The sequence below is a fragment of the Lepidochelys kempii genome, chromosome 10 (genome assembly GCF_965140285.1).
Source record: "Lepidochelys kempii isolate rLepKem1 chromosome 10, rLepKem1.hap1, whole genome shotgun sequence".
Lineage (NCBI taxonomy): Eukaryota > Metazoa > Chordata > Testudines > Cheloniidae > Lepidochelys > Lepidochelys kempii.
In genome coordinates this window covers 31,953,351-32,064,899 of record NC_136389.1, presented here as the reverse complement: position 1 = coordinate 32,064,899, position 111,549 = coordinate 31,953,351, and the positions used below count along the sequence as shown (strand labels likewise).

Below are 111,549 nucleotides of genomic sequence, written 5' to 3'. Positions count from 1 at the left end.
TTTCTGTTCATTTCAGGCTCACCCCACCTTACACATGTCCACAGCCATTGGCAGCAACAGGTCCCCACCAGACCTGCACATCACCTGGGTTCAACAGCCACTGTCAGTGGAAACAAGAAGTACAGAAACTCAGATACTGGTGGCAGCAACACTACTAACCATGTGAGAGAATAGTGTGTGAGGAGTTCCTCTTGTGCTGTGCCACAATTACAGACGAGGCCAAGAGATCCCTCCTCTCCTCCACCATAGTATCCAAAGGCACATCTGGTAATGCCATTCTGAGTCTTGAACAGCGGTGATAACCTGGAACACCCATGCACAATCCCAGAACACAACACAGCTTGAGTAGATAAGAACCTGATGGCCTCTTGATCACACACATGACCTTTCTCCAGATCACAGAATGCAAATTGTTCAAGCATGAAGAAGTCCCAGAAGATCTCCAGATCCTTACAGGCACAGCATGTGATTCTGACCTGGGCCTTTCCCATCAGCAGGAAGATAGTCAAGACCTTCTTGGCCTCCTGATTACCTAACTCATTAAATATTCCTTTGAAGTAAGCAGCTATTATGCTCTCAAGACCTGCAGTAACCCAACACTTGATTTGGTCAACTTCACCTACACCCAGTGTGGTTAAAACACATTGATTTTTTTTTAATTAAAAGTGTATTTAATCTAAAAAAAAAATCCAGTTTTTTTTAAATAGTCTATTTAAAATACAATTTGAAATTGACAACTTATGTTAAGGTCTAAACTATTATCACTTAAATTAATATAAAAAATAATATTAAGCAGTCCATGCTTGCTGTCATTTTTAAAGAAAGTCAAGCCACATAACTGGTGAAAGTCGCTGGCTACACACCTGGAAACAGTTTGCTGATGTGCTAAGCCAGCTTTTGAAAGCATTAGCCTCTTCTGTAGGTGCAGAAAGATTTTCTTCATTTCAGTTTATTCAGTTCAATGACTAGTTCACTCAAAGTTAAGACAATTTGAGATTGAGAAGAAGCTTTCATGCTTTTTCCTCTTCCAATCTATGAATAAAAACTAAGGGCTAGCCTAAGATAAAACATTAGATCACTCAGGGATGTGAAATATCCACACCTGAACGATGTAGTTAAGCCAACCTAACTCCTGGTGTAGATAGCACTAGATCGATGGAAGAATTCTTCCATCAACCTAGCTACCACCTCTCAAGAAGGTGAATTACCTATGCCAACAAGAGAACCTCTCAAGATGGTGTAGGTAGTGTCCACACCAAAGTGCTATAGAGCTGCAGCTGCAGCATTTCAAGTGTCAACAAGCCCTCAGTGTGAGAGGATGAGCTTCTAAAATCTCAAAGGACATGGTAACCAGAAACAATCAGTTTTATTCACTAACTACAGATAATAGTCCCTTGGAATCTTGCTGGGTTCTTGACCTCAATGATATTTTGTGGTGAGGTTTACAGTTTAATCACACGTTGTGTGACAAAGTATTGCCTTTTATCAATTTTGAATTTCACACCTTTCAGAGTGATTGACTGTCCCCTTGCGCTTGTGTTATGAGACAGGGAGAATAGAAGCTCCCAATCTAATATCCAGTAAGAATTTTATAGACTTATCTTGTTCCCTCTTATCTGACTCCTCTCTAAGGAGTTTCAAATTCTCTTCACTAGAGTTTCTCCAGCCCGTGATTATTCTTGTTGCCATCCTCTGAACCCCTCAAGTTCTGTTCTTTCCTGTGTGAGATCAGGGCACCAGAACTGCACAAAGTATCCATATGGGGCTGCTCCATTGATTTATCTGAAACCATTATAGTATTACTTATTTTATTCTCCTTCCCATTCCTTATGCATCCTAACATCGTGTTTGCTTTGTTGACCACAGCTTCTCGTAAAGCAGAGGTCCCCATTTAGCTCACAACAGCAATGCCAAGGTCTCTTTCCTGAGCTGATACAGTTAATTTAGACCCCTGTGAGGTGTATGAGGATTCTACATTTCCCTCTCCAATGTGCATTGCTTTGTATTTATTGACATTGAACCTCATCTGCTATCGTGTTGCCCATTCTCCCAGCTGGGTCAAGTCTCCCTGAATTTCCTTACAGTCCAGTCTGCTCATGATTAACCTAAATAATGTTGTGCCAACTGCAAGTTTCCCCCCCCCCCCGCCCACACACACACTGCTAATCCCCCAACTTTTCAGATCATTAAAGCAGGGTGAAGCAGAAGGTGAAGGATGCACTGGGTAGATGTATGCATTGAGCTCTCAAATCCCAAGAAGCTCATCTTTTACCTGAGTTCTTACCTTTATTCTAGGGCCCATCTGTGTGTATAAATCCTTCAGATTGTTCCATACATTACATTGAATTGCATTCACCACCATTCTGCTCATTCACATAACTTTGTTAGGTTTTTGTACCAGGATGGCACTCACCTCTCATGAGCGCACCCTGGCTGGGTGTGCATCTGCACCTCTCTCAACCTGGGGTGATCCCTGGTGATGGTTTCTCAGGTGGTTTCAGTGACTCAGCCCTCCGGTCAAGTCACACACAGTCCGTGTGAAACACAAACGAAGCAGATCCCTTCCAGGGTAGACAGTCCATCAGAGGCCTATCACAAGGCCGCTCAGTCTTTAAGCAGTCTCACAATATTTATAGTCCTGGCCCTCATATTGAGCTGTACCCTGAGTTTCCACCCTGGAGGCAATGGTTTCACCCTCTCCTGGCCCTTCTGGCCCCAGCTAGGTTAATAAGAAATTCAGGTCCTCTTCCAGGGGCATATCAGAGTCCAAACAGTTCAATATCACTAACCCACTTCAGGGGTCTCCAATCCCCTCTCCAGGGCCTGGTTCAACTCCCCTCTCTGGGATTAAGGCCACTCCACCTGTGGCCAGTGCAGAGGACCTGGGCCTGCCCACTGGGAGGGATAGCTCAGTGGTTTGAGCATTGGCCTGCTAAACCCAGAGTTGTGAGTTCAATCCTTGAGGGGGCCATTTAGGGATCTGGGGCAAAAATTGGGGATTGGTCCTGCTTTGAGCAGGGGGTTGGACTAGATGATCTCCTGAGGTCCCTTCCAACCCTGATATTCTATGATTCTATGATCCCAGCCCTATCAATAGCAGCCACCCGCTGCATCCCTTTACCCAGTCACTATACTGCTACAATTCCCTGGGCCACTTTCCACTGGCCCCAGGACCTTCACCTTCTGCTTCACCCTTACAATACCGTTCTTCTATCTTCAGTCCCAGCAGCCAGCCAGGAGCTCCTTCTTGCTTCCCCAGTCCCTGTCAGCAACTGCTCTGTCCATGGTCCCATAGCTCCCTCAGTCAGCCAGGAAAACCATTCATACTCCTCCAACTCCAGGCAGAAACTGACTCTCTCTAGCTCTGCAGCTCCTTTTATATGAGCCACAGTCCCTCTGAAGTTCCTTACAGTCTTTTCTAATCTTGACTACCTATCCTAAATTATTTTACGTTACCTATACATTTTGCCATCTCACCGCTCAGCCCCACTTACTGAATGTTAATAAGCATATTGTACAACACCACTCTACGGACACCAGCATCCCAGTGGTAACCTCCAGGACCATTCATTCCTACTCTTTGTTTTCTGTCTCATCCAATTCTAACTTACAACCAAACTTGACCTTTCATCCCATTGTTAATTTTTCTCCTTAACAACCTCCTGAGAGGAAATCTATCAAAGTCCAAATAAGTTATACTACCACTTCCCCTTTATCCACTATTCTACTGGCCATCTCAATGAATTCTAACAGATTGGAAAGACATAAGTTTCTTTTAGAGAAGCCATACCGATTTGTCTCTGTTATATTTCTAATACTTTAATCATTCTCATTGCTCTTCTCTGAACCCTCTCCAATTCATCAGCATTTTTCTTGAACTGTTGTCACCAGAAGTGGACACAGTATTCCAGAAGTGGTCATACCAGTGCCAAATATAGAGGTAAAATAACCTCTCTTTTCCTACTCAAGATTCCCCTATTTATGCATCTGAGGATCATAATAGCCCTTTTGGGCATGGTGACATACTGGAAGCTCATGTTCAGCTGATTATCCACCCCTTACCCCAATTTTTTTCAGAGTCACTGCTTCCTAGGATAGAGTTCCCCATCCAGTATGTACGGCCTACATTCTTTGTGCCTATATGTAGACATTTACATTTAGTCATATTAAAAAACATATTGTTGCTTGTGCCCAGCTTACCAAGTGATCCAGATTGCTCTGTATCAGTGACCTGTCCTTGCCATTATTTTCCACTCCCCAATTTTTGTGTCATCTGCAAACTTTATCAGTGATGATTTTATGTTTTCTGCCAGGTCATTGATAAAAATGTTAAATAGCACAGGGCCAAGAAATGAGCCCTGCAGGACCCCACTAGAAACACACCTGTTCAATAATGATCCACTTTTTACAGTTACATTTTGAGTCATATCAGTTAGCCAGCTTTTAATCCATTTACTGATTACCATGTTAATTTTATATCTTTCTAGTTTTTTAATCAAAATGTTATGTCAAAGATCAAGTCAAACATCTTACAGCAGTCTAAGTATATTGCATCAACACTATTACCTTTATCAACCAAGCTTGTAATCTGATAAAAAAAAATATCAAGGAAGTTTTACAAGATCTGTTTTCTATAAACCCATATTGATTTGCATTAAATTACATTACCCTCCTTTAAATCTTTATTAATTGTGTCCCATATCAGTAACTCCTTTATCTTGCCTGGGATCAATTTCAAAATGACAGGTAGGTCTATAGTTACCAGGCCATCCCATTTACCTTTTTTAAATATTGGCACAACATTAGCTTTCTTCCAACTTCTGGAACTTCCTCTGTGCTCCAAGACTTATCGAAAATCAACATTAACAGTCCAGCAAGCTCCTTGGCCAGCTCTTTAAAAACTCTAGGGTGCAAATTATCTGGACTTGCTGTCTAACTTTAGTAGCTGCTGTTTTAACTTCCTCCAGAGATACTATTGGAATGGGAAGAGTGTTATCATATGATATGACTACATCATCTGTTTTTTCCCCACAAATATAGAACTGAAATATTTATTGAACACTTCTGCCTTTTCTACATTATTACTGATAATTCTAATATTTCTATCTAGTAATAGACCAATACCATTGTTAGGATTCTTTTTGTTTCAAATATTTTTTTAAAAACTCCTTATTTTCCTTATCTCTTCTGGTCATAGATTTCTCATTGTGTCCATTTGCTTCCCTAATCAATTTCCTACAATTCCTTATAGCGATATGCTCAAGGAACTTGATTTATTTAGCTTAACAAAGAGAAGGTTGAAGAGTGACTTGATTACGGTCTGTAACTACTTACATAGGGAACAAGTATCTAATAATGGGCTCTTCAATCTAGCAGAGAAAGGTATAACACACTTCAGTGGCTGGCAGTTGAAGCTAGACAAATCAGACTGGAAATAAGGCGTAAATGTTTAAGAGATAGAAATAATTAACTATTGGAACAACGTACCAGTGGTGGTGGAGGATTCTCTATCACTGAAAATTTTTAGATCAAGATTGGATGTTTTTCTAAAAGATCTGCTTTAGGAATTATTTTGGGGAAATTCTGTGGCCTGTGTTATATAGGAAGTCAGGCTAGATGATCACAATGGTCCCTTCTGGCTTTGGAATCTATGAATCTAATATTTATGTTAATCAAAATGTTTCTTAGCTATCTCATTATTGCTTCAACCAGTTTACCTGGTATAGAAGAAGAGTAAGATTTATTGATTTGTAATTCCGAGGATAACTCCTAGCACCTTTATAATATTTTTTAAAAATTAATTGCAATTAATCGCACGATTAAAAAAATTAATCGTGATTAATCGTGTGATTAATTGCATTGTTAAAACAATAATAGAATACCATTTATTTAAATACCAATTATTTAAATATTTTTGGATGTTTTCTACATTTTAAAATATATTGATTTCAGTTACAACACAGAATACAAAGTGTACAGTGCTCACTTTATATTATTATTTTATTACAAATATTTGTACTGTAAAAATGATAAACAAAAGCAATCTTATTTTTCAATTCACCTCATACAAGTACAGTAGTGCAACCTCTTTCTCATGAAAGTTGAACTTACAAATGTAGAATTATGTACAAAAAACTGCATTCAAAAATAAAACAATGTAAAATTTTAGAGCCTACAAGTCCGTTCGGTCCTATTTCTTGTTCAGCCAGTCACTCAGACAAACAAGTTTGTTTACATTTGCAGGAGATAATGCTGCCCGCTTTTTGTTTACCATGTCACCTTAAAGTGAGAACAGATGTTCACATGGCACTGTTGTAGCATCGCAAGATATTTATGTGCCAGATGCGCTAAAGATTCATATGTCCCTTCATCTTCACCCACCATTCCAGAGCACATGCGTCCATGCAGATGAAGGGTTCTGCTCGATAATGATCCAAACCACTGTAGACCGACACATGTCCACGTTCATCATCTGAGTCAGATGCCAACTGCAGAAGGTTGATTTTCTTTTTTGGCGGTTCAGGTTCTGTAGTTTCTGCATCTGAGTGTTGCTCTTTTAAGACTTCTGAAAGCATGCTCCACACCACATCCCTCTCAGATTTTGGAAGGCACTTCAGATTCTTAAACCTTGGGTCGAGTGCCGTAGCTATCTTTAGAAATTTCACATTGGTACCTTCTTTGCGTTTTGTCAAATCTGCAGTGAAAGTGTTCTTAAAATGAACAACATGTGCTGGGTCATGCTCCAAGACTGCTATAATATGAAATACATGGCAGAGTGCGGGTAAAACAGAGCAGGAGACACATTATTCTCCCCCAAGGAATTCAGTCAAAATGTAATTAATGCATTATTTTTTTAATGAGCCTCATCAGCATGGAAGCATGTCCTCTGGAATGGTGGCTGAAGCATGAAGGGGCATACGAATGTTTAGCATATTTGGCACGTAAATGCCTTGCAATGCTGGCTACAAAAGTCCCAGGCGAATGCCTGTTCTCACTTTCAGGTGACATTGTAAATAAGAAGCGGGCAGCATTATCTCCCATAAATGTAAACAAACTTGTTTGTCTTAACGACTGGCTGAATAAGAAGTAGGACTGAGTGGACTTGTTAGCTCTAAAGTTTTACATTGATTTGATTTTGAGTGCAGTTATGTAACAAAAAAAGTCTACATTAGTAAGTTGCACTTTCATGATAAAGAGATTGCATTACGGTACTTTTATGAGGTGAATTGAAAAAAACAATTTCTTTTGTTTATAATTTTTACAGTATAAATATTTGTAATAAAAATAATAATATAAAGTGAGCACTGTACACTTTGTATTCTGTGTTGTAATTTAAATCAATATATTTGAAAATGTAGAAAAACATCCAAAAATATTAAATAAATTTCAATTGGTATTCTGTTGTTTAACAGTGTGATTAAAACTGCGATTAATCGCAATTAATTTTTTTTAGTTATTCGCGTGAGTTAACTGCGATTAATTGACAGCCCTAATTATAACACTGGTGACTCTCCAGCCTTTAGGTAGGGTAGCCAATTGGAATGACAGATTACATATTTCTGCTAGCAGATCAGCCACTTAATTCATTCTTGTATCCTTTCAAGATTGCTGGATAGCCACCACACAGTTAGGGTGACTTGTTGCTATTCAATTTATCATTTTTGTGCCAACACTTCCTCTTTGATAACTGAATTTCTGGAAGTGCCCCATATTTGTCACCTGGGGGAAAAATAGTTCTGAGGTAAGTATCTCCCCAGGATGCAAAAGAACTGTTTGGCTTCTTTCCAATTTATCATCCTTAAAGCCTACATTGTCCCCTGCAGCTCCAGCAAGTGAGCCGTAGTTCACAAAAGCTTATGCTCAAATAAATTTGTTAGTCTCTAAGGTGCCACAGTCCTCCTTTTCACCTTGGATAAGTTGTTCCAGTGATGGAGAATTCACCACCACCTTGGATAAGTTGTTCCAGTGGTTCATTTTTCTCATTGTTAATAATTGGAATCTTTTTTCTAGGAATTTGTCTAGCTTCTGCTTCCAGCTGTTGGAACATGTTATACCTTTCCGCTAGATGGAAGAGTCCATGTAGGTAGTTATAGCTGTGATCAAGTGAGTGCTTAACTTTCTCTTTGTTAAGCTAAACAGCTTGAACTCCTCAAATCTCTCACTATAAGGCATGTTTTCCAATTCCTTTAGTCATTCTTGTGGCTCTTCTCTGAACCCTCCCCAATTTATCAAACATCCTTCTTGAACTGTGGACCCCAGGACTGGACACAGTATTTCAGCAGTGGTTGCGCCAGTGCCAAATACAGAGATAAAATAACTTTCCTACTTGATATTCCCCTGTTTATGCATCCAAGCATCGCGTTAGCTCTTTTGCCCATAGCATCGCACTGGGCACTCATGTTCAGCTGATTATCTACCATGATCCTCAAGAATGTTTCAGTTGCTGTGTCACAGGATAGAGCCCCCCCACCACGTAAGTATGGCTTACATTTGCTGTTAATAAATGTATGCCCTTACATTTGGCCATATTAAAATGTGTATTATTTGCTTGCACTCATCTTACAGAGCAGTCTGGATTGCTTGGTATCAGTGACCTGGTATCAGAGTCCTCTTAATTACCACTTCCCCAAATGTAGGACAATCCACAGCTTGATCAGTGAAGATTTTATGTTTTCTTCTAGGTCATCGATAAAAGGGTTAACTTGGGTACATCTCAGGAAGGAGAGGCTGGGATTAGGTCAATTGCCTTCACAACAGAGTTGACGTCATACCCCTTACTAACATTGGGCTCCCACTCCTCAGAAGGTCCTTTTCTTGGGCCTCTGCTTCAGTTGGGGCTCCTTGAGGGCTTGGGTGGGGGGATTCTCACTATTATGGATCAGGTAAATATCTGTACCTGCTGCTGCCCAGTGGTTCTGAACATGCCCCCTTTGTGGGGGATGTCCCCAGCCTCCACCGCTGAAGCTAGTTGTGAAGGGCTGGTTGTGCCATGGACATGGAATCGGATTTCTGCACATGTGAGGACAGACACGCCTTACATCAGGGCTATGCAACAGGAACTGTTGTTTATGGCCCATTCAAATACTCTCCCTTCAAGGAATCTCTACATCATGGACTCATCCCCCCTAGGTTTTCAAGTTCCCCCTGAGGCTCTCTTCCTTCACTGCTGCAGTCTCTTTCATGGTAGAACCATTCCACCTCCAATTATGGCCCTGACCCAGTAGTAGCAATACTGAGGCATTAACTAGCTTCTGCCACTATTTCCAGACTCTGGGATCAAATGTATCAGCCAACCCTACTATTGTCTCAAGAGCCGGAACTGGGCCACGCCTGGGATGGCCTCAAGAACCCGCGGGACAGGGTCAGTGACGAGGCTGGGCCCCGTGAGGGGCTCTGAGGCAGTGATGAGGCTGGGCCCTGTGAAGGTACATCTACACAGCCCATGGCAGCAAACCTCCTGGCCTGGTTTGACAGACTTGGGGTAGTGGGGCTCACACTAGATGTGTAGATAACACTCTGAAGCTGAGACTTGGGTGCTGGAGTCCATCCCTCTGCCTAGGCTTCAGAGCCTGAGCATTGGCCCAAGCTGCAACTTCAAAGCGCTGTCTACACAGCTTTTTTTAGAGCTAGCATGGGCTCTGCAAATCTGAATCTATCACCCTGGCTGGGAGACTTGCTGCAGCGGGCTGTGTAGATGAATCCTGAGAGGCTCTGAGGTAAGGAGTGGGCCGAGTCCACAGGAAGCTCCGAGGCAGGGTACAGACCTGTGCAGGGGGCCACTCTTTCCTCTTTGTGTTCTCTTGAATGATCAGTTCAGTGTAAACATCTCAGTGGAGTTCTTTGAAATAAAAATAAAACTGATAAAAGCCTTGCAAATCACCCACCCCCAGCCCTTCTGCTGACCCGGGAAGTCTCTCTTTCTGGTGCCTCGCCAGCTCCAAGTGGCAGAGTTATAAATACATTATGTATGCTGGTGTCCATCAGCCAGAGCCTTTTGTTGGCGCTGAATATGTCATGGCCAACAAAAGTAGACTGGATTAGCCACAGTGGATTAAAAGATTTTCTTCTTAGAGTTTACCTAATAATATAACAATTGACATAGAAGGTTCCTTTGAAACCTACACGACTCTGTTATTTTACCATCTGTGAGTTTGCTTTCCATTAGTATGCGAATGTGATGGGGAGGCTATTTCTGGTGGTGCTTACACTGGGGTAACACTGCCTATTGCTCGATTTCCTACTCACAACAAAAATAAACACATATGTAAGGAGGAGCAGTAGTAACAGAGAGTAGCTGAACTCCTCCCTTTGCTGATGTCCCTGCCACTCTTAGCCCAGAGGGCTCTGGGATGCTACAACTTTGGGAGGAAAAAGAAACCCAACAAAGTAGGCTCAACCTCTGAAGAAAGCATCCATCAGCCTCTGACAAAAGCAATGAACTGCCGTGCTATTCAATGTGTCCTGGGAGGTTCTGACTGAAATATGCTCATTTATTAAGAACAAATTTGGAATCCCAGCTACTTAGTTTCTGAACTCTCTTTCTCTCCCTCAACCGCCAAAAGCTGATGGAGTTTGTTTGTCCCCATTTCAGCCATTCAGCTAAGGTTGTGTAATTATCTGCCTCCATCCCTGACTGACATCACATTTGCAGTATCCATTGCAAGATGGGTCACACAGCAGCAGCCGCGACACTCAGAAACATGGAGGGCAGCAGCAGCAGGGGAGGAGAGCTCCCCGCGCCATCCTGCGGCTCGGTTCCTTACACTCAGCCCCCTCCTCTAGCCAACACAACAGCAAACACACACAACTGTGTCCTGGCTCTTTGGCTTTGATCTCATAAAGGGACTCCATTTACAAGTCATTAATAGCAGCCTTTGGAAATATCCATCCTCAGAAGTCTTGAGTAATGAGATTTGGAGCCTATGATCAATTTAGGAGCCGCTCTCTTTCTGTCTTTTTGCAAACACACTTTTTAAGCCGCCCTGACTTTGCGATGAATTGTCGCATCATCCAAGACCTGGTGGGGGAGGGGGCCATGTGGGGGGCAAAAATATGGGTTGAGGCTCTCTCAGTGAGAGCCCAGCTGGGGGCCTTTGATGAGGCTGCTTTGAGAAATTTGATTTGAAAGGCCTACGATAACAATTTTGGGAGAATAGTTGAGCGTTTTCCCATAGAGCTCTCTTTGTCTCTCCTCTGATAGGGGTTTTATTGTTGGTTTCAGGGGTGGGGGTGAGGTTCAGTGGTGGCCGAGGATGGGGTGGGGCGGCGGAGGGGGCTGCGGTGAAGGAGAACAATAAATGGAGATATAGGGAGAGCTGTATTTTCTCACCTGCCTCCCCTGCTGCGTTTCCTTCCTGCTGGGGTTTCGCAGTCCGCCATGACAGGAGAAGCCGCCCTGTTTGCTGTCCGGAGCACTTTCCAACACTCTTAAACCTATTTCCCTTTCTTGGTAACTGTGTGGCTGGAAGATGGGAATCTTTACTTTATATTGCAGCTTTGGCTCCTCAACCTGATTGGCTGAGGCCAGGACCAAATGATGGTCCTTCGAATCCTATTGTAACTATGGCAACCAGCCCCTTTAGGCACCACGGATTTACTTATAATTGCTGGGTAAACAGTCGAGACAGACCACTTTCATCCCACACAGAAAGATTGTCTTCCCTTTCTTTTTAGGATGGGCCACTAAAAAGCAGGAACACTTAAGCAAACTCTTTCAACACTGCTGAAATAAGCCGTTATCTCTCCCCCAGCCAGCCAGCTTTCCCCCGCTGCTGCTGCTGCATCTGATCCTAACTGCACAATGACTTGATCCTGGGGCTTTCTGCACCACCCTCCAGACCTCGCCACCCTCCTCCTCCAAAGAGGAGCTGCTTTGGCTCAGGGCTGGGGAAAGCACACCGTGTGTTTCTACACTGCAGCTGGGGGGTGTAATTCCCAGGGTGGGCAGATAGGTTTGCGCGAGCTCGGCTCAAGGTAGTGAGCTAACAGCAGCAGTGTGGATGCTGTGGCACATGCGGCGGCTTGGTTAGCTGCCCAAGCTCTGACCCAGGGGTCAGGAGGGCTTGGATTTCAGTGGCTAGTCTGAGCTGCTGCCCATGTCACACATCCACTCTGCTATTTTTAGCACGTTAGTTCAAGCTGTGGTAACATGAGTAAGTCTCCCTGGGCAGGAAATTGTACCTCCCACCTGCAGTATAGACATCTCCCTACTGCAGCACAGACTTTTTCTGTCTACACAGGTCAGGACTCGCTCTGTTTCTTAGAAACCTCAGCAGCTTGCATTGAAGCACGGAGCTAGGTACAATGGTGCAGGAGCCTGGGTCTCCCTGCTGAGGGAGGGAATTTGTTATGAAGGATGATTATCATCATCTATGTGATTAGCTAATGAAAGACCCAGCTCAAAATGACAGGATGATGGTGAGCCACGAATGCGATACAGCCATGAAAAAAAGACAAATGTGATCCCAGGATGTATCCGGCAAAGTATTTCCAGCAAGTGCCATGGCCCTGGTGAGACCTCTTCTGGAGTACTGCATACAATTCTGGTCACTCAAGAGAGATGAATTCAAACTGCAACAACTGCAGAGAAGAGCTACTAGGATGATCAGGGGACTGAAGAACTACCTTATGAGAGGAGACTGGAAAAGCTTGGCTTGTTTAGTCTAGCAAAACGAATGCGGAGAGGGGAGTAAACGCCAGGGAGGGTAAAGAGCTGTTTAAGCAAAACGACAATCTTGGCACAAGAACAAATGGCTATTAACTGGCCATGAGTAAACTGAAGCTGGGCATTAGAAGAAGGTTTCTAACCATTAGAGGAATGAGGTTCTGGAACAGACTCCCAGTGGAGGCATAAGAGCTATCTAGTTTTAAGATGAAGCTTGATAAATTAATGAACAGGATTCTATGATGGGGTGACCTGCTATAGCAGGGGATTGGGCTTGACATCCCAGATGGTTCCTTTCAGTCCTATGTTCCTATAAGATCCATGGGCAAAGGAGTCGGATTAAGTTGGCCAGGGGGTCCTCCTAACCCCAGTGCTTTTGCCTGTTTGTGGGTGAAGTCTCAGAGTTCAGGCTCATCTCCGATGGGTTCTTGCATAGAATTTCCTGTGTTTTATAAAGGGAAAGACAAAACGAGAACAGAGAAACTTAAGCCTTCATAAAAATCATCTGAATTATTCCAACCCTATCTACAGAGCTGGGAACTGTGAGCAATGGTGGGACAATTTCTCTCTTCCCCACCTTGGGACCTGCTTGTCTGTTCCTGAACATTTCTCATGGAGGAAAAGACATGTTAAAAAAAGGACAGCTCAGACACAAAGACATGGGGCCAAACTACTGTATATTGAAACACGTGTGGTCAGAAGTGGGGCTGCAGGTTTAGAGATATTTCTGGCTGCTTTTAGATGTCCAGACTCATTTCCAACTACACTAGTTTCAGTCTACAGCAAAATGCCAATTCCTCTCCCTGCTCCCACACTCCCCAAAAGAACTTATGGAGCATCTTAGGGATGGTGGAGTTCTTGGGAAAATGTCTAGATAACCTGTCTAATAAAATCAAAGCACGTGAGCAGAAGACTGATACTCTGGGGTGTGGAATGGAAATGCACTGAGGAGCATGAAGCATAAAGTGAAGAGTTGAAAAGATTACTCACCTCTACATCCACATTTTGATGTTTCCTGCCCTAGAAAAATGTCTATGGGTGCCTCAAAAGAGGGATTGGGGCAATACTACAGCAAAGGCACGGCTGTGACTGGAGGCCTATCACATACACAGTCAGAGCCTTCACATACCCAAGAAGGGAAGGACGTGGGGAGCATCTCTCATTGCTGTTGAAGATGTGGCATGCAGAGACCAAAGCTCATCCTTCATCCTGGAAGGGGCACTCTGGACGGCAGGGAGCAGGGAGCTGCAGACTACATTAAGATGCTGGCTGCTGTTGTGTAATAATGTAATTATTTAAATGCTTTAATACACAGAATAGCAGTGTTCTCCCTAATATATGTACCATCAGAATCCTGGAATATCAGCTGCATTGTGCTGGCATGCTGGTTGTTCTGAGTCATGTAGTGAAATTCCCAAAGTATATGAGTTAATGGTAACAAATGGTATCAAAAAGCATACTCTGTGTAGTTGCCATTTAATTATTATGTAAAAACAGTACCCTGTTATAAAGTGTTACATAGGGATTGCCATTTAAACAGATATCTGAAGCAAGGCCCAGTTATGGCTAGCTTGGATCCCTATCTGCGTGCCAGTGGGTGGTTTTTGAATCCTCAGAGAAGGAATTATGTTAGCCCTAGTTGTGTCTTCTTTACCTTGTCCAATTTAAAAGCTGAACTCCATGCCCCTTATAATTGGGGGGATTTGGGTATTTTTGTAACTATCACCTCTTTAATCCAGCTGAACTGTGCTTTTTCTAACATGCCTTTCTTACTCGTGACATTTTTTCATCAGATGGAAGAACAATATTAGGACGTACTACAAACAAGGCAGCTTATTAAAAATCAATGATAGGAGTTACATTGATCAAACCAAGTCTGTCCTCTACTATGGGTCACTATCTATCTATGAACTTGTGCATGCAAATTTCCACACTAATCAGAAGGAATCTGCTATGTGTTATAATCTTCCCTACAAATGTCAGGATTTCCCTGCACTGTAGCCATACATTTCCACTGACCCTGTTAAACTGGCTTCTTTGCGGTTAACACTGGAGTGAATTGGTTTCTGCAAGAATAAACAGAATGAAATCCCAGGTCTTTGTATTGTCTTGAGAGCACCCCAGACTCTGCAGGGAGCTCAGCCCAGGTCAGATAACAGGGCTGAGGGGCACGCAGTGACAGGAGACTCAGTGTCACAAGTGTATCGATAATTGAGGGTCAGGCTGAGCCCCACCCTCACTGGTGATAGGGGCAGCGCTTCCCAGGGATCTGATCAGCTTTTTTGACATCTCCCTAGTCAGGCCCCAGACCCTGCACCTGCCCCCATAGGAGGATGCTTCGCTGGGACTAGGGCACTTCCTGCTCTGCCATTTCACCCTGTAGTGGGGGCAGGGGAAGGAAAGAGGAAGAGGAAGAAGGACCCTTTCCTTCCTGGGCTCAGGGTCAGGAGAGGGTGTGAGCTGGACCTCCTCATGAATATCACAAACAAACACAGTCATGGGCCCGAAGCCTCTCCTCCCTCTGCTGTGGAAATCCATTTCCTGCCCTTCACCTCCACTGAGGAGGCATAAGGAATATGGCTGTGTGTGACAGAGTTCACTCACTGTGGTGGCGCCTGCAGCTGGCCACCCTAGGGATTAGCTTTGCCACTTGGTGCGCTCTCTTCCAGTGGTACCTCTCCTGTTGTCTCTGACTGTGGGCCCACCTCACTGCAGGAACCGCAGCCTCCTCTTCATGACTTGGCGCTCCGGCCAGGTCACCATCCATGTTTCTCCCTTCCGGAGGATAGATAGCACTGTCCAATAGTTAGGCCATTTCCCCAGTAGCCAGCTGGGGGGACCCAGGCCCACACACTACTCTTGGTCCCAACCCAGGGACCTTGTAGATAGCAGCCTCCTGCTGTGCCTCTTTAACTTCTGGCAATGCTGCTACAATGCCCTGGGCCACTTCTGCACAGCCCTAGCACCTTCTTTGCCCTGACCCCAGGGCATTCGGCTGCTCAGTCCCAGCAGCCAGCCAGGAGTTCCCTCTTACACCCCGAGTCCTTGCCAGCTGCTGTCCTGTTCAAGGTACTACAGTTCCCTCAGCCTGCTAAGGACATGATCCTCACTCTCTATGCTCCCAGCAGCCACTGACTCTGGCCTTGCACCTGCTTTTATGTGAGCCTGCTGGGCTCTGATTGGCTGCTCCTTGCAGCTTCTCTCCAATTGCCTGCTTCCTGTGTGGCTGCTCTAGGCCACTTGGAGGGCTCCCCTCTGCTATTCCACTCTGGGGCAGGGCAAGGATAATCCCTTCCACCCCTATGGGGGACTGACACCCCATCACGTTGCATCACCCAAGATGGAGAACATTCAATTCAAGATGGCAGCCATGACCCAAGGCTCCATGCTGTGTGCTGTTTGCTGCCAGGAGACTCCCACCAATAGGACAAGGCTGCAGCCAGGCTCTGCTGTTGCTCAGCAGAGTGGAATTGCTGGAGACAAGGAAGCACAGAGATGGTCGAGTCTCCTTTATGTCTCTGGCTCTCAGTCACTCCTTGTCTTCTTGCTGGGCTAAAGGGTCTGCATGGTCCATAGCATGCAGCATGAAACTAGTATGCAGCATGAAACATAACTTGAGTTATGAGGAGAGGCTGAGGGAGCTGGGATTGTTTAGCCTGCAGAAGAGAAGAATGAGGGGGGATTTGATAGCTGCTTTCAACTACCTGAAAGGGGGTTCCAAAGAGGATGGCTCTAGACTGTTCTCAATGGTAGCAGATGACAGAACGAGGAGTAATGGTCTCAAGTTGCAGTGGGGGAGGTTTAGATTGGATATTAGGAAAAACTTTTTCACTAAGAAGGTGGTGAAACACTGGAATGCGTTACCTAGGGAGGTGGTAGAATCTCCTTCCTTAGAGGTTTTTAAGGTCAGGCTTGACAAAGCCCTGGCTGGGATGATTTAACTGGGAATTGGTCCTGCTTCGAGCAGGGGGTTGGACTAGATGACCTTCTGGGGTCCCTTCCAACCCTGATATTCTATGATTCTAGTAGCCAGGAGCTCCTGGGTTTGGATCCTGGCACTTGATGCTTTCTTGTGTAAGCAGTGTCAGGATGAGCTCCACCCTGACATCTGGTGGTGAGGTGTGGCAAAGAACTTCAGGGGCTGATCTCATTTGCATAGGCACACCCACCCCGCCTAGAATGAGGCCATAGCTGCCCAAATGGTCACTTTGGCTGCTGTGGGATCCCCAGTGTCTCTGTTATTGGGGCAGGAAGAATAAATTGTTATTACCCTGATTATGGGAACTGTGCTTGGAACTGTACTTGGCCTTTTGTTATGATGGAGGGACTCATCATCAACTAAGTGGCACTCACTAGGCAAGGGTCATGGGTTCCAAAACTCTATGAATTGAGAGAGGCTGGGGACAAGTATTAATACTTAGTGGCATGGGCCCCTTGGTGAGGGCCTTATATGCTAATTGTACTTCCTCCTCTCTCCACTGGGGAATATCAGAGCTAATTTTGATTTCATTAGGAGTCTAGTTATAGGCTGCTGAGCTTGCTTTGGGCTAACAGTGTACCAGCACTGAGGCTTCTCTACTACAAGCTGAATTCACCAAAGAGCTGAACTGACTAAGAGCTGAAATCACTGAGTGTTGTGTTAAGTAGTGGGGGAGTCTGAAGATATATTGTGGAGCAGTTTGCGGGATGGCTGGAGTGCCTTGTGGACAGGCTGGTGGAGCAGTTCGTAGGATGGCGGGAGCTGCTGGTGGGACGCAGAGCAGTTTGTGGACCGGCTGGTAGAGCAGTTCGTGGGACAGTGGGAGCTGCTTGTGGGCCGCGGAGCGGAGCGAAGGAGTTTGTGGGGTGCTGGCGGAGTGGAGCGAAGGCCTATGGAGCTGTGGGGCGGTCAGCTTCAGATCATATAAGGTGCCTCTTACCCCTGTCCCATCTCCACCCAGGTTGGGAGGTAAAGCTCCGCAGATAAACTTTCGAACTCTGGGGCTGCCCTGACCCGGGACAGAGACTTTTGGGACTTTGGGTGATTTGGGGTTGCTGGACTCAAGAACCAAAGGGAAAGGGGCATGCCCCAATTTGCTTGGGGTGGGTTTTTTTTGCTCATGGGTTGTGTTATGAATCCTGTTGATGGTGTTTCCCCAACATAATGCCACATTATTTCTCTCTGTTATTAAAAGGCTTTTTGCTACACTCAGACTATGTGCTTGCAAGAGGGGAAGTATTGCCTCTGGGAGGCGCCCAGCGGGGGTGGTATATATTTGTCCCAGGTCACTGGGTGGGGGCTCAAGCTGGTTTGCATTGTGTTATTGGAATGGATCCCCTAGATATTGAACCCGGCCCTTGTTGCTGCCAACTCTGACGGGCAGAAGGGTTACACTTGCTTAGGACAACATTGTCAAAAGTAGCCATTAATTTCCAGCTCCTTATTTTTGTGGGCCCCCAACTCTGCACAGCCATGGCCTGGCCCTGAACCACTTAGCCAGGCGGAGTTTTGCCATTGATTTAATGGGAATGGGATCAAGACACTAGGGCCTGGTTTCCAGAGGTGCTGAGCACCCAGGACTTAATTTGATATACATGATGGGAGTGGTGGGGAGTGCACCTCCTCGGACTATCAAGCCTGTGGTGGCTTAGGTTGGGCAGCCAAAACTGGAGACCCCTGAAATTAGTGGTCACGTTTGGTCTTCACCTCTGTGTGCCACTTTCCCTGCCAATAAAACGGGGATAATCATGTTGTGCCGAAAAGTCCTAATGGCTGCCATCAAAAAAGTCTTTGATCCAGAGGCAGTCACAGATCTCATTAAAGCCAATGGATCTGCCAGGCATTCCTTCAGACTCAATGGAAGGAGCAATTTAAGAAAGACAGCTGAGGACAAGGGCGACTGCCCAAAGCAATAGCCATGTGGCAGGACAGAGCTAAATTGTGTGGAGGGAGGGGTTTCTCGGGTAGGAGGCTGTGGGGGTCAGAGGCAGAAAGCCAGCAGAAGTAGTTGCAAGCATGAACCTGAGGGATAGCAGAGACATAGAGCTTTTAGGCCACAGACCTTCGTGGAGGGACAGACTTGGGGATTTCTGAGCAAGGAAACTCCCTGATGCTGATTGTTTATCCTGTGTTCAGGAAAACGGGACTTTGTGTGCATTCTTTGTAAATAAACAAGATTGCACCAAGAACAGACCTGACTCATCCCATCAATTTCTCCTCTGAATGGAAACAGCCCTGCAAGGCCCTGAACATTGGCCAACTGTTTGGGCTGATGGGGAAACAATATTAATGACACCTGCCTCCCAGTGCCTTGCTGGGGTGAGCGCTTTGAAGAGATGAAGCACTATGCAAGGATGGCGTGTTATTGTCACTCCCAGGCCATCTCGGTCTGTAAGCCAGGGCCAGCACATGGCACATACCTGCTTGTTCTTGCCCTCAGCCCCTTTCCTTAATCCTCAGCTCCTACCACTTTTGTACTGTTGTTAATATTATTTACTGCGGGGCCTGGCAGAGTGTGGGTGCTTTACGTACACAGACTGGACAATGTTCCTCTCTGAAGAGCTCACAGTCTGACTATAGCTGTTACACGATCTGAGGGTGACTAGCAATAGGAGGGGCAGACTGAGCAGATAGGAGGGTGACATGAGTGAAATCGGGCAGTGGTGCCCTTCTGGTGACTGCACTTCCCAAGCTCCTTCCAGCCTGGTTGCTGTAGCTTTCCATGTGTAACACAATATATTGTCAAGGGTGAATGAAATGGGAGTTCCAGGAGTACATCCCAGTGAGGATTAACCATACTAATGAGCAATTAACAATGATTGTATTTATAAAGTCCCTGGCATTCATTTATAAAGCACTTGGCATTCAAATGTAGCAAACCACAGTTATACCACCTGAGAAGAGATCACAGAAACACCTAAACAAACCACACAGAACTTTGTGATTGAGGGAGGGCAGGGCCAGCCACTGGGGACAAAGCAGCCTGCCTCTGACGAGGAGTGGGAAGGCAGGGCTGAAATGGATGCTGCAGGGAAAGAAAGTTCCACAATCTCAGATTGTCACAGCAAATGCTCTGTCAGCCACTGATCTAAGCAGCACTGTTAGAAGCTCCAAAAGACAGGCACTGCCTGAGAGCGGATCGCTCAGAGGCTGAAGCTCAAAAGCATATGTGGGGAATAGGTTCCCTATTGTACACTGGTGATTGCACAGAATTTCCACCTTGAACATACACATTTGCAAGGAGTCCTGCCTCGTGCTGGGGAGATAACAGGAATGTGTGATGTCAGGCCTCTTACAACCCACATTAGGATAAAGAGAGAGCTGTGGGTCCAGTTAGAAAGGGCTCACTTAGCTAACCAAAGAATGCCATCAAACTGCATGCATTATTCTCCTTGGCCCCAATTCAGCAATGCACTTAAGCATATGCATCAGTTCTAGTCAAGTCCATGGGAGTTAAACAAGTGCTCCACTGACTCGGGGCCTTAGCAAACACTAGCTGCAGCTCTGTGCTCCTTTCCCCCTATCCACACCACCTGTTGGGGCATGTCTGGGTTTAGACTGCAAGCTCTTTGAGGCAGAGGCATGACTGCTATCTGCTCTACACAGCACACAGTACCGCACAAATAATGAACAGTGACAGCACTGCAGAAGGCCTAAAACTGTGGGGGCTGTGGGACCCCTCCGGAACTACTGGCCCCATGGCTGTATTCATCGAGAGCTTTGGTGCTGGATCAGTTCCAGCAGGAAACATGTTCAGGTTTTGAAAATGAAATGTTTGCACCGTGAAATGTTTGCTGTTCAGTCTCTGGGTTTTTGGGGGGAGGGTTTTAAATTTTGTCAAAGATGAAATATTTCTGGTTTTGACAAAAAGCCACTTTTCACTTATGTTACCTTTGGTTGAAAAAAAAAAAAAAGGTTGATCAGATCTACCTTGAGGTTGCACACCCAGCAGATTCAGTGGTGACAGCCTGATAGCCACCCTGGTGCTGTGGAGGCCTGGCTGTACCCCCCACCCCCACACACACTTCAACTTCTCAAAATCCACCGGCCGTGGAGCATTTGAAGCCATGCTCAGTCATAGCTGTCCAGCCAAGTGCTTCCAACCAAGGAATGTCTCTGTGGCCGGTGGCCATTAATCAACATTTCACCAACGTTTCCAGGAAAAGATGGTTCTGGACTTAGCGTCTAATAATAAGAACTTCTGCTGATCTCCCCAGCAAGCCCCAGCACTCACCCATCCCCAGAAAACTCTGCAGCATTCCAGGAGGCCAGGCCCATGGGCAGAGGTTGCCAGGCAGGGCCAGGAATGTCCAGTGTCTTCAGGAGGGATCAGGAACAGCCTGACAAGGGCCGGAGGAGGATGAAATGCCCCCCCCCCCCGGTGATGCAGAGATGAAGACACTCAGCTGGGCACATAGCACCCCACAAAAGGCTAAATTCAGTTGCTAAGGAATCCTCAGGGGTTCTCTAGGAACCAGGCACTAGCTTGATGGTGAGGCACGTTGCTAGGCAACCTCCCAGATGACGGCCATGCCTGCAGTCAGAACAGTGGATGATGGGAAGAGGAGACAAGGCTGAAGTGTCCGCACTGATTCTGCCATCGCTAAGCAGTTTTCCATACCAGTGACCAGCAGGCAGCACCTTGCAGGAGCAGCTGCAGTGGCTTTGCGGTGGCTGAGACCTTTCCTCTCCAGGAGCCCAGGGAGAAGCGCTGGCAACTGCTTGTTCTGCCTGAGAGCTCCACTCCCAGCAACCCCCATGCCTGCAAGCCCAGCTGCATCTTTGTGTAAGGGGACTGTTGCCCCCTTACTAACATTCAGTGGCAGTGTTTTGGTTGACTAGCTCCCAGTACTAAAAGGGGAAGGGTCTATGGGAAATCAGGACCCTGAGACTGATAGTCCCCAGGAGCAATGGGGAGAGGCCAATGCTCCAAGTCAGCCTGAATAACAGGGCGGGCAGGCTAATCAGGGAGTCAGGAAGCCAGGGAGGCCCCGTCCTCCCAGTGAGCTGGAATTGCCTGGGTCAGACAGAGTGGGGCTGAGCTAAGGAGAAAGGAGGGGCCCAAGCTAAGCTGGGGAGCAAAGCTGTGCCAGATCCAGAGGGACCAGAAAAGCAGCCCAGAGAGAGCAGACCCTGTCCTGGGAGCAGAGCTGCAGCCCCAAAGCCAGAGGCACAGCCCAGAGAGAGCAGACTTGCCCTGGGAGCAGAGCTGCAGCCCCAAAGCCAGAGGGGCCAGAAAAGCAGCCCATGAAGCAGGTCAGTGCTGGGAGCAGAGTCACAGAAGCAGCCTGCAGAGCAGACCTGTCCTGGGAGCAGAGCTGCAGCAGCCAGAGCCAGAGGGGCCAAAGAAGCTGCCCAGGGAGCTGGAGGCAGAGGAGCAGCAGCAGCAGTGCTGAGACAGAGTGGTGGAGCTGGGGCTGGAGCAGTCCGGAGCTGGGTGCGGTGAGCAGCTGGGGAGAGCGAGGGGGACCCTGGGCAGTGGGGCCAGCAAAGGGAGACGCCTCAGCCAAGAGGCTCTGCAGGCCAGGCTTGGATCCTAACCCCGAGAGGGCGGGGGCGACACTGGGAAGAAGGGTCCTACCACTTACAGTCTGAGAGCGTGTGGCCACGACTAGAGCAAGTGTCCAAGCCACAGCGTCCCTGCAGCACAGCCAGGGCCTGAGAAGAAGGCCTGGGACTTACAAGGAACAAACTGTGAACTGCCCTGATGTTCCAGAGACACTGCTTGTGATGTTCCCTGCCACAGAGCGGGGTGATGTGTTTCCTTTAACCTTTCCCATTTTTCCTTATTCTTTTTGAAATTAATTGTTGATTAAATAGCTTGCATTTGCTTTAAATTGTATATAATGGTCAGTGGGTCAGAGAAGTGCCCAGTGCAGAGAGAGTACACCGGAGGAGGGACAATCCTAGCCCCGTCCTAGGTGACCACAGCAGGGTTGGGGGTCGAGCCCCCCAGGAATCCTGGGCCCAGTCTTGTTGGGGTTACAAGGACTCTGCCAGACAGGAGAGTGGAAGGGGAGTCCTCAAGGGCAAGGAGGCTACTGGGTAAAGGAAGTGGGAGTGAGGGCTCGGATCCTTTCGCTAGCCTACTTCACCGCAGTAGTGCAGAAGCCAGGGAAGTTCCCCACAGTAGCGGAACTATTCCCCTGCTTACATTTGCTACCTTTGACTCAAACCTCCCTGCTCCAGTCCCCATGGCTCACCGTGCTCTCACTGCCCTCCCTGCTCCATTACCCTCCCAGCAAACCAGGATGGGACCTCCAGCCCTTCCCTCCCCACCTTTTACTTTTGTTTGTTGAGATCTTTATTTGCGGGAGGCAGTCAGGGGTGACAGTGCAGTGAATGCCATAATTGCCAATGTGAAAGGATTTGGCTAAGGGCCCATCTACACATCTATCGTGGTGCATGTTTTGTGTGTCTGCGTTAAGTGATCCACAACAGCTGTTGCACGACTGGTTCAAGCACACCGCCTTGTTACCACAGTCAATTTACTGTTGCCTCACAGCTTTGTGACCACACAGCACAATACTGTTTTGCATGGATCCTCAGCATTGTGATCAGACACCCCACCGTGTATTTCTCTGTTGCTGTTCCATATGCATTCTGGGATGTTTCATGCTGTGCACTGTGGGATTCTTATGGGAAGGCAATTGAATCATAGGACTTGGGGGCAGGGGCACAAACTGAATAATTCCCATGATTCCTCTTGTTTCATCTCATCACCTGTCTTATTTCTGTGATCCAGAGCCATTTTACAGGCACTGTCAGGTAGCATGGATGATCACTGCTGATCTCCAGTTGTGAACACAGAGACTATTGGTAGAGTAGCTGAAGTCACGCCATGGCTATCCAACCAAGGTGATAAGGGCACCCGAAAAGGAGGAGACTGAAAACAACCAGACTCTTCTCCTACATCTTCTCCTGCAGCAGATTCACTCATCAGCATGGTGCTTTGGGGCTTGGCCAGTTACTACTGACTGGTGGGGCAGGACAGGGCTGCAGACTTGGGATGACCAGAACTGGGGGCAGAAATTCAGGATGTCAAAAGACACTTTCTTAGAACTCTCTGCAGAGCTGGTCTAAGAGCTGCACTGGTGGAGCACCCACATGAGAGCTCTCCTCCGCATGGAGAAGCACGTGGCCAGGTAATGATGCTGGCTTTGGTGGCACCCAACTGAGAGTGCCAATTCGGGACAAAAAGAAAAGGAGTACTTGTGGCACCTTAGAGACTAACAAATTTATTTGAGCATAAGCTTTCATGAGCTACAGCTCACTTCATCGGATGCATTCAGTGGAAAATACAGTGGGGAGATTTATGTACACAGAGAACATGAAACAATGGGTGTTACCCTACACACTGTAACGAGAGTGATCAGGTAAGGTGAGCTATTACCAGCGTGGGGTGGGGGAGGGAACCTTTTATAGTGATAATCAAGGTGGGCCATTTCCAGCAGTTGACAAAGTCTGAGGAAGGGGGAGGGGGAATAAACATGGGGAAATAGTTTTACTTTGTGTAATAACCCATCCGCTCCCAGTCTTTATTCAAGCCTAAGTTAATTGTATCCAGTTTGCAAATTAATTCCAATTCAGCAGTCTCTCATTGGAGACTGTTTTTGAAGTTTTTTTGTTGAAGAATTGCAACTTTTAGGTCTGTAATTGAGTGACGAAAGAGATTGAAGTGTTCTCCGACTGGTTTTTGAATGTTATAATTCTTGATGTCTGATTTGTGTCAATTTATTCTTTTATGTAGAGACTGTCCAGTTTGCCCAATGTACATGGCAGAGGGGCATTGCTGGCACATGAGGGCATATATCACATTGGTGGATGTGCAGGTGAACGAGCCTCTAACAGTGTGGCTGATGTGATTAGGCCCTATGATGGTGTCCCCTGAATAGATATATGGACACAGTTGGCAACGGGCTTTGTTGCAAAGATAGGTTCCTGGGTTAGTGTTTTTGTTGTGTGGTGTGTGGTTGCTGGTGAGTATTTGCTTCAGGTTGGGGGGTTGTCTGTAAGCAAGGACTGGCCTGTCTCCCAAGATCTGTGAGAGTGATTGGTCATCCTTCAGGATAGGTTGTAGATCCTTGATGATGCGTTGGAGAGGTTTTAGTTGGGGGCTGAATGGGTAGTGGCGTTCTGTTATTTTTTTTTGTTAGGCCTGTCCTGTAATAGGTAACTTCTGGGTACTCTTCTGGCTCTGTCAGTCTGTTTCTTCACTTCAGCAGGTGGGTATTGTAGTTGTAAGAATGCTTGATAGAGATCTTGTAGGTGTTTGTCTCTGTCTGAGGGGTTGGAGCAAATGCGGTTGTATCGTAGAGGTTGGCTGTAGACAATGGATCGTGTGGTGTGGTCTGGATGAAAGCTGGAGACATGCAGGTAAGTATAGCGGTCAGTAGGTTTCCGGTATAGGGTGGAGTTTATGTGACCATCGCTTATTAGCACCGTAGTGTCGAGGAAGTGGATCTCTTGTGTGGACTGGTCCAGGCTGAGGTTGATGGTGGGATGGAAATTGTTGAAGTCGTGGTGGAATTCCTCAAGGGCTTCTTTTCCATGGGTCCAGATGATGAAGATGTCATCAATGTAGCGCAAGTAGAGTAGGGGCATTAGGGGACGAGAGCTGAGGAAGCGTTGTTCTAAGTCAGCCATAAAAATGTTGGCATACTGTGCGGCCATGCGGGTACCCATAGCAGTGCCGCTGATTTGAAGGTATACATTGTCCCCAAATGTGAAATAGTTATGGGTGAGGACAAAGTCACAAAGTTCAGCCACCAGGTTTGCTGTGACATTATCGGGGATACTGTTCCTGACGGCTTGTAGTCCATCTTTGTGTGGAATGTTGGTGTAGAGGGCTTCTACATCCATAGTGGCTAGGATGGTGTTTTCAGGAAGATCACCGATGGATTGTAGTTTCCTCAGGAAGTCAGTGGTGTCTCGAAGATAGCTGGGAGTGCTGGTAGCGTAGGGCCTGAGGACGGAGTCTACATAGCCAGACAATCCTGCTGTCAGGATGCCAATGCCTGAGATGATGGGGTGTCCAGGATTTCCAGGTTTATGGATCTTGGGTAGCAGATAGAATACCTCTGGTCAGGGTTCTAGGGGTATGTCTGTGTGGATTTGTTCTTGTGCTTTTTCCAGGGAGTTTCTTGAGCAGATGGTGTCATTTCTTTTGGTAACCCTCAGTGGGATCAGAGGGTAATGGCTTGTAGAAAGTGGTGTTGGAGAGCTGCCTAGCAGCCTCTTGTTCATATTCCGACCTATTCATGATGACGACAGCACCTCCTTTGTCAGCCTTTTTGATTATAATGTCAGAGTTGTTTCTGAGGCTGTGGATGGCATTGTGTTCTGCACGGCTGAGGTTATGGGGCAAGTGATGCTGCTTTTCCACAATTTCAGCCCGTGCACGTCGGCGGAAGCACTCTATGTAGAAGTCCAGTCTGTTGTTTCGACCTTCAGGAGGAGTCCACCCAGAATCCTTCTTTTTGTAGTCTTGGTAGGAAGGTCTCTGTGGGTTAGTATGTTGTTCAGAGGTGTGTTGGAAATATTCCTTGAGTCAGAGACGTCAAAAATAGGATTCTAGGTCACCACAGAACTATATCATGTTCGTGGGGGTGGAGGGGCAGAAGGAGAGGCCCTGAGATAGGACAGAGTATTCTGCTGGGCTAAGAGTATATAGTTGGATAGATTTGCTTAAAGCCGGGCAGTTACAGCCCAAGGCTGGGGTTTCTATGCACACCAAGGCAAACCAAACCAGCCAAACAGAGAAGACTTCGGTTTTACCCCACTGGCTAACCATAAGTCACACAAGCAATTCCCTTAGACACTCCAGTTTCCCAGTATCACCACCAGTGCCACTCGTTATGCGGACAAATGGTGATGAAAACCAATACCCCAGTAAAAGAAAAATGGTTCTCTCGATCCCAAAGGATGAAACCCCAGACCCAGGTCAATATACAGATCAGATCTTACCCACAAATTGCGCTATCGCCAATCCTTTAGAATATAAAATCTATAGGTTTATTCATAAAAGGAAAAAGATACAGGTGAGAGCTAGAATTGGTTAAATGGAATCAATTATATACAGTCATGGCAAAGTTCTTGGTTCAGGCTTGTAGCAGCGATAGAATAAACTTCAGGTTCAAGTCAAGTCTCTGGAGAACATCCACATCTGAGATGCGTCATCAGTCCTTTGTGTAGAGCTTCCGTTTGTAGCAAAGTCCCTCTAGAGGTATGAAGCAGGATTGAAGACAAGATGGAGGAGCTGCAGCAGCTTTTTATATTCTCTTGCCATGTGGTCTTTCTTTTTTTGTTTCAAAGACAAGCTGTCCATTACGTGGCATGGAAAAACCTGTTCTGTCCCATAGGCATGTCCCTGCATGCCTTGCTGAGTCACAAGGTATATCTGCCTTCTCCCAGTGGGTCAGTTGTCTAGCTGATGGTCCTTAATGGGCCATCAGGCAGGCTGGGCAGAGCTGACACCAACTTGTCTGGGGTGTCAACCAGAAGCATAGCACAAGTTTGAAATACAGACCGTATAGAGCCAATACTTATATCTTTAAATACAAAAATGATACATGCAAACAGCATAATCATAACCAGCAAACCACAACCTTGTCTTAGACACCTTATTTGACCCCCTTTATACAAGATTTGGTGCCACTACAGACCTTGGTTGCAACAATGTTCTATATGGTCCCAGTTCAAGTCAATAAGGTCACAGAGCATCACAATTGGAAGCTCGCCCCCCTCCCCCATCCCCTGACTGCTGCCAGTTAGTTGCTGACCGGTTTAGTGTTGATCAACAGTTGGGCTGTTGTAACAGAGGTCTGTGCCACTATCAAGAAGGTGCTGTCTGTCCCCCTGGGACATAAAACTAGGCTCTGTGCAGGCAGCTATTAAGGGTCTTGCATGGTTGGGGTTCCCTAAATGCATAGGGGCCACTGATGGGACCTACATGTCTATTCTCCCCACTCCCCAGCATCAAGCCTCAGAATTGAGCAACACCAAGGCCTTGCTCCATGATGCTGCAAGGCCTGATTGACCACTGTGGAAGACTCACCAGTATTAATGTGGGGTGGTCTGGAAAGGTCCACGATGCCAGGATCTTTAAATGTCTGCACTTTCCATGCAGTGACAAATGGTACTTTTGCACCCAGTATCTACATGGATATTAGTGGCATCGCCTTCCCTCCTGTCATTCTGCTCCCCTGGCTTAGGAAGCTTTTCACTAGACAACTGGAAAGGAGAAAGGAACTGTTCACTTGCACCCTGAGGAGTTGCAGAATGACAGGGTAATGTGCCTTTGGAAGACTGGGTCCTGACATCAAGGCTGGATTCTGATAAAGACCACCGCACAGCCTTTGCGAGAGCAAGGGGGAGAGCCTGGCATATGGGTGGGTGCAGGAAGCAGGAATGCTTGGTGAGCATTTTGAACAGCCAGAGAGGAGGCCTTTATGGACTGATGCAGCCACTCAGGACATAGTGCGGGACGCATTGCGCTCCTACTTGGACTCTAGGGCTCACTTGCGAGAAAAGTTACGTCTTTGTTTAAAGCATTTATTAACATCAGTTCACATTACCTCTTTGTAATTACCACACTGCGGGTGTGGTTTGGAATGCGGTGTTTTTAGCACAGTGCTTGTTTTGATGCTGTTATTCTGCCTGGGTGGCTGTTATGACGTGGGTGCTTTGCAATAGAAAGGAGGGTCCAAGCCACAGACCCACAAATGCCACCACATTTTCAAATTACTTTTGTAAACAAAGCATCAGAATACACTGAATTGAACTTTGTTAGCATTTTAGAGTTGTATGAGCCGTCATACTGCAGTGCAAACTTAGCAGGCCATATGCTCCAGCAACGTGGTCTGCCTTTCCATAATCCATCTCCTTTTTTCTCCTCTTCCTTACACTGCTGATACAGTAAAATAAAGAACTTCTGTAAAAGTCAGTTTTCAATATATGTGTCTTAACTTCAAACAGTCTCCTTCCCCGGGAAGCCATGCGGTGCTGTTGTTCTTGGACGGGTGGGGGTTTGACCAGGTAGAGGGTGAAGAACAATTACACCCCAGTGTGGGTTGGGATAGGGCAGCGCACAGCAAAGCTATACGGCGATACTGTGTTTTCATATTGCTATTTAAATGAGGGGAGAGTTTGTGCAGTCTCTGGTGCAGCCCTTGCACTGAGCACGGAGGTGAGGTTCCAAAGCCAATGAGCTAAAGAAAGTTAGACCAACATGGTGACATTTTTATGGCAGCTGGACACGTGTAAACACCTCTGATCCCTCCTGTTGTGGTGTATTTTGATAGATCTTACAGGAATTGATGCCATCCACAGTCTGGGTCGGGACCTCTGTGACTCTGGCTCAGGGTTAACTGGTCTCACGTGGTCGCCCACATCTGGGATGAGTCAGGATGTGTCCACAACAAACTCTGGTACAGATGCGGCCAAGCTTCACAGCAGACCGTGGTACCACTCTGGAGTCACTTTGTACTTCACATGTGTATGGCCCAGACAGAGCTCCTGTTTAGCTGAGATTGCTGACCTGCCATGTGATCCAGCCATCAGGTGGTGGTTTCTCACACTGCCTTCTATGCATGCCAGCCTTAGTTGGTTGCTGGCCACCCAGGTGCTGGAGGGCCCTGATTAGCAAGGGGTACATGTCTTTCAGGCAGACTATGTCTACACCTATGATGAAGTCAGTCTCTCAGGAATGCCTCATGGGCCTCCAGAACCCCATGACACAGCACAGACTTGGGCCCGAGCCGAATGATCTGCAGGCACATTCCTGTGGAAGTTCTCCTGCATCTGCTTCGAGGCCAGGGGGAGCTCAGTGGTCATTACATCTCCCCCGCGCAGGGTGGCAAGGATGCCCATGATGCCCGCCAATCAGTTGAACTTCTGCTCCTCAAAATATTTATGCAGGGTTAGAGCTGCCTCCCAGAGGGGTTCTGCCACCCCAAGTTGGGCCCTGTAGTGCTGGGCAATGGTTAACATATGGCTGCCGAAGGGGTAGCTGGTCTCCCCGGGGAAGGTGTCAGCGAAGAGCCCGACCTCCTGGAGGAACACAGCCTCCAGCCCCTCAAGGGTGGCATCAGCAGCAGCCCTCTGTGGCACCTGGGCAGCCCATCCCCCAAGCTCCACAGGGTAGAAGGGAGGCTGCTTGGATGCAGCCATCTTACAAGGCACGCAACACAGCTGTCTCTAGCATCACAGACACCACACAGTGCTAATAACTGCTCTGCCTGTTGGGACCTTTCAAGGGAGAGCACTCCCTTGCCTTCGCACACACTGCATTGGAGCGAAGTGCACACTAGAGATGTCTGATTTCCCTGTAGCTTCACCAGCTGTTAGGTTCTCTTTTGATCTAAGTAACAGGATTTATTTGAACCTTGTAGCCCTTATATCTGATGTTTTATTAGTGTTCTTCCTTCCACACCTGTTTCTGTTTGATTCATGGAAAACCATGAGAATACCGTGCTGGCCACTGTATGTTCCTGAAAGACAGACAAAGGCCTCGCCCACTGAAGCTAAAAGCCGTAGCATTATTGGCTAGTAGACGTAGTAATTCTTATCCAGTTTGATTCAGCCACTAGTGAGAGGCAGCACATTTAACCAGTGTGATATATATCATTAAAGGTCCTCTGTTTTATTACAGAGCTGCAATAGGTACCTGAAGGGAAATTCTAAGCTCATTTAAACAGTGTCAACAGAGAGTGACTCCAGCAAAGACAAGAGGTTTATATAAATGAGGCTGGAATTTGATGTTCCACATTTAAGATCCTATGTAGAAATGAGTGAATAAATTACTCAACAAGTTTTGCCTTACTAGTTGAGAATTGTCAGCCTACAGATCATACAATCCCACATGTATTCATTACTTGTTATTATTCACAAATCTCTTCAATAAATAATTCTTAGAGAGACACGGTGCATTAGGTAACATCTGTTAGTTAACCAACTTCTGTTGGGGGAAGAGAGAAGCTTTTGAGCTGCACAAAATTCTTGACTTCCTCTTTAAGAAATAGTTTGTTGCAAATATTCACAATTCAAGCTGTCTTGATTAGTCACATGGTATTGTTTCTGTTTCCTGATTGGATGAGTTATATAAAAACAATACAGTACAAATCACAAATTTAACAACCAAATATACACTTTGAAATACACCAGCATGTATGTAGAATGTGACACATTTACACTGGTAGCCAGTGATATGAAACATTTCTGAAATTGTTGCAATAATCATATTAAATCTGTATCCTCATTAGATGGGACTGGGCAGGACATGGGACCAGAATTAAGGTTGTTTCTGGAAACTAAGTCTGAATTTCCCCCACCGTCAAAAGAAAAATCCTGCAATGTTCATATTATTATTTGTATCATCGTAGTGCCTAGGAGACTAGTCATGGCCCAAGGCCCAAATATGTCAGGCACTGTACAAATACAGAACAAAAAGACAGTCCCTGCCCCAGGGAGCTTTGTTTCTTTTTGTTTGCAATCTAGTTTTCAGTCCTTAGTTTTATCTTAATGATGTTAAGATGTTCCTGTCCAAAAAGAACTGACTCAAAGCTCTGCCCAGAACTGGAACCAACACTGCGTTTTTTGAAGTTCAAAACAGCTCAGTACCTTTCCCCTGCACCTAGTGAGGCTCTTGCCCATCCTGGTCACGCTCCCACGTCCTAGTGCTAGCAACCCACGACAGGGCTGTTCTCTCTGTGTTTCCAGCTTGGCCAAGACCAGGAAATGCAGCAGGTGCCAGTGGAGCCTCTCCTCCCATCAGTGAGAGAACAGAAGGACTCACTGTTTTCCAAAAACAAAGCCTGGCCCTTTATCCCATCCATAATCTGATGCAAACTGAACCTCTGAGTCCTTCCTCAGCAAGGACCTGGAGGGGACAGAAGAGCAGCATAGCCTGCACCTGCAGCCTGTGCCACACTGGGGCACCTGGTGTCCAGACACGCACCCACACCTCTCCACCTGCCCAGGCCCAAACATGGGCACGAGCAGGGACAAAGTTCCAAACTGAGGGACACAAAACAGCTCTTCACACAGAAAAAGTCAATGCCTGCAGGATTCCTCCCTGGGGTTCCAATCACCACCTGAAATCTCAGCTTTAGGAGTCTTTATTTTGGGTGTAAAAGTGAGGGGATACCATATTTTATCTGGAAAAAAGGGTACTGGGGACAGTGACAGCCCTCGAGTTGAGGGCACTGGAGAGCTATGCATGCACCCTGCCAGCCTACCCCTCACCTTAGTCTGTCCAGCAGGGTTCTTGGGGTTTAGTTTACACTCACCCACTTTGTATCTTGTGGGGTCTGGGCTTCCCATATCTGCTGCTAAGCAGCCACCATTACAGACCTAAAGGGTGCTCTGTGGTGGCACTAGCAGCACTGACGGGGCAGGCTGCAGGGCCTAGTTCAGGCAGAGCTCCAGAGCTTGCTTTGGCCATCAGGAAGGAGACCTGTCCACCTCACAAACCAAAGCAGGCCCATTCCTCAACTAAACCCCCAACAGCAGAGGCCAAAGCACAGCTCTCCTCCCGCCTCAAGGAGCATCAGACAGCAAGGCCTCCACCTTTCAGGGCTAGAGAGAGCTATGGGAGTTCCCAGTGCACTGCTGAGAGGGAGCTCAGCTCATTTCCAGCCCATTATTGGAAAGTTCTGCACGGAGAACCTGCCAGTCAAAGCCCCTGCATGCTGAGCCACCTGCAAGCGCCAGCACCCACACTGATGGAGGGGAGTTGTCCTGCACTGGCTGGTAGGTGGAGAAAGGGGCTATGAGTCAGGCAGCGGAGACTGTAGAGGGGCAACTCCAGGTGCCCTCTCTGCTCTTCTGATTCGGGGCAGAAGCGGAGCTGGCACTGGGGGAGACGAGCTGCGGAGGCTGCAGGATTCCCACTCAGCAGCAGCAGCTTGGTCCCGTCTCCTTCCTCGTTCTTGTGTGCTGCCTTAATTACATGGACTCACACCCATAGACTAACATGAGATTCACACACAAAGCGGGTGGGACCAGTGCTGTCCTGTAGGGGGCAGTGGTGCTCTTTCTCTCACACAAGCACACTTTGCTCACTGTGTGTAAAGACCTCTACGTAACAACACAAAGGAGTATACCAAGAAAACAAACAAATAGCAGAGTCTACAGAAATGAGGCCGGAGCCTTCTTTCTTTGAGTGTTTCACACCTTCTTCTTGGCCAGTAAGGGTATATCTACACTGCAATTAGACACCTGCAGCTAACCCATGCAGCTGACTCAAGCTCATGTGGCTCAGGCTTGCAGGGCTGTTTAATTGCGGGGTAGACATCTGGGCTCAGCCTGGAGCTCAGGCTCTAGGACCATGTGAGGCGGGAAGACCCCAGAGCTTGGGCTGCAGCCCGAGCCTGGAACACTACACCGAGTCAGCCGGCAGAGGCCAGCTGCGGGTGTCTAATTGCAGGGTAGACATCCCCTAAGTCACAGTGTGCTGGTTCCTCATGCTCTGGTGCACGGCAATAAGTAAGATTAAGGGCCTCTGACTGATGCTCACCCATCAACCCTGAATCCCTCGCTCCCTCTGAAGCACACAGCACATTGTACGGTGCAGTGATCTCCTGGCGCGACAGCCATGTCACAGGCAACAATAGAATTATCGTCCAGACACGGCTGACTATGTTCCAAATATAACTGAAATCAAACCTTCCGTGATCTGCTGTCTGCTTAGCAGCTCGCTATTGTGGGAGCTCGGCAGTGCCTCACCAGGGTCAGGCAGCCAGCCCATTGTGAAGCCATGGGCGAAAAGCTGAACAAACAGAGGAGGGCAGTATGGTGGCAGCATGCCTGCTGGGATGCGCCTGGCTTTCTTGTTGCCCAGAATGAACAGGGCACCAGGAGGTCTGGGTTGCTGCACCATTACCAGTGTGCTTGCTGCTGCCAGGGCCTGAAATGCAAATGTTCCCTGGCGCACCAAGAGCTCCTAGCCACAGAGTTAGGATAACAACCACCACCAGAGGCACAGCTCTGGATAGGTGGCATTTTGGACAGAGGGGACTCAGAGAAGGGCAGTGGGGGAAGGAAGGTCCCTCTTTAACAAAGGACAGATCGGAGGGACTCCCTGAAGCCCAGATGAGAACAGCTCCTGCATTCTACCTTGGAACTGGAATATCTTTATGCAAGTGACTACAGTGGAGCCCATGGGTGGGGACTATTTACCACATCCTGGACAAATCACCAGAGAAGAGCTAGGCAGGAATCTGTTAAACTGGAGTCCAGGTTGCAAATATCAGTTGATTGCACATGGTATGGTCTAGATGCCAAGGGGCAGAAGTGGGAGCAGCTGTGGGGACTTAAGTGACAACCACCAGCTGAAATTGAACCTGGGACTCCCAGAGCTTACAATCTGAATCACTGCAGTGTGAGCTTGAGCCAAGGAGCCAGCCCCCCTAGGGAAAAGCTGCAACAGACTCACATCCTCTATGAACGGGACATGTAACACACTGACCAGTGGCAAATATCAGAGGGGTAGCCGTGTTAGTCTGTATCCACAAGGAGTCTGGTGGCACCTTAAAAACTAACAGATTTATTTGGACATAAGCAGAAGAAGCGTGTATTTTACTCACAAAAGCTTATGCCCAAATAAATCTGTTCATCTTTAAGGTGCCACCGGACTCCTCACTGACCAGTGGGTTTCACTCCCACATTAGAAGGGCTGCACAGCCTTCTGAAAGGTTGGCAATGCTCTGAGTGGCTCATTCCAACATCTCTGAGCCCTCGCTGCCCTGCGCCCAGAGAAACCAGGTGTGCAGAGACAGCCCGCTGTAGCCTGACTGCATGCAGGCAGCCCCTTGCCTTGAAGCATGCAGTGTACACTTGGAGCTACAAGGCCATGCACAGTGCCTGATTATTTGCTGGATGTAACAGGAGCCGGGGTTACTGTGGGGACAAAACATCACACTCGGGTCAGTGTTGGCTCTCATGGGCCAGAGTCCCGTGACCCAATTGGATGGCCAATAACTGGAGCCTTAGTGGGTTGCTTCCATTAGGAGGGGAAATTGAAATGGAGGCAGGCATTTCTTTGGTGCAATCCTGTGTATTGACAAACAATGGGCACAGAGTCCTGTCTCCCTGTGCACAGCAGCAAGACGTGTCCTTGCTCACCATTCCATGCCTACCTTTCCAGCCAGCACTCTGCCCCAGAGACGCTTCCTCCCAGGCCTCTCTCACCAGTGCCTCTCTGGCCCTGTCTGCTTGTGACACACACTGCTCCACCAGCCAGGGGCTCTGCCCTGGCCTTTGCTATATCACTCTCTTCTTATTTTTTCTGACTTAGCTCTTGCTTAGGCCCCCCCATGTCCAGCACCTTGGGCAGTGGCTACTGTTGTTTCATCTATCTTACTTCATATAGGAGCTTAATTGCTTCTTCCATGTAGCCTGAATGAAGGGCAGCTTGCATGCCTGACAGTTTCAGTGATGTCTGTGATTGCCCACAGATCAAATCCCCCAGCACCCTCCAGCACAACAGCCTGTCCTGGCAGCCCTGGGTGGGAATTTGATTAACTTGGACCACAGGCTTTCTTAGTCCTCCTGAGGCAGGATGCCTTAGTAATCCCTGCCTGGACACTGCAAGGCTCCTCCTGCTCTGGTTCCCAGCCCAGTCGTGTTTCCAGGAGCTAAGGGCTCATTCTGGGCCCCCTCAGCCCCCGTTTGTGCCCTGTGGGAATGCTGATTCTGCAGGTGACAGAAGAAGATGCTGAGATGTCTTGGTTACAGTGTGTCTCTGATCTAATGGTTCCTTCTGGTTGTAAACTCTAAGAATCTGTGATAAGCCCTCTGCTCTGGCCTCCCTCCCTAACACAGCACGAGAGCAAAGAGCACGTTCGAGCTCTCCCCAGCCTTATCGGGGAGGAATGGCACCCCAAAGCATCAGGAATAACACTGAGACTAACCTCGGAGGACTCACACCTGGGCTGCTGTGCTGGCCTCCAGGGGCTGGGATAGCTCCCCCAATCTCCCAGATTTATCTGGAGCCTGGCCTCCTCGCCTTCGGCCGATGCGTGTGAGGGTGAAGGGATCCAAGCAAAGCCAGCTTGCCTTGCCGGGGAAGGAAGGCTGCAGGTGGGGAGTCAGCTCGTACTGCCTTGCCTCTGCTGCCCGGACGCTGTCCAAGTCCTGTGCATGATCCAGCTCTGGGCATTTCTGTGACAAGTGCACTGGGCTACGCTTAGTTCTGCATTCCCTCCCTAACTCCTGGCTTTTTGGGCAGTGCCTCCGTTTTTACTGTTGTTTATTAGGTGTATTACGGTGATGCCCAGGCACCCCAGGCATGACCCAAGCGCCTGCTGCGCTAGGTGTTGTACAAACACAGACCAAACTGACAGTCCCTGCCATAGACAGCAGGCAGCCACTGAACTCTGCCTTGGCTCTGTAGCTTGTCCAGCCTCTGAGCGGACACTGCCTGGCTCTCCCTTTGCCTCCGTTGGCCCCAGTGAGAGCTGAGCACAATTCTCTGGTTTGGGTCTGAGATGGTGTTTTGCCGCTTGCTTGCGCCTCCTGGAGCTTTGTGGGGGATGCTCCCTGGGTGCCGTGGCTATTTCCAGTCATGGAGAAGGAAGCGTGTTCCCTGGCAGGTCTGTGGTATGAGCTGTGTTAGTTCTGAGGCCGCTGCAGGGCAGGACGAGAAGGAAGGATGGGAGGGGCTCTGCCAGCCACTGAGAGGGAGGTCTGCTCTGAAGTTTGACAGGTTCCCCACTCACCTGCTATGGGACCCCAGAATCAGGCCCCTCACTGATCTGCCAGAGAGGCCATGAAGGGAAGTCTCTTCCAGCCACCACCTATGCTAGCAGGCCCCCTCGGCCTCCCCATGCCAAGTGGGGCTAGCTAGAATTATATGAAGCATGTTTGTTGGTTTTTAACTTAGTGGCTGGAACTCAGAGACCACCTGCTGTGTCTGATGGGTAATAGCTAATTAGCACTTTGTCAGACAGCAAGGGCCATGGCAGGCTGTTTTTTAGCTCGTTTCCATCCTCCCTGCTTTCTCCTCACATAATGAACCTTTGAAACTAATTAATGTTGCAAATCCCTTGGAACTGGCTGGAGGCTGGAGAACCGGAGGAGGCAAGCGCAGCAAGGAGGGCCAATTACTGCCACCAATGTGCTTCCAGCTTCAGGAGAGGGAACAACAGGAAACCTTCCACTTGTCGGGCTGGGCTGGAGGGGCCATGCCCCAGTGCAGGAGAGCAGAAACACCAGGCTGGGCTGAGAGCTCACACGCAGGCTGGGGGCTATGCAAAAGTTTGCCATCAAATTTGAAAAGAATCTTCAGAACTAAAACCTGAGCTCCCAGCTGCTGTGGCTAGCAAAGGGCTCCTGGCAATTTTCCTGAGAAAATTAGCTCCACTGTCTTGGCCAAATTCTATGCTAAGTAATTCTATTCTGCCTAAAGAATCCAGAATCCTAGTCCCACTGGGACAGTCCCAGTTTTGTACAAGCTGCCCCAGTGGGCCAGGAACTTCTCTTGGGAGCCCTGAAATCTCCCGTTTTTTCATTTAATTGATCCAAACATTTCAGTTTACTGTGGGTGAATTGCTGCCCTGAGCATGCCCTGCTCTATGTTTGCCAGGTACGAGCAGGCCAGTGGCATGAGGGCCCAGTGTGATTGGAGGGAGAAGGGGAGTGGAAGGAGTGCAGGCACTGTCAGAGCCACTCAGTGTGAATGGGAGCGTCTGTTTTATACACAGATGTCTCTGGTATCAGCTTCCGAGGCTCAGAACCTGTAGTGAGAAGGCCATGTAAGAATCTAGATGGTCAATTTCAAACCAACTCTGAATGTTGCCCGCTAACCTCTCATAGCTGTTAATTCTGTCAGGATAAGGACACCCAGTTCACCCCTGTATTTTCACTCCAGGGCCTGGTTACATGGAAGGTTGCTGTTTGAATGGGCAGCTTCCCTCCTGGCTGCAGCCATCCTCTCCAATGGCGAAGGAAGGCTGCAGATAGTATAAATAAGTACACTTTCAGAAGTTAATGAGTGCTATTAACTGAGTTTATGCTTAGGCACAGAAATTCCGGCTCACCTACAGTAAAGGTGCATGTTTGTTTGCTTGTGTATCACCTGTGTAGAAAGCAGTAATTGCTTGTGACATACAGGCCATGAGTAAAATTGGAGACCATATTGAAAATCCAGGAGAAATGTGGCCAGACACTCACGTCTGACAATTCCAGGAGGAAGTGGGACCAGGCAGCAGGAGCCCAGGTCACATGGATGTTTGTTTAGCACATTTGCAAAGTCAGGCAGTCACTGGCTGAACTTCAGCCTTTGCTACATCTCAGCTGGATCCACAGAAAGCAGCAGAGCTGCAGGGAGCATGGTTAATTACCTCTCACTACAACAGGAAGGGGCAAAAGGGCAATTCCCAGAGGAGTGGCTGGTGTTGTTCTGTCTGATTTCAGCCACAGCATGAAAGACTGAGAACCCGTCACCTCTGCTGTGGGTGCTCAGGGATTGTCTAAGTTGGCCTGGTCCGAATCAGTTTAATAAACCCCACATCAATCAACACTCTGCTCTAGAGCACTGATGAGGCCTCCCACGCTCCTGGTTCTGGCTTATTGATCCAGGAGAGAAACCAGCCAAGGAAGGAATCTCTGGCCAGGTCGACACTACCAGCTTATGTTGGTATAGCTGCCTCACTCCACACCCCTGAGCGACGTAGTTATACCGACCTAACCCACGGTGTGGGCAGCACTATGTCGACCGTGCGGGCTTCTCCCATCGATACAGCTACTGCCACTTGGGGAGATGGCGTGCATACACCGATGGGAAAGCTCTGCCTTTGGCATAGGAAGCGTCTTCACGAAGCACCACAGGGGTGCAGCTGCAGAGCTCTAAGTGTAGCCAAGCCCCCAGTGTCTGCTCATTTGCCTGGGTCACAAATGTAACCAAACAATTGATACTAACACAATGGGAAATTGGCTTCCTCTTCCTCATAAGCCCCTGGCAGAGGTACAGAACCCCTCTTATCCGATTCTGCTCTAATTTACACCTGGCTTCAGTGGAGAGACTCCTGGTTTCTTCCAGTCAGAGAGCAAGTGTCAGGCACATGGGAAGGGGGGGTGGTAAATGGCTGCATGAGGCCAGCATGTGCATGTTCCTTGCATCAAAGTTCCCCTGCACAATGACTGGTCTTTCCCCTAGAAAAGGGGTGGGCAAATTACGGCCTGTGGGCCGGATCCGGCCCCTCGGGGCTTTGGATCCGGCCCACAGGATTGCCCCCCATGGTGCCGCAAGCCCCACGCCACTCTCAGAAGCGGCCGGCACCACATCCCTGGGGTCTGAGCGGGAGGGGACAGAGGGCTCCATGCGTTGCCCTTGCCTCCAGGCACCGCCCCCCGCCGCAGCTCCCATTGGCCAGGAACAGGGTACTGTGGCCAATGGGACCTTTGAGGGAGGTACCTGGAGACGTAGCAAGGACAACGTCCGGAGACCTGTGGCCCCCCCATCCCCCACGTAAACGGGGCCAGGCTGGAGCCCAAACCCCTCCAGCACCCTGCCCCCGCAACTCCCTGCCTGCAGCTTGCACCCCTCCTGCACCCCAACTCCCTGCCCTGAGCCCCATCACACCCCATACCCCTCCTGCACCCCCAACCCCCTTCCCTGAGCCCCCTCATACACCCCGCAGCCCTCCTCTACCCCAATCCCTTGCCCTGAGCCTGTTCCTGCACACCACACCCCCACCCACACCCCCTCCCACAGCCCAACCCCCTGCCCCGGTCCTCCATATAATTTCCCCACCCAGATGTGGCCCTCAGCCCAAAAAGTTTGCCCACCCCTGCACAAGAGGGAGCCAGGGCAGGACTGCGGATGTGGAGCGAGAACAAGTGTGGGCTGAGGAGCTCCGTGGACATCCTCAGCTGCCACCAAGAAACAAAATGTAACAATCTTTCTCATCTAGTACCTGCGAGCTAGCAGGGGCCTGCTTGGGATGGGGACCCTGTGGAGCGCCAGGTGGTCCTGGGCACTTCCAGGACCCAGCTGGGTCTACCAGAGTTTTGGTAACATCTGCTATGGCATCAGGAGGCACCAGCCAGCAGGTGTGGAACAGGGAGGAGGCTGGGAACGTGCCAGCCAGCATTTGTGTGTGGCGGGGTATTGGAGGCTGCAGGGCACTGAATACCAGAGAGCAGGCTGAGACCCTGTGGAGAGCCATGGCAACTGTTAAAAATCATGGATTTATCCCCCTGCCTCCCTTCCCACATCTCTTTCTGGAGTTAAAGCTGCTCTCAGGACATGTTGGGAACTGCTCTCCAGAGGGTCACCGTGCCTGGTAGCACCTCAGTCACACAGGCAGGGCAGGGGCCTCGGAAACTGAACCTGGAGAGCCTGCCCAAGCAGCTGTCGGACCTGCTGGGGATGGAGGGGCGATGGGATAATAGCCCCTCTCCCTTGTCATCAGCAGCTTCCACAGGTGTCTGGCCTCATCTTTGCAAAGACCAGCCAAGAGACCTACAAAAGCAGCTGGAAGGAAAAAGGAGATGACAACCTATTTCGATTACGTGCCAGCACTGTACAAGGAAGCGGGACCATTAGAAGCCACTAACAGGAGACATGGATGTGCAGGGAGGCAGGGCCAGAAGAAGGGTGCATGTGAGCCAGAGACCTTTTGATGCCAACTGGTAGGGGACATTGGGGGTACATAGGGTTTTACAGAAACCCCCTGGGTCAGAGTGATGCATAATAATTCACCAAAAAGTGGCATCTGAAATCTCTATGAGAGTCAGTAAGACACTGGTTGTCATAACCATTGTAAAATGTATGTACAGATAATATTTAAGGCATTACATGTCTGTACTGAACATTGTGTTAAGGCAAGTAACGTGACTCGGAAAGGTTTCTTTCAAGCAAACCTTTATTCCTCTGTCTGGTCATGTGTGTATTAGGCATTGATGTCTCACAATAGATGTCTGTTTGCATACTGAGTCAAATGCTATCAAGAGACTGAAATCTTCAAGAGAGAAAATTGACAGGAAGAAATAAAGAGCAGGAGGGGATCCTGTTCTAAGTAAAGACAATGGATTGTTGAGATATATTTGGGGGTGCAGAGGTACACCCTGGATCCTTCACTGTGGAGGCAAGTTAACACAGTGTTTGTGTTATGATCAGAGGGTCACAGCTAGCCTGGCTGTAAGACACAGAAAGCACGGTAGATGAGATTCTGCTACAAGACATAAAAGCATCTAGTTAACTGAGTCTAGGTTCTAGAACGTGTGTTATGATTTTAGTTTATACGTAACCATCTGTTTCCAATACTCGACTTGTTATTACTTGAATCTCTGTGCTTTGTTAAATAAATCTTTACTAGTTTTCACTATAAACGTCTCTCAGTGCTGTGTGTTAAGCAGTGAGCTGGGGTTGAACTGATAAGCTGTGGTGCACAGCTTTCTTCGGGAGCAGCAGGCCTGTGAATTCTGAGTGTCCACTGGCTGCATGCTCCAGGGAGACACTCCAAGAGCTGGAGCATGCCTATCACTAACCTGTGGTGACAGCAGGGCCCACACAGCCTAGAGAGGAGTACCTGTGTTGCCTGGGGTCCAGGGAGCTGACCAACGGCAGGCACAGACAAGGCTTCCTCATGCTCAGGGCAGGAGGTAGCAAGATGTCTCACCCTGGCACCCACAGGAAGCATCACAAAGGAGAAGGGGGGGATGGCAAATGGGAAGGGAGATGACCAAAGTGACAGTGAATGGGAGGGATGAGACGGGAGATGCCCACCAGGCAATGGCTCTGTTAAGGCATGGTCCCCACTCTGGGCCATAGGAGAGCCCCTGGGCTAAGTGGATCCCCAATGGCTGTGGACCCATTGGCCCAGTCAGTGCCATGCCCCAGCATGCAGTTTGAATGCTGATTTGCAGATCTGGGTCACGCTGTTGGTCTGTACAGGATTCCTGTGGCATGTGCATGAGCTAGGGCTATGCTTAAGCTACCATGTGCTGGCATTAATATGTATGACACCAGTAGCTGTGATAGCCCTTATGATGAACAGAGCTGTCTAGGAGGAGCTCATCCCAGGTAATTAGCTCTAATGAGGGCAGAATGTCAAGGTCCCAAGGGAGTTGGGCAGTGACTTCTCACTCAGATGCCTGGTATCAGACATGAGGAGGGGGAAGTTACCCAAATGTCACTGTGTGAGATTCACTAAGAAACCATTAATTAGGCAAATGTGACCTTCCCCACTTATTTGTTCTTGTGAGCCCACTGGAAACGTGCGGTGCTCAGCATGCTGTAGCTCAGACACAGACTCCACATAGCCAGGCTAGGGTGGCGAAAGCTTCCACCTTCTAATCTGCCACACAAAGGGGAATGCTTGCTGCCCCCCACGAGAAGTGTGGGGTACTGCAGAGCAATGCTGCCCACACAGGGTCCCACAGGCACCCCTGACTCCTGTAGTCAGAAATATGGGTCATCCAGCCATACAAATGCCAAATACTGATTCACTGGCCAGTCAGCTATTCTAAAGACTGCCCAGCCTGGCCCTCAGCCAGGTGTTTGGAACCCCACCCATGCACACTCTTCTGCTCCCAAGATGTTCCCCTGCACAAATTCTCTTCTAGCACTCCAGCCCACAAGTCTCCTTGTTTTGCCTCGAAACAGTCCAGTTTAAACCAGCTCACTCTCAGGGAGCCACTGCTACTGTTCTTGCCATCTACCACCCGGGCCAGCCTTGCATGGACACTGGCTCTGCCCATGTTGAAAGCGATGGCTCTGGTCCTGGCTAGTGATTACTGCTCAGCTGCACACCTCACTCTTGAGGTGACCACTTGCTCTGTGCTGTCAGGGAGTCAAGGTGCATCCCCCATCCCAACAGCGATGCATCTGCGGTTACAGTCACTGCCAGTTGGAGGAAGGGGACCCTTGCCCCCACATTGTGATGTATCTACCACCGGCCTAGGGAATGCTTCATCCTTTAGGGAACCAACACCTGCTGTGTAGACTGTCCAGTTGGCAAGCAAGCCATTCGGAGCTACTCCCAGAGACAGCAGAGGTGTAACTTTGCATTTTCTGTCACGAAAGTGCAAGTGGCCATATGACCCAAAAGTTGAAGGCAGTTTCTGATGGAGATCTGGGGGCTGTCTTGAATTGTTTTGACAAGGTGCAATAACATCCAGAACCTGTCCATAGGAAGAGATGCCCTGGCTGCCAGGGAATCCAGCCGCCCTATGAAATGTATATTGTGAACAGGTATTAGTGTGGATTTTCTATCTTCAGCTGGACACTCAGGTCCAAAACCCAAGAAAGCACTGTGACGGACAACACATCTTGGTAGGATTGATCCTTGAGAAGCCAATCACTGAGGTATGGGAATACCACTATAGTCTGGCAAGGCAGGTAAGTAGCCACCACTGACACAACCTTTGAGAATACTCTCAGGGCTGAGGAGTGGCCAAAGGGGAGCACTTGATACTGCAAATGATCCTGGCCTACCACAAATTGGAGGAGATGAGTGCATCGCTATATGGAAGTACACAGCCTGGAGTCTTAGGGCCAAAAATTCAGTCTCCTAAATCTGGAGAAGAAATTATAGCTGCCTGGCTCACCATCCTGAATTTCTGGGGTCTCACAAATCTCTTTAGGAGTCTTAGATCCAGAATTGCTCTCCATCCTCAATTCTTCTTCAGAAAGAGCAAATAGCTCAAACAGAAGCCCTTTTTCCTGGATTGAGCAGGTACTAGTTCTATTGCTCCTAAATGAAGAGGGGTGTTTACTTCCTGCCTTAACAGGGGCTTGAGAGAGGGGTCCCTCAAGCAGGACAGGGAAGAGGAATGAGAAGGAGGGAGGGAGGGAGGGAGAGTGGATGGTGTAGCCTAATATTACTACTTCCTGCACCTATTTGTCTGAGGTCATCCACTCCCATGCATTCTAGAAGTGGAGAATCTGTTTCCAAATGGGGGAAGGTGGGCAAAACTCTGAAGCTGGCCGGCAAACGATGGGTGGGAATTCAACCCCTCCCCTCCCCCCCAAATGTCACATAAAAACTGGCACTTCAATGATGATGCCTGTTGTGGAGCAACATCAGATGGAGTAGAGGAACCTGTGCCTTTTCCTGGACAAGTTCCATGGGTCTCTGGAATCCAGAGAACTGCATAGGTCAGGATCTCTCAGCCATTTGCGAGCTGCTGAACTTCGTTTGTTTGTAAGAGTATAGTTGCCTAACAAGCATAACATGGCCCTAGAATCTTTAAGGGTATGTAACGACTCAACTTCCATCCGTCAAACAGATCCTCAACCATATTTTGAACTTCCCTGGGGTAGTCAGACAATTGCTGCCAGGAAGCCCTACGCATCATCACTACCCTAGCGATAGAATGGACTGCAGTGTCTGCAGCATCATGCACCACCTGCAAAGATGTTCTTGCCAGCAACTGTCCCTCAGCAATAGGGGCCTGGAATTGTTTTCTTTGGCCGGGAGGAAGATGCTCAATAAATGACCCAAATTTCATGTACTTGGTAAAGTTTTACTTGGCCATCAGTGCTTGGTAATTTGCAGCACAAAATTGCAGTGTAGCCAATGAGCTGGCCTGCCTTCCCAGGAGGTCCAGGTGCTTTTGGTTTCTGTTGTATGGGGTGGATTTATAACAGGGTTTTGTCCCGCTTGTTCATCTCATCAACAACCAAAGAATTGGGAGGTGGGTGGGGGAAGAGGAATTCAGAGTCCTTGGAGGGGACATATTTTACAAATGGACGTCACCAAGGCCGGGATTTGCCAGATAGTTCTAGCAGGTTCCAGTAGAGCCTCGTTTATGAAAAGAGTAACTCTAGATAGTGTGTTGTGGTTTCCCAACTTCCTCAAGGGGTATCTGCAGAGTGTCTGCCACATGCTTAACAAGATTATTAATACGTCTATCCAAGCTGCCACCACTGAAAAACATTTTTGTAAAGAACTTGGGTGCTATGGGTAGTCCAAAGGGGAGGACTCTAAACTGGCAATGGTCTTAACTAAAGAGGACCCTGAGGAACTTCTTGCGAGATGGGTGAATGTTTATGTGAAAATATAACATCTTCCATGTCAAGAGCCACGACCATGTGCTGTCTCCAGGGAAGGAATTACTGATGCCAAAGAAATCATGTGGAATTTTAGTTGTCAGATGAATATGTTCAATTGTCATAGGTCGAGAATCGGCCTCCATCTCCCATTCTTTTGGGGGATTAAAGAGTTAGAACCCCTTCCCTTGATGTTGAGGTGGAACTCTTTCTAAGGCTCCCCAGAAAAGTTAATACACTTCATGGCAAAAACATCTCCTTGTGAGAGTGGTCCATGAAAGGGAATCGGGAAGTGGGTTAGTAGGTAGAAGTTGCCAGAAACTCAATCAGATAGTCACCATGAATAATTTCCTGAACACATGTGCCAGTAGTTGCAGGAAACTTGGGTAAGCTGGCCTCCAAAAATCTGAGGACGGAAATGATGTGGCATCAATAAAGGGGGGCAGGTCTCAACAGTCCCATTCAAAGAAACTGGCTGAAGGTCAGAGTAAGATGTGGTGGATGTTGAAAGGACTGCATTCTTGGGCCTATAAACCTTCTGTCTTTTATGGTGGTTCCTAGAACATTTATGATAAAAGGGCCACGGTGGTGGTCTCACCGTATATCCCTGTCTCCGATGTTTTGTCTTGGTGGCGGGGCAATTACCGTAGCTATTCCCCTGGACGCAGCATCCACTGCAGCCTGCAGGGAATTTCTGGCCACCAATTTGCCCGCATCAATTAAGGCCCGGAATTCAGCTCTATCCTCTTCCTGGAGCATGTCCTTAATATCTAGACACTTAGCATAACTGGTAAAGTCACATATGACAAGAAGGGCCTGATAGTTCAAGACCCTGAACTGGAGGAGAGGTGGAAGAGAAGACTTTTCTTCCCAGGAGGTTGAGCTGTTTGTGCCCCTTATCACAGGGAATAGCCTTTGGATATTGCTGCCTGGATCTCTCGGTAGCGACTTGTACAACCAATGAGTTAGGCAGCAGATGCAAGAATAAAAACTCTCCCCCTTTGGATGGAACAAAGTAACACTTCTTGACTCTCTTTGGGGTGGAAGCACAAGAACCAGGAGTGTGCTACAAAGTCTTTGCTGGGTCCATGCTGGCCTTGTTGATTAGGAAGGCTGTCTGACTGGGACCAGAAGTCTGCAAAATATCCAGCACTCTTGTTGAGGCTCCTGAATTTCCTCAAGCTGAATCTGCACCTTGGAAGCCCAACTGAGCAAAAGCTCCTAATATTGCCTGAAGTCATCAGGCAGAGACACAGAAGATGGAATAACCACCTCATCCAGTGAAGTCGATGAAATTAGACTCCAAAACAGTCAGATCCAGAATACTCTGGTGGAGCTGTTTGGTGTTGGCCAGGTGATGGGAAACAGGGATCACGTACCAACCATGGGTGTCTACAGTAGGGCTCCCAACAATGCCAGTACGTGGAAGCAACTGGCAGGGGAGAACCTCATGGCACAGGGTACCATCTGTCTTTTGGCCAATCATGTTTGGCCATAGGTCGGGACCTTGATCTTATAGGGCTTCTCTCTGGGGTCACCTCTACTTGGTATTGCAGATTCTCCAGAGGAGTTTCCAATTCACTAGAAGAAAAGGACAGATCCCAGATTAGAATCATAGAAGATTACGGTTGAAAGAGACCTCAGGAGGTCATCTAGTCCAACCCCCTGCTCAAAGCAGGACCAACCCCAACTAAATCATCCCAGCCAGGGCTTTGTCCAGCAGGCCTTAAAAACCTCTAAGGATGGAGATTCCACCAGCTCCCATTCCAGTGCTTCACCACCTTCCTAGTGAAAAAGTGTTTCTTAATATCCAACCTAGACCTCCCCCACTGCAATTTGAGACCATTGCTCCTTGGTCTGTCATCTGCCACCACTGAGAAGAGCCAAGCTCCATCCTCTTTGGAACCCCGCTTCAGGTACTTGAAGGCTGCTATCAAATCCCTCCTCACTCTTCTCTTCTTCAGACTAAACAAGCCCAGTTCCCTCAGCCTCTCCTTGTAAGTCATGTGCCCTAGCCTCCTTATCATTTTCGTTGCCCTCCGCAAGTCTCTCCAATTTGTCCACATCCTTTCTGTAGTGGGGGGACCAAAACTGGATGCAATACTCCAGATGTGGTCTCACCAGTGCCGAATAGAGGGGAATAATCACTTCCCTCGATTTGCTGGCAATGCTCCTACTAATGCAGTCCAACATGCAGTTAGCCTTCTTGGCATCAAGGGCACACTGCTGACTCATATCCAGCTTCTCATCCACTATAATCCCCAGGTCCTTTTCTGCAGAACTGCTGCTTAGCCAGTCAGTCCCCAGCCTGTAGCAATTCATGGGATTCTTCCGTCCTAAGTACGGGACACTGCACTTGTCCTTGTTGAACCTCATCAGATTTCTTTCGGCCCAAACCTCCATTTTGTCTAGATTACTCTGGACCCTATCCCCACCCTCCAGCATATCTACCTCTCCCTCCAGCTTAGTGTCATCTGCGAACTTGCTGAGGGTGCAACCTATCCCATCGTCTAGATCATTAATAAAGAAGTTGAACAAAACCAGCCCCAGGACCGACCCCTGGGGCACTCCGCTTGATACTGGCTGCCAACTAGACATTGAGCGGCTGTTCACTACCCGTTGAGCCCGACAATCTAGCCAGCTTTCTATTCACCTTATAGTCCATTCATCCAATCCATACTTTTTTAACTTGCTGGCAAGAATACTGTGGGAGACCATATCAAAAGCTTTGCTAAAGTCAAGATATATCACATCCACTGCTTTTCCCATATCCACAGAAGTTATCATAGAAGGCAAGCAGGTTGATCAGGCATGACTTGCCCTTGGTGAATCCATGTTGACTGTTCCTGATCACCTTCCTCTCCTCCAAGTTCTTCAAAATGGTTTCCTTGAGGACCAGCTCCATGATTTTTCCAGGGACTGAAGTGAGGCTGACTGGTCTGTAGTTCCCCGGGTTCTCCTCCTTCCCTTTTTTAAAGATGGCAAATATAGTGCCCTTTTTCCAATCGTCTGGGACCTCCCCTGATTGCCACGAGTTTTCAAAGAAAATGACCAATGGCTATGCAATCACATCAGCCAATTCCCTCAGCACTCTCGGCTGCATTAGATCTGGACCCATGGACTTTTGCATGTCCAGCTTTTCTAAATTTTCTTAACCTGTTCTTTCACTATGGAGGGCTGCTCACCTCCTCCACATACTGTGTTGCCCAGGACAGCAGTGTGGGGGCTGACCCGGTCTGTGAAGACCGAGGCAAAAAAAAGCATTGAGTACTTCAGCCTTTTCCACATCATCTTCTCACTAGGTTGCCTCCCCCATTCGTTAAGGGTCCCACACTTTCCCTGACCTTTTTCTTGTTGCTAACATACCTGTAGAAACCAATGGCACTGAGGCTGGCAGGCAAGATGGAAGAACGACTTTGCATCCCCAGGAGTAACAATGTCCTGGAATAGGGACAGTCCCGAGAGGAGGGGTGAATGAGATCAGGGGAGAGCAAAAATGTCCTCCAGGAAGACTTAGATCTCAGACCACACTGGGGAGCAGGGACAGTCTACTGGTGGAGCTGTCAGACCCAAAGCTTCCCTGGTCACAGTAGAAGTCAGATCCATCTGGAGCCATGTTGCTTTAGTCACCACATTGGCCCTGGATGTTGCAGAGAGCACCACTCACTTTTTGTCCTTAGCCATAGGAACTGGTGCTGCAACTGGTGGATCTGTACCCTTAAGCACCACGTTCACTTGCCAGGAAGAGTTACTCAAGTCCTTAGCACCCATATGCTAGGCTCTCCCAACTTTGACAGGGTGGGGAGGGATCCTTCCTCTTTGGAGCAGTTTTCGACAAAGATTGTTTGTCCTTTTGCCTATGAGTGCCTCTTACTCTCATGGGAAGGCTTCTCTTCAGGCTTAGAAGTCTTAGGCCTTGCCTACACAACTACAGTAAGTCGACCTTGGGGGGGAGGGATAGCTCAGTGGTTTGAGCATTGGCCTGCTAAACCCAGGGTTGTGAGTTCAATCCTTGAGGGGGCCATTTAGGGATGTGGGACAAAAATGGGAGATTGGTCCTGCTTTGAGCAGGGGGTGGGACTTGACCACCTCCTGAGGTCCCTTCCAACCCTAATATTGTATGTATGACCTAAATTATGCTACTCCAGCAATGTGAATAATGTAGCTGGAGTTGAGGTAGCTTAGGTCGATTTATTGCAGTGTCTACACCACGCTGCGTTGGATGCTCTCCCGTCGACTTACCTTAATCTTTTAGTTCTGGAGTACCAGAGTCAAACAGAGAGCGCTCTGCGGTCAATTTAGCGGGTCTTCACTAGAACCACTAAATCAGTAGTTCTCAAACTGGGGGTCAGGACCCCTCAGGGGGTCACAAGGTTATTACATGGGGAGGGCACGAGCTCTCAGCCTCCAACCCATACCCCGCTTTGCCTCCAGCATTTATAATGGTGTTATATATATTTAAAAGTGTTTTTAATTGATTGGGGGGGGGTCACACTCAGAGGCTTGCTATGTGAAAGGGGTTGCCAGTATAGAAGTTTGAGAACCACTGCACTAAATCAACCCCTGCTGCATCAATCGCAGCAGGGTAGATCCCTAGTAAGTGTAGACATGGCCTTAACCTCAGTTCCTGTTTGATGAGTCTGACATATGGGGAGGGGAGTGTCCCTGGCCCTGATCAGACTAGAGTCTCATTTCCTTCTCTGTTAGGTGTTTCTTAAGTTCCCAACCGTCAGGAGTTCTGGGAGCTGCAGATGCTGCCCTTGGCTGAAATGTTCGTCACTCACAGAAAAAGAGCTAGGGCACGAAACAGTTCTTGAACCTCGGAACCCTAGGCATAATCCCAGGCTTCCCTGGTGGGGAATAAATTCTCCAAGGTGCATGTAGGGTGGAAAAAGGAGACCAACTATCTAACTACACTTTACTAGAAAAAATACTAAAACTATTTAGAATATATTTACAGAAACAACACCGTAGAAATGAGTTGAGAACACCAAAGATTTCTACTTGGACCATTCAGAAGGAACTGGAGAGGTGTTGGCCCACACCAGCTTTTATGCCCTCAGTTCGGTGCATGAAGAATGCTATGGCACATGTGTACCAATGGATACTGCTTGAAAAAAAAATTTCAGACTCCAGCAGCTGGAGCACATGTGCACCAGTGTGTGGAATACACACAGGGAACCTCATTTGAAGAAGAAAACTCTATTTAGGAACAGTTAATGCAGGGACAAAAGTCATCTTAAAGGCATGGAAGTAAGAGAAAAGACTTGGGCATTCCTTTCTATCTTCATATGGGCTATAAATGCTGTTGAGAACACTCTTCAGCACTCCGTAAGGCTTTCACTTCCATCTCCAACAAAAACACTACATACCTCAGCTTCATCAAACCCACTAGGGTAAAACATTAACAGTGCTCCCATATCCTTTTAGATCAATTACATCAACAGATCAGCAAATCTGGCTGCTCCATACTCCATGCAATGAGGACAGGAGCAGTGGAAGCACCCTAAAAGTGAGTGGCCCACAAGTACCCAAACCATTAGTTCCCCCAGAGTCCCTGCCCTGCCCCTTCTCCCTGCCCTTGTACCACCCTTCCCTGAGCCTCCACATGGCCCCTTCTCCCTGAGGCCCCACTCTTGCGCGGTCTCTTCCTCCCCCCTGCAAAAGACCCTGCCTCCCCCAGGTCACTCCTCTCCGCCCCCTCCCCTCCCTTGCTTGCCCTCATAGCCAGTAAAAAGTGGGGGGGCCATTGCCCCTCCTCCCCATTCCGGCACTGGGGACAAGGCTCTGCCTGAACCCTGCTGAGGTCACTGTTATGGTTTTATGTTGGAGTGTAGAGAAGAGTGAGAATCCAATGAAATAATGGCAAAGCGGGTGATTTTTAAACTTTGTTCTTTCTGTATTGAGTTTTCATCAAACCACCACGAATGCTTCAAACAGCTCTTACACTTTATTCTAGGGTTTGGTTTTAGCCATTTCAATTAGATTTTTACAAAATAAAGATTTAAATCTCGTATCAAACTGAACCCTAATGCAACCGGAATTACGGTGTAGCAGTGACACACAGACAGATACAGTCCACCCAGGCTGAGAACACTGCTCCATCTGCTGGCAGACAGGTGCGTGTGTCACTGTTTTGGAGCCCAGAATCTCAGATGTTAAATAGTCGGCTCTTCTATATAAACTGGGGCAAGCGACCTGAACTCCTAAATTGCTTCATCCCTAAAGCTTTCATTCTGTGCTACACAGACCAAATAAAGGCAGTGAGGATTAGGGTTATCAGATACAAAGGTATTTATTGATGCCCTGAAGAAGTACATTTCATTGTACATCAGGAATCCAGTTCAAAGCATCTGAATCAGCTCCCAGTTCAAGACCCAAAGGGAATTATTTGCAGAGGCAGATGGCGTCACTTTGGTCAGTATAACAGGCACATGACAGGAAGCTATGGGGTAAGTCCTTCCACTGACCAAAAGGGACCATTTTCTTTCTAAATTCGGGCTTCACTTTGTGCCACTATTGCTAGAGAGTAATAGCAGCCATGATCACTCTGGATCAAACTCCTCAGCAGCATACCTTTCTCTGTCGCATGAATGACTCAGGAGGCAGAAGGAGGGCTACTGAAATCAACAGTCCTAGAAGGCCACGCACTCCACAATCTGTGACAGGAAGCTGTTCCTAGCTAGGATTTCTTCACTTCTGCTGATTCAGAAAGCGACTGCTCCGTGAGCTGCTGGACCAGCTCTTCCACGTATACTTTAAAAAGAGGAGTAGGGTCCTGAGAGAGAAAACGGGTTAAGGAGAAATTGAACCTGAGCAGCAACAGGAAGAGGGAAGGGGTAAAGTGTACAACAGCCATTGTACTAGTTAAACCATGAACAATCATTAATGGGTGTTTTAGTCCTTACCTTTTACACACACTGCCTCTCGCTACCTGTACTACAGCACCAAGACTCATCTCCATTCACTAACCTGCAGTTCACCCTTGGGATGTTTTCCCAAGCCCTTCCCCTCTCTCCCATGGAAGGATACGGCTTCATTCCTGAATGGTTTAGGAGGAAAAGGCAGCATGGTGACTGTAACACTGTGTTGAATCTGGGGGACACTTAAGGATATTCTGAATATCAATATTGTAAAATTGTAATGAGTTGCACCAGATATGCCATATAAGGTATCTGCAAAAATGTTATATTTTGCCAAATATGATAATCTTGGTTATATGTGTGTGTCACCTTTGTATTATGGGTTATAGATATGTATGTCTGTATTTCAAAACTTGTGCTATGCTTCTGGGTGACCCCCCCCAGACAGTTTGGGCGTCTGTTCTGCCTAGCCTGCTTGATGGCCCATTAAGGACCATCAGCTAGACAACTGACCCATTGAGAGAAGGCAGATACACCTTATGACTCAGCAAGGCATGTAGGGGCATGCCTATGGACAGAACTCTGAGGCCTCCAAGCCATATGCTGGGCAGCTTTTTGTTTGAAAAAAAGGAAGCACAGACTGCATGGGAAGAGACTATAAAAAGCAGCTTCATCTTCTCCCTTTTGTCTACAATCCTGCTTCATACCGCTGGAGGGACTTCGCTACAAACTGAAGCTCTGAACAAAGGACTGAATGACCCACCCAGCTGTGGATGTGTTCCAGAGGAACTTTCAAGCCAGTAAACTCACCAATACTGCTAAGGACCTGAAATACGGACTTTAAAGTCTTTGTATGTATGTGACTGTTTTACCATTTAACATCTCTTGTTGTTCTTTCCTTTTTCTTTATAATAAACCTTTAGTTTTAGACACTAAATGATTGGCTTGCAGCGTGATATTTTGGGTAAGTTCCAAACCTATACTGACCTGGTGACATGGCTGACCGTTTGGGGTCAGAAGAACATTTTTGTATTTGTGAGCAGAGTTTAAAATAACTTTTCACTGTACTGGACCTAGGTGCTGATTGGGAGCCAAGAAAACTGGCATGCATAAAGGAAGCGGTGTGATTTCTTTTTTTGCTTCTTGATAACCAGCGTGGGGGATCAGCAGCACAGTTTGTGACTGGTTGATGAGCTTAACTTCAATGTTAACCACCTGTTTTGGGAGTATCTGCTCTCCCTTTTGCAGCCTGCCCTGCCCTTGGCATTTCCAGTGAGGACTGCCCCAGGCACCCCCAGATCACAGTGACCAATGGAAGTAAGTGTAAAGTAATGTACCCTGGGAAAAAATCACCCAGTCTTTTCTCTCTCACACACAACTCTGAACCTGCGCAATGCTCTGCCATAAGCACATATGGTAGAAAGTGATGCACAACATCTCATGGTGTTCTACTGAGCAGTTTGCTGTTGCCTCTGAATAGAACTTTGGTCACTATCACCTCGCTGAAAGTGAAATGGCCCTAAGAAGGGCAAGGAAAATAGGTAGAGGTCTGGGCAGGACTGAGACCAGACAGCAACCTGGGAAGAGGCTGCACAAGTGGGGTCTGGGCTGTGGTACTTAGAATCCCGAAGGGGGGATGGTGAAAACTGACCAGTCTGTCCATTCAGCTGTACATGTCAAGCAATTTCAGCCAGGTCAGTGCTGCAGGACAGCAGATGGTCATATACTGGAGGGGCTGGATCATTTTACCAGCTGAGCAAAGCAGGGCCCTGCTCTCATCTTGATGGCATGTGACTGTGTCTGGAAGTAAAGTTGTAACGTCAGAATACCACATCTGATCAATTCCAAAATTTCAGGGAACATTCTACCCATGTATGGGCAGAACCCTATTGATTTTGGGGAAAATCAGAAAGGGGAAATGGGGTGCACAGAGCCCCTCACATCTGCTTAGCACACCTAGCAGCTTTAACAAGCTCTGTAATTGTAGAGATTTTAAGACCAGCTGATGGCAGCCATTAATTTCCAGCAGAACACCCCGACCATCTCACCTCCGCCAAAGTCCCAAAGGAGTTTAACAGATTGGGAGATAAGGCACTCAGAGTGTCAAACAGGAGAAAAGAAATAGCAGCAGGGGGCCAGAGGAAGAGCGAAGGAGACTAAGAAGGAAAAAGGTACTTTGGAGTTGTAGGGGTGCGTGGTGAGGGAAAGCAGAGACCTGGAGCAGTGGTGCCCTGTTGTGCTCCCCCCTCCCCCCAACCAGTAATGGAATCTGTCCGTGCCCCCCCCCCCCCCGAATTACTGCACAGTTGGCTCAGCAGAGGAGCTTGGGCTGAAGGCGGAGCTGGGGGCAGAACTGGGGATGGGGGAGGAGCTGGGGGTACAGGCACAGCTGGCCTGGGGGCAGAGGGAATGAGGGCAGAGCTATGGCTGGGGGCATTTGTCTTTGTTGAATTTCATTACATCATCTACAGCCCAGTTCTCCAATTTATCAAGATCCCCCTGAATTTTAGTTCTATCCTCCAAAATGTTGGCATCCTCCTTTCCCCCTCAGCTGTGTCTCATCTGTTTAGGATGTCTCAAAAAGAAAGTATGTTCACAGAAGAGCACAAGTACTGACCCATGCAGGTAAGGCTAGAGACCAATGATTCCACATGAGGATTCCTAAGCGTGGCAAGGTACCTTCTCAGTCTCACCAGCCTCAGCTGTTTTTAGCCTTGGTGTCATAACCATAGGGGTAGCCTAAACTCCTCCTTACCTGTAAGGGGTTAAGAAGCTCAAGTAACCTGGTTGACACCTGACCAACGGAACCAATGGGAACAAAAGATACTTTCAAATCTGGGGCGGGGGAGAGGTTTTGTTTTGGGTTCTTTGTTTTCTGTGGCTGTTCGCTTTTGAGACTAAGAGGGACCGGACATCAATCCATGTTCTCCAAATCTTCCTGAACAAGTCTCTCATATTTCAAACTTGTAAGTAATAGCCAGGCAAGGTGTATTAGTTTACCTTTGTTTTTTCAACTTGTGAATTTTCCCTTTGCTAGAGGGAGGTTTATCCCTGTTTTGTTGTAACTTTGAAACTAAGGCTAGAGGGGGTTCCTCTGTGCTCTTTGAATTTTCTGCTACTCTGTAAGGTTAACTACCAGCCTGAGTTTACAGAGGTGATCCTTTTACCTTTTTCTCTTTAAATAAAATCCTTCTTTTTAAGGACCTGACTGATTTTTCCATTGTTCCAAGATCCAGGGGTTTGGGTCTTTGATCATTTTGTAACCAATTGGTTAGGATATTATTCTCAAGCCTCCCCAGGAAAGGGGGTGTATAGGCTTGGGGGAATATTTTGGGAGAATGGGACTCCAAGTGGTCCTTTCCCTGACTGTTTGTTAAATCACTTGGTGGTGGCAGCGATGCCATGGCAAGAAGGAAATCTGTGCCTTGGGGACGTTTTAACCTAAGCTGGTAAGAATAAGCTTAGGGGGCTTTTCATGAGGGTCCCCACATCTGTACCCCAGAGTTCAGAGTGGGGAAGGAACCCTGACACTTGGTGAGACGAGCTTGGGTAAAACAATCCTTCTAGGATGCTGGGGCAATCCATTCCTTCTCTCAGCCAGTCTTTTGGGCTTGTTTTTCTTCCCTTATGGGAGGGAATGCAGCCTTCCCTCTTGGTGAGGCTAGCTGTCTTGCTGCTCCTAGCCTACAGGCAGCTTGACTCCTTCTCTCTATCTTCCCACCTCTTCTCCCAACAGGGAAGGGTTTAAAAAGGTCTCAGGTAGCCCTTAGTTGGAATCAGCTGATCCTAATTGACCTCAGGTAACTCCCTCTCAGCTGATCCTAATTGATTCTCTGGTAACCCCTTCTCAGCTGAACCTGATTGACCAGTAGTTACCCCTCCTCAGCTGATAGGGAGGAGGGCCTTTTAACCTTCTGGGACTGTTTTCTACTCCCAGCCATCTGTCCTGAGTTTATCACATAAGCCTTTTGATAACTGCCCTTGGCCTCCACTGTCTACCCTTCCATGCTCTGTCCCTTCTTCCTCTCTGCTACTACAGGATACCCCCATTCCTGGAATTGGTGGCCTGGAATCCCATCCTCCATGAAGTTCAGGAATGACTAGCCACACCATGTTGTGGGTTTCTGTGACCGCTGAGGTTGCAAACAGGTGAGAGGAGGGGAGTACTGGGGATGAGTATGGGGCACAGACTCTGCAGGCTGCTGAGATGCATTGTGGCTGCCTGTGGGATCCCCCAGCCCCTACCTCATAGTACTAAGAAGCTCCAGATGAGTATTTCTGAAAAGCAAGTGAAACTGAGGAGTTGACAGGGCTGCAGGGGGAGAGATGGAGCCTACAGTCATATCTACATATCCTAAGCAGCATGGATGTGACCGAGAAGGGGCACAGAGGAATGATTCCTTCTGAAAAGAAAGAAGCCAGCAGACCCAAAGCATTTCCATTACAGGGTATGGGGTGTGTGTGTTGTAAATGACCCTTAAACACCCCCAAAGAAATCATTCCAACATTAAACATCCCCTGTTTAAAACATGTCCACATTAGCTGTGCTGATTAACGTGGCGCTTCAGAGGTGCCCAACTCAGAGCACAGGATCAATGAGAGCACTGTATGGGCTCTTTGTAAAGCAACTGGATACACAGCCAGTGGGTGCTGCCCAAGTGAGAGTCAGGACACTGTGTTCCCATATAACTCAGAACTCACCTTTTTCTCTAGAAGTCGCTGCTTTTCCACAGCTTCTTCCAAACTCAGCCCAACCCACTCAGCCTCCTCTTCTGGGATCACAAATTCCTGTGTGACAAGAGGAAAAGGTTAATGGTACAATCTTTACTGGGGAAGCTAGTGACTAGCTCCAGTAGGACTGTGGGACTGTCTCAGGCAACTGGAAGGAGCTAATTGGAACAGAATCATGGTAAAAAGAATTGAGCATTTTGCATTTCTGGTGACCAACAAAGAAGTTTATCCCCTGAAGCTTAGTGCTTTTCCATTTAGCAAACATAGGTATGTTTCTTATTGGACACAAGCTATCAGGCTTTATCTTAGGTCAGCATAGTGAACGTCAGAATAGCTGTGGGAACTGGGTATTACGTTAACACTGGCTCTGTGCTGACTTACTTCAGCAGGTGCATCTCCAATGCATGAGCTGCATTAAATGTTACCAGTATCCCCCACACATATATATAGGGCTTCACTGCAGCAGCAGCTCAGATGGCCCCTCTGTGTGGTGATGTTAGATGCCCAGTGATCATTTCAAGGTCTTTCTGGCTAACACCGAAAACGTGAGCCTTTCCCCTTCTGACCAGTCAAAGGTGCACTCAGCAAACAGCCCATGTAAAATGACAACTGGCTAAACAATAGAATTAGAAAAAAAAAACTGACTCTACCCTCCTGAGAATAGAATCTTGAAGTATTCATCACCCCACTGCCTAGGAAACATGACCAGTTAGGAGGGGGACACAAGCTTCATTGTACAGATCTGATGATAAACAACAGATGAATTACCCACCTGATACTTGTTATAGATAGCCTCTCTCTTTGCTGGATCATTTGGATGCAGGCTAGGGTCCTTCCGAGCGAGCCGTAGCAGCATTGTTCGTTTCAAATCCATCCCTAGCTTGGAACACAGATCAACCTTTGGAGTCTGAAGGAATAAAGTTTGATGATTGATTGATGTTGATGGATGGATTCAAAAGACTGTAAATTACTTTTCTGCAACATCAGTGAAACAGTCAGTCCTCCTTCCCCCACCTACTGGTGGCTACTCCTCAGTACTGCCCACTATTTTACAGGCAGCTTTGTAGTAACAGCCAGAAAAGAAATTTAAACTAGGCACTAAGAAAATGCTTCAAACAGCTGCACAACTGTGGAATAATCTGCCCATGGAGGTTGCTGAAGCTCTCACTAGAAAGACTTGAGGACAGACCTAAAGCTGTTTCCACCTAAGGCTGGAAATAACCTCTTGCATCTACACTGAACTCAACTCACTCTGAAGTGTGGTCAGAGTGAGGCCCCTGAGTCAGAGAAGTCTAGAATACAGTCACAGTCGCCCTAACATTTAATGCCAAAATCAAGACGGAGCATTGCAGGCTGGGACCTTTAGGGCTGCACTGCCATATTAAGGTTAGGGTGCTTGCAACCAGCTCCACTTACATGATTTGGGTGCAGCACTGTGGTGACTGCCAAGTTGCTGATGTGGATCTCACTGGGAAAAGTTCAAGGGCCTACCCTCCCACATAACTCAGCAAAGCAGAAACACATGTGCCTTGCCTTGAGGATGTAGAAATCCAATCCATAGGCTGCGTCGATCAGGTCCAGGGTTCTCATGGTGACTGTAATGGTCAGTTTCTTGTCAAGGATCTCACTATACAACTCTCGCTCAAAAAGCTGCGGCTTCCAAGTCTTCTTCAGTCTGTTTGAGAGCTAATAGGGACAAACAAGATTCCCAAAGAATAAATCATCCCTCTGTTAATGGCCACATTACTCAGAAGAGACTATACAATGGCACCCACAAACATTGGCTATGTTTGGACATGGCAGTACAGAGCCTATGTTTTGTCACAGAGTCCCTAAGGCAGGAATGGACAAACAGGGCTCAACCACAGATATAACATGTGGAGACCTCAGAACCCAGCATTCAATCTGGGCAGCCAGGCTACACTGCATGCTGGAAAGTACTTCTCACAGCCACTGCAATCTACTCCATTTTATGCAAACTAAGCTCCTGGCAAGCTGCCGTGATCCACAACTGAGTTAAGCTGGGGTGCCCCCCTACCCAATGACTTCCACCTGCTCCCCCACATCACCTTCTCCTTGCCAGTTAGCGTTTGTCAGGTTTCATTCGCACTCAGGTTTGCCCTGATCCAAGGCTGGAGACATTACAATGCCGTTCCAAGACCCAAGAACCCACCATCCTAGGGACACATCAAGGGATTACTAGGAATGAAACGAACTCTTACAAAAAGCACAAATGTGGCTTGTTTGGCATCCCAACACCTCCAAAGACTAGCCCTGAGCCAGGAAGCCTAATCACACCATAGGAAAGTAGACACACTGTTGCTGTCTGTGGAAGCCTTGGTTTCACACACCTAGGTTAGACAAACACAGTGCTAATTATTGTCAGCTCTGCTGTGCAACAGATTTATTCCTGTCTCAAGAACTTGCTCTAGATTCTCAAAAGGTATTTAGGTACTCAACTACCACCAGATTTCAATGGGAGATGGGCACCTGATATCCTGGAGGATCTGGCCCTCAGAGCCTTTCAGGAACTACAGAATAAAGTCCTGCTGGGTGCAGAAATTAAATCTAGGTACGATTTGCTGAAAAGGGAATGAAGGGTTTACTGGAGAAGTCTGTGGGTATTGGGTCTCAGTAATTCCAGAGCAAGTCTGCTCAGCTGATAAGTAAAATGATATTTGTTCTACCTGCCAGCCCTGCACACTAACCCTGGGATCTGATAGTTAAGCTGGGCTCTTTCTGCTTTGCACATCACCAACACTAAAACCTAACACTGGAATTCAGTCGACAATTCTGAATATGCTGCAAAACAGGTGGGCAGCAAACACCACCAATTTGGTCGACATAGTATACTTTCTCTACACACACATATGCCCCGGTACATCATTTGAAAGCTTATTATGTCTACTTTAAGATGAGGTCTGATGTGAAGCTGTGAATTGATGCCATTACCATAGAAACAGTGATAATGTCACCATCAGCATATTAAAATGACCACTTTGAAATATTTGCATTTGTTTCTGTTAGTTGCATTAATTCAAGACATAAAATTGGATTTTTGTTGTTGCTGTAATGCTTTGAAGTTACAACCTAGAGCAGTGATTCTCAACCTGTGGTGCATGCGCCCCTGGGGGTCCGCAGATTATGTCTAAGACTTCCAAAGGGGTCCTCACCTCCATCTGAAATTTTTTTAGGGGTCCACAAATGAAAAAAGGTTAAGAACCACTGATCTAAAGGGTTAAAAAGTCTAACAGATTTGTACAGGTATCATTGAAATGTAATAGCACTGCTGACATTTCTAGTCAACATCATTACTGTTGGGAGCAAAGGCATATGTAGGCCTGATAGAAGCCTGCCGTGGATTTTAAGAGTCTATTCTCATGTTTGGCAGGATAAGCAGAACTGTGTATGTATAAGAAATTGCAGAGCAATCATTCATCTCTCTCAAATCTCTCCATTTGTTCTTCCTCAACATCTGCTATTTGCAGCAGAGACTTTTGTACATCTGATGTGACATGCAGTTCAGCAGATATGTTGATAGTGCTCTTCTGGGTGCAATGGAAGATCAAATGTGTTTTGTCTTATTGTTGCTGACATGGTTGTTAAGAGTTGTAACATGCTCTTCTTCAGTGCAGGAGCAAGGACTTGTTTGTGGACTTTGTCTTCACTACTTCTTGTTAGGCCACTTCTTTCTCCCATGGCCTTTGGATATTCATAATATGAAGCTGTCATCTCTAACACTAATACTGAGCTGTGAATAAGTGTCACTGAATTAAAACAATAGTTTCTAGAATATTTCAGTGGGTAGTTGCATAGGCAAGTACAAATTAAAATCTAGCAGGCAGACTAGATGCTACATTGTATGTATAAAAGCTCACAAATGGAGAAGCATATTAGGAATTACCCACTACAAAGCACAAGCTATGGGTATCTAATCTACTGCTAGTGGTGTGCAATCTTCAGTGTGAGACTGATCAGATCAGCAAATTGCAATTGAAAATATAGAACATTATAATAATCATGTGATATACTTTGACAAATAAAACGTGATGTGAAAATATTTCATGTTAGTATATGTTTATATTAGCCATTTTTGCCACATGCTAAACAGCATCATTTCTGGGGAGGAAAATTGCCCATGCAAAAATCTTTTAATACGTTGTCATTTGCTAGCTTTGACCAATAAGCATGACATTAAGGTACTGAAATTAATTTAAACAGAAAAACCATGGTCAGTTATGTTGCACTGTTTCTGGAACTCTGAAAAAAGTTACACTCATTTTGGGTACCACTGTTTCACCTTACCTACACGCTTACAGCCCCACTTGACAGCGCCACATCATACCTCACCTTAAACACACACAAAATAAGTTTTCAAATACATAATGTGAGTGTGAGGGTGGATACATTAAACTTAAAAATAGCGCCCTTTTTGGAGAACTGCCACACATCTAAACAAGAGTAGGCACCAGTTCTCTTCCAGAGCTGTACTGACACTGCAGAACCAAGAGGAGTAGGAACTTGTTTGGGTCTGTGAAGTCAACAGATAAGACTAAATATGCACAGGTAGCAGGTTCTGTGAAGTAATAAAGTATCATTTTCACAGACCATAAACACATACAGTACTTTAAACATCACCCTTAATGAAACAACTTAGACTAGTACCTGGTCTCATATTATAAACTAGTGAAGGGTGCCAAGCTGAAAATAACATTTTTAGACTGCACAAGTTTAACTTTATTCCTGATTAAAGTTAAGAGGCTGGTGCTCAAGGTCTCTTATCTATGTTCAACACAGTCAAATGCCAGAGGAACAGGCCTGCAAGTTATAGGACAGTCTATGGGTTTGAAAATACGGTTTTACATAAAGCACATCTTGAATAAATACGTCAAAGGCAAGAACTCTCTATGTAAACAGGAGACAAGATCCATGGCCTTACAAAAGGAGAAATAAAGTGGCTTACATTCAGTTCTTTAGTTACCAAGGTCATTACTTAGGCAGTTAGAAATACACCTCCAAACTTCATGGCCAGAATTGACCTTGGCATGCCCCTCCCAAACTCTGCTTCCTATCATAAAATTATCTGCAGAACACCAGGTAAAAAGCAATGACTTTCAGGATGCATGGGCCCCTTTCTAAACCACTTGGGGCTAAGTTTATCACTCCTCACACTGTCTGACTTTAGCTATGACTTTGCTTCCTAGCACTCTTCTCCTCTTACTGTCTTGTAGCTTTTCAGCCTTGGCAACATTAAGGATGCAGCAACCCCTATTGCACATGTGGTTGGGTCTTGGTTACACAGCTCATTACAACACTGCATAAACAGGAATTATTTCTTAAGATTAACAAATGAAAGTATAGTAGATTACAGTTCACATGATGCTCTCATCAGAGCAGGTGGAAGAAAGAGGGACAATAAACCCCAACTTGGAAGCCTGGATACTATTGGTGAAGAAAAGAGAATAAGAGTTACAGTAACTGCCACCCAAAACCCCTGCTACTGAAGAGTGTGTGTGTGTGTGTGTGTTGGGGAAAGGTCCCGCACTCACCTGCGGCAGGAAGTGGAGCGCCCTGGCTGGGAGCTGGCGGAGTGGAGCAGGCTGAGGCCGGGCTGCTCCGCTTCCGCCGCTGCCGGTGAGTGCGGGGGGGAATCCCTTCCCCCAAGCCCCCTCCCCTGAGCGACACAGCTGGGGCCGGGACGAGGGAAGCAGAGCAGGCTGCTCCCAGCCCCCCACTAATCCCCCGGGCCACTCTGGGACTGCGGGGCCCCCAAAAGTGCCCCCCCCCAGCTCCTGCCTCCCAGACCCTGCGGGGCAGATCCAACCCCTCGGCCCTGGCCCGGCAGCGTGTTGGAGCTTTCCCGCCTTGTAGGCGAACCCAAGTTATGCCGGGTCGCGTTACGTCGGCGTAGAGGGGTAGTTATTGTGTTTTCCCTTTCAGATGCGGCTCAGCCGCACTCCAGACTCACTCACTCACTTTGTCATTGCCAGCATACCGAAAGCCGGAAATCCAGCCTTCTCCTCCCCAGAGCCCTTGCTGAGACTCGGGGGGGTAGTAGACGGGGATAGGAACATCCTGCACGCGTTGCCGTTGGCCTGTTTCGGGATTTAATTTATATTTCACCCCAAGGGGCTTCCAGTGAACGGGGGTGGGCTGGGTGTTATCCTGCAGGGACTTGAGATAATGGGCGGGCAGCCGGGCGTAGATGCCCTGCTTCAGCTTCAGCGCGTCCCAGATCCGCGGCGGGTACTTGTGCAGCGGCATCAGGCAGCGGTCGCTGTGAGCAGACAACAGGGCGCATCAGTTCGGCCGCCGCAGAGCGCAGGCAGCCGCGAGAGCAGCCCCCCGCTGCGGCGAGCCGGCACCCTTGGGGGCCTGGCAGCCCAGGACCCGAGAGCCCGGCTGGGCTCACCTGGGCGGAAGAACGAGCCTCACGCCCAGCCACGGGGAAGACAACCCGGGACCAGCAGGGCCCAACCCAGCAGGGGCCGCCGCCGCCGCCGCCTTCGTGCCCGCAAGCTCCTGCGGGGCTCTGCCCCCTCCACCTTCACCGCGGCCACGAGCGAGAGCGCGTCGCTGCCCCTCCCGCCCCCGCCGAAGTCTACGGAAGGGTCCTCTCCTCGCTGCTGCGCTCCCCCGCAGCCCCACCCCATCTGCAGCCCACGTACCTCGGCACCCCCCCGGCTCGCGCGGACAGGCCGAACGCCCTCCTCTTGCCACCGGAAACAGAACCCGCGAGCCCGCGGCCCTGTCCGCGAGGCTCCTCCCCCCCCGCCCATTGGCCGCCGCTGGTGTCGTTCGCAAGCCCCGCCCCCCTCCTCTCGCGGTCGGGGAAGAGCCGAGGAGCGGACCAAAGCGCGTCTGCACCAGGGCGCAGCCCGCCCCCCGCCTGGCGGAGCTAGGGGCGGGGCCTGGGCGAGCCCAGCTCCAGCTGAGGGGTGCGGGCCTGAGGTCGGGGGGTCCAGGGGTCAGGCTCGGGCGCCACCTCCAAGATGCAGAAAATCCAGCCACTGACCCCCCCCCCCAGGGCCCGGGTGCCCACTGGCGCTCGTCGTTCGGGAAGTGCTCTAGGGCAGGCTTCTCAGACTGCGGGTCCCGGCCCAGTGCGGCCTCGCGGAAGGTCAGGGCCGTGGACCGCGGCGCCCCGCTCTGCACGCCGGGCCGGGCCATTAAAAATCCCGGCGGCGCGGCTGCCCGGCGAAGGCAGGCTGGTCCCTCCCTGTTGTGACCCTGGGCGCAGCCGGCAGCATGCCTGGCTCCTGGGCGGGCAGGCGCTCCACGCCCGCTGCCCCCGCCCTGAACACCGGCTGGGGGAGGCGGTGCCTGCGGGCGAGGGCTGCAGCCTAGGGGCTGGACCTGCTGCTGGCCGCTTCCCGGCTCTGCGGTGCCAGGGCAGGCAGGAAGCTTGTCTCTGCCCGCCGGCTGTGCTGCTGACTGGGAGCTGCCGGAGGTAAGGCCCTGCCCCAGCCCCACACTCCAACCCCCTGAGACCCCCCGCCAACCCATATCACACTATATCTGGTTGCTCCTAGTTGCCACAGGCTAGTCACTTACCCCAGATCAATTGGTACTCCAAATCTTACACCAAAGACAACACTGGCTACCAATTCTATAGTAATGTAACTACAGGTTTATTAGCTAAGAAAAGGAAATAAGAGTTGAGAGGTTAAAGCGGATAATAAAAGATATTAACAGGTGAGGTACAGTTTGTAGTTCCAAGTGGTGGCAGTGAGGGGATAAACTGCTAGTTTCTCAAAAGTCTTTTCAGGGTACTCAGATTGTCTCTGGGGATCTCTGCTTTCCATCTGGTACTTGTCCCTGTAAGAATCCAAACAGTCCAGAAATACAGGAGCTTTCTTCGAATCATATTTATAGTTTCTTCACCCAGAAAGAAAGCTGTTTTTACCCACATGGGGTTTTCCTTTGATGCCCAGGAGTGAGGAATGCACTTAGTCTTTTGACCTCTGACCATCATGCACAATGGCAGCTTGCTTTGAAATTAGCATTTCACAAGACTTCTTGATGGGTTATTTAGTTACAGGGGTATAGACACTAAACTTTTGCTATTACATTATAGCAGGACACAGACAAGTGAAAATAATGCAAGTTACATCCCATTAATTTTCATGAAGTTTGTACAAGACTGGTGTTTAAACACTTTGATCTCTGTTAACACAAATGAATTGGCCTGGGACCCTGATCTCACTTGGTCTGCCAGCATCACAAAAGGTTCTGCTTGCTTTATTTTCAAGCAGGGCTTTATCTTCATCGGCTCCTATTTTTCCCCCATCAGACACTATGGATTGTAGACAATTTACAAGCATGACTTCACTGGTATAATTATACCACTATAGCTATATGGGTAGAAATCCCTTTGTGAATGCTCTTATTCTGGAATAAGAGTGATTTTTTCTGGCTTGGTTGATGTTGCTTTGAAAGCAGTATATTTATATGCCCTTTGACAGCCTGTACAGGGTGAGTAGCAAGAGCTGTGCAGTCTGCTAACTGCAGTTTTCTGCATCTGTGGCTTTAGGCTTTCAGCGGCATCAGACCTTGTGATTCAGCTGCTAGTGCTGGTGGCCTGCGCAGGGTGAGATGGGGTGGGTAGCAGCCAGCCGTGTCCCACGCAATAGTAAATGTTTTGGGGAACATCACATTTCAACCACACTCTCCCACGGCCCTGCTGGCCCTCACTCTGCTCTGGAGTGAGTCCTTGCCTTGTGCACATGAGCAGAAATGGGCCTATGAAATGTGGGAGAGTACTATGGCTCACTCACAAGGCAAACACAGAACTCCTGTTCCAGTCAGGAGGAGCCATTCTCCACTGTGCTGTGAAGAGTCATTCTCACTGAGGTCTGTGCTGGAGTTGGGAATTCCCACACAAAGCTTTGCACTTGGCTTTGGAGGAGGCTGGAGGAAGTGCCTATTTCAGGAACGATCCCCTCCTTCTTGACTCTAGTACGTAGTGCATGGGAGGCTGCACCTGCTAAACTGAGGTGGATTATCCATTTGCTAGGCTATGTCTACACTTAACCACTACTGCTGTACCGCTGTAGCACTTCAGTGTAGACACTTACTACAGTGACAAGAGGGGTTTTCCCTTTTCTGTAATAAATCCACCTCCCAAAGAGGCGGGTACTAGGTAGATGGAAGAATGCTAGTGTAGACCAGCCATTACTCACTTTCTGTTCCAGATATAAAGTGAGATGGAATGGCTAATCCATTGTCTGCAGCTATTGTCCTGGGCCGATGCCTTCTGACTTCATAGGCCCTTTGGATGTAGTCCCAAGAGTTTAGAGTCTTTGGGCTAGTCTACACCAGAAAATTGGACCCAGCTACAATAATATAAATAGAACATTTAGCAAGAGACAGAAGATGGGGGCATGAGGTCAGCACTGACCCTCACAAGCAATAGGGGAGGAACAATTCCACTGAATTATGCTGCTTTAGATGTTTGATCAGGGTTCCCCCACATGAGGAAGGGAGATCACGGTTCGGCTTTTCTGCCAGTAATCCTGGCAGGAAGTGATCATTTCCATGTCTTTGCCTGCCTGTTCAGCGCTCTTTGTGCAAGGAGGTTGGTGCTTCCAGGCCAGTTCCTACTGGATACTTATGCACACCACAAAAGCCACCAACATGGTCTCAGCAGAGAGGCCCTGGACTGAATGTGCCACAAAGCCTGAACTCTCTTCTCCCTCACACAGTGGGTTCCCTACAGCCAGGAAAGGGGACTCACTGGTGGGTAAGGGGGAACATGCACTGCTGCTGTCTATGCTAAGCTTGTTCTATGGAGAGATTACTTCAGCCTCCAGGACACCATCACCACACAATCATCCCCATGAAAGAAGAGACTGGCTGGGACTGCAGAACTTGGTTTTGCTTTTTATTTGATTTCTTGCCTTAGACATACAAATATAAAATCCCATTCCAGAAAGTGCCATTGCGGATTGGACGATCTCAAGTATAATTACATTTATTAAATTATAAAAACGAAAAGCTTTAAAATTCACTATATAAAATAAAATTAAACCACAAAAATTACAGCAAAAAAATCAAGTATTTAAATATTGGCATCTGCTCAAATTCTACCCGAGGTAATTGACAAAGTATTTATTTCTCCCAGTAAAACTATACAAGATAATTCTTTCCAATCATAGTGTTGAGGATGAATAGGAATAAAACTAGCAAAATAATTACAGGTATTTACCCCCCAGCCATCCCAAAGCTCAATGTGCTTCACAGCATTGAAAACGATATTAAAAAGGCATAAATTAGAGTATTATTGCTCCATCTAGTTAATGCGCAGCATCCTGGCTGCAAATGCAGCATTCTATGTATGAAAGAGTTGCAAACAATGTACTACAATCCTCTAAGGCCAGTGCTCAGCTTACAACTAAGTAGTAACAACTGAAGAGAAAGCGCTAAAAACTGGTGATTAAGTTATAGGAATCCCAGAGTGTTTGAAATCCTGCTCCAACAAGGTACAAAATTACTAACTAGAGCATTGCTACAGGAGGTGAAAGGAACAGTAAGACAGAGACCCAAGCCTATAGCAGAACAACAAAGGCCAGTGGATTTGGGACATTATGTCTCAATATAAAAATCCTGTCTTCATGTTGCTTGGAACAACTAAAAAGTCGGACTACCACAACACTTAGTGTTACCACTCAGCCTCTTCCATACAAATTCACATTACCTGTAGCATGGAGTGAAGAGATACAAGTGTTTCTAAACAACCTGCAATAGCCATAACCATTTTTTTCCTTCCATTAGTGGCTTTTTCGTCTAGGTACAATGAGTGTTATTCGCTCATCTGTATGTCTGTTTGAAAAAATTAATTTGTAAAGAAATATGGCAACCAATGTGAAGTTTTCATCTCTGCTTCTACTCCAGGAGCAAGATGCAGGTCAACTCAGCTTGCAGGTCTTCCCCAGATTTACCTGCACCAAATCTAGCCCAGCCCCCCTGAAGAGAGTTTGTTGGAACTTTGTTAGCTGGTGGCTGGATTAGTTGCTAGAGAAGGGTAAAGCTGGAGGCTGTAAGCAGCTGGCAAAATACTGGGCTATTTTTCAAAAGCCAAATAATCTTACCCAGAGAAAGTGCCCTTAATTAACAGCTCTTACTCTCTTCCCCTCTCCCAACCACAGGGTTTAAACAGAGCCTTCGCTGTCTTCCTCTGCAGCTGATCATTGTGAAGGAAGGATCCTTGATGTCAAATAGCAATCAGACTCCATATTGTATACAGGAAATATACAACCCTCTAGTCACACCAGATCTAAGTATAAAATAGTCAGCATCCCTGAGGGAAAAGCCAGAAGTTGCATACGTTGAACATCCACCAGGCCAGATGTTCAGGCACTGGCTTCCTTTTGCTTGCCACAAATTGCCATACAAATAGTTGCAGTTGCAATTTTGCCCCTGCAGTTTAGTTTGCTGAGGTGTCTGACCCCCTGGTTGGTACGTGCACTTTGACATCGGCATGATCTCAGCTGTGGATGCAAATAATTCAACCTCTGGAAAGGGAGGCCTAGTTAAGGCCAGGTTGAAAATTTGTCCCACCATGTTCAGCAAGACACAGCTTTCCAATACATGGGATGTCAGTCTCATTCTGGCCCCTCCTCCTAAGACAGACCCTCTATCCAGGACTCACCTACCTTCTCTCATCTACCTACTGCAATCACAAGAACTGCTATAGCCGCGAAGGGCATTTAAACAAACTCCAGCAGCTGCTGACCTGACACTTGATAGGAACAAGAGAGAAAGCAGTAGCCTGATCTGGGGTTTGGTTCTTGTTTCAGTGGCAGAATTTCCATGTCAGTCATTATTCCCCCAACACAAAGCAGGGTGTGATGGACTCGCACCCTTCAGCATATCGTGGAGATGGGCAAAGGGGCAGCTCTTTCTAGAACACGTGAGCACAGTGTGCCTCTATTTCCATAGTTTTGCTTTGGGATGGGCAGCCCACTGCACCCCTGCAGCTCCCCAGTAATGCCAAGATGAGACAGACATGCCTTGCTGAAAGAGGCCACCAGCTCCAGCTCATAAACAGTTGGGATAGTTGCCCTTACCATGGCAAAGCGAGGGGAGATCACAGGAACTCCTGGTGGAAACAAAGCCAGGCACCACCTTGAAGCCCTCTGCGAGGAGTTGGCATTGGGAGAGGCACTCTGGTGCCAGAGTCCTTGCTATGGTTGGTAACAGTGAGCCCCAGACCAGTTGCCATGGCAGGAAGGGAATGGAGCTCTCGTCTTTTTGGTGGCATGTGGATGCAGGCTATTCCTTCATTTATAAAAAACATTAGAAGCCTCTCCCTATCCCGTGGAAGGGTGCAGGGACTCCTTGTCACCATCTTCCCCGGAGGCAGAGGCCCAGCATCTGCACAGTCAAACCTGCTCCTGTCATTGTGCTGCCCTGGCTAGCGAACAAGTGCATTACTGATTTCTGAGCATGCAGAGGTGGCAGTTCTCACTGGTCTGGAGAAGAGGGGCCCAAGCAAGCCCTCCATCCCACTGGCCTGTGACCCTGCACCCGCCAGCCCGACTCAGGTCACCGTGTAGAGCTCCTCACGGTCATTTTTGCATATCTGATAGCGACAGATGAGCTTCTGTGACCAGGTCCAGGGCTTCTTATGCTTGTCACAAGGCGGGAGTAGGAAAGCCACGCTGCTGGCCACCAGAATGTGCCAGATGCTGTGCGTGTAGTAGTAGTTGTCATTGGTTTCCATGAATGCATACACCAAGATGGCGACGAAAGCCAAGGCGATCCCTGGAATGAGGTAGAAAACCCAGCGCTTCCATGAGGTGGGGTAGCAATGGCGGCGCTTCACTCCATGGTAAACCTAAAGGCACAATACCAGAGAAGGGTTATAGCAGCACAGACCCACCTCTTCTGTGGGGACCAGCAGACGCTCACATTGGTACCCAGGGATCCAGACAGGAGGGGAACAAACCGATAACTAAGAGGTCTGCACCTCCCAGCAAGAGAGGTCACTTGTACCATGTCAGTCCTGAGGAAGGAAGCTGAGAGAGTCTGCCCCAGCATGATGCAATGCCTGGACCTATTTTGCATTCAGGGCCCTAAATACCTTCAGTTAATAGAACAACCAAGTTACACATTTAAAAACACACAGAGTTAGGCAATGCCCAAGTCACGGTTATTGTACCTTTAAAGCCCCAGAGCACATATGTAGCCAGCAATCAAAGTTTGACCATGAGACATGCCGGCGAGTTAGAGCTGCCAAAGCAGCTGGGCCGGGCCAGGACTGGTAACCTGGGAATTCCTCAGTTAACTTATGGCAACAAGTTAAGGAAGAGACAGACGTTGAAAGCACCTAAGCTTTCCCCTTCACCAAGGTCAGTGCATGCCCAGGTCACCCTGATCCATGGACAGAGGAGAGGCTGCCTGAGGCCTGCTCATCAGGGCAGGCAGGGATCTCATCCCACTCACCCACTGCAGCAGCTCCTCCCTGCTCCCACCTTGTCAAAAACATGTTTCTCAAAGCAGTAACAAATGGAGCACAGCCCCAGCAAAGCAGTCACTTACCCATGCCATGATCATGACGATGAGAGCAAAAAGACAGGGGCCCATCATGTTCCAAATGCCTCTGCGGTCCAGCTGCAGGGACATGGCAATTAACAGGGTCCCCAGCACAAAGAGAACCTAAGGAAGATGAGAGGACAACACTGACATCAGGAACATACCTACCAGACTGCTTTACAAGGTGCTGCACAGCACTGCTGTCACTTGGCTCCTGTGGGTGCCAATGTCCTAACTCAAACGCAGGGTCCCTGGAAGGGAGAATCCTGCAGAGAGGTGCCGGAATCTGGATGGGATACAACAGCACAGCATAAAAAACGCCGCCTGGGCCGAGAGAAGTGCCACACCCGCCCCACCAATGTGGCTCTGGAACAGCCGGTTCAGTGCTGAGCACCCCGTGATGCTGAGAAACTGGAGGGGGTCAGAGAAAAGCAACAGAAAATCTCTTTGGGGCAGGGACGGTCTTGGTGTTGTGTGTTTACACAGCAGGGCGTGGCCCAGGCTGGACTCCACAGCGCTTCCCCAACACAAATAGTCAGGAAGCTGCAGAAGCCGAGTTCTGAGGAGAGATTACAAGAGCTAAATCCACAGAATTTGGCTCAGTGAGGGCAAATAAAGGAGATGCGTAATAGTCTACAGCTAACTGAAGGGGGATGCCACAAAGGGGCTAGGGGTCTTCGACTATTAGCAGTCAATATGCCCAATGGCTTGTGATGGGATGTTAGATGGGGTGGGATCTGAGTTACTACAGAGAATTCTTTCCTGGGTGTCTGGCTGGTGAGTCTTGCCCACATGCTCAGGGTTTAGCTGATCGCCATATTTGGGGTTGGGAAGGAATTTTCCTCCAGGGCAGCTTGGCAGAGGCCTGGGGGTTTTTCGCCTTCCTCTGCAGCGTGGGGCACGGGTCACTTGCTGGAGGAGTCTCTGCACTTTGAAGTCTTTAAACCACGATTTGAGGAGTTCAATAGCTCAGACATAGGTTAGGAGTTCGTTACAGGAGTGGGTGGGTGAGATTCTGTGGCCTGCGTTGTGCAGGAGGTCAGACTAGATGATCATAATGATCCCTTCTGACCTTAAAGTCTGTTATTCTATGATTCTACAAGGGCGCAGAGCAGCACACAACAGTGGGCATGGAGCCTGCAATGCTAGTCAGCTTTTGGCAAGCCATGTGCTGCTACGTCACCCCCGGCCTGATCCAAAGCCCAGTGATGTCAGTGGGAAACTACCCACTAACTACAGTGGCCTTTGACTTGCGCCCCAAGAGCACAGTGGCCTTTGATCACTTGGACCAGTTAGTTATGGAAATAGGGCTCTCTCAAAATCTCCTTGGAATTTAAATGCAAAAGGCCACGCCCCAACACTGATGCAGGCTGCATGGCCCAGCGCTCAGGAAGTCAGGAAATGCCAGTGTTGCAGTTCAACATGAAGCCTTAGTGCTTATCTGTATTAGAAATGTTGCACTGGCTTTTAAACTAAACTGATGTTGTGAAACCGATTCCCTTTTCTATAGGGCAGGCCTTTGAATCATATGGACGCACTACAGGAGAACCCTTCCTTGTGGAATAACAGGAATGGAGAGTCTACAGCTGTAGGAGATGGGTTGGACTGGCTGGTAGACTGTGGAATTAAGAGCAGAACAACAGCCCTTGTGCTGATCCTTGAGTGTTTCACATTGCAGGGTGACTGGTGCTTTGTGCAGTGAATGCCCGTTACTCACGTATTTTAAGATTTTCTTCACTCGGGCCATACACAGGATCGTCACCCAAATGGCAACTACGGAGCCCAGGAAGTCGCAGTACTGCAGAGTGTCGTAATCCATGATGCACATCACAGCGACTCCTGGCTGGTCACACGCATGGTAGAACTAGAGGCAGGGAACAAGAAGAGCCAAGTGCAGCAGAAGGCCGACAAGCTCCTTTTTGGGCGGAGTTGGTAGACAAATACAGAAGGCTCAGCCCTGGAGCTACGAGTACCTGCAGGGAAGGTCTCCTGGTGCCTTGTTGCAGGCATGGAGAGCATCTGCTTTTGAACTGTATTTGTTGGTGACAGGCCTGCCAAGTGCTGATGGGGAAGAAATGCTGGTTTCTCAACAGACTCGGCAGCCCATCTGCAAGTGCCTGGGACAGATCAGCCTCACATGACATCCCTGTTTAGGTCACCCAGAGATCTTGCCAAGAGTTCCCCAGCTGAGAGGGGAAAGGGAGCACCTGATATTTCTAGTGTAAAAGAGTTGCAAAGCAAACAGGTTTTGAAGGCAGTGGAGGTTTTGCTCTGCAGTTCACCCATAGGGCCCAAGAATCGGGATGGGGGGAGGGGAGGCTTGGCAATCTTGTTCTTTGGAGACTGCACTGTTTCAAGTCATAGTAGCAGCACCCCCATTCCCCTTCTGCAGACCTCCTTGCCACCCTGCTCAGTCCTGACTAATGCCTCCCCTTCACCTCCTTGCAGAGATTCAGTTGCCTCATTGGCTTGTTGGGTTCCCTGCACTCAGTGGGGGAGGAACTAGGAACAGCACTGGGTGTATTCTCCAGGGCTCTGTCCCAATCTGCTGTGTGGAGTAGGGGAGTGGAGGGGTTGTTCTGCTTTACTTTAGATATAAGCCCTCTCATGGGCTAAGTGGAAGGTCCAGGCTCCAGGCCACTATCCCAGCTAGCCAAGGCAGAGCGTGAGCTGTCACTGAGTGCAGTGTGGCTGCCCCCCAGGCCTGCATGGTCCATGTCTGCTTCAGCGCCCTACAGAGGGGTACACCCAGTCACAGAGAGAATTGATCTCACAGGGAGACAGGGTAATTAACACACAAGATGAGCACCCCACCCCCGCACAGCTCTCCCATGGTTCCCATTGATCAGGCTCCAACTGGGATGCTAACATGACATTGGAAGTGGGAAGGCTGATGATATTTTTCATGCTAAGTTTTGGACTGAGCTGCAGCCCTGTCAGGTTCACCAGCACAGGCAGAGGGTTCACATGGGGCCAGGCATGTGTATTTTAACAGGTCTGTTCTCCACTGGAGGTGCCCGGCTGATGTCAGTGAGCGTTCCCAAGAACGGTGCAGGCTATAGGAAGAGAGCACCCTCCTGCTAAGCCTCTCCGTCTCAGGTATAGAGAAGCAGGCTACAGGAGCCATCACTTTGAGGGTGGGGGTAGTGGAGTGACTATAGCCTCTGCAGAGGGCCCAACACCCCGCACCAACTTGCTGCTGGGTGGCAGAGCAAACAGACATGACTTACCGTGGAGAAGAACATGGTGTAGGTGTAAACAGAGGCCTCCACCAGGTAGTAGCGATACAGAGCAACTGCAATGGCTGGCAGGAACATGAGGTTACTGAGAGTGAGCAGAAGGGTGGCCAGATTCTGTGAGCCGACAGACTGGGCTTTAGTGTTATCAGTGCAGCTCCATCCGCCCCAACCTGGAACACAGCAGAGAGGTTACAATGGCACATCACCAGGGCTTCCATAACATGCCAACAGCTGCCCAAGGATTCCCTAGCAAAGGCACACACAACCCACCCCCACACGTGACAAATTCCATATCCCTCTCAAACTCCTCTCTCCATATTCTGTGGGTGACCGAATGCACTTGCTGCATTAGCCATCTGCCTATTCCCCTGCTCCTGCAACTCCAGGCTCTGTTGCAGCAGCTCAGCCTGGCAGGGAATGAGGTGGGCTGCACCTTCAGGAAGGATGCCTGAGCTGGGGTCACAGTGATTCCAACAGGCAATGTGCATTGGCTAGCAGTAACAAGAGACAAATGGACACTAGACCTCTTCCTGCTCCTGGTGCTTAGCCAAGGGTCCCAGCTAACATGGCTCCAACTGCCCATCTGAAACCTTCAGCCAGTGACACTCCTGCTCTCAGCACGCCCCCAGCACACAGTGATGCGCTAGCCCCGGGAGGGTGCAGTCTCCAATTTACCTGGCACTGGCCCAGACCCCAAAGCCTAGGGAACATCCCAACAGAGCCTAACCCTTATTTTGGAGAGGTTTCCATACTGCTCCTGTACAGTGGGGAATATCGGGGATGGCTGTAGATGGGCTGCAGTGGGTCTGTCAATTCCTCCTGGAAGTCAGGGCTCTCCATCTCCAGGCATTCTCAACTCGCTAAGCTATTTTTCAGACACAGTGATCAGTGGCTTGGGGCATGATGCTCTCCAGTGGCTGGGGGCTCAAAGGGGGAGATTCCTACAAAGCCAGAGAACCAGGATTGTAAACCAATGCCACAGTTTACAGAGGAGGCTGTGTTCTCGCTCTAGGGCCACATGGCTGCAGCCAGACAGCCAGGAAGCAACTGGCTGGAATTCGAGGACAGCCAGGAGTTTTGGGCAAATAACACCTCTGTGACTGTGAGGAGCTTATGATTTTCTCAAGTTTGTCCAGAGCTGGAAGGATCTGTGAAGTAATTACTGTGAAACCCCAGACTGCAATGGGTTTGCCAGCCACTTGCTCTGAGGCATTTAGAGTCCCAGGTCCAGGAGTGCGGGTTAGTTTTGATTGGATGCCAATTCTGTTGATTGACTGGATGGATGTCACTCTCCAGAACAGGTTTGTAGGGTGAATGTTCAGTTAGGAATTGCAGAGCTCGGGCTAACACTCTCCAGTATTCACGGGCCCTGCTGGGCCACTCATGGAAAGCAAACACAATGGTCCGAGAAGTTGGTTTTGATGTGCCTGCATGTGTTCAGAAAAGACTTGGAGGGGTTCACCCAGCTCTGCAATTTAGGAGGAAAGTCTAGAAGCCCATCTGTGAATTCCAAGTGCTGATTTCATCATAATAAAATGAATATTGTAGGGTAGGTAGGACCTACCCATGTCTCAGGAACTGGGCTAAGGTCTACAAGGACATGGCTCTATCCCATCCACGCTGCAACTCTTAGACATGTTGCGACAGTCAGGGAACAGGCACCCCCCTGATGGCTACACGGGGCCTAAACACACAGAGGCAACCAGCAAAGTCATCCTTCATCTTCCTTGGGCTATTTTCTATTTGATACAGACTCACGGCTCATAAGACCAAGAAACATATAGGCGCTCTTTGTGGATCACTGCATTCTTAAGGGTGAGAGGCCTTTGTCTCACTGCCACTAGCCTGGCCCAGGAGTGCCTGCATTGCTGTCCTTTAGTGATGCCACTGGAAGATCATGGTCCTGGAGCTACTTTCGTAAGGAAGGGGAAGTTGGGCCCAGACCAGCAAGCGCTGCAGCCAGAGGACCCTTCCCCAGCTGTTCCAAGCTGGAGGTGGCTGTAGCTGCTGCAGGTGGGTTATTCCAGTGCTCTTCACTAGCACAGGGTCTCTGAGCACTGCCCGGGCAGGGGCTGCATGGGGAGCGGTGGTTTCACCCTACACTCTCCAGCTCCGGGAGCCCCTGGACTCCACTGCCTGCATGTCAGAGTCCCTACACAGGAAAGGGGAAGTTCTGCCTCAGGGTGGATATGCAGGCTTGCCAGAAGGCTAGCCCAGGCTCCGGAGAGAGGGGACTCACCAGCTTTACAGCTGCAGCCAGCGTAGAGGTAGCCATGTCTTCTCAGAAGACTGCACTGTCCATATGTCCCACAGTCGTCAAAGCAGGGGGTGAGGTATGTAGAGACAGTCACTTTGGCTTTCGCTTTATTACATTCCCTGCAGCCAGAGGAGATTTGACTGTCTAATGAGCCTGAATATGCAGAGGTGCCTGCTGCCAACAGAACTCCCTTTGATCCCCTCCCCAGGGTAACTGAGGCTAGTACACAGCTTGGAGCCCCTCCCAACACTGGGGCCAGGAGATCCTGGGGCTGATGTCCCCCCCCCTTCAGTGTGCTGGGCTCCCTGTGCTGCACTGCCAGTGACCTGATCTCCACCCCTAGATTTGCCCCTCCCCAGGGGTTGGAGGAATGCTGCAGGCAGAGAGCACCTCTCTGGGGAGCCAACCCTTCCCCTGCTGCATGCTATGGAGCAGCCATAACAGCACCAAAGTGGTATAAGTGGTGTGCCCAGGCCTCCAGAGCCTCATGGACCACAGTGATAAATGGGTGTGGGGAGGGTGTTTGTGGGGGCTCCTCAGAACTAGCAGGTTAGAGAAACCTCCCCCCTGGGTATCATGGAAGAGCCTGACCACCCAGCTGGCTTGTCCCTCCTGCCCCCCGGTCTGGGAACCCAATGCAAGACCAAACCCAACAGAGTACTTTTGAGGGCTCTGGACAATCTCCTCTGAAAGGTCTCTGAAAGCCCCCAGCAGCACATGAGATGGAGGTACACATTCCAGCACTGCCCCAACCCAGATACCTCCCACCTCAAACCACCTCCTGTTGTCACCCACAGAAGTGGAGTGGGAGGGGCATGGAGCACTTGGAGTGAGGGGGGGGCATCCCATGGGGGTTGTCTTCCGTTGCCATACATATGGGACATGCGGGAGGGTTCTGGCCTGGCTGATGCTTAGTGACCTGCTCACTGGCCTGAATGGGTTCTTGAGTACCTTGGCCAAAGTGTTCAAACCTGGGGGCCTGAATCCATATTTAGACACCTGTATGGATGGGACCTGGGCTGGCAGGAGGTTCCAGCTAGGAGCTGTGAATGTGAAAGCCTGGTTGCAGGCCCCCAGGTCTGGGCATCTTGGCCTCGGTTCCTCTTTGATCCGTGCTCACCCTTATTTGTTTCACACAGAATGTTTTGCTGTCGGCCAGAGAAAAGGACCTGGCTGGGACACTGATTGCTGAATGGGGCAGAGGGAGTTGATGAGGGCACAGGAGACAGACCGATGAGCTGGCTCTATAGCAAAGGAACATGAGCTAGGTAGGGTGAATGCTACCCCAGGGTGATGGGCTCAGCTGCCTGGCTCCCATCCTGTCCATCTGGGTAGAGCGATTGCTTCCTATTAACCTCATTTCCCTTCACCACCTGCACCCCCCACCTCTTCGGTCTCATCCCCTGTGTACACTCTACTCCACTACGGGATCAGCACCAGATCAGGTAAATTTACACCAGAGAAGTGAAGCAGCTGCATGTCCTGTGCAGTCAGGGTTCAGCTGGCCAGAGAAAGCCACTGGACACCCTGAGGTCCACAGTCCTACCAGCTAGAAGAGTCAGTGCTCAGAGAGGCTGGGAGATGAGTTACCACTGAGGTGAAGCAGCATAGCCAGCCACCTGAACAGGCCTCACAGAGCACCGTGAGCCACCCTGGGGCAGAGTTTATTTGATGGTGATTGGATATTCCTGGCCTGCAGCTGCACTGTCCAACTCTCAGAGAAGAGACAGTGACTTCAGAGTCTGCAGGGCTCAAATGATAGAGAAATGCTCTCAACCTAAGGCTGCAGAGGCCCCTGCGGAGCTGTACGACAGCAGTTTTACTTTCATTTACAGCATGGCCGTTTGCAGCATCTGTCGGGTGAAAGCCAGATTCCACGGCCACTGGGCAGGCAAGAACGCAAGCCAGCACCAGCCTCCACCACTGCCTCCTCCAGGTGAGAGCAAAGGGGCTTCATGCCAATGGCTTCATGATGCCAGGTGGCAGAGCGCAAGGCAGCGCAATGGTGCAGTTTGTCTGCATGGTGAGGTTTGTCAAGGGGAGCTCCTGGCCAGCCATTGCACACTCACCCCTGGCCCTGTGGGCAGATTAGCTGCAGGGAAAGGAACCAGTTGTCAGTCTCTGGGTAGGGAATAATCAGCGTTGCTTCTGTGGAGGACGCAGTCACGTTCAGAGGGTAGCCCTGGAAAAAAGCTTCAGAGAAAAAGGGTGTTGTGCCATTGGTTACATGACGTGGCTAAGAACTCCCAGGAGCTCTGGAGCTTTGGCAGGAGGGGGAAAGGAAAGAGACAAGACCCATAGAAATACCAGGCTGAGACTAATCCCCTGAGCTGTGGAGCATCGGAGTTACATTCCCCACAGCAGCCTGATCTCTCCATGATTGGCCCTCCTGAGATCAGAGCATACCAGGGAGCCAGCCTTCATGACCAGGGAGTAGGGGCAATGGGAAAAGCCCAGACGCTACACCCCAGCACTCTCCAAGGCCCTGTCCCCACTAGGGACAGTGTCAAAAGATCCCCACTGGTTCAGCTCCACTGGTCCTTGCAGCACTGGGAACCCAGGTGCAGCTGGGCTGGGGTGTCTTTGCTGTATGACATAGTATGATGTTACCCTGCTCACAGCAGGATGAGTAAGGGCTTAAATCACCACCAGCAGCCAGCTACTCACTGCACCAGTGCTCCCACCGCAGCTAACTCCGGTGCCGCTCAGTGCTCCGCAGTGTGAGCAGGATCTCGGCAGTTCCCTCAGCTTCCTCAGGACCAAACAAGGCCCAGAGAGCCCCAGCATAGCAACTACACCCATTCCGCCAGCAGGAGGCTGGGCAGCAGCAGTGGCAACAGCATCTCCCCCTTACCTTGCTAGCACAGGCAGCTTCTTCCACAGGGACCCTTTATAACCAGGGGCCAAGGTTTGGAGAGGATGGCTCAGGCTGAAACAGACCATCACTATCCAATAGGAGCTGACGTGCTGCCCGGCTCCAGCACCAGCCACGAGACCATGCTGCCAGAACCCTAATGTTACACCAGGAATACAAGCAGAGCCCAGAGGTGGGTGCCAGTGATGCCCGTACCTGTGCTGCAGTTCTTTGTGGTATTGAGGGTCAGCACTGGAGAGGCAGCACTCATGCATGCGAACACACTAGCGTTGCCTATGCTTAGGGATGTCTGTGGAAACAAAACACACAAGATCTGAAAAAACATTAAGCTGACCCCTCCTCCTAAAGTCACCCTACCCCAACGCACCACACATTACCACCACCCCCTGCTATTACCCAGCCCCTCCCCACAACATTACCCGCCTATATCACTTCACACCTCCCCACATCCCCTAAACAGAGCATTTGGCATCGGAGATTGTAGAACAAACCCATCTGGCAACACTTCACTGCTCTCTGGGCAAGCCAGACTGGGGCACAGGTAGTGACTCTACCAAAGAGACCTAGAGGCGAATGGCAGACACCAATGATTTTGCTGACTTAATATTCCCGCTCTACACACATGCATATCATACATCATTTGAAAGCTTATTATGTCTGCTTTAAGAGGAGGTATGGTGGGGATCTGTCATGTGGTGCTGTTACCACAGAGATGACACCATCATCAAGTTAACACGACCACTTTGAAATTTTTCGTTTGTTTCTGTTAGTTTAACGACTATGTATCATTTCAAGACATAAAATTTGATTTCTTTGTGACTCAAAAGCATCACAACAAACCAGAATCCTTGCAACAATTTTCTCAATAGTCTGTTTGTAGGCATCCCAATCAGCTTTAGCAAAATTCCATCGTATTGCCTGGTTTGGAAGAAACACAGGAATGTCGATGCCTACATAGATCACTATAGGCCTATGTTGGCTGTTCAGAAATGCCAATAGTACTTCACATGATGCAATGAGAGTGTTACCACCCTTGGTCTTTAGACACAACTGTTAGGTCTGGATTGTACCCATGTTGCCAGTGGCTTGAATGGAATATTGATCATCGTTTTAGCACGTAAATGAATTGTAAGTCTTTATGCAGACATCCAGTCCATGAGATCTTTGCCATCGGTTTCATTTGTTTTATAGCCCCACTTAGTGTGGTGACTATTAAAATCACCTGTATAGATGTATGGAATACTCTGGTTTTGGCCATCTTGTGCTAGGGGCTTTATAGACATTGGTAATGTGGAGCTCCCCTACTTTGATAGTTGTGGTAAATGTGATCTCCTCTTTGGTTGATGGAATACCATTAAAATCTGTGATGGTGTCCTTGATGTATATTGCCAACCCACATTTTAGATGATAATTGCAAGTCATTAGGTTGTATCCATAGATACGGTAGTGCTTAGCCTGTTGGTCATTACTAACATGGGTCTCTTGCAACATGAGGATATCAATGAAAAAAGGGAAGGCTGCAGGCCCTGATCGTATTCCGCCAGAATTCCTCCACCATCTCGACCCTAAAGGACTTCAAAGGCTAGCAACATTGTAGTGTGCTACCTTAAGGATAGTACAGATCCCTGAAACATGGTGGGAGAAAATGTTAATTACCATTCCAAAGCCTGGAAAGCCCACCGATGAAGCAGGAAGCTATAGGCCAATTTCTCTACTATACATGACCTATAAACTTCTTGAATGTATCAGCCTCAAAAGAATATGCCCTTTTACTGAGCCAATTATCCCTGTCGAATAGGCAGGCTTCCAGCCAAAACATAGTTGCTGTGACCAAGTTCTGCCAATCACAACTCACATTGAGGCTGGCTATCAAAAAAACCCTAAAGACTGGCGCCATATTTGTCAACCTTTCATCTGCGTATGGATTAAAGGCCTGATGCTAAAACTTGCTAAAATTATACCTTGCTACCAAACACTTCTGTGGATCATGCTGAGTAACTGATGCCTACGGGAGTACATGTGTAATAAGACCAGCTCACCCTGTATCATAAACAACGGGCTACCACAAGGCTCTGTACTTGCTCCAACCCTTTTTACTATTTACATAAGTGACATGCCTCCAAAATTTGGATATGCATATGATCTTGCGATGACAATCCAAGTATCAAACCTCCATGACACTGAGAAAGCAGTAACTGAGGACCTCCAAACTGTGGAACAGTACTCCTGGAAATAGAGGCTCATACCAAACCCTGGGAAAACAATAGTAAGCGCATTTCATCTTGATAATAGAAATGCCAAAAACACACTGAAAGTAGCTTTCTGTGGTAAAAATGTGCAACATGATTACACTCCAACATATCTTGGAGTGAAACTCGACCACACCCTCACCTTCCATGATCATCTTGAGAAGGTAACTGCAAAAGGTAAAAACAAGAGCCAGCATAATCCAGAAACTAGCAAGTACAACCTGGGATGCATCTGCAATAGCACTTGTATATTTAGTAGTTGAATATTGTGCACTGGTATGGAGCAGATACAGCCACAGGTGACTTGTGGATACCCAGCTGAATACAGTGATGCGGTGCATCATGGGAACCCTTAAGTCAGCTCCAACCCCATGGCTATCTGTTCTAACATTGCTCCCCCACCGATATGCTGAATTGCTGCGACATTCCGCAAAGCTCAGCGAATCCAAGAAAACAGACATCTTCCTATCCAAGACTTTGACAACACCCCATTGCAATGTTTTAAGTCCTGCAAGTCTTTCTGGGAACATTCATTTAGTCTCATGCAATCAGGCTACGGACAGAAGGAGGCTTGTAAAGCAGATTGGGCTAAACAAGACTTTAAAAATAAGCACCTTGTGCTGAATCCCACACAGAAGGTTCCTGGGTTTGACCTTCCGTCGTCATCTTGGTCAACGCTGAACCGAATCCAAACCAATCAAGATAGATGTGGACATCTAATGCACAAATGGAAAATCAAGGACTCCCCAGCATGGGAGTGTGGTCCCCCAAGACAGACCATCAAAAATATCACTAACTACTGCCCAATTTATAAATAAGAAGGAGGCATTATTGCAATAAATTCTGCTACTCCTGATGTAGCCATTTGGCTCAGTCAACTTCAGGTGAAATTGTAGTTGCTGCTCTACACCAGCCACACAAAAGAAGATGACAACTCCTCCAAATTCCACTGAAAGAACCAGGAGTCTGACACACAGCAAATGCCCCAGATTCAAAAGGCACTGTGTACTTCTTCAGGGCCTGCCTGAAGTAAAGAAACATGGTAGCATGGCACACTGTGTGTGAGCGTAGGCGACATTTCCAATCATCCTCTCACTCTGCATGGACATTCAGAAGTAGTATCTGCATAACCTGGAGAAAATGATCCCAGAATTTGAGTGCAGGCAGCTTGGCATATTCCCTTATCGGATATCCCTCCAGTAGTGGTAGCATGTGCTGAGTCACAGCATCATCTCTTTAACAGCATGTTGTGGGGACTCAGTATATTCAGACTCAAACACCTTCTGAGCATCAGCCAACATTTGCCAGACAAATGCTGGAACTATAGGACTACCTCCTCCTTGCTCACACCACTGAACAAATTAATAAAGTTCCAGGGCACTCAGGACCTCAAATACTAGAAGCAAGCCACATAAAGCATGACTGAATTGCTTACCAGCAAGCATTTGAGCTGCAGTACAAGCTGCATATACATCGGAATCAACAAGGTGGTCTCGCAATGCTGTGTTTCCCCAAAATTTCCCAGTACATGCACTAAAGCAGCATGGGGTGTGAAAAGCACTCAGAAAAATCACAGTGATATCAAGTTCATTTGGGAGAGTCCATTTCACTTGCTGAGCAACAGCATTCAGCTGCTGATACATGGTCTGAATGGCATACTGCTGTCATTTCCTTACATTTCAGCATTGTAGGATAGACTGTGGCCATGTCAGCTGGTTTGGCCTCCACAATAGGTATATATGAAACTACTGTGTAGGTGCTCTTCTTTGTTGCAAGCTTGCGGTTGAAACCAGGCCAAAATGGAACCACCTCTTCGTCTATCAATCAGCCAAAGGAGAAACTCCTGCACCAACTGGAGCAAAAAAGTAGCTGACCTCTGAACTACAATCACCTGGCTTTGGATCACATTCCCAGGCTTTCACTTTGGCTATTTCAGACCGAAAGATTGAAGCAGCATTATACAAAATCACTTGTTCACTGGAAAGCTGTTGATCAGGCTCATTCACCAGAAGAACATCCATAAAATATTTGGATGACTTAATTTCCTGTTTCAGATTACTAGCAGCTTGGATAGCATCAGCTAATGTTACTGCGGTGCACAGAACAATGGTAGACTTGCCTTGTCCATGCTGTGCATGAAATGAAGTGCAGAACCATCATGTTTTTTCTAATCTTGCCTGTAATTTGCTACTGGAACAGTTTACAGTTTCGACATCCAAGGAAAGTAGGGTTCTATATCTTTGTAGCAGCTTGGACAGGAAGAGAGACTTCTTGTTAGACAATATTATGTACATCTCTTCAATCAGCTGATAAAATAAGGTGACTGTATTGTTGCAGTGTAACTGGATAGTTTTGCTTTAAGATTCACTTTACTCAAGTAAGAAGAAAGGCATATTTAGTGACAAACTGCATCCTTAGCAATCAAGTCTTCCACAGATATTTTTTGCAACATGTCACCATCTCTGCTTTGAAGTGCTGCCTCCCTTAGAATGGTTGCTCTCTTGTATGCTTCCATTTTATGAAGTTTCTTATCTTTTTCGTGTGGTGTTCTCAAGCAAACAATGCAACCGGACCTGTCACTGGAAGATGGGCTTGCTCCGATGGTTATAGACGCAGATGAACATGACGCTTTATCATCAGCTTCAGTGTCTATTTTCTTTCCTGGGTTCAATACAACTCCGCTGGTGTGCCAAAATTGACTCGTGTCTCCATTTCTGAAAGCAACCCCTGTGATAGAGTATTGGCAGCAAATCCTCTACACTAGAAAACTCATGCAGAGGCCGCCAACACAATTACTCTCTCCTGGAGTCAGCTGCCAGCGTCACAGAATTGTGTTTGGCACTGGTGGCTTTTGACAGTTTTGCATTCTTTTGATTTTCTTGAAACACAAAACATTTTTCAAAGTTTGCGGAGAGCCTTTTTCTCTTTAATGTAAACTTTAAGGGGCTTGTATCCTCTGTGTCTTTATACACTTAACTTCCCTGTAGAGGTAAAATTCCCAAAGCATATTGTTTGCATTCCCATCCCCACTACTACTACTTGTCATTTTGTACAAGTACACAAACTTGTGCTAAATTAAATCAAAATTGCCATTTTTGTTCCGTGAGCACTTTGATTGAAGCAGAGTATGAAGCTGTGTATTGTCATCTCTAACACGAATACTGACCTGTGCATAAGCGCCGCTGAATTAAAAAGCTAGTTTCTCCAATAGCTAGAACAACAGCTAGTACTGCATCCGTGGGCAATTACAAATTAAAACCTTCTACCAGGCAGACTAAATGTTATATTGTATGCACAAAAGCTTACAAATGGAGAAGCATTACTTTAGGAATTCATGTACATTTATATCTACCCACTATGCAATATAAACTATGGGCATGCAATCTACAGCTACTGATACACAACCTTCAGCGAGACACTGATCCGGTCAGCAAATTTCAGCTGAAAATATAGAAAACTATTATAATCACTTGTGATATACTCTGATAATTAAGAATATGCAATGTGAAAACATTTCATGTCAGCATGTTGGAAAATACTGATATTTTCTCTTTTTTCCACATGCTAAACAGCTTCATCATTTCTGGGGGAAAAAAAATTGGCCATGCAACACCAATAAAAATCTTTTAATGTACTGTCATTTGGTAGCTTTGACCAATAAACACCACATTACGGTGTTGTAATTAACAGTAAAAGCTGTAGTCAGTCATGTTGCGGTGTTTCTGGAACTGCAAACATTACACGCATTTTGGGTACCACTGCTTCACCTCATCTACAGGCTACAGAACCACCTGACAGCGCCCCATCTTACCTCATCTAAATGTACTTAATAATAAATTATGTCTGTGTTCAGAGGGTGGGTACATTAAACTCCAAAAATATGGTCCTTTTTGGAGAACTGCCACATGCCAACCAGTCATGGTTCCCAGAGACTGCTCTCACCCCCAGTGCACCAGAGCAAGAGGTGAAACTACCCTGCTGGGAGCATTAGGAAGGTTTCTAGTCAGGTGCTGCTAGTTATACAGCATGCACTGCAGTGCATGTATTACATGCTCATTGAAGGCTCACAAGTCGCTGCCCAAGTCATTCATCAACATATCAGGGTGAAGCTCCCCAGGAGGGGAACAGGGGGTGGATCTGACCTCCCAACACAGGCTGTTCACTCTAGCATATTGTTTTGCCAGGTCACAGGCATGGAGAAATACATTTTAGTTCCCATCACCCAACAGAGAGGCTGTGACTTCCCAAGGTCCTAGCAGAGCAGGGACTTGAACCAAAATGTCTCAAGTCCCAGGCCAATGTCTTAACTACTGGATCATCCTTCCTCCCTTGCTAATGTGAGCAGCCCCCTGCTTCTCTCAGCTGTTTGGGAGGCTCTGCAACCTGGGGTTTTCAGTGATGGCTGGGCTAGGGCAGTTGTGAAAGCTCAGGTTCTTTCCCACTGCCTCCCCACAGGCTGGGCTTTTCTGCTCTGCTGCGACTAAGAGACACTGACTAAATAACAGTTCCTGGCCCCCCAGTCAGGGCACTTTTCTCCCCCACAGATCCAAAGCCAGCTGGCAGGACATGCTAGATACAGAAGGGCAGATCTGTAAAATTCTTTGAGAAACTGAAAGATGAAAAGCAATGCATAGGGAGGTTCTCCCGCTGCTCTCTAGCTCCCCACCAACTCCCGGCCTCCGCAGGCCTGCCCCTGCAGCTCTGATAGCACCTATACTCCCCCGGCGGCTCACGACCAGTGTATGTGCATGCATGGCAGGGCAATTATAGAGAGAAGATGCCAACATAAAGGCAACAGCTTACATGGGAGCACACTGTACCTCGTTCAGCAGCAGGTTCACCACCAGGGTGCCTCCACTGTCCATGCCAGTATTCAAGTTGAAGAGGAGAAGCGTGGGGAATTCAGAGTGGACAGGAATGCTGGGCCCATTTATGACTCTGAACCTCACAGAGGCAACATCCAGGTCCTCACGGATGACGGGCTGATTCTGGAGGCAGAAGGTCCCTGGGTCGGATGCATTGTTTGCAGCACCCACTGCGGGTAGAGTGGTGTTCCCCAACATTCCCGGGGTGCTGGCATTGGGACCCCCGCCCAGGGCTGGAGTGCTCTGGCTCTGATTCAGGCTGTTGTAGAAGTTAAGGAATGAATTGGTGCTCCCTGGCTTGCAAGCTGCAGAGCAATGAGGAAAGGTTAGCCTGGCCAAGACCAGCAGGGGCACACCGCTCATTGGAACTGGAGGACTTTGCTTAGGGGGATGCAAAGCCTTCAGTTCATAGGACTGCAAAGCAAAACAGTTTGATCCTGAGGCCAGGGCTGGAAACCAGGCCTCACCCCTCTAGGTGGCTGAGATTTGTAGGGGTGCACACACTAAGTGGGTGGGATGCCTAGACTCCCCCTCTTCACATGGCCAGGGAGCAATTCCAGTTATTTGAGTGACAGGGACAGGACCTGGTCACTATTACAACAGTTTTAGACACACAAGCCCTGGCAGTGTCCATGCACAGGCAAGGCACCTAGGGTAGGGAGTCGCTGACACCTCTCATTGTCTGCTAACATCACCTGGGTACAGGGGGCATGGGGCACCCACACTAACTGCTGCCACACGAGAATGGGGCACTAGCTCTGGTCGTCTCATAACTGCTCCATGTACATAAAGTACGAGAGCTTCCCCTGGGCCTGGTTATGCTGCTGCACTGGGCGGGGGTGAGGGATGGGAGTTAAATCTGCCTTGAGCCCAGTTACAGAACCAGGAATAAACCGTGAAGTGCGGGGGCACAATCTGAACTGTGACACTCAGTGCTCCACTTGCTTTGGCAGTAGGTCACCACAAACAGGTACTCACAAAAAAAAACAAAAAAAACAGGTTTTTCCACTGAATGCATCTGATGAAGTGAGCTGTAGCTCACTAAAGCTTATGCTCAAATAAATTTGTTAGTCTCTAAGGTGCCACAAGTACTCCTTTTCTTTTTGCGAATACAGACTAACACGGCTGCTACTCTGAAACCAGGTACTCACAGGGGCCAAAGTGCCCCATTACTGAGCTCAGCTCCTTCCCTGACCCCCACCCCACAAGCGCTGTTTTCTGCAGCAGCTAGAGACACTGCTTCCCTACGAGCACCCACGGTTATGCTCTTTTGCCTCAAGAGCCCACCAGAAGGCAGAGCCCCCAGAGCCCTCTTATTGGTTGGGAGAAGAAAGTTTCTAAAAGCTAATTTGTTAAGAATTTTCCAAGGATCAGATAAACTCCCCAAAGTGAAACCCAGCTCTGAGAGCCAAACGAGTCTTGGGCACCCAATACGCCACTGGCCTGCCCCACATCGCTCAGAGACCAGGCTCACTGCAGAGCCTCCAAACAGCCAGCAGATGGTTATTGCCTCAGTACTGGATGGGAGAGGCTGCCTCTCTCACTGCAGTGCCCTGAGCTAGCCTCTGCTGCCCCAATGGCCTTTTAAGAAGTCTGTGGCTCAGAAACCCTGGGCTCTTTTGAATTCCCAACACAGGCCTGCTCCGCCCAACAGAATCATCTGTAAGCAGGCAGCAGAGAGGCCTTGCAGCCAGTGGTCCATCATTTAACAAGCAGCAGCACACACAAGGCACAACTGGATCCCAGCCTCCTGGAAAGCTTGACTGGCCTAGCCATGCCAGGCAGCAGGGATATGGGGGACAGCGACCCACACGACTACGTCCAGTCACACGGTATAGGCTGCCCCCTCAAGACATGGGGCTTGTCCCACCTCTGTTTCCTCCCCCACATCCCAATTTACCCCCCTAGGAAGGGCACAGGAGCAAGCCAGCCTGTACTGGTGAAAGCGCAGTGGAGACAGGGCAGACTGATGTGCACACTGGCCTTTCCCCACATGGCTGGCAGCATCCAAGAGCACACCTGTGAAGGAGGCAATCATCTCAAAGGAGACGCTGGCGTTGTCGGTGCCCAGATTCTCTGCCATGATCTGCAGCCACTTCTCCCACGGGGGCGAATGGAGGACCAGGCTGCAATCCACTGTCTCTTTGCAGCGGAGGGTTTTCTGGAAGGACTGCGGCAGCATGATGGAGCCCAGCACGACCCGTATGGCACATGCCTTTGTGCTGTTCACCACACAGCTCCGCAGTGTGAACTGCATTGTGGCAGTGTACTCGGGGATGAAGACCCTGCAGGAATGGGAGCCATCAACACCTCAACGCCTGCCTGAACACAAGCCACCCTGGGGCACTAAGGGCGGAGAAGGTCTGTAGCCCTAAAAAGTGAAACCCTCCCAGGGTGAGTCAAGAGGGGCTTTGGAGCCCAGCACAAGGTCACTCTGGTTTGTATTGCTACAATCCTGTCCAGGATAGTGCATTGTAATGTGTAACTGTCTCTCTAAAAACACCAGGAAGGAGTTTGTCTTTCCCCTCCTTGAGGGAGTGGGGCCCCATTTAGTACAAACCCCCACCTCCAGCCCCCCGACAGACCCTTTGGTTCCAGGGGAACTATCACAGCTCTAGCTCGCTCCGAGATGCAAGGCAGTCAAGGGCCCTCCGTGAGATTCGTGCGCGGCTCTACTAGGCCAGCACCTATGGGAGAATAAAAGCCCCACCTGCAGCGCCACGCAATCTCTACTGTCACGCTCACTTACTTGACGTGCAGTGGTCTAGCAGGCGAGGCAATGGTTTGCTGCAGGGGAGTGTCCGGTTCCAGGACAGGGATATCAACAAGTCTCAGCACAAACATGTCCGGCTGGAATATATAGGCGCATGGAGTGGAGAAACCCTGCAGGGAGAGCAGGAAGGCAGCTTAGCATCAGCCACCAGGGAACACCCATCCAAAAACTGCTTTGTTGGGCGAAAGATCAGCCAGTGAAGAGCCCAGCTATAAGCAAGGGACCAGCACCCACTGCCAGTCCTTCCTGACTCCCAACCCGTGCTCTCCTTCCCCAGCCATTGCCTGCACGCACAGCGACACCTGAGCCCAGGGGTTCTCAAACTGGGGGTTGGGACCCCTCAGGGGGTGGCAAGATTCCCACGTGGGGGGTCACAAGCTGTCAGCCTCCATCCCAAACCCTGCTTTGCCTCCAGCATTTATAATGGTGTTAAATATATAAAAAAACTATTTTTAATTTATAAGGGGGGGGTCGCACTCAGAGGCTTGCTATGTGAAAGGGGTCACCAGTACAAAAGTTTGAGAACCACTGCTCTAGCCCAAGCAGTGGCAGTACAGCTGGTCTGTCTGAAGGTGCATCTCACTGTGCTCCATTACTCAGTGCTACACACCCACCTGCCCCCAGCACGTGCCCCATTCTCCTCTGAAAACCCACTTCTCCCGCACCACAACCATGCCCCAATGCCTCCAGTCACCTCTCTGCAGTACTTCTGCCTGCTAACCGTGCGGCACTGCACATGGGGTCTGCATGTGGGTCCCTCGCCTGAGCAGCAGGTGTCCCACACAGCAGAGCACTCCATTCAGGCTGACCCAGGTAAGCAGGGATCCTTGGCTCTAACGAATACCAAGGATTACTGCTCCTGGAATTGCCCCACATTCGACCCGTTCTCATTCCAGTGGATGCAGCCCCAGAGCCACATGCTGCCCCACAGGCCCAGCCTGTGTCAGAGCAGCACGCCCACCCAGCAGGCCAATCCGACACACACCCGGCTCCTGCTGGAGCCTTTGGGGCAGAAAAGAGTGTCGGGAGCAGATACTGGGTAGCGTATCACACAGTATCTTCACTTTCCTCAGTGGAGTTCCTGTGACATGGGGAGCAAGTGAGGGGTTTCAGCGAGAGAGGACTAAAAGGCAGAAAGGAAGTGAAAAGGTGGAAGAGGTGAGGTGCCAAGTGGATCACGGGATGCTGGCAACCATGCCAGGGAGGTGGCATGGTATGGGGAGACAACGCAACAGGCACGGAGTCCCCAACACCCTTTTCAACAAGAGAATCTGACTCAGTCCAGAGACAGTGAGGAGCAAGCATCTCCCAGCAGGTGGCAAACTCAGTGTGGGCCACTGGTTCTCCAGACACAGGCAGCCTCCCCCTTCCAGCCTGACTCCATCAAGCAGCAGAGCCCATTAGGTGAGGAGGATAAGGGAAGATTGAAAAAATTGGGTTTGTTTAGTCTGGAGAAGAGAAGACTGAGAGGGGACATGATAACAGTTTTCAAGTATATAAAAGGTTGTTACAAGGAGGAGAGAGAAAAATTGTTCTTCTTAACCTCCGAGGATAGGACAAGAAGCAATGGGCTTAAATTGCAGCAAGGGCGGTTTAGGTTGGACATTAGGAAAAACATCCTAACTGTCTGAGTGATTAAGCACTGGAATAAATTGCCGAGGGAGGTTGTGGAATCTTCTTCATTGGGGATTTTTAAGAGCAGGTTGGACAAACACCTGTCAGGGACAGTCTAGATAATACTTAGTCCTGCCTTGAGTGCAGGGAACTGGAATAGAGGACCTCTTGAGGTCCCTTCCAGTTCTATGATAATTCTATGATTCCATTATGCCCTATGGGGAGCCTACAGGAGGAGGCAGAGTGAGCTCCCGGTAGGCATGCCAGAGTGGATTGGAATCTGGATTCCTCCAGCAGCCAGTCTGTACTCATGGAACCTCTGTGCCTAGCACATGCCATAAGAACGCCCCGAACGGCTCAGAACCGTAACCAGCCAACATGGGCCTGCAGATACCCTGGCCTCTCCTACCGTTACACAGAGCAGCCCTGATGCCACCTGCCCCCAGCCCCTCAGGGTACCTCTCCCTGGTGGAAGGCTCTACCCAGATGCCTCCCTAGGGCAGTGTCTCTGGACCCGACTGTCTCAGGGTAGAGCCAGGAGAATGGTGGAATTTATCAAGTCAGTCTTTGGACAATAGGCTTAATCATGTGGCATTGGCTACATTTTTCAAGCCCCTCCCCAATGAATGTCCCCTTGGTATCTGGAGCCAGACTGGCTCCAGCAAAAACTGTCTATCCCTCCTGGGGGAGTCAGATACCAAAGCCAGAATGGACCACTGTGATCATCTAATCCAAGGGTTCTCCCGCTTCTCACAACAAAAGTTATTATACAACCCCAGGAAGGGGGGCCCGAAGCCTGAGGCCACCCAAGCCCTGCTGCCCTAGGTGTCGAGGGGGGGGGGGAAGCCTGAGCCCCAACACCCCAGGTAGGGGGGTCAAAGCAGAAGCCCAAGGGCTTCAGCCCCAGGTAGGAGGCCTGTAACCTGAGTCCTGCTGCCCAGGGCTGAAGCCCTCAGGCTTTGGCCTCAGCCCTGGGGCCCACCAAGTCTAAGCCAGCCCTGGCGACCCCATTAAAATGGGGTCACGAACCACAGTTTGAGAACTGCTGACTAGTCTGACCTCCTGTAGAACACAGGCCAGAAAACTATGCCACAATAATCCCTAGAGCAGATCTTCTAGAAAATCACCTCCCCGCAGAAGCAGAGGGGTGTAGCTCCCAAACAGCCTTTCGCTGTATTGTCTGGCTTCCCAGAGGAGGGGGCACCATCTCACAGCCTGGCTGGATGCCAACTGGGCTCCCACTTACCACGGGAACATAGACATGGGCTAAGCATGCATGGACAGCTCAGAGAGTTCCATCCCTATGCAGCCCCTCTCCCACATCTCAGCTGCAAACTCTGGGAACCCAGGGTTGGCAGAGTGACTCTCCTGTGGCTGGAACGCCATTCCATGCCCAACCGCACAGCCATGGTGAATGGTTATCTCCATTCCTCACTAGAGGCAAGGTCTTCCCTTGCTGGGGACTTTGTACTGGTGAAAGGATTCTGCACTCATGCCCCTTGTAGCCCTTACCTTCACTTCGATCTTGCCTGCAGCCTGAGGCAGGTGAGCAGCGATGAACCAGTCTCCGGCAGCTGGGGTGGTGATGTTCACAAAGGTGCTGTTCTGCAGGGTGATGCTCAGAGTCATGGTCAGGTTGTAGGATGGGCGGGCAGTTGCGTTCAAGGGAAACTGGGTGCCCAGTGGGTTAATGACAGGAGGGGCTCCGTAACGGAAGTGGCTGCAAGATAAAGCAGGGAAGGATGCACATAAAATGCCATGCCCACCCTCCAATAGCACAAGCACGTACAGCAACAGCGAGGCTGGACTGGATCAACTAGGGAGCAAAAAGGAGGCAGCAGCCTGGTCCCAAGGAGAGCTGCAGGCTGGACTCCAAATGTTGCCTTGCCCCCTCCCACTCTTGACCTGCCGGCAAATCCTCCCGAGGAAAAGAAAGTGGGAACATTTCATTGGCCTGGAAAATAATTAAAGCAGCAGAATGTGCTCAAGGGGTCTGAACTTAGGAATCACCTTCCCTTCCAGCCACCAGTGTACTCAGTGTGCAAACCAACATGGGGGTGACTTTTCAGCCAGCGCAGGACAGAGATCAGATCAAGAGAACAACCAGCATGTGACCCCAGCACCAAGAGAAGGTGGGTCCAGACACCAGTGACTGATTAAATTCAAGCAGCCACAGGCAGGAAGTTGGGCTGCAGCAGCAAAGGGACATAGGAATTGCCAGGCTGAATCAGACCCAAGATCCACCTAGTTCAGTATCTGGTCTCAGACAATGGCCAGCACCAGATACTTCAAAGGAAGGTGCAAGAACCCTGCAGTCCCACTGTGGGATAACATGCTTCCCTTAGAAGATGGCTTGAGCCCTAATGTGGGAGGATTTATAGTCCTTCCAAAACTATAACAACTGAATATTCTCATTACTCATTAAGTGTCCAATTCCTCTCTGAATCTTGCTAAGTTCTGGGCCTCAACAAAACCCTGGGGTGATTACCTGCTGTATAAAAGGGCATTTCCTTTATCAGTGTTGAATTTGTTCCCTTTTAAAGTCATTGACTGTCCCCTTGTTCTAGTGTTAGCAAACAGAAAGAACAGACACTCCCAATCTATCACCTCTAGACAATTATTTGACTGACTTACAGCACCTCTTATCCCTCTCCTCTCTAAGGGAACAATCTCAGTCATTTCAATCTCTCTTCCCAGCCTCAATCATTCACGCTGCTCTTCTCTGAACCTCTAATTCTGCAGTTTCCTTTTTCAGATTGGGTGGCCAGTCCTGCCCACGGGATTCCAGTGACAGCCACACCATTTGCTATAGAATGGCATCACCATATGCTAGCAATGTGGGCAGGAGGGCTTTACCCACAGGGTGCTTGGGAAGAGGGAGCTAAGTGGCAAATCAATGTCAGAAATAAGTGGGGCACTAGGGCTGCATTCAGTATGGAGTGCAGGAGGGAGCTGCGTGCATTTCAGGGGGAGAACAGCAGAGTGCAGTTAGAGCTGGGTCCAAGGGCATGGGGAAACTCAGCAACCAGCACCACTCCCTGCCTCTGAGAGAGCAAGCTGCAAGGGACCATACCCAAGGCACTTTGCCAGGCCCCAAGAAAGGATAAGTCCATGTTTATGCTACAAAATTAAGTCTACCTAACTTATGACGGCATGCAGCCGCCGTAGTAATCACATTGCCTGAGCGTGTCTACACTTCGTTCCTGGTGTCAGCAGTGCGCATCCTCACCAGGAGCACTAGTATCAATTGTACTGTCAGCGTGGGGCAGTGTGGGATGGCCCCTGAAAGCCAGTATGAGTTGACATAAGCAACGCAGCATCTACACCAGAGGTCCTCAAACTGTGGGGCACACCCCCCTAGGGAGGCATGGAGGAACATCCAGGGGTTACAGTGGGGCCTGGACCAGCCCCCACGGGGTGGGGGGAAAGGGGAGGGAGCACCACCCAGCCCTTCCCCAGCCCCCAGTTCTGCTCTGGCCCCACCCCCAGTCTCGACCACTGGCTGTGGCTATGTTCCCGACCTGGGGACGAGGCTGGGGGTAGGGCCTGGAGTGGAGCGGCGTCTGGCCAGAGGCTCAGCTGCTGGTCCCCACCGCAGCCTGGCTGTGGCTCCGATCCCACCCCCAGCCTCAGCCCCTGGCCGCAGCCCCACTCCTGAACCCGGACCCAGACCCGCCTCCAGCTGCGGCCTCAGCCTCTGTCCCTTTACCTTATCCACATTCCTCCCACTCGAGCCATGGCCCCATTCCCGGCCCCAACAGGGCATGGACAATAGGGGAAGGGAGGAGTGCAACCTTCAAAAGTTTGGGGACCGCTGGTCTACACTGACACTGCATCAACTTACCTCCATCAACTTTGACTCTCTGTCACTCATGGACGTGGAGTTATTAAGTCAGCGCAGCGGGGCCGTTACGTCGGCGGGAGCAAAACTGAAGAGTAGACACTTCCATAACTAGGTCCCTGTAAGCTGCCCGGTGTTGACCTAACTCTGCAGCGTAGACCAGATCTAAAAGTCTACGTACCTCTCCTCCCCACCCCCATTGTCTGGAAAACACAACTAACAACACAAGAAAAGCAGTTCAGTGAACATTGTGCGTACAAACAGAGGGCAGGCAAAAGCAGATGCAGCTCATGTTGGAGCTGTACAAGCTTCCCAACTCAGCCCCATTAGTGCAAGACAATTCTGCATTCCCATCCCTGCACCCACAGCTCAGCCAATGCATCTCTATCTACTCCTGGGGGAATTCTGCGCCAAACTAAAAATTCTGCACCAAAAAAATTAAAAATTCTGTGCACAATATTTTTAAATTCTGCAAAATTCTGTATATTTTATTTGTCAAAATAATGTGATATAATCACTCTGGTTTAAATTATTTTGGTAATTTATTTAAACTACAATATAATGGATAGAGAACAGGAGTGGGGAGCAAACCCCCTTGCCTAATAGTAATATAGCTAGGTTTTACCCTTTATTTCGAGTCAACAAATATATGCAGCCATATGCTCCATGTTACATCATAGGCAACTGAAGAGCAAATGAGGGAAGGGGAATCAAACTCACAATTTATATTGGCTACTGACCATCTCCAGAAAGGTCAGTAGCAAACAGTTCCTGGAGCACATTTTGACAGGAAATTTTCTCAGTCCAAAAATTTAGACCAGTTCTAAACACTAAAGCACCATAAGCACTTATAAGGCCATACTGTCTTTTACACCACTCTGGCAATGTAAAAAAGCCTTAAAATTTTTACACCTATTTTATACTTCTGGGGGAATTCACAAAGACAGTGGGAATAAACCACTAAGGAGGCAGGCTGCTACATTCTGCTCTGCTTGAGGGGACAGAGCCTGCCTCCATGCTTACCTCCTCAGAAACACCCCAAAGCCCGGTCCCTCCATGCTGAGCGTGCTGCAATAGCGAGCAAGAGGGACAATGTGTGTGTCTCTCTCTCTCACACACACACACACACACACACGCATCCCTCTCCCAGTGGTGATTTACGTCTCTATCGGCTGCTCCGGGTACCCAAACCAACCTGCCTATGCTGCTGGGGAGGGGCACATGACCACTCTTGCAGCTTCCCTTTGCTTCCTCACCAGAAGTAATTTTTTTCTGAGGGGAAGCAAAGAAATCTGCGGGGTACATGAATTCTGTGCAAGTGCAGTGACACAGAATTCCCCCAGGAGTATCTATCATGATCTGCAACAGCCAGTCCTGCTCCCAGCGTTGCTGATGGGAGTTCAATGATCCCTCCCACAAGCTCTGCATTTGCATGTTATGAGAAGGAGTAAATAGCACTTCCTTATTTACTTTCTCCCCACCAATCATGATTTTATAGACTCTAACATATCCCTCCCTTAGTCGTTTCTTTTCCAAGCTGAAAAGTCCCAGACTTCATAATTTCTCCTCATATGGAAGCCGTTCCATACCCCTAATAATTTTTGTTGCCCTTTTCTGAATTTGTCTAGCTTCAACTTCTAGCCATTGAATCATGTAGAGTCCCTTATTAAACGTTTGTTCCCCATACAGATACTTATAAACTGTGATCAAATCACCCCTTAACTTTCTCTTTGTTAAGCTAAGTAGATAGAGCTTCTTGAGTTTATCACTGTAAGGCATATTTTCTGATCCTTTAACCATTCTCATGGCTCTCCTCTGAACCCTCTCCAGTTTATCAACATCCTTCTTGAACTGTGGTCACCAGAACTGGACACAGTATTCCAGCAGCGGTCACACCAGTGCCAAATACAGAGGTAAAACTGCCGTATCGGGTCAGATTAATAGTCCAGCTAGCCCAGGACCCTGACAGTGGCCGGTGCCAGATGCTTCAGAAGGAATGAACAGAATAGAGCAAGTTATCGAGTGATCCATCTTTGGTCATCCATTGCCAGCTTCTGGCAGTCAGAAGTTTAGGGACACCCAGAGCACGGGGTTCTTGCCCTGACCATCTTGGCTAATAGCCATTGATGGACCTATCCTCCATGAACTTATTTAATTCTTTTTTTAACCCTGCTATACTTCTGCCCTTCACAACATCCCCTGGCAATGAGTTCCATAGGTTGACTGTCCATTGTGTGAAGAAGTATTGACTTATATTTGTTTTAAGCCTGCTGCCTATTAATTTTATTGGGTGACCCCTGGTTCTTGTGTTATGTGGCGGGATAAATAACACTTCCCTATTCACTCTCTCCACACCATTCAAAGATATTATAGACCTATATCATATCCCCACTTAGACGTTTCTTTTCCAAGCTGAACCATCTAAGGCTTTTTAATCTCTGCTCACATGGAAGCTATTCCATGCCCCTAATCATTTCTGCTACCCTTATTTGAACATTTTCCAATTCTACTATATCTTTTTCGAGATAGGGAGACGAGAACTACACACAGTATTCAAGGTGTGGGCATACCATGGATTTATATAATGGCATTATGATATTTCTGTTTTATCTGTCCCTTTCCTAATGGTTCCTAACATTCTGTTTGCTTTTTTGACTGCTGCTACACATTGATCCGATGTTTTCAGAAAACTATCCACAATGACTCCAAGATCTCTTTCTTGAGCAGTAACAGATAATTTAGACTCCATCATTATATATGTATAGTTGGGATTATGTTTTCCAATGTGCATTACTTTGCACTTATCAACACTGAATTTAATCTGCCATTGTGTTGCCAGGCACCAAGTTTAGTGAGATCCCTTCGTAACACTTCGCAGTCTGCTTTAGACCTATCTCGAGTAAATCTGTATTATCTGCAAACTTTGCCACCTCACTGTTTCCCCCCTTTTCCAGATCATCTAGTGCTAGTGACTTATTACTGTTTAATTTACCAACTTGTTCCAAACCCTCCTTAACTGACACCCCACTCTCTGACAGTTTCTCAGGGTATGTCTAAACAGGCAAGTTTCTGTGCAACAATTTATACCACTTTTATTAAAACACTGGCATTAAACCAGAGGTGGGCAAACTACGGCCCGTGGGACCATCCTGCCTGGCCCCTGAGCTCCTGGCCCAGGAGGCTCGCCCCCAGCCCCTCGCCTACTGTTCCCCCTCCCCTGCAGCCATGCCACCATGCGGGCAGTGGGGCTGCAAGCTCCTGCCACTCTGAGCGGCATGGTGAGGGGGTGGCAGCGGCACGCACAGCAGTGGCAGGTTGGGTAGGGGGACACAGGGGGCAGTCAGGGGACGGGGGCAGTTAGGGGCAGGGGAATCCTGGGGGGCAGTCAGGGGACAAGGAGCGGTTGGATGTGGCGGAGGTTCTGGGGCGGTCAGGGAACAGTGGGGGTTGGACAGGCGTGGGAGTCCCGGGGGGCCTGTCAGGGGGCAGGGGTGTGGATAGGTTGGGGCAATCAGGGGACAGGGAGCGGGAGGTTGGATAGGGGGTGGGATCCCAGCGGGGGCGGTTTGGGGCAGGGGATCCCAGAAGGGGGCAGTCAAGGGACAAGGAGCAGGTGGTGGTTGGATGGGTTGGAGGTTCTGAGGGGGGACAGTCAGGAGTCGGGAAGTGTAGATAGGGGGAGAGGGCCAGGCGTTTGGGGGGGCACAGCCTTCCCTACCTGGCCCTCCATACAGTTTTGCACCCAGATGTGGCCCTCGGGCCAAAAAGTTTGCCCACCCCTGAATTAAACAGTTGTTGCATAACCACATTGTGCTCCTTGTGACAGTGGAGGGCATCCACATTAGCAGCTCTTGCAATGGCAAAGAGAGCAGTTAATTGTGGTAACTATCCCACTGTGCAACTGGCTGCAGAATGCTTTTGGAAAGGGTTTGCAATGCCTCGTGGGGCAGGCACAGCATCACATGACGCAGGTTTCCCAATCCCCCTGTTCCATGGGCATCCTATTAGATTGCCAGCTGCTTTTCAACTGAAGTGGGGGTGGGGGAGGAGTGTGACAGGGAGAGTGTGTGTGTATGGCGTGGGGGAGGAGAGAGAGTGTGTTTTGGGGAACAGAGAGTGAGCGCACTGGATCCTCTGCGCTGAAAGGCTTATGACTGGAGATTTTTTTTGCAATGCTGCAACTGAGGAATTTCTGTGCACAAAGTGGCTTGGCAGTGTGTACACCTCGGGAGTTACACCACAGAAAGCTGCTTTACTGCGCAGAAACTTGCCAGTGTAGACAAGGCCTCAGATTTGTCATCTAAAAAGAATGGCTCAAGTGTGGGCGTCTCCCTCTCATCCTCATCAGTGAAGACCAAAGAGTTCATTTAGCGTTTCTGCAATGGTCTTGTCCTACTTGAGTGCTCCGTGAGCACCTTGATCATCTAGTTGCCCCACTGATTGGTTGGCTTTCATCCAGCATCTGATATTTGGCATGCCTAATTATACTTTTACATTTGACTTCCCAGACTTGAAGCTCCTTTCTATCTTCCTCAGTAGGATATAACTTCCAATTTTTAAAGGATGCCTTTTTTCCTCTCTAACCTTTTCTTTTACTCTGGTGTTTAGCTATGGTGGCATTCTTTTGGTTCTCTTCCCTTTTTTGGGGTGGGGGAGGGGCATACAGTAATTGAGCCTCTATTAAGATGTTTCTAAATAAATGCCTGCAAGCTGCATGGAAACTCACTCTTGTGACTGTTCTTTTAATTTCTGTTTAACTAACTTCCTCATTTTTCTGTAGTTTCCCTTTTTGACGTTCAATGTTACTGGGGTGGGTTTCTTTGGTATTTTCCCCCTTACAAGGATGTTAAATTTAATTACATGGTTACTATTACCGAACAGTTCAGCCATATTCACCTCTTGGACCAGATCCTGTGTGCCACTTAGGACTAAAACAAGAATTGCCTCTGTTAGTGTGTTGCAGCCAGGAATTACCTTGTTCGTTCCAGGACTAGCTGCTTGAAGAAGCAGACATTAACAGTGTTCAGAAATTTTATCTCTGCATCATGTCCTAAGGTGACATATACCTACTCAATATGGTGATAGTTGAAATCCCCTATTATTATTGGGTTTTCTGTTTTTGTAACCTTTCTAATCTCCCTGAGCATTTCTCTATCACCGTCACCATCCTGGTCAGGTGGTCAGTAGTATATGCCTACTGCTATACTCATTACTCAAGCATGGAATTTCTATACATAGAGATTCTATGGTACAGTTTGATTCATTTAAGATTTTTACTATATTTTACTCTATGATTTCTTTCACTCATCTGCAGCATGACCTACCCTGGCATTCCTGTATATTTTGTACCCAGTATTACCATGTCCCATTGATTATCATCATTCCACCAAGTTTCTGTGATGCCTATTATATCAATATCCTCATTTAATACCGGGTAATCACGTTCACCCATCTTTGTATTTAGACTTCTAACCTTTCTATTCTAACTGAGATTCCCCTGTTTATGCATCCCATTATTGCATTACCCCTTTTGGCCATAGCATTGCATGGGGAGCTCATGTTCAGTGGATTATCCACCATGACTCCCAATTCTTTTTCACACTCACTGCTTCCTAGGATACAGTCTCTCCATCCTGTAAGTATGGCCTACATTCTTTGTTCCTAGCCATAGACATTTACATTTAGCCATTCTAAAATGCATTTTGTTTGCTTGTGCCCAGTTTACCAAGCGAACCAGATTGCTCTACATCAGTGACCTGTCCTCTGCATTATTTACCACTCCCCCAATTTTTGTGGAATCTGCAAACTCTACCAGCAATTTTACGTTTTCTTTCAGGTCATTAATAAAAATGTAAATGGCATAGGGCCAAGAACTGAGTTTTGTAGAACCGCACTCCCTTGATGATGAGTCCCATTTACAATTACATTCTAAGACCTATCAGGTAGCTACCTTTTAAGCCATGTTGTGTGTGCCATGTTAATTTTATAGTTTTAATTTTGTAGTTTTTTAATCATGTCATGCAGTAACAAGTGAAATGCCTTACAGAAATCTATTTCATCAACATTATCATCTTTATCAATCAAACTTGTATTCTCATAAAAAAAGATATCAAGTTTGATAAGATCTATTTTCCAAAAATTCATGTTATTGGCCATTAATTATATTACGCTCCTTTAATTCTGGAGTAATGGTACTGCAGAGGGTTAGAATGGCAGGTATTATACAATGTGGTCTCTGGAAGCCCACTATCTTCTCACTGTAGTACTGGTCACGACAACATTTGCTGGAATGCTGTTCAATAATAATCATACCATTCATTGACAGAGACAGAAATCTATTAAGTCATCCACTTCAACCATACCAAACCTTTTAAGACACTCTACGCTACCAGACTAAGACCTCAGCTGTGCCAGCCAGTGCCCAGCGCCTGCCATTCAATGGTGCATTGGGCCCAAACTTGCAGCTGCCAAAGTGCCACTGTGGGTCAGAGTTCACACAGTTGGATGGGAGGTGAATGGCAGCAGTGCAGTAAGATCTAGCTCAGAGACTGATCAAGCTCAGGAGAAGCCAAGACTAAAGCAGCAGCCCCAACAGCCTGAATTCACAGGGCTGGGAAGCCCAGCTAGACCCCACTGGTTGCCTGTACACTCGTGGGCCCAACCACACAGAATCCTCTGCCTTTGGTGAAGTCTTGCAAAGTTACAGTATTGAGAGTTTACAGCTTTCCAGCTACAGCAACACTTCTCATGGAAACAGATAGGCCCTCTGCAAACCCAAAGGCAAGGGGTATGATGTCTTCAAAGGAGGTGTGGGGAACACTGCCCCTGGGGACAGGCGATGCTTGTGACAGACTAGGGCCATCAGCCTACAGGTGGCATCTCTCTCTCTCTCCTGTTGAGACTATTCCACTGTGTATAAATACACAGTGTAGTGAGGCGGTGTGGCTCCCCACCGCCCCAGAGAGGGACGAGCACTTCCGGCCACCAGAGTGGGTGGAGCTACGGAGCTCTGAGCCCGCCCCTCCGAGGGTCAGGCAGCGCCCAGGAAGTATAAAGGCTCGACCTCAGAACTCACTGGGAAGACAGTTGCCGGGGAGGCCAGATGCCTCTGACCTGCCCCACGCCCGCTATCCGGAGGAGTTGCCAGGCCTGCCCCACGCCCGCTATCCAGAGGAACCCATGGTGCTGGACCCCCCGGAGGACACCACCGTGACCCAGGTACCACAAGATGGGGAGTGTGGAAGTAGCCTGGGGGCAGCCAACCTTAGTCTGGCTGCAGCACTGCCCAAGCCCATGTTAGTGTGTTGCAGCCAGGATCCCCACTGCACAGCAGCGGGTCTTCTGCTGCTGATAGGGCCCCGGGCTGGGACGCAGTGGAGTGGGAGGGCCGGCGTCCCCCCGCCACCCAACTCGCGGGTGGCAGTCTCCCCCTCTCCCAGGCCCTTTGGAGACTTGGGCCTACTATTGGTACTGCTATTGCTCAGCCCCTGACCAAGGGCCTAGATTCATTGCTACTGCTACTGCTCAGCCCCTGCCTGAGCGCCTGACTCCTTGTTGCCCCGCCCTGACCAAGGGCCTGGGCTTATTGATACTATTTGTACTATTACGGCTCAGCGCTGCCTGAGGACCTGACTAACTGTTGCCCCGCCCTGACCTAGGTCTTACTGTGCTTACTGCAGTTGCCGCAAGGGCCACCAACGGAGACTCCCACGGCCAGACTAATTCCCCCAAGACATCAACAGTGTGTTGTGAGGTGGTGTGGCTCCCCGCCACCCCGGAGAAGGACGAGCCCCGGCTAACCTCTTTACACACAGACAATCACTGGGCCAGAGAGAGCGAGCAAGAATGACTCTATAGTCTGGTGGTTTACATCTGGGAGGTGAGACACCCAAGTTCATATCTTTGTTCCAATGACTATTTATACACAGTGGAACAGTTTCCACAGGAGAGATTGAGCCCTATCTCAGAACATCCCACAACTCTGTGGTTAGGGCACTCTCCTGCAGCATGGAAGATCCAAATTCACATCCCGGCTCCGCATCGGGCAGAGGGAGGAATTGAACTTGGGTCTCCCATACCTCGGGCCAGTGCCCTAATGACTGGGCTGCAGCTTATAAGGGAGACACTGCCACCATCTCCACACAAAAAATGCTTTTGGCCAAAACTATTTGGTGGACGTGTGTCTCATTCACAGTTTGTTTGCTGAAAATGCATTACACAGATTTTAAATGCACAAAAAGCATACACAAGTGCAAAACACAGAGGGAGGAACTCACCCTTCAAAAAATCAGGAGTTGCAGCTTAGGCAAATTCCCCTCTGGGCTGATAAAAGCCCAAAAGGAATTTTAACGGGGGAGGTGATTAAAATCAATGTCCATGGGTGCCAGGTTATACATACATGGTGATGTCCATACTGGTGCACTCAGGTCCTTTTCCCTTGGACGCCTGCAGGAGCCAGCGCAGCAGAACCGTGTCCTCCGGCACTTGGAAGCGGAACAGCTTGGCGTTCTCATACCAGCTGTAGAAGGACAGCTTCTGGGCACTCTGAGAGAAATACTCAGAGATGTACAGGAGGTCTGGAAGGGAGAGAGCAGAGCACAAGTTAGGGACCCTTTATGCAGGTCCTATCCACAAGGATGTGTGGGTGTTCTAGTGTCACTGGAAAGAACCCTGTTACTTCACCGACTTCTTACACAGGACCCTGTGCTCTCACCTTCTGCCACAATCCAGTCAGTCACCTATGTGCCACCTTAGCCCTGCTCCTGAGAGAGGGACAGTCAATACCATCAGCATTAAGCAGACACATGCCAATCTCACTACTCCCGTCACACTGCAAGATCACACTTGCATGCAGGCCAAGCCTTCAGTAGACAGGATATGCCAGAGGAGGAGGAAAGGGCATCCTCAGCACTGCTTAGCTGGATAGACACATTACGTCCCATGCAGTCTAGTTACCAGATAACATGGGGGTCAAGGTAGAAGGGAGGGGACCAAGGACAGAGACAACCCAGAGCGACCCTCAGGAGGGGAAGGGGAGAAGCCAGTCAGGGAGATGCTAATGGCACAGTCAGACATAATGGAGGCAGTAAAGCCACTAAGCAAACAGCCATAAAAGCCCAACAGCAGGTGGATGGAGTGAATAACTGGGCCAAAATGAGCTGGCTGGACCCAAGAGGATGAGGCTCACACGGAGGCCTTGGACTTGGCATGCAGTGGCTTTGGAGCGTGGATAGAACTTTGCATCTCAGTGACTGGCTATACCATCACTAAGAAAAGAACCATGTCTTACTCCCCTTGTTTGCACTGTCTGTCACTCCCATCCCTTGGCTGGTTGCGAGGGTATCAGTGTTTTGTAGCACACTTTCACAATTTATTTTCAATTTAAGACCACATTTAGAATGACAAAAGCTTATACAATCCTCAGGCCCTGAGCTCTCTCTTTCAAATGCACCTTCCAATGCCTGGCTTTGCTTCCTAGCCCTGAAAGGCCAACAAGATGTGGTGAGACACAAGGTGGCTCATGGTAACTCAGGGAGTGCACCAGCACACAGAGCTAGGCACTGAGTGTCCGTACCCAAGGACTCCTGGGGCAGCAGGGCTCTGAACAGTCTACTGGCCTGAATATTACACTAGGGAGGTTCAACAGAGTAGTCACGCTGCCCAAGACAGACATGGAGATCAAACTCAAGTTTCTCTTGCCCAGTAACTAGGGGACACAGCTCCCAGGTGTGGGGTAAAAAGTTCAGCCCTAACCAAAATTTATAGGATGCAGCAGCCAGGAGGCTATTGTGGATACAGAGCACTTACGGTACCGCTATACTGCTGTAAGAGACCAGCAGGATGGCTGCAGCTGGCTTGGCTCAGCTGGCTTGGGCTGTGGGTCTATAAAACTGCTGTGTAGACATATGGGCTTGGAGCTGGAGCCCAGACTCTGAGACCCTGCCAGGAGGGTAGATCTCATAACCCAGGCTCCAACCCACGCCTGAATGTCTATGCTGTGATTTTATAGCCCTGCGAGCTGAGTCACCTGACCTGGGCTCTGAGACTGGATGCCAAGGGTTTTCTCATTGCAGTCTAGACATACCCTAAATGACTGGCGCTGGGAAGAGAGCATGGCGGCAGAGAATTAGCAGACAGCGCTCCGGTTTCTGCCGATGTGCATTGGAACAAGTGACCTGGGCCATTCTATGCCTGCAGGGAACACGGGCTTCCTAACATTCAACAATGTTCTGGGGAGAAGGCACCTCTTCACATTCTTCCCAAATTCCATTACTACTTCTTTCTACCCACAATTTCCTTGGCACCAGGAGAAGATGACTCCTTTGAGACCATTTTTACTTCTATTGAGAAAGAAGCAGAGCAGTGGGTGCTGTTAAGTAATTCAAAAGGCTCTGGAAGCTTCATAAAGGGCCTGCTTAGAGCAGAACATACACTGGGCTAGGGAAGCCTATTGAGAAAGTAGGGGAGCCTATTGCCAACAGGAAACGTGACTGATACCTCAAAGCAGGAACTGGCCTGGCCTGCACTCAAGGCACTGCAATTCGACAGGGTAATCATGGATTTAATTTCTTGGCACACAGGCCCAGTTTTTCACTCAGCCACTTAGGCTTTCAGGTTCCTGCTACAGACAGAGCTCCCGGGTCTGCAGAAAAACAGCTTGAGAGTGTAAATTAAAGAGAGGGGACCTGCTCTCACTCGACTCAATGGGGTGATAACTCTTGAGCCCAAGGAGAACCATTCCAATAACATCCTTTAATATTTCACACCCAGTTAATGCTTTTATCCAGGGGGATCAGGTGTACGGTACAGTTGGTAGTGGTACTGTTGGACCCTGGGGGCACTGTGTTCATGTGGGGTGGATAGTAGATCTATAAACTTCTATTTCTGGCTCTGCTACTGACCTGCAGGGTGACCATGTGCTAGTCACTGCACCTCTCTATGCCCAGTTTCCCCATCTGTACAATGGGATCATGATGCTTACTTTCCTTGTAAAGCGCTTTCAGATGATGAATGCTATACCAGAGCTAGGTAATATTATATTTGCTGTCTCTGGGTTATTTGATTTGTTCTGGGGAACTGAGGGGGTGGGGGGTGTCTCTTTATTTATCATGTTGATTTAAGATTGCCAAGGGCACGCATGGGACAGGCACTTTTGGAATTTACAAACACACAAGAAAGTCAATAGCTATTGGAGAGCATCAGCAGCTCTTCCACTTCTCCCCACCCCTGCTTTGACCCCAGCCAATAGATCTCAAAGTTGCTGGGAGCATCATCACAGAGCAGCCTTGGGTGAAGTAGGGGGTCAGGATGACTCAGACTTGGAAAAATAAACTAGGCCGTGAGTTCTTGTCCTTTCTCCCTTCCTGCCCTACTGTCATGCCGCTCCCCCTCTTCCCAGGAACTCTACTGGGGGCTTTTGAGATTAGCTAGTAGCTCACTGAACACTTTATAAATGAAACAAACATTTAAAGCAGCCACTGCCTGTAAGCACCAGGAGATCTGGTTGGGGGAAGAACAGGTAGACAGGCATAGGGGGAGATGGAAGAGCCACACAGGTGTCTGTACCAGTTTAAATGACCTTGAAAAATACTTCAGCTAAACATGCACAAATTGTGTGTAGACAAGGCCTTTGCCATTTCTTGGATCATCTCCATCCTCCCCTAAGGATAGCTAAAGGCACTGAAATAATTCCTTAGCCTCCTTGGGGTGATTTGGCTTTGAACAGGTTAATGCTAGAGATCTACTGGATATGTGCTAAGCACAGCTGTTAGTGCAGGGGGACTGAGCAGAGCCAGACAGCAGCTGGGAGCAGAGCCAGTGGGTGCAGGCCAGCACCATAAAATCATAGACGATTAAGGTTGGACCTCAGAAGGTCATCTAGTTGCTCAAAGCAGGACCAACCCCAACTAACTCATCCAGAGTTTGGATCTGACAGAACATGAGGAGGGAACAGCCTTTCTGCAGTTTTAAGGTCAGTTTCTGACGCTGATGTGACAGGCTCTGCTCCCAGCTTCTGTGTAGAGCAATGTCAATCAATCTACACCTGGCTTATTCTGTCAGCTTCATTTAGCAAACTGATACAAACCCCAGCCAGTGAACCAATTTTCAATACAATTGTAGAAATCCAGTGTAACCTGTGTGTGGACAAACATGACGAGATGGCTTCCCTTTCATATGACCTTTTAGACAAGCATTCAAAGAACCCAGCTTTCTGTGCTGGATGTTGTACAAACACAGTAAGGGACAATCCCTGCCCCCAAAGAACTCACAGTCTAGGTCATTCATGAGACACATGGGGATGAAATCAGGTATGGGAAAGGACAGAATTACCATAGTAGGAGTTTGTTCTCATGTAGTCTAGCTACTTGCACAGAGCAGCTCAGCATTTGCTAGCTACATCCAGAGGACAGGTCAGGCCAGTGGGATTTAAAGGGAGATGCAGAGAAAACAGATGAATTGAGACAAACCATTGTGAGCAGAACTACATTGTACACAGTGAAGCTGTTGCAAAGAACAACAAATTCTCAGGCAGGTGAAAGGCAATGCCCTTCCCCCTACCCATGAGTGAGTGAGGGGATATTGCCAGGGGCAGCTCCCCCCACCAGTTACAGCTCATCAGCAATTAGTGAGTTGGTGTTCACTTGGCTCAGGTATGGTGCAGCTGTATGATTAGAACCCTGCGTGGATATAAAATTTGTATCTGCGTCTGATCTGTGATCCACAAACATGGTCCACAGATGTAAAGCAAGTATCTGCAGATTTGCAGGGCTCTAAGTATGATGAGTTGTCTCGCTATTTAAAATAAGGGAAACCCCACTTTCTTTGCTCATGCCTTCAGTGGGGCTGGCTTCCTCATGACATCATCCCTGGGAATGGTACATCCCTGCTGGGAAAGTTTGTTCATTTGGCCCTTAGAAATTCCCCTTAGGCTCTAAGATCAAAGCCTGATTTCGAACTGTGTGTTGGAGGTCTCAGTCACGGGCTCTGTCTACCCCCCACCACCAGAAGTGCACTGTGCCAGGGGAGGGAGGGTGGCAGCATTAGGGTGGGGTTGGTTAACCCACCAAACAGCATGCCAGATGAGGGCTAGAGTACAGATGTACCAAGAGCTGGCTCCCAGCGATCATCAGCAACTTGAACAAACACTGCAAACAATGAGGGAGTAGCCAGGGAAACCCGAAAAATAATACTGTCAAAAGGATAACCAAGGCCAAACATAAACCTTAAAGAAGCAGCTTCCTTAAAACAGCCTGTGCCAGCAATGACTGCAAAAACCCTGTTGCACTCAAGGCAGTCAGCCCACACTGGGCTCTCCAGGGCAGCGGAGACTCTGTACCTGGCCATGGGAGTTGTTAGAGTCACAGAGAGCACAAAGGCTAGATCAACTACCATACAAACTCCACTAGGTAACCAGTGGCAGCTCATTGCAGAACACAGCAGACAGCTAATGCTCCATTAAAAACAATGTTGGGTGGGTCTGAAGAGAGGGTTCAAACCATGGGTCAATTATCTCCTTACTTCCAAATGCTGAGTAGTGGGGTCCCAAAAAAATCTTGGGGCATGGACTGTGTCTTTGTTCTGTGTACAGTGCCTATAGCACAATGGGGCCCTTGTCTTAGACCACAATACAAATAAATCTAGTTATGAACACCTTGACCCCAAATTACTTACATGGACACTGTCAACTTAAAACATCACACTTCCTGTTTTTTTAGTGGGTTACGAACAGCTCGCTAGGGCACAGTCTGGGCCGTCCTGTGGTCAGCATTGCATTCTGGGCACCACTATAACACAGAGTAAGCATTCAGTTTGTTTCCTTTGTACATGTGCCTATCACCAGTGCTACTGGCTCCCTTGTAAACACACATTCCTCATTTTTGTGGGTCCTTCTCATTTTGTAAGATAAGAAAACATGATTGAAAATCAGTCCTTGGCAGGAGCAGTATCTGGAACAAGCCTGATTAAGTCATGGTTTGACTGACTAGATTTCAAGCTGATGGTGTTTTGTACACTTAAAATTGAAGATTCACTTTACATGGAAAGAAGCTGAAGCACCTCACAGAGAGAAAACAAAGGAGACTCCATGAGCTGACACCATTACTGGATTTCTCTACACTAGGGTAAATACCACAACTCTTAAAGCATAGGCAATCCCATTGACAGCATCTCTCATGGACAAGCCCAAGCACAAATTCAAACCAGACAGGTAGTCACACACATCAGAACAATTCCTTTCCCCCCCATGTCCAAGATTGGAAGGAAATGGTCCTGTTTCAATGAACCTCTCTGGACATGGCCATGTTATAACCTGCCGCCCTCTGCATCCTGACCCAGGGCAGAGTCACTGCTGTCTGGACACTGCTGAGGGCAAGGGACCTTCACGCAATGTGAAAATTAGAACAATGTGGATGGCAGGGACAAGGGGCATTAACATGATCAGGCATGAACTATGCAACAACCTGCAGCAGACAATGACAAGAGCAAAAACCAGAAGACCCAGTTCTGCCCTGTTTATCACCAGTCCTGTTCACTCCAAGGACAAAGTGCTACAGAGGGAGTGGCTAGAACAACTGTCAATAGGGGCTAGGCTCTGTAGTCAAAGAAATCTTTGTAACCTTTTGTCCTTGAGAATCATAAGGAGTCAGGTCAGTCCTGCCACTTTCAAACTTAGTTTCTAATTATGTTTATTTTACTCTGTTTTGAGCTGCCTTTATTACAAGCAATGGCATAGTGCCGTTTGCTTTCCATTGCTCTGTAATGGATTCAGAGACTACCCCATTTGCCCTTTCAGCTGGGACTTACAGCTCTGCAGGAGTTAAAAACACAAATATTTGAACAATGAGCCATGCTAAGGGATGGCAGCCACAAGATAAGTGTGGGTTGATTACTCCAGCAAATGCCATGCTGGGAGGGTTGGCAGTGCTAGGACAGAACTTTCACAGCATCACTGACATGCTTCCCTAACTGATGAAGTTGAGTTGGAGAATGGCCTCTGGCAGTAGGGAAGGCATGCATGATCCAACTCAGCATGGGTGGGGAAGGATCTTGCACTGAAACCTGGCCTCTAGGAAAGGAAGTATGTGGTCTCAGCAGGATGCATGCTCCTCCCAAACAGCACCAGAATGCATTCCCAGGATGCAGGCCAGCTGAGCAGTCAGCTGAGGAGTGTGATAGCCCACCTGGAGGGGACTTCCAAGTAGAACATGAGTGAGGAAGCACCTCAGATGTGGCCTGGGAACAACTCACCACGATCTTTTGGATAATCCTCTTCTGTGGCTTCTCAGACAAGCCAGTTTGTAGCCAGGATAGGGCAACAAAGACAATTTTTAAAAGTTTTCAAAATGGCATTCCACATTTTTAGAACAGCTTGTCCACCTAACTAGGAGTGTGTGGAAAGTCTCTCAAGTGATCTTGGTGCAAAGGGGACTTGCCTTTTTAGACACATCCAGCTCCCTGACCCGCAGCGTGGGTCATCTTCCCCACTGCTTAAATGCCCCTTACGCAGGCTGAGCAAAAAAAGTCCTAAACTCTTGTTAATTCCATTTCACTAACGAACTCACATACAGAACCAGCGATCAGTGAGGAAGTCAAAAGCCAGGTCTGTTGTGCCAGTCCTCTGTTGTTCCACTTCCACCCCTTGCAAACAGCACAAGGCACCAGAGTATGACTCATTGACCATGGAATTTGACTATACTAAACAGAGTCTCAACTGATAGAGCATATGGATCCAATGCTCTTGACTTTAACCCACCTTGTGTTCCAAATATCCTGGGGCCAACATGCCTACAACCAGCACTGCAAACAACTTTCCTAGATAGCCATTTCCCACTGATTCTGAAAACTCTGCCTGGTGCCTAGACATATAGGGAGGAGGCAGTGCTGAGGATCAGACTGAAATCTTACACACACACACACAGACAGAATTCTGCAGCTTTGAAATTATGCTGCATATAAACATTTAGAGAGCTTCTGGCAGTGCTAATTAAAATTGATTATAGATTGACTACTCCACACCTGAACATAGCCATTATATGAACAACATACCCTCATATCTCAATGTCTGTACTTTGACCCATCAACCTTTCAACCCCAATAGGGGATATTGCAGATTATGTATTCCCTATGCCACCCAATCTTAAACCGAATTTCGCACCCCTTGATAATCTGTACATTATTCCCTGATAACCAAAACCTCCTATACTTAAACTCTGTACCGTTCACTTTTTTAAAAATCTTAATAATTTTTAAATCTGAATGACCTTCCTAGGCAGTACATTCAGTCTAACATATTTAATGCAGGCAGCAGAATTTGCCAGGTGAAGAATTTGCCAGCACATGCAAGAGCTGGAAAGAGATCACGATTTGATGTGTCCATAGATGCAACTGCTAAATAAATCTGTTAGTCTCTAAGGTGCCACAAGTACTCCTGTTCTTCTTGCGGATACAGACTAACACGGCTGCTACTCTGAAACCTGCTAAATGAGAATGAGCCAGGCTGCACAAGCCAATCACCATCACCAAATTCCACCAATGCTCACAGCATTGGTACAGAAATGTCTAGCTGTGATAATTCCACAGGGCCAGGAGTTTAGAAATTTCACCCTCTTCCAGGAAGGGTGACACACAGCATATGGGACCCTAAGTCAGAAGAAAGCCACATACACAAGGACCAAGAGCTCAGCCGAAGCAGCATACTCAGCTCCTCGCGTGCAGCTCTCCAGTAATGAGGTGAATAATGGCCACAGTTTAACGGGCTGAAATTAGGAGCCACCTCCAACACTCAATTTCTATAGGGTCAGCCAGCTGGAGCACGGAGAGACAGAAGGAAAGAGAACAGACACTGCACAAACCGCTAAGTCCCCTCAGCCAGCTCAGAACAGAGCAGTGGCCCCTGGATTCCCACTGCACAGCTGGACAACAAGCTCTAGACAGACCGCCAGCTGCCCTGTTTCCAAGCTTAGGCTGCCCTAGAGGCTGATGAGGCCGGGAAGCAACATGAGAGAGGCTGACTCCCCTCCTCCAGCCAAGGGAGTATTCAAGCTATTTCCATTGCCCCCCTCTCAAACCCCGGCATTAGTTTGGTGCCCTCAGCACCGCTCCTGCACAGCCTGGCCCGCTTCCTGCATCCCCCGCCTCCGCTGTCCTTCGGGAAGCAGGGAAAGCGACAAGGGGCCGCGGTGGCCGGGCCAGGCTCCGGGACGCTCCCGCTCTCCATACCGGCGGGCCTAGCGCACGGGCTCCCCCCACCCAGGGCTGGGGCTGCCCTCGTAGTTGCCAAGCACCCGGCCCCCTAAGCGCGGCGCCGCACCGAGTTCCCAGGACAGGTCTCTGGAGTCGGGAGGGGCCCGCGGGAGCTCCCCGGTGCCCAGCGCCCGTTCAGGACGGCTACCCGGGCTGTGCCCGCCCCTGCTGTGCGTCTGTGCCCGGGGGGGCGCAGAGCCGGGCGGCGCAGCAGGGGGCGCCGGGCTCTGCCCCACAAGGCGAGACCCTGCTGGGCGGGGGTCTCAGTTCCGCCCCGCTCACTCACCGCCGGGGCCGCCGGGCCGGCTGCTGCCGGCGGCGGGAAGCGAGAGAAGCTGCAGCAGCTGCAGGAGGAGGAGCCCGAGCGCTAGGCCCGCTGCCCGCACCATGGCACCGGCTGCGCTATCCCGGCATCGCCGCCCGGGGCCGCGGACTCCTTCCGCCGCGGGCACCCATCGCCGCCCTCGCGGCTCCCTGGCTGCTGCGTCCAGCCCCGCCGGCTTCCGCGGCCAGGCCCGGCCCGGCTCCGCCCCGCCCGAGGGGAGGGCCCAGCCTCAGGCTGGCCGGGGTGGGGAGCTTCCTCTATCCCGTGCGAGGGGGACGGGAACGACACCCCACCACCCACACACAGGCACCCTGACCTCGGAGTGACCCCTCACGCCATAGAGCTCTTAGTGACCCCCCCAGGCACCTCCCACTCTGGAGTGCCCCCCTCAGAGACTCCCCTAGCCCCAAGAGAGTTCCCTGTACACCGCGCCTCTGGAGACCTCCCCAGAATGACCCCTCACCCCGCAGTCACCCATCCCCCCCGACAGTTCTCTAGGG

At 48.7% G+C, this 111,549-nt stretch overlaps 2 protein-coding genes and 1 pseudogene across 5 annotated transcripts; all 3 read right to left on the bottom strand.

Moving 5' to 3' along the window:
* Nucleotides 1-23,882: 23,882 nt before the first annotated feature.
* LOC140918397 (EEF1A lysine methyltransferase 3-like) lies at nt 23,883-32,901 on the bottom strand (annotated as a pseudogene).
* An 18,015-nt stretch (nt 32,902-50,916) lies between these two features.
* Nucleotides 50,917-63,007, bottom strand: MRPL28 (mitochondrial ribosomal protein L28). 2 transcript variants are annotated; one of them, XM_073362698.1, is made up of 6 exons: nt 62,903-63,007; nt 62,211-62,511; nt 57,768-57,920; nt 57,007-57,141; nt 56,205-56,291; nt 50,917-51,418 (listed from the first exon to the last, which is right to left on the bottom strand). In XM_073362698.1, exons 2-6 carry the CDS (start codon nt 62,496-62,498, stop codon nt 51,323-51,325), a joined length of 759 nt encoding a protein of 252 aa, XP_073218799.1. In that variant the 5' UTR covers nt 62,499-62,511; nt 62,903-63,007; the 3' UTR covers nt 50,917-51,322. The 2 variants fall into 2 exon arrangements, with proteins under 2 accessions (XP_073218799.1, XP_073218800.1); XM_073362699.2 differs by lacking the exon at nt 62,903-63,007 and adding an exon at nt 62,647-62,839.
* A 3,097-nt stretch (nt 63,008-66,104) lies between these two features.
* Nucleotides 66,105-111,277, bottom strand: PGAP6 (post-GPI attachment to proteins 6). 3 transcript variants are annotated; one of them, XM_073362697.2, is made up of 13 exons: nt 111,011-111,263; nt 101,882-102,059; nt 91,155-91,362; nt 88,005-88,138; nt 87,275-87,540; nt 85,211-85,560; nt 78,337-78,430; nt 77,336-77,459; nt 75,249-75,385; nt 73,001-73,179; nt 71,488-71,634; nt 69,777-69,893; nt 66,105-69,072 (listed from the first exon to the last, which is right to left on the bottom strand). In XM_073362697.2, exons 1-13 carry the CDS (start codon nt 111,111-111,113, stop codon nt 68,776-68,778), a joined length of 2,334 nt encoding a protein of 777 aa, XP_073218798.1. In that variant the 5' UTR covers nt 111,114-111,263; the 3' UTR covers nt 66,105-68,775. The 3 variants fall into 3 exon arrangements, with proteins under 3 accessions (XP_073218798.1, XP_073218796.1, XP_073218797.1); XM_073362695.2 differs by lacking the exon at nt 111,011-111,263 and adding an exon at nt 93,487-93,699 and having other exon boundaries at nt 101,882-101,970; XM_073362696.2 differs by lacking the exons at nt 66,105-69,072; nt 69,777-69,893; nt 71,488-71,634 and adding an exon at nt 71,643-72,502 and having other exon boundaries at nt 111,011-111,277.
* Between the last annotated feature and the right edge of the window lie 272 nt (nt 111,278-111,549).

Bases quoted from the DNA above. Each gene is read 5' to 3' on its own strand.
- MRPL28 (XM_073362698.1), bottom strand. From the start codon at position 62,498: ATGCCGCTGCACAAGTACCCGCCGCGGATCTGGGACGCGCTGAAGCTG. The intron at 57,921-62,210 runs GTGAGTGAGTGA...TGTCCCTATTAG, and splicing joins GGTATGCTGGCAATGACAAA to CTCTCAAACAGACTGAAGAA. The intron at 56,292-57,006 runs GTGGGTAATTCA...CTTGTCACACAG, and splicing joins CTATCTATAACAAGTATCAG to GAATTTGTGATCCCAGAAGA.
- PGAP6 (XM_073362697.2), bottom strand. From the start codon at position 111,113: ATGGTGCGGGCAGCGGGCCTAGCGCTCGGGCTCCTCCTCCTGCAGCTG. The intron at 77,460-78,336 runs GTACGGGCATCA...TTTTCTCTGAAG, and splicing joins CACAAAGAACTGCAGCACAG to CTTTTTTCCAGGGCTACCCT. The intron at 69,073-69,776 runs GTAAGTGACTGC...TTGTGCCTTTAG, and splicing joins TCGTCATGATCATGGCATGG to GTTTACCATGGAGTGAAGCG.